Below are 109,081 nucleotides of genomic sequence, written 5' to 3' on the forward strand. Positions count from 1 at the left end.
CCATTGATGGTGAAGTCGATCACCGGTGCTACACCATTCAAAACATCATTGAAGAGGGGTGAAGAATAGAGCACGTTCAAGTCGTTGGATCCGGCTACACCGAAATATGCATGTCAAATCCATAGGCGGTAGTCAGCGACCGCTTCAAGGAGAAGCGTTGGGCCGTTGTGGCCGCTTAAGTGTTGTCCTCTCCAAGCATTCGGGAAATTCTTCCACTTCCAATGCATGCAGTCAATGGTGCCAAGCATTCAGGGAAATTCATGGACTGTTTTTATGAAGATGAAGCAACCGTTGACAATCAGACGTGAATTTCTTCTCCCACAAAAAGGACTAAAATTATAGCCTCAACGCTATGATAGACTTGTACACTTGCGGGATTGTACTTGTTAAAAATAAAAGCGAGTCGCACACGTAATAAAACGATATCATTACCAAACCACTAAAATGATTGCAATTTGTAACACAGAAATCTGACCGATTTATCTCTGCTTATTCCCATTTCATTCTAAACATTTTACAGAAAATCAGTAGCTTTCCGGCAGCCTAAGAGCTGCAACTGCTGAAGCCGGCGACGAAACAACAGTGTCATTCGGCCACGACATCAGATGCAGCTGAATGCCGTCTGCTTTCTCCATAGCAAAAATTAATTCACGCCTAATATCAGCATTATCACAGCACTGAATCAAGCCGTCCGAGTCGACTGTCGACGGCATCAAGCTCTTCCCCTTGAGCCTCGAGATCACGAGCAGGTGGCGCGTTCTGTTTGCCTGATGGAACAGTTGCCCCAGGCCTGCCCGCTCTGCAGCTGTCCCTTGGGTCACCGAGTTCACGCAGATGAAGCCCTGCAATTTTTTCAAATCTTCAGTTTGACGCTATCCCATCTTTTACATAAAATGTTAGTTTTTACCTCTTCGGTACGCTTGATGTCCATCCCAAATCGAAACTCTCCCGGTTGTGGGAATAGTTCGATTGGGACTTCAGCGAGCCCGGGCAGAAACCAGAGCCTTATGCCTTGCACGACGTTTAAAGTAGTCATGTTTGTGCATTGTAGCCTGCTTGTTGTATGGCTCGTCTCCTTCGGATATGTGTTAGAAATAATCATATTTTAACAAACAAACATAACTTATTTTATAAGGAAACAATATTGTAAACGCAATGATTTGTGTTGGAAAATTTTAATAAATATACCAAAATTGTTTGGCACAAAGGAAAGTGTCCTTAAGTTGATAGCACAATTGTCCACTAAACCTTAATTGTTTGCTTTTTTGAAACGTTTTTCATTTGCGTCTCATAATTTAGTTGAGACACCAAGATTGAAGGTGCTTTTTAAGGCAGAGGTTGTGTGTTTAGAGACACTAATTAACGTCCTTAATTAACTAAAAAAATGTCCTTAGAACATTTTATTTTATAGTGATACGACTAGAGCTAGAAAGAGAGGAACATACTGATGTGATGATTTGTTCCGTTTGAATGTTGGTGAAGACCAGAGGAATCCCAGAGGAAATTGCAGCCGAAAACCAAGCCATCGCTCTAACGGTAGGCGCCTCCATACCCCGCTCTCTCGACAAAGGCATGAAGAGAATCGAGCTCACCACCGTGGACCGCCGGTCGGGCAAACACGAGCCCACCTTTTGCTTCCAATCGTATTTGATCCCTTTCCGGTGGAAACCCTTGAAGTCTAGATTCACAACTCGCCTACTCATCTCTACATACGAGTGATAATTGCTTGTCACATTTTATCCTAAATATATACTCCCATGTTCGCTATTAATTATCTAAAGTTGACTTGACTTAGATGTTATGAAATCTGAATCATACCGTTATATATTAGTTTTATAATAAAATATGTGAAAATAATTTGAAATATGAGATTCATTACTAAAAGTAGTAAAAAGTGAATAAGACGGTTTCTCGTGGATGGACAAAAAAGAAACTGGCATAAATTAGAACATTTTTCCACATAAAAGTAGCATATAGAAAACGTACCTTGCAAATCAAAGCACTCTTGGAACGTCATCTCGGCGAGCACGGCCACGTGCCTCTCGTCGGAGGCGGCCCTAACGGTGAACTTCTTCTGAAGCTTCCCGTTCACAATTGGCACGACGCACACTCTAAGCTTGATCGTCCCCTCCCCTCTCCTCACCTTCAGCCACACCTCCCCGGCCACGCGATGGATCCTCCCTAGGTGAGAGTTGAGGTCAGCCCGTGCCTTAGCCGAGACAAAAGACTCGTCCGCGCTGTCCTCGCCCACGCCCTCAATGATATCTCCGGGCAGGGGCATCGTCTCGTCCCACTCCTCCGCCGTCTCTTGTTTCACTTGCTTTACACACACGACCTTTTGTGAAGGCGGCATTGTTGAGGATAGAATGAGAGAGTAACATCACAATGTAGGAGTTGGTTGTCTACTTATTAGTGAAAAAAACATAGGTAATAACTATATGAATTTGGCGTTTTAGTTCTCAACGTTGGAGACTATTCCATATTTTGGTGTTTGTGATGTCTAATTATGTCAATTTCTTGTTTCTATGTATACTACTTTTACAAAGCCATGTAATATAATTATGTGACTACTTGACATACACTAACAATTAACATTTAACATAAATGACGTTTTATACTAAGAAAAATTTGTATACAATCTCTCAGTTAATCTCGTCTTCCCTACTCTATCCCTCTGCTCTAACACAAACTTTTTAAATTTTGATTATGGGAGCAAACCATGCTTAGACATTTATTCAAATGCATGAAATTTTTACATATAACTAACATGTGATGCTATGTAGCTCTTAGGTGGTAGTGAGTAATTCTTGTCCTCGATCGTCTAATGATACACAAATTACCGACAGAAAATATATATATCTAGATTCATAATCAATATTGCATGTTGAACATTTAAACACTTACTTGTTGCGTAATTTGTTTTTTTAAAGAAACTAGACAGCTAAATTTTCAGGGATTACATAATGAAACATTCATTTCCAATAATCAAAATATCATCGACCCTATATGATAAGGTAAATAATGATTCATTTTCGCGCCTACTTCACAGTTGCTTCTTACAAAATTAAGTTGTATGATTATTCCATCAAAGTAAAAATTCCAACTCTTGATAGCTTGTTTTTAAGTTCGTTTTGTTGATGGACTGTGTACTATACGTATTGTCTTCAAGTTCTCAGTAGAGAAATGTGTTTTTATATCAATCTGTCAAATGTCAAAATTGAGTATGAGTCATATTGTAACCAATTCATTGCAGCCTATTAATCAGACTAAATTTCTAAAATAATTGCATTAGGCATTAAATTAATAGGTCTAAAATTAAATTGAAATATTTGCCTCTCACTGAATTCGAATCCAGATATATGATGCACTTACATTCAATAAGGTGATACATTCATATCGTAAATTATTGGTAATTTGTTTACTTTTGGAAATGCATCCAAATTACTAATTTGAAACATATGTCATCTTAAATGAATTCACTAGAAATATGTATCAGCAGAATCCAATCCGTCAACTATATGTGCTCAACAATTTTTATGCTATTGTGTTTTACTTTTACATTATGTTTTAATAGAATCGGCATTTAATATGTGGGTTGTTAAAGTATTTAATTCATATTTTATTCCGGTGGAAGCAAAAATGATAGTAGTAAGTAATGAAATTTTAGTAGTGGGAAAATGGTCCCCCAACAATTTACTTTGGGCATTGGGATCTCCACAGATCACATAATTCGATAATTATATTTATGTATATCTAATCTTTAGAAAAATCGCAAACACATGCATAAAGAATAACGACAGTGAGTCAGTGTCCCTTGTCTATGTATCTTATCAATGCTTAAAGAGTACACTACCCTCTCAATTAGGCAACTCCTCCACTTCGACTATTATTATTGCCGGATAATGTATATTCTAATGCAAAATTAGTAAAGTATTAAAAGAAAAAAGAATAATTAAAGTAAATAAAGAGTAAGATTCATTTTATTAGTAGTGTAATGTGTGATAAGAAAGTTTGAAAGTAGACTAATTTAATGGAACAGAGTAAAATAATAATAGTAAAAAGACTATTTTCTAGGACTAATGCAAAATTATTTGTGACAAAAATATTGACCAATGGCTTATTATAACCATTGAGATTATGAATAGTGAGAGAAAAATTCAATCAACCATGCATTTTCTTTAAACAGAACATCTCTAATTTATATATAAAACGTTATCTAGCAACGATATTGTTATTATATTGTCACGCCTAAAACATAAATTAAATATTAAGCTTAAGCGTGTGGCAAAATTATAGAAAATGCAATTAGATTTGTGGTGTCTGCAACAAGCACGAGCACAGTAAAGATGTTTCACGTCTGACACAACACCAGAGTTAAAATGCCTTCTGCACGTGCCAATAGTACTCCACATAGATTTAGTATTCTACCCCAATCTCACGTGCTTAGCGCCTTCCCAACGCACGCTGCCACGTACTCTACCATTAAGCATGCACCGCTAGTCCGTGCAAGAGTACGCTGAACGGTGAGCCAATCACGGCTTGCCACGTGACTCTGTTTTGAAAATAACGGTTATCGTACACAATTCATACTCTAATTTCATACTCCAATCCCAAGCTTCTTTTTTTTGCAATTTACATGAATCGATCCATTCGGCAAGGACGATGCTCCATTCGGTGACAGTTTGTCGGACATCGACTGCAACCGCTTTTCTCCGATTGACTCGCAATGTGGGGAGGTGGCGAAGCGTGAAAATTGAGGCCTATCAGGAGACTCGGGAAGCAAATAAATGTCATCATAAGACATACATCAGGAAAGAGAAGCAGGGAACCAACTACTGATGGTGGATTATTTTTTCGAAAATCTTCTATGAGGCGTGGAATCTTTCAGTGGCAGTTTCAACAAGATCTAGGTGAAGAAATTTGGGCACGCTTTGGCAATGTTGAGGATGCGCAGAAATATGTATGTTTGTAATTATGTTATTTTGGTTGTGTAATGAAATTATAAATTAATTTTTATTCAGTATATAATAAAAAAATATATTATAAAATTAATAATACATGGAACAGTGTTAAATGCTAAAAATGTTGATTTTTGCAAACTAACAATTGATAAAATACTTTCAAATAATGGTAAGGGGGTTGTACACGGCAGGAGATGATCAGTTATCTCAACTCAATTATCTTCTGTCAATAATTTTATGTCAAATTGTGCAATAAGTTTGAACTCAAAAACCCATTAAAGCTAGTAAAATTATAACTTGTCTTCTATATTGAGTTAGAGTCTAAATTATTGTCTTAATTATTCTGGCTTTTAGACGGTTTTGCACAATCGGAAAATTTTGAAAGTTTTGTCAATTTTGGTCAATCATACAATTTTCAACTATAGTTAAATTATATCATGATATTTTTTTGAATCACTCACTGATTTGAATTTGATTGAAATTGTATATATTTTTGAAGCCAAAATACATTAGTCCAATTTATACGACTACTCTATATTTTCAGACTAAAAAACATAGATTTGGCTTAATTCCACATCTTACACAATTTCTTTTAAATCCAACTCAACTGGAAAATTGAGAAAAAATCATAATTAAGATTTGACTATATTTGAAAGTTGCAATATCAACCAATAAATGACTAAACTTCGTGGTTATATGTTATTTAAATAGGAGTACTATAAATAGAAAAAGGGCGATTGGTGGAGTGAGTTCGATTATAAGCTTTTTGAGGGCATAATATTCTTTAAGCTGAAAGCGTAACACGATCAAACCACAAGATCAGTATTGGTCCAAAATATGCAACACATACTTTGGTATTAAATACATAAAATTAAAATAAATAAATAAATGTATCAGATTCTCAATCGACAAAACCCCAATTGAGCGACCAATTCGCAGAGGTCTCTGCTTAGAAAGTGATGTTGCCTACTACTATATCATAGTTGTATATAATTTAACTGGGCATTAACCGATCCAAAAAAGAGGAAAAGTCATGTGATCTTGGTAGCGATTAAGGGAGCAAAAAAGAGGAAAAGGCATTGATTCATATTATAGGTATTTCGTAAATATATGGTATAATATTTGTTGATGATAAATAATTTACTTAAAAGATCTAATAAAAACATGAAATATTAAATTATTCTTCGATTTTGACCATGCTGTCATGATCGCGATCGATTTTTAATATCTTCATGTCATCATATCTATGCATATAACAACTACTAGAAGAAAATATTGTTTGATCAAATATTCAACATATTATGTTTTTGAGTGAATTGCAAAACGAAGATCTCACTTAGGAAAAATAACCTTTACATATATGAGTAGTACATTTGAGGTCCTTTTATGTTATTATGAAATATTTTGGTCTTTTTTTCAATTTATTTACCTCGGAAGCATATTACTATCTCTGTCCCTGAAAATTTGATACATATTACCATTTCGGTCCGTCCCTGAAATTTGATACACTTCGCTTTTACCATTTTTAATAGTGGACCTCATATTCCACTAACTCATTCTTACTCACATTTTATTATAAAACTAATACTTAAAAGTAGGACTCACATCTCACCAACTTTTTCAACTCACTTTCCATTACATTTCTTAAAATCCGTGTCGGGTCAAAGTGTAGCAAATTTTGAGGGACGAAGGTAGTAGCACGTAGTATATCCAATCATTGACTCATTTTTGCAATTGTAATTGATTTTTTTTTATAGTGATAATGACATACCCACATTTGAATGATATCCCCCAAAACAAATTGAAACTTTGCTTATGTATAATTTATGTTCAAAGGTTTACTTCGGATTTACGTCTATACCTTATTTTCTCAAATAAACCATTTTACTATATAGTCATTATATTTATATCTATAAAATATATATCTTCAATAGTATTTTTATTGTAAAATTTACTGTCTAAGATGAACTATGAATGATATGAAAATTCCAAAAAATCTAAGAACCTCCATTTCTAATAGCAGAATTCACCTAAACAGTAACACTAGAAAGTGGAGTAATCTACTTTAATTAAAGGTATATTGGCACTTAATATCACGTAGTAACTTTTAAAAAGTTGGATTTTTCTCATGAACTTTGAAATTGGCAAATAATATCACGAATTTTACCCCGAGTTTGTTATTTCCCACCAATGAAAAAATTCCGGCAAATAATATCATTTTTTTTCATAGTTTCTCGACAACAACTTCGAGAGCTTCAAAATTTTCAATATTCGAGAATAGTTTACTTGAAGCACACCCTCCAAATTTGTTCTTCAATCTATTAATATAGCCTAAATTTTTTTATTGGTGAGTAAATAACAAACTCGGTGTAAAGTTTATGATATTATTTGTCAATTTCAAAGTTCGTGGAAAAAATCCATCATTTTGAAAGTTACATGATATTAGGTGTCAATATCTCATAATTAAAATATAGTAAAGTTTGTTAATGAAAATAATGAAGACAGATTTTTTTTGAAATAACATAATAAAGAGAAGAAAGAGGACACAATTTGAAGCTTCAAGTTGCAGAAATTATATGTCATATCCTTAAATTGAAAATCGTGGATACACCTCTATCAAGAAAGCCTACAAAAATTATTTTGTGATGAACAAATGATGGTTAAACATGGCTACGGGTGGTCAAAAAAGGATAATTTAGTGTTAAAAATCAGTGCAAAATGACTTCAAACGTGCTACTCCAATTGCTAATACTGAAAATCACAAATAAAATAAGTGATCCTAGTTTTCCAGTAACTATTTTTATAATTAACTCACTAGTAATTAGTGCAATTTAGGAACCCAACAATTTTTGTTATAAAATGTACCTACATAAAATACTTCGAAGCATCAATCATTCTGTAAATCTAATGTTCATTCCAAGATGTGACACCCTGTTAATTGAAACTGAAGCTTTAACTTTTCAATAAGTCTATGCAACCAAATTTTGTACGACCAAAAATTGATTTATTTGAAAGAAAAAGTAATTTATATATACATTTAATTAAAAAGTATAGACATACATATAGTATAGGGAACGTGCAAATATTATGGTATTTTTGTATAATTTTTAAATTTTTTTTTACCATAAAATGTAATTAATGCATATTTTAATTCAAATTTAAAAAATTATAGAGAAATAATTCAAATATAAAAATAAAAAATTGAAAATGAGGCCAAAGACTAATAAATTTTTTTAATTTGTTAACTAACTATATTTATTATTTTAATATTTAATTAACACATCAAAATAGTTAATATAATCTTGTTTTGGTTGTACAAAATTTGGTTGTTTATCATTATATTAAATATTTCCAGGCTTTTCTCTATTTTGCCTCGTAATTAACCTTACTCTTTGACAAATTATTTCTGATAATTACTGGCCTCTTCATCATATACTCCTTCTGTCCGCGAATAAGAGTTTCGTTTTTCCATTTTAGTTCATTCGCGAATAGGAGTTCCGGTTCACTTTTACCATAAATGGTACTCTCTCCATTTCATAGTAATAGAGTCGTTTCTTTTCGGCACGGAGATTAAGAAAAATTATATTAGGTGAGTTAATTAGAGGGAGAATAAAGAGTGTAAAATGAAAAAGGTAGAGAAATGAAGAGAGAAAAAAGTAAGACAGAGTAAAGTAAGTGTGAAAAAAATGTGTTGACTTTTACTGAAAATGGAAATGACTCTATTACTACAGAACGTACCAAAATGACAAAATGACTCTATTACTATGGAACGGAGAGAGTAATAGAGTCTCACATTCCATTAACTTATTTCATTCTCATTTCATTTAAAACTAATATATACATATTAAACTCATATTCCACTAACTTTTTGTCATGCACTTTTCTAAATATTTTTAAAAATCTGTGTTGTACAAGAAATGAGACTTTTAAACAAACAGAGAGAATACTATTTACGGATTCTAGTGTAATAAACTATTGGAAAGCTAATTCAACTATTCAAGGCGCCTACTGCAAAAGTTACCATGATTAAAAATTTAAATTTTAAACCAACGAAGGTTAGAAATAATTAACTGCTAATTTTCCTCTATATTTTAAACCTTGAGGCTCCTCCATTAATTAGTCAATTGGGTGCTTTAATTGACGTAATTTAAACTAATTTACCCCGTATCAATAGGCTCCCACAATTATTATAATTTGTAAAAAGCCAACTTTAATATTTACCTTTAAAAACAAACTTACCTTCTTAGTGATTTAGTGAATGTGTTGACTTTGAATAAAACAAAATTGAAAATTGTATAAATGCATTTGTATTACATCGAAAAGAGCATTCGATCTAAATTCAAATTCAGAATTTCAAAATGTGTATAGTCGATCTAAATTCAAATTCAGAATTTCAAAATGTGTACATCCAATAAGGAGTTGTTAGCATTTAGATACATGAAAAAATAAGTTGCTTGTATAAAGTAATGTTGTAAGAATATATGTGAGGAGTGATCATCGTTCTATAAAACAATAATCATTTATTTTAAAGAAATAAGAGGTCCATTATTACCAATATACATAATGAAGCGATAAAATAAAACATTCCAACCGCTTAAATTATGTAAATAACAACCACCCAAAAAATTACTAAATGAGAATTGAAAAATAAATGAAAATGAAATAGAGTCAAATGCAATAGTTGTTGTTGGTGTGCATGTGCGCGGCTGTCTAATTGAGTCAGTTTGGTAGGGAATTATTTAAGGCGTTACAAATTAAATTATCTAATATAAGAGCACGAATAATAAATAAATATTGGTTAAATTCAGTAGAGACAAAGATGCCTCCTAATTGTTTCACCAAATCTCACAAAACTTTAAAGAAAAAAATAAAAATAAAATGGCTCCACCAACAATTTATTCTTTGTAGTTAAAACCCAATTATTTTGGTCATGGAAGTACCCAAAAAGATAGGAATCCCTACTAAAATTAAATATTTTCAATGGTATAAGGGTCATTTACTTCTATGTTGGTGAAAGATGTCGTGATATAAAACTCAAAAAAAAAAATTATAGTCAATTCCATAACTTTAAAAATAATCATATTATAACTTTGACTTTTTCACAATGTCCCATTAATTTAGATTTTGAGAAAAATTATATGGTTTGATAGCCTAGTTTTGTATATTTTCATACTAAAATCAATGTCAAAATTGACAAAAAAAAACATGGATATACAGTCAACTGCAGGAATAATTGATGAAAATGAAATTTTAATTGCCAGAATTAAGGACCATGATCAGGGCTCAATTAGAATAAAAGCGAATGTTCGTGTGTGGTAATTTAGGCAAAATCTTTTATAGTGATTTGATAGGTCAAAAATTCATTGATATACAGTTAACTGCAGGACGTTTTTACTACTATTAAATCACCAACAAAATTATAGATATTTCATTAAATATAAAGAGATCATTAACAACATAGCGAGCTATAACGTGAGTTATATGATGACTTAATAAAAGTATTTTATTCAATCATATAGGAAGTTTATACACTAGCTTCGTCCCTGAAAATGACTCACTTTCATTTTTTATTTATCTCAATCAAAATGCTCATTATTAAATAAACTTATAGTGCATGCTCTTGCAAAAGTACACTAATAAAACTTAATTTAGGCCGGAGTTGGAGTAATATTTGGGGCGAGCATTCAGTTTCGATTTGATTTTTTGATGAAATCAAAAAATTGAATTTTATAAAAAAATTAAACTTAATTAACTAAACAAAATTTGAATAAAACTCCACCTGAAAATCCAAAAATGTAAACAAAAAAAATACCATAATATATCCTCAATTCGAGATATATTGTTGTGATTTTAGAAGATTGTTAACTGTGAGTGATAAGTACCGTTTAAAATTTTAATTCGTCTAGGCAAATTCAAAAGCCTCGGTTGAAAATGAGGCAGCTAAGTTTATTAGAATGTTTACAATTTTAAGTTGTTTTATTTAGATTGTATGTATCAAATTCAGTTAAAATATATACACAAATAATTTCAAGTTTTATTTGTTTATTTTTTATGTATTGGACGATATAAAAAAATAGAATTTCACTAAAAACAAAATCGAATTGATCATGAATAGCAATGTAACAAAACTAAATTAAGTTTTGATTTCAATGTGATTCATTTCAAAAATTCGATTTTCAATTTTTTTTCCTCGACCTAAGTCCTAACTAGTAATATAATTTGCACATTTCTATCATAAAAATCTAGTATTTAATATTTCTGATATTCCTAACTTGCCTTGCACACCTGGAAATATATATATTCCGAAGATAAGCCAGAGCAACTCTTCAATAAGAAAGTGATCAATTAAAATATAATTACCATTATAAAAACGATAATCATTAACCTCGTCGACATCTTTGTTTACTTCTCTCATCCGCTTCCTTTCAAAAAAATTTACAAAATTATTTTAATTTAATTGTATTTTGTTGGATGAATATATTTCTCTAGTCACTTTTTCAGCATAAATTTATTTAAAATAACCTTTCTTTTTTTTTCTTGATTTTTTTGGTATAATATGCACGGACAATAAATTATACTAGTACTACTATTTTTTATTATTTTTATTATAAGTTAAAAATTATTATTAGCATACATCGGTTATCTAACGGACCATATAAAATAACCAAAATACTATTTTTACCAAAAATTCCAATTATTCGCTTTATTAGTACTTTTATTGAACATGATTCCTATTCTCAACGTTACCAGCTTTTTCTTTCCAAGTGAAACAACCATTTACTATTAGCAGATATTTTAAAAATTATATAAAAATAAATTGTTAGTCTACTTATTCAACACTGGTTTTCTGTAATTAAAGCTACTAAATTGCATTTCAAGAAATGAGTGTCTCTCTAGTCTCCACGGCAAACATATATCTGCAATTGGTACCATTAATTAACTACTTTATCACTTCACTATATTGTATCTCGCAAATTAAGGTACAATATCAATTGGTCTATGTAGTACATATTATAAATATAAATTTTCTAAAATAAGTTGGCAAATTGAATAGTGTTGGATCTATTACGTTTACTTGTTGCGTTTCAAATTTTATATACATGCCACTTTCAATTTGTTAAATAGTAGTATATGATTTGTCTCTCACATTAATTCATCTCTTTTTTGGCAGTTCGAAGTAAAAATCTAAACCGTATCCCAGTTTAATTATTTACTAATATGAATTAAAGAAAAGGCAAGCACACAAAAGGATTGCAAATTCGCAAATTCCTTATCTTGTAAAAAAAGTGCATATATGACTGGTTTTGCATGTAAAAAAAATCCACATCAAAAATGCAAATTTAAATCAACCTTGTTTAGAGATGGTCGAAAAACTATGACCGCTTATAATATTTTACTCCCTCCGTCCCGCTTTAGCAGTCCCATTGACTTTTCTGCCATCTTTTTGTAAAAATGATAAAAAATAGTTAAAGTGGAGAAATGGTAAAGTAAAAGAGATAATAATGTAGATAAGACTTTTTACAAAAAAATGACAAAAAAGTCAATGGGACTGCTAAAGCGGGACGGAGGGAGTATTATTTTTTTCACTAATTTTCCTTTATATTTTTTTAAAACCCGAATACAATTCAACTGCGACTGATAAAGTAGGACGAGATAGTATATAATTACCGTATAACTCATAATCTTCCTAATAAAATGAAGAGCGCATAATGCGCCATTACTCAACAAAGTTTTTCTGAAATGGAATAAACTTCACCTCCAAACACTAACTAAGAAAAATATCTACTCCTAAAATATAAATTTCATTCAAAATTTAAAATCAATGTACACATTACAAGATCGTCATAAGTCATGACTCCTCCCATTCATTTTCGTAACCGAATTAGCCAATTAACTATTTCCCTATTACGCTAATCTTATTCAATCAAACTAATTAGATTTGAAAACGAAAATTATGCTTTTTTAGGAAAATTCAATAATAATCCAATAATCAAACACCAAGCTGTCAAAGACCGCGCGTGCCAACTCCTTTATATCCTTTCTCTTCTATTCATTTCTCTCCAATCCATCTTCAACCTCAAGCTCCCTCTCTCTCTTTCTCTCTTCATCGCCCCTTTTCCTTCCACCCTTTTTCCCCTACGCTTATAGCCCCAAACACCTCAGCTTCTCCATCAAACAAAAATGTATTCTCGAGAAAAACTATGCAGAAACCAAACCCAAAAGTCAAGAAAAAACGACAAAAATCCGCCTTCTTTCTCCTCCACTCTCCTCGACGAAATCTACCGCTCAATCGACGCCAATGCCGACAACAGAGAAGCCGCGAGAACATCCCTCGTCGAGAAATGGATGGAGAAGGAGAGAGCCGCCGCCGCAATGAGAAGAAAAAATCAAGAACATGTCCACGAAAACGACGTCGTTTTCTTCAGCTCCACGTCGTCGTCTTCCGACAGCTCTGGCGCCCTCTCCTCTTCCGACACCGAGTTTTTTGCCTCGGCCACCCGGTCCAAGGCGAAGCTCTCCTGCTTCACCACCCGGCCGAAACCGGTCCGGACCGGACCGGCCGAGGATGATTTGATCAAGTCCAAATCGAGGGCGTTGAAGATTTATGCGAATTTGAAGAAAGTTAAGCAGCCGATTTCTCCCGGTGGGAGGCTCACTACCTTTATTAATTCGCTCTTTAGCAATGCAAGTGGGAAGAAGATCGAATCCCGAGACGATAAGTCGTTGTCGTCGTCGACGGCGTGCTCGTCGGCGTCATCGTACTCGCGGTCGTGTTTGAGCAAGTATTCGCCTCGGGAGAAGACGAGGGACGGGGAGCGGAGAAGAGTGAGGTTTGAACCGGTCAATGAAGAAGTCGTTGACCGGCACAAAAATTTGGGTAGTGGGGATTCGGGCCGGTTCGGGCGGCCTCCACTACCCCCGATCGAGTTGAAGGTGGGCAAGAAGGCCGAGTTTATTGCAAAAAGACAAAATACTAAAAGAGTTGATGTTTTATGTACTGATGATGAAGAGGATTGTCTTAGTGATTCGAGTTCAGACTTGTTTGAGCTCGACCACCTAGCGTTTTTCGGGAGTAATAGGTATAGTGAGGAGCTGCCCGTGTACGAGACTACTCATTTCGATACGAATTGCGCTATTGCTAGTCGTCTCTCCCGGTGATTAAGTTCATTAAGGAGGAATAAGATGTTATGATGTTTTTTTATTTAATTTTATATTGTTTGGGACTAATTAGTTGTACATTGTCTTTTTAACTTATGCTTTTTGATCATACCATATTAGAAGATGTTACTATATATGTTACTTTACGATCTATGGAATTCGATGATGTAAATTTTTGTGAAAAAAGCACTATTTGGAATGGAGACAAACACTGAAAAAGAAGCAATGGGGAGAGGGTTTGATCCCAAGTTTGTAAGAGAGTGACATATTTTGATAAAGAGAAAAGAAGAATAAAAGAAAGAGAGAGAGAAAAGATTCGAGATCAAAATGAGAAGCAAGAATTGTAAGGTGGTGATGGTAAAGGGAAAGACAAATCTTCCCCATGGGAATAGGGAAAAGTGAACATCTTTAACTTTATTTATTTATTTTTTTAGTTGATTTTTGTAATGAAATTTGGAGGAATTTTTGTTGCTTCATCAGAAGGTGTGATTGTTCAACAGATCCCCAAGAGGCCAAGTAAAGTGCCATTTGTTTAGAACTATTTTTATCTTCCCCAATTTTATGCCCACCTTTTTAGATAATATCAATTTCTTTAATTCAAATAAAGTTTCCTATTGTTCTTTTAAGAATGATCAATTATAATATTTTATTTAACGAAAATTTACGGGTCATATTAGTTCTTATAAATTCATCGTTGCATCACATGTCTTTTCCAGCCAATTTAAGAGGCCGTCTATTAATTATATGTTGAAATAAAAAATTAAAAAGCATTACTTCTCTAAGATGAATAGGTGGAACCGTTAGATTGAGATAATTACAAATTAAAGTTAAGAAGATTTAACTATTTTTGCTTTGCTAGTGCTAAACGACAAAGATTGTATAAATATGCGTGATATTTACTTATAAAATAAAAGGTATTGATATATTTTGGTATGAATGAACAAAAGACGAAACTACAGAAATTAATGATATGGTGTGACAATATAATATAGTTGTTCATGAATACAATATTTATTTCTAGGGAGTTTGGTGGAGAATGAAATGCTACTAGTTATTATATTAACCTTTTCAATTCTTACAAATTTCATTCCTATGAATCTTATATGTCTTGTCATCTGTCAAGTTTCAATATCTAAACTTGCAAGAGTAATTGCTAACTAATCTATAACTGTATAATTTGTCACGAGTTCCATTGGCATGTACTGTAGACTACAGTGCTTCTAGGTTCCAAACATGGAATATATACATAACAATTAATCATATTAGTTACAATTTTATAAGAAAATGTCAAAAAAAATATTTATAAAATTTGGTTAATTTCTGACCACCTTCATAATTTTCAACTAGCCAATTATATCATACTTTTGATTTTTTTTTCAATTAAGTATATCTCACAGTTACAAATTTTGGCATCCTACGTATTTTAATTTATTGAAAATGGCATGTACATATGTAAAAGTTAAAAATATGACTGACTAGGTGCACTAGCGAATTTTTATTTAAAAATTTAAGACATGGTTTTGACTAGGTGCATTTTCTGTGTACCACATCTGATTTAATTTTCTCCAATTAAGATCATGCGACAATTGAAAAATACCAAAGTTCCAACAATTTGTCATTTTTAATATATGTTACCTTTAAAACTACAAAATTGAACTTTACTCTTCAAAATAAAGATAGCATGCGTGGAAATGATCTCTAACAATATATCTAGTAAATTTAGGGTGATAAGTCTCACAAACTAAATTTGTATAGTAGTAGAAAAGAAAATTGGAAATAAGTGTCTAACTATAAACTATGTGTGCAATAAATCAATATCAATTTTGTAATTAGGTCAGTAGACTCAGTACAATACATCGGACGAAAGTTATGGGACCATAATATATCTCTAGTGAATTTATTAGATCAACATTAGCCTAATAAATAACATACATGTGAGTCTAGTCTACTGGATAAATCCCGTCAACCAGCTATTGAATTTAAATGATAAACGAAATAATTTTGGCGATGCAATTATACACCTCTCACTTATGAATCAGCACAAAGTGTGAACGTCGAGCTACACTTTCTATTATGAAAATCTCATATTTGTTCAACCGCATAAAAATTAATGTAAATATCGATATGTTCTGCAATTTTTAAAATCTTAAATCGGTAACTGAAACACATATCTCGCAAATGATACTATGTACAAGAATTCATAGTAAACATAAATCAGAGATACAAATCAATAATATAACATTAGCTACGATCCGAAACTTATCCTATGGCGCTGAGCTTGGATTACAAGTTTGTGCTCCTAAATTTCCCCTCCAAGTTAAACACTTGATGAGTTGAATTGCATTAAAAAGTGGGCGAGAGATATGAAAACATAAAGAGTCAAAAAGTATAAACTTGATGGATTGCATGGGGGTTGCTTTTGCATTTTTGGTTATTGGGTGAGTGTGCTGGTTTTTTACAGTGTTATTGATGGGTTGTTGAGTAACTCTCTTGCTGCTGTTTGGTTTTTTTTACATTGGACCTGTTTGCTTATTTTTTTTTAAAAAAAATAATACAGCTATGAATGGATTGTGAATTTTTTGGAATTACACAAAAACAATATTTATGACATCCATTAAAGTCATCATGAACGAAGGTAGATACAAAAAGGGTACAAATTAACATGGTTTAGAATGTAATATCTTGTCAAACGACTACTGGAATCATAAAGAAGATCATAATAGCTCAATAATACTTAGGTGTCACAATTCATATCCACTGGGAAAATGAAACAATTATATTAATGTAAAGCAATTAATATCGACATTGTTGATGGACCTAATGCAGTTTAATAGTTGGAAATTCAATAAATTGTATCTTAAATGTCTATTAATAAAATGAAGGACCACGGTTCATCTACCCCCATTTTCAGTAATGGTATTACGATAAATCACCACCATTCTATATTTGTGTGTTTATTTTCGGTCATATTAGTAGAATGTAAATTATGCATCCGACACTAGATAGTACAAAAAAACGATTAAAAAGATATAAGACTATGTATATTTATTTTGCATATCGTTATAACTTATAAACATATTTTTTTTAACTGTATTTCATTTTTCCTCTGTATTTCATTTTTCCTCCTTAATATTTTCAATGTTTAAGGAATGTTTATTGGGTGTTAAAATATTATGAATTTGGAAGGATATATTAACGTGTATACTCAATCTCGCCATCATTAAAAACTTTAGAGTAAACGCCAAAATTGGTCCTGAACATATGATCATTTTACGTTTTTGGTCCTAAACATTATCTTTTGGATTTTGTGGTCCTGAATATATGAAAATTTGATCATTTTGGTCCTCTGTCAATATTTTCGTTAAAAACTAACGGTTAATTGTTTAATCCCGATTTTGACCAAATTTAACTTTTAATTCTGATTTTTTACTCCATAATTAATTCCCTAATTATGAGAGAAACAAAAGAAAAATTGTGAGAAAGGAAGTTAGGTGAGCTCAACACACAAGAATGAAGAATCTATATCAAAATCTCTCCTTTTGTTTGTTAAGGTAAAACAGATTCATCCAAAAAGCCTTAAAAATCCAAACTCGAAATCAATCATGGCACATGATTATGGATTCGAGCTCCGGCAGATTGAAGAACTCCCTGGCTCCGTTGAATTGGTAGGTGGAGATGGGGCAGCGCTTCCTCGGCGGCCGCGGGCAGGGAAGCTTCTCCAGTATTCTTGACTCGGGACCACAAAATCCAAAAGATAATGTTTATGACCAAAAACGTAATATGACCACATGTTCAGGACCAATTTTGGCATTTACTCAAAACTTTAAAGTACTCCCTCAGTCCCACAAGAATATGTACTTTTTTCTTTTCTAGTCCATCCACAAGAATATACACTTTCTAATTTTGGAAAGACTTTTCTCTCTAATGAGGTAGAACTCATTCTTCACTAACAATACTTTATAATTTTTCTCTCTATATCTCTTTTATTTTACTAATTTTTTATTAAAATTCGTGCCGAACCCAAAGCGTATATATATTCTTTGGGGACGAAGTGAATATAGATTATGATGTACTAGTATATCTCTATTTTCTTGATATTTGCGTAAAATGTTCTATATATACTCCATAGTCCTTTATGCAATAGTACTGCTCCTATTACTTTTCTTCACAAAGGAGAAAATGCTGAAACTAAGCCAAAAACTGGGGATCGAAGCATATTAAGATTCAAGAATGGTGATAATATAAATACTAACAAAATCAACTTAACATTAAATCTAAACTAAAAGAATAACACATAATATAATATTCCACATGTCCTATTTAACATGATTCAATTTTTTTTGGATATCTCGTTAAGTGGCACGTTTTCTAAAATGGAAATAGTGTCATTTCTACTTTACTCCCTCTATATATATTCTCTCTTCATTTTATTCATAAAATAGTATTGTATAAAATCTTGTAATCGAAAAGGAAAACGTTTAGCTTTATGCACAATAAAGGAAGTAAATAACAAAAAAACTAATTAACAAAACAACATCATTAAAAATAATGTCAAAAGTGTACATATATTTTTGTTAATTCATAAATAATTCATAGTAGTATATTTAATTATGAATACTTCAATTAAATGTCAAATAGTTTAGGATATAATTAACCATAATTTTCCTTAGCAAAAAATCATCAGTCATCATTCCTCTATGGGTACGTAAAGAAGCATGCCATAACTAAAAACGAATAAAAGCTCGAATCTTTATAGTCAAAAATTCCAGCATGATCAGATGATAACAATTTACGAGCCCAATATATATAAATATATGTGCTTTGGTATATACCATATATTTTATTCTATGATTCATTCTGTTAATGTAGGTAGCTGTGTTGTCAATCTATGATTATAAATTATTCAAAAATATTAGATAAATTGTTAAAGAAACTTCTTCCAACCTTCAAGTTACTTTATTTGAATCATATAATATCATTATTGAGAGAGAGTTTTATTTAAGATTATTCTTTGGTGTGTCGTAACGGTGGGCGAGGCAATAATAATGCACCAATCTTTTGTGGGTCACATATCGAAAATCGATCTTTGAATAAAGAAAGAAAAAAGAAAATGGCAAGATCTTGTAATGGCGGTGGATTAAACATATTATTGCATTATACTATATATTTTGTTGTAAAATATAGTATCCATCACCTTTTATACACACTCACACACAAATCATATAGTATTATTTTTCTTTTTATTAAATACGAGGACACTTGATAGTCAGAAAGTATATAACAATCTTTAGTTCTTTACTAAAGAGTGAAATTGATAAAGACGAAATTAACATAGAACTAGAAATACTAGAAGAGTTCTTTTCTTTTTCTTTTAATTGAAGGAATAGACAGTTGAAGAGTTAGAGGAATAGATAGTATAGTTTCCTAAAGTAATACTATCAATGATTGGTAGTTTGTTGAGCTTCAATTTATGTTTCTTCTTCCTTTCTCTAAAGTAACAAGCTCTCAAATAAGTTAATTTTTAAATTATAAAAGAATAAATTTTTAGATTTCACCATACTCATTTCTTTTATACTGGAATGTGCAACATGTGACAGTTGGACCCATTAATACCCACAATTTTTTAGACCGTAGCATGTCGAACATCAATGTATTTGTGTTGTATTTGTGTATTTGTATATACGAATTTCCGAGCAAAAAATATTACTCAAAATCGAAATCGGTGTGGATGTATTGAGATTTCGGTTATGGTAATTTGAAAAATTTTCGCCTTAAGATGAGTTATCGAATCTTAAGTGGTTCTTTCTCTATCGTTATCTCTCATCTATTTTCTTCATTTATATCAATATTTGCGATATTATTGTAAAAAGGCGATTCCATCGCCTTGGCGGCCCCAACACTTCGGCCGGACATCATGTGAGGGGGTTCAATCAGGATACGTAGTAGCCTAGCCCATTAAGGAGGAAGCTTTAACCCACTGGCTTCCAGAAGCCCATCTCTCAAGGCCTCACACTTGTGTCTGTGAAATGGAAGCAACTCACGACAGCAGTGGGATTTGAACCCAATATTTGCGTATTATTAATATATCGTGATGGTGAAGTGATAAATTTAATTTCTATCAATAATGAAGAGCTTATGATATAATTAATTTCTATCATTGTCAATTTGTGATGGTGAAGTTATTTTTCAGTGATATGTAATATCAAGGTTTTCAGAAAAATAATGGTGATAGATTTGTTTTATTAATTATAGGAGATTTCATAATATATCGTGATTCTTTAAATTTGGAATACACAATTGTAATCTTTTGACGATAATTTAATACATTTATGAATATTAATTGTTTTTAATTAGTTCTATATTATTTAGGAGTATATATAGTTTCACCCTAGTGCAGTACCCTTAATCCAATTCCACCCATATATTATATTAATACATTTAATTAATCTTGAATCTTGATAACCCTAATTTATTTAGTTATGCTTTGATATTGCTAATTTTTTCATTTTTTGATTTTGGAAAATTAGGTACATTGATCTACATGGCACCTAAGGTGATCAACGTACAATGAGAAATGTGACGTATATAGCTTTGGTATAATACTCAACTAATTAATCAAAAGGTGAATATCCATACATCCACACCGATTTCGGACCTTTAAAGGTTTGCCTTTTCTTATTTTTCGATTGTCGATATTAATCAGCCATCACCATTGAAATATACACTAATTTTGGGTGATCTTCATTTTTGCTCAATGATTTAAGTCCTCATCGAATTTCATTTTATGGTGTGGATAGCGAAATTGCCGAATATGGGCTTAGACCCCACTTTCTCTGAAATTACATCCGTGATGCAAATTTTAGACATGAGAATGAGAGGGATTAATTAGTTTTTTACGACAAGCAATTTATTGGTTTAATTTTTTTACTTTCCGGACTTGTAACATTTAATTTCAGTGATAGATAGGTATATGAGCTAATTAGATTATTTATATTAAGGGCATGTTCGGTGTTGACTAATTGCCAAGAAATGTGGTCAATTCGGGGCATCGATGATGGTTCAGTGTTCAATAAATTAAGCTGCATGGCCCTCGAGATCGACGCCGGCCCGCACTATTTATGTTGACTTTTGCTTGAAATAAATCACAGAGCCAACTTGATATTGGAATTCTGCTCCGCAACAGTGACGACGAAATGGCGGCGATATTACCAAAGTGACCCTAACTTTTTTGGTTCCCCCCCCCCTCTCCGCCTTCCGTGTTCATTTGGAATTGTCATTCTCCTTTTGTTCTTTCTCTCTCTAGGTCTGCACTCTCCATCTCTTCCTCCGTTGTCACAGCAACTTCAAGGAACCACCACGAATCCGCCGCCGTCAGGTTGTCGGGAACGTATAAAACCCACTACTTTTTATCAAACACAGTGTTTTCCGGTTATATTTATGTGGATCTAACACTTGTCCTTTTGAAGGTTACACATCCAGATCCGTTTGGTTGTACGACAAGATAGCCTCCGACGAAGTCAAAATCTTGGAAAGACGGTGTTAGTTTGGGCAGGTAAGCGATTATATTTCATTGACCATACATTATCCTTGTACAGTGTATTAACATTTGACATCGGTTTAATACTTGTGTGGATCTGTTGTTACACGAGTTTTTTTGTTATGTCGTTGCTTTGATTGCCTGATAGATGAGGGCTCCCGCTAGTGATAACGCGCGACTGTTGATGGTGTTAGAGAATACTCCCTCCGTCCCACTTTAGCAGTCTCATTGACTTTTCTGCACTCATTTTGTAAAAATGATAATAAATAGTTAAAGTGGAGAAATAATAAAGTAAAAAAGAGAGTAATATAGAGAAGAGTCTTATCTACATTATTCTATTTTTCACTTTATTATTTCTCCACTTCAACTATTTATTATCATTTTTACAAAACGAGTGCAGAAAAGTCAATGGGACTGCTAAAGTGGGACGAAGGGAGTATAATGCATGTGTTGCGCATAGAAACAACAATCCTTGTGCACGAGTACATTACTTGCACCAGCCGGCGCAAAAGAAGGGTTATTGTTGAGGAAGCACGGGGATATAGTGTCATCAAAAAAATGTCAATGCAAGTGAAGCATCTTGATAGGTTGGTTAATGTTACCAATTATGACTGCGTCGCTAATTTACGATTGGATCGGAACACATTCTGTCGGCTTTGTCGCGTTCTCTTTCTCCGTTCTGGTCTAAAAAATGGAAAGTGCATGGGTGTGGAGGAGCAGGTTGCCATGTTCATCATCGTTTTAGCACACCACCAAAAGAACCGCATGGCCAAATTTTAGTTTTGGAGGTCGGGATCCACGGTTTCGAACTACATGAACAAAGTTTTGGCCGTTGTTCTCAACCTACATGGGGTTTTGTTGTCCAAGCCAGTGCCGGCGCGGCAGATTGCGTTAACTACCGTTGGAAGTGGTTTCGGGTACAATTAAACCGCTTGTCTCGTTATTTACGTTGTTTTGTTGCATTCCTTTTGTTGTTTACCTTGCTGCATATGACCAGGGATGTCTTGGTGCACTCGTCGGTACGCACATCAATGTATTAGTCAGCAATACGGACAAGCCTCGTTACCGAACCCGCAAAGGTCAAATCGCAACCAATGCTCTAGTGGTTTGCGACCGTAACATGCAGTTCGTGTACGTGCTACCAGGTTGGGAGGGGTCCGCTGGTGACTCGGATTTTACGTGATGCAATTAGTCGTGACCGGGGTCTGAAGGTTCCTCAAGGTCGGTAAGCTTGAAACACTTCGATGCGTTGAATATATTACAACAGGGTATGCTTAGCTATCCACATATTTACAAATAACGTTTGGCGTAATATTTCAGGGTGCTATTATCTATGCGACAATGGATATGCTAATAGCAACGGTTTCTTGACACCATACAAGGGTGTGCAGTACCATCTAAAGGAATGGGCATCAGGGAATGCAAGCCCGCAGAATCCTAAAGAGATGTCAACATGCGTCACACCAAAGCTAGAAATATCATTGAACGTGCATTTGCGATGTTAAAGATGCGGTGGGGTATACTACGTAGTGATTCGTACTACCCTATCAAAACCCAAATTCGTTTAATAATGTCATGTTTCCTATTGCATGAATTCATACGCCGAGAGATGTCGGTTGACCCCATCAAGGCGCAGCTAGATGGGTATGTTGAATACAACGTACCCGAGCCTGAAGGGTCCGAAAATGAGTTTGTTGACCATGTTGATCCCACTACCGAGTGGACGCAGTTCCTTGATAATTCAGGCCCTTCACTTCATAACGGTGACAACCATGACAATACCTGCATCGATGTGAACCGGTATGTGTATTGTTGTGGCCACAAGAGCGGTGGCAAATTCCCACCCTTTGTAATAGTGTGCTTCATGTCTTTGGTACTAGTACTACTTGGAATTGTAAGAGCATCCGCAACGCTGCCTCGTTGCGGTCTCGGTCTCGTCTCGACGAGACGAGATGGCATCGAGACAGCGTTGCGGCTCCCGTCTCGTCTCGATGAGACGAGATGTCTCGACCCGCGAGTGGGCGTCGGATTTATGACGTCATAATTCAATTTTTTTTTTTTTAAATCAGATTTTTCAAAAAAAAAAATTTTAAAAAAAATGATAATATGACCGTTGAACAGTCATATTTTTAATTTGTTTTTATTTTTATATTCTATATATACTCTTCTCCATTCTCCATTTTATACACAAACACACATCTATTCTCTCATCTCTCTTTCTTTCCTCTCCAATCACTTCTATAAAATCATTCCTTTATTTTTTTCTTCTCCCAAATTTAATCAATTATGGATCCATTTGAGCAAATACGTCGAATAATGGAAGAATCGCTAGAAGAAGATCGACGTAGGGAGGAGGAAGCCGCCACGCCTCCTAGGCGACGCCGGACATACATCCACCGTAACCGGGAGGAAGCCGCCGCAAGGTTGGAACGTGATTACTTCAGTCCGAACCCGGTGTGGGGAGATATCTACTTCCGTCGCCGTTTCCGTATGTCACGCCCGCTATTTTTGCATATCGCGAGTACATTGGCGACACGGGAAGAGTTCTTCAGAGAAGGGTTCGACGCTGTTGGCCGTCCTAGCCACACGACGCTCCAGAAATGTACTGCGGCGATCCGTCAGCTTGCTACTGGACAAATGGCGGATGCGTTCGACCAATACCTGCACGTCGGAGAATCCACTGGGCGACTTTATTTGTTGAACTTCTGCAAAGGAGTCCGGGCAGCCTTCACCGCCGAATTTCTGAAGAAGCCAACCACCGGAGATTGTCAGTTTCTGCTCCGTCTTCACGAACAAGTGCACGGATTCCCCGGGATGCTCGGGAGTGTCGATTGCATGCATTGGCAATGGAAGAATTGCCCTGTGGCGTTAAGGGGGTCATACACGAGCGGCCACAAAGGCACCCACCCCACCGTTATACTCGAGGCCGTCGCCGACTACCGGCTATGGATTTGGCATGCGTATTTCGGGGTCCCGGCTCGAACAACGACGTCAACGTGCTCAACAACTCCGACCTCTTCGCTGAAGTTCTGAATGGTAAAGCGCCGGCCATCAACTTCGTCGCTAACAATCGCCAGTATAAAATGGGGTACTATCTTGCCGACGACATCTATCCGAAGTGGCCAACCTTTGTGAAGACGTTCAACAGGCCTGCGGACGAAAAGCAGACTCTTTTTGCGTAGAAGCAAGAGTCTGCTCGCGAGGATGTGGAGAGAGCGTTCGGGGTTCTCCAAGCTCGATAGAACATTATCAAAGCCTCGGCTCGACAGTGGTTTATGGAGAATATGGTCGACATCATGTATACGTGCATAATCTTGCACAACATGATTGTCGCCGACGAAGGACCTGAGGCGGGAAATTGGTTCGACCCTGAAACCCCGGGAAGCTCAACCGCAAGTAGTCCGCCTCGGGAGTGCATCCGTCTTTGCAAGAGCGGTTGTCTATTCGGGCAAGGACACGTGATTCTACCGCTCACGCCCAACTCCAGGAGGATCTAATGGAGCACATTTGGGCAAAATTTGGCAACCGTTAAATGATCGTCACTAGAGAACTCCTTCTTCTGCTTCTTTGCCTCCATTTTTTTTATTTGAGTTTAAGTGTGCAATTTGTAATTTCTAGTTTTTTAATTATGTCTTTTTTATTTTTTTAGGTATTTAAATTGTAAGTTTATTTTATTTATAATGAAGTGTATTTTTTATTAATTGAATTTGTTGGAATTAAAAATAAAAAATGAAATTGAATGAATAGTTAAGAGATGGTTAAGAGATGGAGGGATGCAGGTGTTGTCTCTTAGTTAAGAGATGAGCTGAAAAGTACAGTGGGGCACATGAATAGTGAAGAGATGAGACGGTTAAGAGACGGATAAGAGATAGCGTTGCGGATGCCCTAATCGATAACCTTTTGTGATGAACGGAAACAATGCGGTCAATGCTAATTCGAAATGTAGTTCATTGAAAAAAAAACACATTACTTAAACAATATATTACTTAAACACAATCAACATTCCACAACTCAAGGGCACAAAAGACTTCATCACAAATAACCAACATTCTACGACACAAACCTACTTTACTTCAATGCATAATAGCGACACTCCACTACACGTTAACAGATAATAAACTAGCATTGTAATACAACCCATAATACCACCTACGATCCATCACAAGTTGACAACGACCATAACGGGTGACGGTTACACAAACATAATGAACGCAAAATGGCCTACGCCTTCTCAACCAGTACGTAGAACGTGATGTCATCCGGGTTGATTAGAGTGAGAATGAGACGATCACCTTCGGCTAGCCCATTATCTCGTCGGAAGCGTTTCCACTCATGTTTCACCCAAATTCGTGAATTGGTATGCACGAGCATCAGCATCCACTTTTTTTTATCTGCAAGGAAGTAAATGGAAGCTATAAGGGCACCCATTGGAATATGTCGATGCCAAAAACCATATGGTATCTCAAAAGTGTGGGCTAATAACTCCGCAGTGACGATAACCGTAAATATCAGCCGACCAACGATGTCAAGAGCACGGTGGTCGTCTTTGTAGTTGATGTCGTCTGATGACTCCGTTTTCATCTCGGAAGGCAAGTAGTCCTCCGTTGTGTCGACGTCGGCGTGGTGACTTTGGTCCGGCGGTTCGAACTCATTATCTAATGCATACAATGAAACCCATGAACCACAAGTGTTAATATTGAGCGACCAAACTTGTGGATAAACATATCTCACCTTCGGCGTCCGATAGGGGTGGGACTCTTGTTCGAACGTCATACCTCTTGACATCGAACATCTCAATGTCAACCAACATGAAGGTGATAAAATCACTGTGCTTGAATAGGTTGTCACGGAAAAATCCAGTCCACCGATTGTAGAAGTGTGTCCCATTAGGTCGCCATAGAATCCGCATCGTCCAACCGGTACCATTCGGCATTACCAACCTACACTCATGTGTAAGTTGACTGCCATGAACCACATCGAACTCTGGAGGAAGACGCTGAAGAAAGCAAATAATGCATAACAAATGTTATTGGACGCGTAAAAAGGTAAAAATCCAAACATTTGTCGAAAATATAGACTCACGAACTCTTTCATGTGGCGTAGTCGTGAAAACTCTGTAAGAAATTATGGCCGGCGTGGATAAAGAGGGTCTCCACTGTGTTGTGGATGCATCCTAGCTCCGGCCATTAATAGTTGAACAATTTTGATTGACTAGAAAAATGAGTGTGTATAGGAATTGTGTAGAATTTGTTCACATGCACACACCTCGATATACATGAATGGCAGCACACTTGCGTGTGTAAGGCGGTGCACTTATTAAAAAATGGACTCCTTTTCACGCCCTCAATTGTCGTGTTCAGCAGTCGGCATAGGGTAGGTTAGGGGTCATTCCATCATTTCATGTTTACACCCGATTTATCTACCCCATTTAAGTACCCACAACCACCTCCACCATAATTCTCTTCTTCTCTCTTGAATCGCAACGATGAGGCCGATAGTCATCCGCTCTCAAAAGAAGTACTTCTACATCGACGACTGGGAGGCCGAAGATGACAAGACATTGCTAGAATTCATGCTCGATCAAAAGTTGAACGCCGAAGCATAGGGCGAAGGGTTGGATTTCTTCGGCGAGGACTTCCTCGTACAAGCGCATGAGGAACTTGAGGAAGCCTTCAGTGAGTTGCAAGGTATGGAACTCATTTACGAGCGCATCAAGTTCTTGCACAAGAGGTACGAGACTTTCACATTTGTTATCAACTATGTGGGCGTCTACTGGGATGAGGAAGAGGAATACATTCGTGCAAGTCACAAGACTTGGATAGCCATGATGAGGGTGAGCCAATTACATATAATCTTACTTATTTTGCATGTTATTAAGTTTTGTAAGTGTTTTCCGTCGCAGGCGAACTACTTTGCGATTGTCTACTACCTTCGTGACGAACCGCAGTATTCGATACTCACTCATGTGTTTGGACCAGGATCGGCAAACTTCGACGACATGGGAGAAGTCGAAGGACCCACAGGGACCGTCGACACGGGAGAAGGCGATGGACCCTCAGACACTGCCATCACAGGAGATGTCGATGGACCATCCGACAAAGATGAATGAGCATTCTACGTATTCGTCGAAGTGAAGCATGGCCATAGTTAATGTAGCTTTTTTATGTGTGTTTGCGTGATTAGGTCTTTGTTTTAGCATTTGGTTTGGAGGTTCTTTGTTTTGGGTATGTCGTGTATGTTATCCAAACTGAACGTATTAGCATTAGCGTTACCTATTTTCTGGCGTTCCATTGTCGTGTTAATCGACAATGGTATTGGTAATGCAATATATCTGTGACTTTGCATACCTCTTGAGTGTCGTTAACATGTTCCCAATATGCAACACAAAAACACAATGAAATTTAGAAACGCATAACTCAATGTCGATTTGATGAAACAAGAAATGAACCGATTAGCCACAATAAAATGGTACTACTGATTCCACCCTCCCACGTCAATGTTTCGCCTAAGCGAAAAGAGAACACTTCGCATGGATGATCAACTAGTGTAACATCTCCTATTTTGTCTTTATGCTAGTAATTAAAAGGTATAGTGTGTAAGTGGTAGTGTTTAAACAAAACCTCTTCCATCACACTCCAACCACACAAAAACATCGAAGAACAGATGGTATAATACATGACACATATATTGAGAAAAGCCAAAATACGTTCAGTTGAGTTTTCAAGGAAGATGTACGAAATATTGCCTAAATCTTTTAGTTCGACCGATTGATGGGTCGTGTAATTAATATGGTTGTTCGATTGCGTTCCTCGATGAAGATAGTGAAAATCTTCGTCGATGAACCAAGTGGGGAGATGCATTGGGATATGGTTGTTGACTCTACTATATATAAGTGGTAATGTAATGATGAAATGAGGTGGGTAAATGTCTAATCAAAACTCATTGCATGATGTTCTTACTATAAAAACATCATTTAGGATGATGAAGCATATTTACATATCGCTCACTCACCATGCACCTGTTTCATCGCATGATCATCTTTAACATTCCCTTGCAATCGCACTGCTTGTATAATGGCATGTGGACTTCCGCCGTAGATAGTGTCCTCATTGACACAATGGTGCATCTCAAAAGGGAGACGATACGCCTTAAATAAGAGTTCCCTACCTATTTCATTACATGTGTGGCTGGGAAGGTGTACTATAGGTGTGGCATTGCATTAATGAGGGCATACATTCCGATCCGTTTGCGGCTTCTTGCATCGTGATGCCGCACATTCAAAGAAGTGATCATGTCCAAAGGGACGTATTGGGACAAGGGTGACAGCTTTGTGTGTGTCGCCAACTGTGTATGGGTCACTCTAATGGAGGTACGTTGTCTTCATACCCTATGTTTACTTTGATATAATCTTCAAGGCGTGTTATGTCGTAACAAACGTTTACGTACATTATTGAACAGAAAAATCCTTTCGCGGAATCGTACTACTACGATGACGAACCCGAGTATAACTGTCTAGGTACATGTTCGGATTTGCTATGCATAGTGTGTGGCCGCCTGTGGATGTGGTAGAAATCTCGTCGCCCGATGATGACCTATCTTTCAACGGTGACTTCGACCTCATGGATCTCGATGTGGATGATGTTGAGGTCAACTCAAAGGCTGCTCTTACAACACGATGTGTAAAACGAAAACTGTTTTTCGACAATGACGCCCACCTACCAGATGGTCGGATGACTTCGGGTGCAGGTGCATGCATAGGAGTGGCGGGTCCAAGTCGTCAAAGTGCAAATATGATAGGCACATCCAAGGAGTGCAACCTTGGTAACAACGTTGGATGTTTCACAGCCAACACCATGTCGCCTTTCGCAAGTTCCTGTGCATCAAACTCGCCATACGAGGTGGTCACGTGTACACCCTAAGTAGGTCAACCGTCGCTCCGTTCTATCTTCCGTAACCCAAAAATAAGACAACCGTGGAACCAATTTGACGATGGGAAGCACTTTTGCGTATGTAGTTTTTGTATGCTTTCATCGTTGTTTATGTACCTATTCTGGAATGGTGATACGGAACTCATCTTGTTGCGGTCTTTGTTGCACTATTAAGTTCTTTGTGGTTGTTTCTCTTGTATTAGTCGTGATGTAAATGCATGAATGGGGGCCAAAATGCATCTTTACTAATCTAAAGTGTCAATTGGGTGAAATAACTATTATGCCCTTTTGGGCGGGAAAACGGTTGGGTTATGTTTTTTATTCACATTCCTATTTATCCTTAATCAAGTTAACCAGATCTGATGTTTATTGTAGCAGTTTTGGGCCATGCATCGAAAATTATTTTGTACAGGCCTATTCATCTTAAATAGCAGGATTTAGAATAGATGATCTTGTAATCATTTCGAGAGCATTAATGCGCTTAACTTGTTGTATTTAATGCGTGTAGTGATCATTTGGAGTTGTATGTTAAAATGCATATAAAAGTAGTGTAGAGATCTGAAGCAGTGTAGATAGCTATGATGTAGAAGGATGAAAAAGATGTTGCGTTAGTTGATGTAATGTATAGTCACCGTCAAACAGTTGTTCAACATAATGACTTGTCATGTATGTCACCGCACATCTACTTTTACTGCACAGCTACGATACGTAGAGATTTGGTTCGACTTGTCTTGCAGCCTTCTTTGTTTCGTAATTCGTTACTCGGATTTTGTACTCTGCAACACCACATCGAATAAAAAAACATCCAAATCCAAGCATTTGTCATAAGGAAAATAGGGTTTGGAGTTCAATAATTTACAATCACAACCAAAACGTAGACGGATATTGAAGCAAAATTACCGCCGCTAAGTAAGCATTACAACCCAAAACATAACACATATAATAAAGCATAGTACTACTACGAAAACGACATCAAAACACGGCCACCAAACGCTGGGAGTCATCCATCACCGGCAATGACTCATGCATAAGTTTAAGAAGGTAACCCAAACGAGCATGTTCCGGCATCCCCATGAACACCTCAAGCCTCTGCGGTTTGTCACCCAATATGTTGCAGTTAGTACTTTTGGTCGATCGTAAGACCCTCCACATCACTGAGCTTATTGAACACCGCTTGTCGAGCATGGCCGAGATCAAAGTCGTAACCGATTCTCGAAAAAATCACCTCCAACCTTGTGTTCGTCTCTACATGTAAGTTAGCCAAAAAGTCCATAAGCATAACATCAGTGTGTACCGCCTTACGCTTTTCTCCGGTAGTTTTCGCGGCCGAAGCTGGCTTCTCGCTGGTTCCGGAGTTGTTAGGGTCGGCTATTGAATCATCTTCTGCGTCATCCACATCAGTCAGAGGGGTTGTTCAAACAATGTCTGGGAGTCACTTTCGTCGCATTGACTGCCTACACCGACCCCATCGTGGAGTCGACCGGCTGCTTCGGATATACTCTCTGCTCCGGCGCTCATGGCCCGATCTTTACCAAATATGCATTTCCAAGTCTCCTAGAAGGGCCAAGACTTGTTCCGATGAATTTGGCTTTAGGGTCAACCTATTCACACTCACAACAAAAGTGAACAAACCTAGCACGAATAACGAGTAAAGAAATAATCAAACATGCTATGTCTTTGGTCACCTGCACAACGAGATCCCATTGCTCGTCGTCGATGTCTATCTTATAGTCACCATTCGAGTTAAACCCAACGCCGGTGCGATCCAAAATATTAAGGAAGCTAGTGTAGCTTGTTTTCCACGACGTTATTTTGGAGACCACATGCGAGGTACCTTTTATATCGGACGTCGGAAATTCTTGACGGATGCTATCCTCACATTTTTGGAGATAACCCGACCGAAATCCATTGTCGGATTTCCACCCCAACGCAACCAGTACGACCAAAGTCGCAACAATAATTTCTTCCTCTCTTGGAGACCACATGCGACCGGTCCGGTCACCCTTTTTGAACTCTTACTGCTTTGTCGGCGTTAACTGAAAAGGAAAACCCCAATGCCCACCTTATAAGCCAAGAAACACGTGCAAATTACAACGGTCGATAAAAACAGAGTCGATGGAAATACACGCCTGAAACGCCGCCGCTCCCACCAACTCCAGCTAAAATAGAACCCATCGGCTGGGACATGTTAAACTACGGTACACAACGACAAACTCGTTAAACAAAATTTTAGCTCAGGACAGCGAAATAGCGGAAATAAGGATGAGATGAGATCACAACATCGGGTCTTGACTAGGCGTCGTGGTAGGAGGCCCCGCTTGATGACTGATTGAAGAGAGCATGATTCGTGAGTGTAGAAGAAGCGGTATTTAAAACCGATTCAGACCGCGGAGAGTTAACCATTTTTGGAGGGACGTTTGAAATTTTCACATTTCGTTTCCCGGAATTATTTGTGATGCAAGGGTAGGTGGTGGCATTTTGGAAGATTTATGAGGATATTATCGTCTAACAACACGCGTCCTCCCATTTCTTCTCTCCAAATGTGAAACACCAAACATACAGCATTGACGCAGCACATGGTGGGCCCGTCCATATTTATTTAAGTCAACATTTATTTCTTGGCTTTCGAATTAGTATGAACCGAACACGCACTGTTTTAACTATCGGATAGATCAGTTCGAGCGCAATAAATAATAGTACTAGTACCAGTACTAGTACAAAATAGTCCAATATATTTTTCAATATTTAGTCTACCTCAGCATTTTTTTGTTTTTAACGTTATTATATTATTTCAGTGTCTCATAAATTGTTAACAAGATTGTCAAAATCACAATGAAAAATCAAAATTCTGATATATTCCTTTATCTTGATATTATCGTAGCTTTATTCATTGCAATCTGGCTGTTTGATCATTAGGTTGGGAGTTGAGTCTTTCTCATTTGGTTACGACATGGCTGATGCATTTTGTGGAGTTATTGATTCATCTATGAGATCTTCGACAAAAGTTTAAAACTAGCTACGATTTCTGATTGTTCTAAATCTCAACCTTCTATATCTTTACTATTCTTGATGTTCTATGTTTTCTAATACGTATCTTGTATACATTCAACTTTTGTTTTATAAATCGTTTATTAGTGATATTGGAGTATCTTATTTTAATGATTTGAAATGTGCTGAAACCGGTAATCTCATGATTGAGACAAAAAAGATGTCAATGTGTATAACTTGGTCTAACGGTAGAACAATTAAGGTTTGAGATTAAAAGTCATGAATTCAAGCATAGACTCTTAAATTTCTGAATATTTGCCTATTAAAAAAGATATTGATAAAATGTAAATTTAGTGATACGGATAGAAGAACTATAAAATGAAAGACCGAAAGCAAAATTATGATAAATGGGTCAAGTCGAATTGAAACATTGTTGCCGCATGACGTATGATGACGTAACAATTTTTAATATATTCTTCTTATGAACATTAATCACACCATGCTATGACTATCTAATCAAATGTTCAAATACATTTTAAAAAGTGTTTCCCACCACAAAGGAGAATAAAATCCAACCAATGAATCTTGGTGTGGAAAAATATTTTTGCTGATCTGTCTCATCAATGTCATCATAAACATTACAAAGGGAATAAAAACAAGTATTACTTAGATCAAAAAGGGATTGTAACTTTTTAGAAGGAATTTCTACCAGTTCAGAAACATAGATATGACATAGTACTATTCTGGTGAAAATACTCTCATGTTCATGCTACTTCGATGGCAGGTGCAACAGTTTGAGGAATTTGAGGAATATACTCCTCTTCCTTCGGCGGATGGATGGTGACAACGTCCGGCAAAGGTGTCATTGGCCCAACCTTGCCCTTTGGATCCCAGTCGAGCATGATCTTAACCTTGATACCAAGTACACCCTGAAGAAAAATCATAAGATTTTTCAGTTGATGTCAGCAAAGAGTTTGCAGAAACGGGCAAAACAAAAGCATAATCAAGAACTGGACCTGTCTAAGTAGAACATGTCGCACAGCAGCGTCAATGTACTCCTTGACGGGTTGCCCAGAGGAAATCATGTATCCATCCTTGAATTTCATGGACTTGGCACGCTGAGCACGGAGCTTTCCACTTACAATCACCTATAAAGAATAAGATTACAGTCTAGAGTGAATATTGGGATGCACGTAGACTGTAGTAAGGAATAAATCAGGAACAAGATATTTGTTCCAACCCACCTCACATCCCTTGGCACCATTCTCCATAACAAACCTCAGGACACCATAGCAAGCCCTAGACAGAATAATAGAAATGCAATTAGTTGAAATGGTACAAGACAGTGTAATCCTCAGAAATTATATGATACGGATACAAATGTTAAGTTTATCAACTGTAATTTGAGTTCTCCTTTTCTTTACAGTGATCTTTTACAATTGACGATGGACCAGATTTCAAGTTACATGGTCGAGTGCAAAAACTTTCAAATGTCAAATGCATAATATGCTTAAATAAATTTTAAAAGACCAATTTTACAAACAAAAAGAATGGCATAGATCGTGGCGTATGGTCTATTGTATTGCATGCCATGAAAGCAAGAAAATCTCACAAGAGATCTAAATGATAACACAGAGTGGGAAGCTGTTCGTTTACTAAACTAAATATCTTCCCAACCTCAATTTGCACAAGAGAAATAAAAATATTCTCTGGAGACATAATAGCTGGGAAGATAGATTTAGTCACCTTCAGACACGAGATAGGCACTTATTACTGCCATCACGCTGTAACGATGACAATTACAGAAACAATTACTCCGTACATAGACTTCATCACAAAACTGTATTTTCTAATATCAAACTTAGCCTAGACAATGTATTCATCTCATCACAAAATTTCTGGAAGTGTGTCTGGATGAAAGGTCTATCATAGATGGGAAGCATACAACAAGTGTGAAATGCATACCTCCGAACAGCAAGGCCTCCAAGAAGCTTGTACCGCAGTGACTCGGCCTGAGCAATGGCACAGAGACCCCTATTGTTGACCTTCTCAGCATAAAGCTCCACACTGTTCTCTGGGAACTTGAAACGCTTTTGAACGACTGATGTCAGCTCCCTAATTCTCCTACCCTTCTCTCCTAAAAAGTTCAAATATAAAAATCATACAACTAACTATCAAAAATTATACAATAAATCTTATATACATACTCAAACTCCGAATTGCCACAAGAGAGTGGAAATCAGATTTATACTCTTCTTCACAAAGTACCAAGTCTTATCTTGTCGTTAACGCATATACATAATCCTAGTAGAAAATCAGAAATTAACCTCACAGAGGAGAAAAACTCAGATTAACCCTATAATCTCAAAGTAGAACATTAGAAGCCTTAATTTAATAATACCAAATTGTTTATCCCTATATCAAGGGGCATAGTGTATCTGTATATATCCTGAATACCAACGACCGAACCTAACATTGCTATTAAACGCAGTAAATTAACCATTGCATATTAGATAAATAAAATTCAAAATTCAATTACCGAGAACGTTCTGTGTGCGTGTAGCTCGGATGATGATTTCGGTGCGCATCGGCGTGACTCGAACCTCCACACCGGAGTAGCCATCCTCCGCCAGCTCGCGAGTAAGAACCTCGTTTAGTTCGGCAAAGAACACGCCATCCGCAACAAACTAAACGCATATCAAAAGACAAACAAACTCGAAGAAATTCAAACACTCGATTCCATTAAATTCACAACAAGTTTATTCCGATTGAAAGTATAAAACATCAGATTATGTTTTATGATCGGATTTTGATAAGAAAATTTGAGAAATTGAAAGCTCACCTTTCGCTTTTTGCTCATCTGCGTGGCCATGTTTGTCTCAGTTCACTGCAGCTTGTCGGTGCGGCGGGTGTTTGTTCTCGACTCTATTAAAACTGTGGCTAACAAACCCTAACAAATTTACAGGTAGTATCTCATTTTATACCTTGTCACGCCCACGATTTAAATTCTTAATAATAATTTGCTACATTAAATAAATAAATCATATTCTATTGGGGAGTGTTATATTGCTAATTAATGCTTAATTACTAATTACAATTCAATAATAGTCATTAGATATTTAAATTAAAGGCCTAGATCATCAACCACGAAATATCAATACGACCAACAAAAACGTCAAAAAGCTATATGATTAATTCCAATAAAAATCAATAGGGGTATTAATGTCAAGTTTGTTATAACTAACTTTTTAAATAAATCCCAAAACTTTAAATTCATATAACATATATCAAATTAATGATAATTTTATAAGGATTCCAACGATATACTACATCCATATGTTCCGATGTCAAAATTTGAAAAAAAAATAATTTTTTTTTCGAATTTTCATATTTTTGACGAACAGATTTATGTCAATATACCTTACATAATATGTCAATATTATGCTTGTAAAATGTCAATACGAAATTGTGTTGACATTATTATGTCTTCGTGTTGATGTATTTCATACACTGTATTGATATTGTATTTCTAAATCCTAAATTTGATAGTTGCTATTATCTTTTTAATATTAAAAAATGAAAAACGAAATTACACATGGCAAATTGGAGACCACAAAATTTCTAAAATCTCATGGTCTTAAATTAGTTGTAGTTAGCAACTAAGGGATGAGTTAGCAATTGATCACTCCTCATCTACTACGTCTATATCATTGTATTCAAATTCTATTTTAAAACTAAATTAAAATTATGATATAAAAGTAGAATTCATATTTAAAAAAAAAAAATCTTATTTCTTAAAATTTACCGAGAATGAAATGTAGACTTTAATAATTATTTGAGTTTATACTTTTTGCTATAAAACTAAACAAATATTGAAATTATCCATGCTATAGTACATAGTAGAGTACATTTTTCACTGAAAATATAAACTCTAATAAGGGCCGTAAAAATCCTACAAAATCTATTTAATTATTTTTAAAATATAGTACTATATGATAAGATTAAATATATGCACAGATAATAATCCAGACGGATATTTTGTAGGTGTATATACTTTTGTAGAAAGTGCAAGATGGGAAGGAGTAGATCTCCATAGTCAACAGAAACGAAAAACTTAAGGAAACATATTTTTGCTGATCTGTTTCATATTAAAAAAATTTACAAGAACATAAATAAAATAAAAACAAGTTTACTAAAACAAAAAGGGTGCGACTTCATAAGGGAAATACAATTCAATTTCTACTTGTTAAGATACAAATATTACCAGACCAAAAAAACATAAACATCACATACTATTCTTGTGAAAACAACCTCATTTTTAAGCTACTTCAATGGCAGGCGCAACAGTTTGAGGAATTTGAGGAATATACACTCCTCTTCCTTGGGCGGATGGATGGTGACAACATCCGGCAGAGGAGTCATTGGCCCAACCTTGCCCTTAGGATCCAGTCGAGCATAATCTTAACCTTGATACCAAGAACGCCCTGAAGAAAATTCAAACGGTTGTTGAATGATGTCAACCATATTTGAACATATATGAACAAACGCAGGGGGAAAAAGAACAGACCTGTCTAAGTAGAACATGTCGCACAGCAGCGTCGATGTACTCCTTCACAGGTTGCCCAGAGGAAATCATGTACCCGTCCTTGAATTTCATGGACTTAGCACGCTGAGCACGGAGCTTTCCACTTACGATCACCTTTAGAGATTGGGATGAAAGTCGGGAGTGAAAATTGAGATGTATGTATGAAAAGAAATAAATCAAGAATAAGATATATGCCCCACCTCACATCCCTTGGCACCATTCTCCATAACAAACCTCAGAACACCATAGCAAGCCCTAGTCAGAACAATAGAAAATAAAATTAGTTAAAGTGAAATGATAGAAAGCAGTGTACGATTCTCAGAAATTATGATACAGTTACAGATGCAGAGGTCAAGTTTAACAACTGATGATGCCAATAAGGCCTAGCTCAAGTGGAGGTGTTGGGAATAATCTTGCCTTGCGTGGTGTTTATTTCTCAAATTATGGTGGTGTAGTGGCCTATGTGCGGTGTAGTGGTACACAATTGGTGGTAGTGCATATGTACGGTGCAGTGCTTTAATTGATGTTATGTATATATATACCGCATGTAATTCATAAAAAAACTTATGATGGAGCAGAATCATAATTTATGAAAGAAATTCTAACAAGAGCACTGCAAAAGATAAGTACAAAGACTGTTAGATAATGTGTAATAAGTTATGTGGTGTTTCGGTATAAAAAGCCATCCAAGCGAGAAAACCTAACAAGTGATCTAACTTAGAATACTAATCACACATCATAGTTTCCCATACCAAATTGGGCCTACGGGTGTATTTACTTCAGCAACGATGAACTGACAATCACAATATTATGACAATTGACAACTATGAACTACATCAAGTGTGGGGATGAAAGTGGCTGTGATTGATGGGAATTTGGAATTCATTTATAAGAGGCGTGTAAATGCATACCTCCGAACAGCAAGGCCTCCAAGAAGCTTGTACCGCAGTGACTCGGCCTGAGCAATGGCACAGAGACCCCTATTGTTGACCTTCTCAGCATAAAGCTCCACACTGTTCTCTGGGAACTTAAAACGCTTTTGAACGACTGACGTCAGCTCTCTAATTCTCCTACCCTTCTCTCCTGAAGAAATTAATTATAAAATTATACAATCATCTACAAGAAAAATAGGAGTAAATATTATATACATACCCAAACTATAAACTCTAACATGTAGACTAAATCATTTAAAACTCAAAAATTAACCTCACGAATCTTAGTATTTCACATTGAACTCCATGATTCTATCATATCAACGTAGAAAACCAATTATACAAACTAACAATAACTAATTGTTTTCCCTGTTTCAAAGCAACATAGTGAATTCGTATAAATCCTGAATTCCAACCGAGTGAAACAAACATTGCTAATAGCTTTTCGAAACAAAAAAAATCACAAATGCCTGATACTAAAAAAGATGCAATTACGCATTTGATTACGACTAAATAATCAATTACCGAGCACGTTCTGTGTACGAGTAGCTCGGATGATGATCTCGGTACGCATCGGCGTGACTCGGACCTCGACTCCAGAGTAGCCATCCTCGGCCAACTCGCGAGTCAGCACCTCGTTCAGCTCGGCGAAGAACACGCCATCCGCAACAAACTGAACAAAACCATAGTAATCATATTAAGCGACAGACAAACTCGAAGAAATTCAAAATACTCGATTCAATTAAATTTATAACATAGTTTATTCAGATTGAAAGAAAAAAACTTTGAATGATTCAATTTGAACGGATTTTGAGGAGTTGAGGGAGAAACTGATAGCACACCTTTCGCTTTTTGCTCATCTGCGTCGCCATTGTTTTATCTCAGCTCTCTTTCTCGACTGTGGCAGAGAAACCCTATGAATGAATTGAAACCCTAATTAAATGGGACTGTTTTTTTTTATCTCCTTGCAATATAGTATTTTAACAAAATGAACATTGAAATTATGCAAAACATATACGAGACCACCTCAAAAAGAAAAATATATAAACTGTTTTTCACTCATAACATAAATTTAAGAAATACTAGTACTATTATAAACCAATAGTACATTCAAAAACGTATAAAATTTAATAACACAAGAATAAATAGAAAGTTGTGAAATTTAATGAAATCAGAAACCAAGATTATTATGTTTTACAAATTGGTAAAGACAACCAATGTTCTTTACTCTTCAGTTCTAATTTAGGTTCACATAGTAGAAATTGCTATTTTGACGAATAATACATTGTACTAATCTACAATCTGAAAACGGAATCACGACGGATCTCTTCCCGTATCTAAAAATCGGAATGATACAAGCAAACGAGGCTTGAATGAGTCACAGGCGAACGACACAGAGGGCACTCTGGCTTCTCATTACACCACTCCATAATGCAGTTCCTGTTGGTGAACAACAAAAGAAAATAGCATCAAGAGATATGAAAGAGGTGGAATTCATCCACTCAGATTCCGGCAACCTGAAAAAATTGAGGTCGTACCAGCAAAACACGTGGCCGCAAGGAGTGGCTGTTGGGGACTGGCGGTTGCTCAGGCAGAGTGTGCATTTGCTCACTCCAATCACTTGAGACTGAGAAAGAAAGAGTCATTCTTGGATGTTTATATCTACGATGTGAGCCATTGTGCATCTAGATGATGTGTGGGTGACTTTTATACGTTATGAATGCGGGTTATGGGTATATGTTTGGGGAGGTATGTGGCAGTGCATACCTCTGAAGTAGATGCAGATTCTGATACCAAACTAGTCTTTGCAGAGTCGTCAGCTATGAGATGGCCTTCCTCGTTTAAGATGGGTAAACCTCTTCCTGCCAACAGAGATTTTAGAAGTTCGTAAGTGGTAAAGAAACCAGCAACCTTCATAGACCAAGCAGCATATACTGATCAAATATTTTTCTTCTAGATATGATCTGAAGACTGTTGTTATGCTAGAACGAAACAAGTAAACCGAAGGGATCAATCTGACAGGTGATAATGAAATCTTTAGAGTCAATTCGAAGATAACCTGTTGAAGTTCGATAATCTCCGAGGGATGTAGGCTGAATCGAAGTTGCAAGAGAAGATAAATTGCTCCTCCTTAATCCTTCAGCAGCGATTATACAGAGCTGAACTAGAAGGAAAACGCCCAATATTTGATATCTGTGTCGAATGATAAAATTTAGGCACGGACCTTATTCAGCTAATCATATACAATAACAGTGTCATCGAAAACATCTTAAGACAAGAAGTCACACTAGGATGTGCAGAAAAAAAGGGCAAGGGCGTGATTAATGCATTTAAATTTTCGAGTGATAACTGTATGTAACTATCACTCAGTATGTGTATAAGGTTTTCAACAGAATAAGGACATATCACATCAATATATAAGGGAGTATCAGATAAAAAAAACATCACTTCTTCGATTTAGCACCCTTCGGAAGGAAGACTTATCAATAAGAGGTTCCATGAAATCATAAATGATGCCATATGAGTAATTATCAGTATCTCTGAGCATGACAATAATACAATTTATCATTACCTAGGCCTTTGATTGGTTGGTTTGCCAATAAACACATAACGAATTCCAGAAGCTCGTTTTGACAAATGATAATATAGGCCTGTGCAATTAAAGAGCAGTATGAGAATCATAAAGCAAGATAGCTTATTCTCCAACTAAAACAGCTCTTATAATATATTGAGCATAACCAGTTCACCTTCAAAATAAAAGAACATGAGGTTTGTCCGAAGAAGCAACATGAAAAGCTCACGGCCTATAGGTAGCACCTGAACTCAACAATACAAAGGATGAATTACTTTGGTTAAGGATTTAATGAAAAGCTCATCTGATTAAATCTGCAAACATATTAATCAGAAAACATATTCTAACGGAAATCAAATTAAAAGATGGAAATCCATTCATAAAAATATGCCTGGGTAAGGTTTTACAGTATCTGAGTAAGATTAATATGGTAGAAGTGCATACTGAGGGCAACCTCCGAACTGCAGAGGACCACATTCCAGCTATTCTGGCTTTCAATCTTGACAAAGTTGATGATGTAACTTCAGAGTTTCCAGATAAATGAATTTGACTGCTAGAGGTACTTTCAGCATCCATGGCGTCATTAGATAGTAAATCAGCCATAGTAAGACCTTGGGAAGCAATACGCGAGCTGCAAACCAGAGAGATTGAATACTTTAGCATTACACATAATTCTCAATCACTAAGCACCTTAAGCTTCAAAGAATCTGAAACTGATAAGCAAGCAGGAGAGATTAAGCATTATATGGAACTTTCAGAACCTTATCCTTTCAGCAATATACGGGAATGCTGTCTGGTAAAGAATAAAAAGAGAGCGCCTTGCCGGAGTTGGAGGAAGTCCATGTGGTCCTGCAACCTGTAATTGTTCCATAATTTTCTTCATCAGTAAAGTTCTAAATGACTGTGCACGGCAATGCGGAACCAAACAGAAAAAAAATACAGGAATTGAATACACAATGTGGTAATTGAGAAACATTATTGCGGAGGCGACTAACTGATGAATATTCCAACAGTACTAACAACAAGCGTCTTAGGCTCACATTTCTCGAAGAGACTTTATCTAAGAACATACCACTCAGAGCAAAATAACACCATGAAGAAACTATCCTCCATTTAAGCTCAGCGGCACAATTTATCTACCTCGTTAAGGTCAATTAGTGCTATGTGCTTATACACCCAAGCAAAACAAACTAAAGCCTATGATGCGAGATGCACCTGAGTGATGTCACAATACTCTTCTCCGAGGGTCTGTTTTCCTGCACCAGTGGTTAATAGGAAATAGAGCATCTGGCCCAAAAGCTTTGTCTGCACAATAAATTAACCCAGCCCCATTACAACAAAATCTCACAAAATTAAAAGTACATAGTCACATTCTCAGAAATCACAATTCCATCAGCAAAAACACAAGCAGCTCCTAAACCAATTTATGCCTACTCCAGATTTAAATTAGGTATGCAATAGCACATCTTAGAAAGACAGATAGATCTCTACTATATCATTATACCAGATTAGGGTTCATGCACATTAAAACCAGAGACTGACAAACAAAACGCAGCAGATTCATAATTTATCACATTTTAATTCAACTCTAAATGCCTAATTGCACAATCTAACTTGTGGAGAATGGGGAAATCACCTCACTCTGATATGCAACAGCAACTCTTGTACCTGAAAAAAAAACACAGGATGCATAATTACATTGACGTAATCAGTGAGAGCAATGCTCAAAACAGAATTTCCCTAATACGTTAATTAGTAGTAATTCAATATGATTGAGCAGATGAAACTGGAAATTAATACTATAAACCACATGTATTTCTATCTTCTAGGAATCAACCGCCACAAAATTATAACCACGAATGATGATTTAATTAGACGGGGAAATTAGGTGGATTAGTTAAGAATACCAAAGAGGTGGCGGAAGGCGTCGCGGCAGGCGTCGTAGACGAAGGAAGCGTACTGCTCGTCCTTCTCAGCTGCTCTCATTATTTCTGGCTGCGCCGCCAGCGGAAAGGTCCGTACGCCGCCGCCGCTTCCACTAGGTCCGGCATCGGAGGTGTTGCTGCTGCTGGCATCTCCCATGACCGCAGCTGCTTCTGTAATTCCCATCCTCCCCTCTTCTGCAGAGATATCCAGTGTTTCCAGAAAAGAAAATCAAGACGGCGCCGTTTTGGTTTGGGATGAAATGAAGTGATGATAACTGTGATAAAATAAAATGGAAATGTAATGCAAGGCAAATGCTAGGTTGGGATTAGGGCCATTAGATTCTTTCTTTCTCTTATTCATAAATATCATCTTTAAATTACTAATTTAATTAAAAATACAGACTTTATTTAAATTTAAAAGTTATGAAATTAAAATTCTACATAAAAGTTAAATAATTAAAAGACTAAAATGCATAATTAAAATCTTCAAAATTTCAAAAATTACACAATTAAAAATCTAAGATGATATTCAATTATTTTTGAAGTTTTTTTCAACCATCTTCTAATATTCCTCCAAATGTTACGAGCTCATAGAACTCATTTGTGTGGTATAGGCTTTCATCAATACTTATGGGGCAAATATCCTCCTAAAAAAATTATATTCATGCTACTTTTTTCATACTATTTACAAAATATTTTAAAATTCTTCTTTAAATTTCCCTTCTCAATAACTTCAAAATTTGATACCTCACGCAAGTTCCTTGCTCCGCCTCTGTCAACGTGTCATACACAACGTCTCTGGATTGGATGTCGTTCAACGCATAGGTGGGGATGTTGATGACATATACAGCTTGAAATGTTGAATTAAGGTGTGTTTGTATATATTGGAGATTGGCGAGAAGTGGTAAATCCAGATACATATATTTGACCGTTTGAATTTGTTACTATTCAAGAACAGTTAGGAGATCCTCCTCCTAATGTATATACACCCATTTATGTTTGGGATAACTGCCTTAAAAGTCACGAACTTTTGCCATTTTTTAGTTTTACCCACAACCTTTCAGTGTAACATACAAAGTCATAAACTTATTCGTAGTGCGCCATTGTCCCATTTCAGGGTTTTCCTATTAAGAACTAGGTGACGTGTCGTTTTAATCCTACTTGGCTGCTGACTAACCATAAAACGTTAATTTTTTAATCAAACTACCCCCAAATTTTACCCTAATTAACTTATTTACTCCATTTTACCTTACTTCACCAAAATCGGTCGACTCCTCTCAATCTCACTCCCACTTCACTTCACTCCAATCGCAAATATTCAGGCGACGATGAGGACAAGGATGGCGTGACCGGTGACAATGTGAACAAAGTCAGAAACGATAGCACGATCCGTAGGGCTTCTCAAACAACTGAATGGCGGCGAACCCGTAAGTATCCAGCTCCCTGTTGAAAATATTCTAAGATGTAGGAACACTAAGTTAATTAGGGTAAAATTTAGGGGAAGTTTCGATTTAGTGGATGAATTGAATAAATTAGGATTTGATAGCTGGAGTAGGCTTAGCTATAAGATAACAAATGGAGTAGACCAAATTGATATAAAAGGTGATGCTGAAGTGATGCATATGTTATCACTTCTACCTACGTTGAGAACTCAGATTTGGCATGTATATGTTGTTAATGGGAAAAAATGGAGTGAGGGTCTAGATAAAATTCTTCAACACAAATCTGTTTGTGGGAGAGAGGGTGATAAAATGGTTGGTGCAACTGTGATAGAAATTAAGTTTGAATTTGTAAAAAAGAGTAGGGTTGAGTCAATGAGAAAGAGTAATTTTCAGTCAATCAAAAAGAGTCAGAATGAAACAACTTTGAAGGATAACTTACAATCTGTCGAAAACACTAAAAGTGTTGAGAAGAGTGTTCAAAAGAGTGTAGAAAAAAGTATTCAGAAGAGTGTGGTTCATTCTATGCAAAAGAGTGGGTGCCTCTGTGGAGAATAATGCAAGTGAAACTGCTTGTAGAGATAAGAGTATGAATGAGAGTGATTTTGTCCAGGGGAGGTGGCTCAGGTATGCAAGGATATGATGAGGGTTTGGGAAAGAGATTTGATGACAGTGATAAAGATGGGAGTTACATACCATCTTGTGAGGAAGAGGAAACTGATGACGACGTGGATGTTGAGGAGCTAGTATCTGAAGATGAAGAATACACTTAAGCCAGGTTGAAGAAGAAATAAAAGTATGTGTATTTTATAACTGATGATATGATTCATAGGATAGTGAATGGAGGACAACAAAGTGAATACGTGTCTGATTATGAGAATTCTGAAGAGGATGATATATACTATGACTCAACTGATTTTGAAGATGAATGGAGAAGAGCCCGTGACAGACATGCTAGAGTTATGTACAGTTGATGCACTTTTTTTAGCACTAAATAAACCTGCAAGTATACAGAGTATATATAGTATAGCTAAAGGTTAGTACCGGATATCGAACACGGGGAAGGCAAACACAAAGTGTCTATCCTCTACTAAGACTCAATTACTAACTGGAAAAACAAATAGGTTTTGAAAACTTTTGGAAAACTAAAAACAATAAAAAGCATAGACCAACTAAAAGCAAATAAAACAAAGAGAAAGACGATAGAGATAAGGGAATCCCAGGGATGTGTGTTCACAGTTATGGATATACAAAATTCCAACTATAATACCATAGCACAGTTTTTACTTTGAAAGGACGAGTCACCTAGCTTATGCTCATGCGATACAAACGTTGATTACAAAGTTAGGGTTGTCAATCCGAACACGTAACTCCAAAAAGCGCCTAAGACCCTTGAAAAGTCTTCACTCTCAATTAACAGTGTCGGTTTAAGGGAAGCTAACTGTAGTGTCTACTAAGTGAATCTAACTCGCTAGAACTCTGTCACAGTTATGAAGCAAGTTATATTAAATCATACAAGATTGTGTCACTCAATCATGCAGCATCAAGAATACTTAGGGAAGAAACAAAGTAAAAACAAAACGGATTTTAAATAGAAAAAGGAATTTGTATAACCAAAGTCGTTACTAACACATCCCTATAATCCTATGAGTTTAGTTACACATAATTGAATAAGCTAAAAACATAGATTGAAAGGAAGACAATTTGAACATAAAACTAAAGCAAATAAAACCCGTAGGTTGAAACCTTGTTGTTGTTGATGTTCTTGAAATCCTTCTCCAACTTCTTGCACAATTGAAGTACTCTAGGTCTTGATCTCTATGAAGTATTTTGCAAATAGAAGTTCACTCTTTTTGATGAAGCTTGAGGTCTTATTTATAGGGAAGTACCAATCATTGTTGTAGAAGGAAAAGATCTCCAAAATATGGTAAATCTGCGCACAAATCTAGGGCTTCTCGGATTCACCACCTTTCTCCGGCGGGCCGCCGCACCTTGGCCGGCGGTCGTCGCGTTGGAGTCCAGAGAGTCTGTTCCCTCGGCGGCGGACCGCCGCACTTCCGGCGGTCGCCGGACGAGACTTCTCTTCCAAGCGCATTTTTCCGAGGTGGACCGCTGCATTGATCTGCCCGCCGGTAGCCGTCTGACTCCAGATTTCCACACTTTGCGTTTTGGCTCCCTTTTTCGGCTCAATTATGCACATTTCTCACAAAACACGTCAAAATACCAAAATAGATAAAATATGCAAATAATGGACGTGTAGAGTGACTTTGACATCAAAAACGGACCAAATAATGGTCTTAAAACAGTGCAAAATCCGAGCGTATCAACAGTCCAAGGTGTGACCATATGGTGCTAAAATTCACAACTGGCATGGGCTTCAGTGATGGTCTTCAGGCTAGAGATGCAATCAAAGTTAATGCCGTGGAGAATGGTTGGTAAATTCATTTCAAGAGAGCAAGAAAGAAGAATGTTGAAGCAGGGTGTACAAGTCCTTTCAAATGGAGATGTTCTGGCAGTCGAGTCAGTAAGTCAGGTGATTTCATCATGAGGAATCCGTAAGGAGTCCACACTTGTCCCATGGCAATAAGGAGTAAACTTGCTATCTGTAACTGGGTTGCTAGAAAATACATGGAGGTATTTAGACTTAGACCACAACTAAGCTGTAAAGAGTTGGGCTTAGACCTGATGCAGAGGTATGCCTTTGAGGCCATAAGGTGAAGGTTGTATCATGCTAAGAAGAAGACCATTGACTTGTTGATGGCATTGGTGGAAGAATATTATTCTAAGATGAGGAGATACATACTTGAGTTAGGTAGAGTTGACAAAGAAGGGGTTTTCGAACTACATGTGGATGTTGGTGATGTTTTCAAAGCAGTTTATATTGGTTTTTATGGACTTAGAAAGGGTTTCAAGGAAGGGTGAAGGAGGGTAACATGTCTGGATGAGGCTTTTCTAAAGACATGTTTAGGTGGGATTTTGTTATCGGCAATAGGAACTTATGGTAACAACCAAATGTACCCTATAGCTTGGGTTGTTGTTGAGATTGAGATTGAGGTTTGCTGGAGTTGGTTCGTTAACATTCTAAGGCAAGAGCTGAACTTGGGAGAAGGAGTTGGAATTAATCATCAGTGACCAACAGAAGGTATGATCACTCACACTTATCCTTTTCTATGACAAAAAACGAACATTTTCAACTTGAATATAAGGACTTGAGAATGCAGTCACATTTATCCTTTTTTATGCCAAAAAACTGACATTTTCAACTTGAATATATGGGACTTGAGAATGCAGTCACACTTATCCTTTTCTATGACACAAAACTGACATTTTCAACTTGAATATATGAAACTTGGGAATGCAGTCACACTTATGAGTTTCTATGACACAAAACTGACATTTTCAACTTGAACATAGGACTTGAGAATGCAGTCAAAGACCTTATCCCACTAGCCGAGCATAGAAATTGTGCAAGACACATCTATTGAAATTGGAAAAAAACTCATAAAGGCCCAGTAGTGAAGCAAATTTTCTAGAAGCTCGTTAGAAGCACGTACATGGAGGAATATAATTTGGCATGAAAAGAACCCTACCAAATTCTGTAAGGCTTTCATCACTCCAATACAATGTTTTGTGTAATATCTTAACTTTTAGAATATTAGAATTAGAATAAGAGTTATATTTATAGTAGGTGTTTATATGTTTTATATTAAAAATAAAGAAAATAGAAAAGAAGGTTTAGATAAAGAGAAAGGAAAAAGAAATGAAGAGGATAAGTGAAAGAAAAGAGTGAAAACGTGTAGTGAGGAGAAAAATTAGGAAAAAATATAATAAAAAAAAGGAAAATAGAAAGGGTTTGGAGATGGGTTTTAAAAATCATAATTCATACTTCTCTTCTCTCTTTCCACGCTACTCCCTCCTTCTCTGTAAGTAAGTTCGACAGCTTCTCTACTCCCTCTGATCAGCCACCACGACACCTCCGGTCACTCTACCGTGAAGCATGTAGTACACACCACCAGTCCTAGCTCTCAATTCTCCCTACTTTCTCTCAACTTTGGAGCTTAGGTTGCAAACCCACCTCCACTTATCTTTGCAAAATAGTTGAAATTAGAGGTTAGACTCCCCCATAACCTCTTTATTCTTGTTTCTAAGAATAGCAATGTTGTTATATTGATGTGATTCTTTTTGTTGGAGTCAAAATTAGGGTTCTTGAATTTGAGGGTTTTGCTGCTTTAATGCTTTCGTGTAAAATGGCTATGGAATTATGTAATTGGAAGCATGTTATGATATTATAAGCATGAAAGTGATAGAAAATATGATGTTGGAAATTATCTCTGATCATAAGCTCTTGATGTTGATTTTAAATTTACCTTCTTGATGGTTATGATATTGAATAATGTTGGGAATGATTTTATTGTGAAGTTAGATGTTGGTTGTTGATGCTTAAGCAAGCTAGAAATTCTTAAAAAGGATATGGTGAAAGAGGTTCAGTTGTTGGTTGATATCAAAAGACTTTTGGTTATGAGTTTAGCTTCAAGATGTCAAAATTTTTAGTTTAATTTTAAAATAAAATTGTTGTCCTATATTTTCAAAATTTATCAGGCTTGTTTTATGGAGGAAAATGGAAGTGTGAGGCTTATATTTTTGGGACAGCTGGGTATACTTTTCGTTTTCCCGAGTTATTGAATCATATTATCGAATTGCTTTGCTTCTTTTTGGTATAAATGTAGTTAGAAATGTGTTAACTCGCATATATGTTTTATTTGGCTTAGTTTGTGATGAAGGAAAGATTATGGAAAGTGAAATGGATAGATGTGATGATTTGGTTTAGTTGTGTTTTAAGTGTTTATTTATAAATTATATATGTGATTGCTTGAAAAATTAGGTGAACCGAGTGCAAACACAAGCGATAGGGGAAAGGGGCAAATCCAAGGTTGACTAAGCAAGTAATAGAGTTTTTTTGACGTGTACAGGTAGTGTACGCATGTTCTAGAGCTTAATCCCTTTAACTTCAAGACATATTGCTACGTTTTTATGTGTTTTAGTTGCTTATGCAATATACATTATATATGATTGTGTGAAAGGTTTATAACGAGATGTTGGAAGGTAAGATGTTGGAATTATGTTTTGAAATTGTGAATTGGTGTGATATATAACAAGCAAAGTGATTTTAAAGCTTATGTGTTGAGCAATGTGAAAATAGATATGAAATATATGTCCCATGCCCCATTGCTAGAGTGAATCACAGAGTATAGTTGGCATGCCATAGGACAGTAGTAGTACTGCACACATGTTCGATCATTCGTCTTCCGGATAACCGAAGCGATGGTCTATATGATATGTTGATAGTTTATATGAGCCCTATACGGGTAATATGCGTAAGATGTCTTATGATATGTTATACGAAAGATATACAACATCTGATAGTATCTGACCCAGATATATATATGACAAAGGCCCTCATCGGGCTATTTATAGTATTCGTGCACCCGTGTTCATCACTAAGCATAAATTGGGGGCTAAATGTGATATTTCATTTAGAAATAATATTTTTAGTACTTTGAATTCTTTAAATAGTTATGCTTCTTACAGTATAATTATGTTGATGAAAGAAAGTGACTGCTGACATGATCATTTGTTTATATCATGTTATATGGTTTGATTGATAGATGGTAGATAGTTATTAATGAAAGTATTAGGTGATAAATATTATAGTGTTGTTGTACAGGATGAAGGTGTTGATTATTTGCAAGCGATATATGTGACCTTAAATGATTCAAACTTTTACGAATGCTAATATGGGGTGATATTATTTTGAATTTGTATATTGATATGCCCGATATAATATGAATATTGGTGTATGACATTCCAAGTAATAAATTGTTTACTTTGTTATAGTGATATAGATTGAAGTTTTTAGAGATTTTATTCTAGAATGGGTTTACACTACGAGCTTTTCGAAGCTCACCCCCCTTTCTTCTCCCTCTTGCAGAGTATAGAAGCGAGTGATCTCACTTGTGGGCAGCTGCACGTGTCAAGTCACTACCCTCCTTTTTGCTGGTAAAGTTGGGCATGCTTAGGGTAGCTTTTGGTTGTAAATAGTTAGTTGCAAATGTAAGGTCGTATGTATATTATCGAACAAGCTAACGTTATTTTTGTTATGTACCTTAGTAAAGGTTGTTAGTAGTTTTAACTTAATCTTTTAATAATGTTATGCCTTCGGTATGTGCAAAAAGAAAAAAAAATTCATGCAGGTTAAATAGACAGGATCATGCCAAAATGTGACACCACTAATTTAGTTAAAACTAATCGAGTAAGGGGTGTTACATTTTGATTCTATTCTAAACAATGTATGTGAATGTTTTAATGCTTATATACTAGAGGCCAGGAGTAAACATCTAATAGACCTGCTTGAAGAAATGAGAACTAGGTTAATGCAGAGGCTACAAGAGGTATGTAAATATAGAGTCCATTGAGAGTACTTCACAGTCACACTTATGTCCAAAAGTGAAGAAGAAAATTGAAGCCATGATTTATGAGAGCAAAAATTGTACTACCATTCCTGAAATAGGGGGTAGATTTGAAGTCAGTCACTTTGAGGATAGATTTGTAGTGACTTCATCTTTGAAGTAGTGTGGATGTAGGAAATGAGATATAACAGGAATACCTTGTATACATACATGTCTTATTATTAACTATCAGAAGCAGGATGTGGATGGGTATGTACATGAATACTTTTCATTGAGGAAGTACAAGGTGGCTTATGGGTACGGGCTGCTAGCTTTCAATAGGGAGAATTTATGGCCTATAGGCTATAGCTAAACGTTTTCCGGTCATCCCACCACCTGGGTGGAGGATGCCAGGCAGGCCTAAGAAGGTGAAGAGAAAGGACTCTTTCGAGAAGGATCCAGCTAGATCCAACAAGCTGAGGAGAATCTGTGTGATGACTTGTCAGAATTGCTTTCAAGAAGGGCACAACACCCGGACTTGCAAAACTGAAATTGTTAATGACTTGTAACCTAAATCAAAGGTATTAACTTCGAACACACATGTTCTTATGCAGATAGTGAAATAATGAATATTATTTCAGCCGAAAATGGGGAGGCCTTGAAAGGAATCAATAGCTTCTATGTCGCACAGTGGTATCACAAGTGTTCTAGGGAGGAGAGGTAGGGGAATAGGAAGAGGAAGAGGGAGGACTCAACCTGTGGAAGGTCTTGGCTCGATTCCTACTCAGCAAAGCGGCACATGATTGAGGACTCAACCAGTGAACTTTGTTTTGTCATTCTGTACTTTTGTTTTGTCATTGTGTAATGTGTTGGTTCCATTGGGTATTTGGAAACAATTTGTAGGTTTATGTAATTCGAATTGTGTTAAGTATTTGGCTAAGTGGTCAGATGATGGAGTTTAAACAATCTTTAGGCCTGTGTAATGTTTTGTAAACAATGGATATTTTATCCAAGTTCGCTTGTGCAATGTTAATCCTATTTTATCCAGGTTCATTTGTGTAGTATTAATCGTATTTTTTCAAGGTTTGTTTGTGCAATAACTTTACTTCGTTGCGTTTGGAATTCAAAAGAGGGGCAAGATCCATAGTCTAAAACATTACACGTTCGAGTCACATATTCCATAGTCTAAAACATTACAAGTTCGAGTCGCACATTTCATAGTCTAGTACAAACAAGGGGTAGGGCATTCTACATAATCTAGATAAGTAGACATAGCACGATACATAAAAACACAATTAAAAACTTTAAATTTTGGTTTTAGCATCGCAAATTTTCAACAACAATTTGGAGCGCTTCAAATTCATTAGTTTTTGAACGGATTTTCTCATCGAGTATATCCTGCATAGCAACTCTTGCTCTCAAAGCCTCTTGCATGTTGTTCCTCTCCATCTTCATATTTTGTAAATAGTTCTCTTGATTCAGTGACAACGAGGGATCAATCCAACGAAAGAATTTGCAATCGTCATTCTTCCATACTTAGTAACGAGAGAGCGTCGCCCGGGATTTGCTTGCGTCTTCGATGTCACAACTTCAGCTTCAAAACCATGGTCACAAACCACGGGTTCAAACCTTCGCTAAGTCCAATGGCTCGAAAAAATTGAAAATTGAAAATTTTCAAATGGCCCAGAGGCATATCAATATTGCAGTCTCTAGATCAACAACATTGCAATCAAATAAGAAAATTTCAAAAATTGATCCTAAAAAATAAGAAAATTTTTTGAGATCCAAAAAATTGAAAAATCGATTGGTAAACAGTGGCATCTCAAGTTTAAAGCAGAAAACCTAATTGAAACTCAATTAAGAATTGCACATTCAAAAACTGAACCCAGAATCTCACATTCCAAAATTGAACCCAGAATCTCACATTTCAAAACCATAAACGAGAATCATTTTTGCATCTTCAAACAATGGAGCTCGAATTCGCGACGGGAGAGTGAGAATCGCTAAGTGGATCACTAATTACCTCGGTACTGATTCAAATCTACAGGAGATGATATTGTCTACTAAGCTGAAGCTCGAATTCACAACGGGAGAATGAGAATCCTCAATTCGGGTTTACTTTGGAGATTGAATGAATTTAAGGTGTTCATTTATAAAATGACGTCATTTTGTCTGTATAAAACGACGTAGTTTTATAAATTTCCAGCGTATTCCACGTAAGAACTCAGGCATGCCACGTCCGCTTATTTCAGTCGAAAAATTCATAGGTTGGGTCGAAAGGGAAATTTGCACACTCCGAATAAGTTAATGACTTTGTATGCTACACTGAAAGGTTGTGGGAAAAACTGGAAAATGGCAAAAGTTCGTGACTTTTAAGGCAGTTATCCCTTTATTTTTCAAATACTCCATATTCTTTTTCTTTGATTCCGAGGAGGGAAAGCTATAGATTTGAACTTCAGAGTTCAGACTTCGCTAATTAATAAGACATAAATCTTTTAACCCTATTCCAAAATTTGGTATCCATTTCACATTCAAATCTTACCTACATTGATGAAATCCACTAATTGCAACCCTAAATCAACACGAGTATAAATGATCGTTCTCCTTTATTCTATTGTTTTTTAAATTCTTGATCACATAAAGGGAAAATTCATAGGTCGGGTCGAAAGGGAAATTTGCACACTTCGAATAAGTAAATGACTTAGTATGCTACACTGAAAGGTTGTGGGAAAATTCGGAAAATGGCGAAAGTTCGTGACTTTTAAGGCAGTTATCCCTTTATCTTTCAAATACTCCATATTCTTTTTCTTTGATTCCGAGGAGGGAAAGCTATAGATTTGAACTTCAGAGTTCGGACCTTGCTAATTAATACTCCCTCTGTCCCCAAAGAATATGCACTTTGAGTTCGACACGGGTTTTAATGCGAAATTGGTAAAGTAAGAAAGAGGTTGAGAGAAAAAGTAATTAAAGTATTGTTAGTGGATAATGGGTCCCACCTCAACGGATAGAAAAGAATTTACAAAATTAGAAAGTGCATATTCTTGTGGGACGGACTAAAAAGGAAAGAGTGCATATTCTTGTGGGATGGAGGGAGTAAGACATAAATCTATTAACCCCATTCCAAAATTTGGTATCCATTTCACATTCAAATCTTACCTACATTGATGAAATCCACTAATTACAACCCTAAATCAACACGAGTATAAATGATCGTTCTCCTTTATTCTATTGTTTTTTAAATTCTTGATCACATAAAGGGAAAATTCATAGGTCGGGTCGAAAGGGAAATTTGCACACTTCGAATAAGTAAATGACTTAGTATGCTACACTGAAAGGTTGTGGGAAAATTCGGAAAATGGCGAAAGTTCATGACTTTTAAGGCAGTTATCCCTTTATCTTTCAAATACTCCATATTCTTTTTCTTTGATTCCGAGGAGGGAAAGCTATAGATTTGAACTTCAGAGTTCGGACCTTGCTAATTAATACTCCCTCTGTCCCTAAAGAATATGCACTTTGAGTTCGACACAGGTTTTAATGCGAAATTGGTAAAGTAAGAAAGAGGTTGAGAGAAAAAGTAATTAAAGTATTGTTAGTGGATAATGGGTCCCACCTCAACGGATAGAAAAGAATTTACAAAATTAGAAAGTGCATATTCTTGTGGGACGGACTAAAAAGGAAAGAGTGCATATTCTTGTGGGATGGAGGGAGTAAGACATAAATCTATTAACCCCATTCCAAAATTTGGTATCCATTTCACATTCAAATCTTACCTACATTGATGAAATCCACTAATTACAACCCTAAATCAACACAAGAGTATAAATGATCATTCTCCTTTATTCTATTGTTTTTTAAATTCTTGATCATATAACCTATTGGTATTCAAGCAACCTGCAACAAATATATTTTTAAAAATAAATGCGCACGCTATAATATTTAAGAATAGGGGTGACAAATCGTGCGTGTTTTGTCGTTATCATGTCGACGCGATAAAGACACGATACGATAACAACAAACACGAACATGGCCCGTTAAGAAAACTCCAAACACGAACACGAACACGACCCGCTAACCTCAGACACGAACACGACACGAACCCATTAACGACACGAACTACTTCGGGTCAACACGACACGATAACAACACATATATGACACGACACAATAATAATAATATTATAATAGTATATAACTATTATTCTAATATTAAAATTTTAATTTTAATTTTAATTTAAAATTTTAAAATAAAAAATAATACTCCCTCCATCCCAGCTAAGATGACACGTTCCTTTTTTTCACGTGTTTTGGAAAAATGATAATAAATAGTTACATTGGAGAGAAAATAAAGTAAAAAATATAATACTAATATAGAAGATAATGTCTTCTACAATACTCTCTAAGTTACTTTATTTTTTCTCTATTTTAACTATTTATCATCATTTTTCCAAAACAAGTGCGAAAAGGTTATGTGTCATCTTAGCTGGGACAGAGAGAGTAATAATATTATAATATATTAATATTATTTCTTAACGTATAACACGAACACGACACGAAGTTTTCATGTCATTATTGTGTCGACACGATAAGGACATGAACCCAATAAGCTTTGACACATACCCATTAATTTTGTGCGAGTTCGTGTCATGTTATCGTGTCGTGCCAAAAATTGTCACCTCTACTTAAGAATACTAATTTGTGTTTCTCAATAATTATCTACGCTTTAAAAAGCATCCTCAGTTTTGACGTCCAAACTAAATTTAAGATATATAAACAAAAATGTCTCACATAAACAAAAGATAAAGGTTCAGTTGAAAATTGTTTCTCAGCTTAAAAATATTTTTTGTTAATTTCACTCTCAATTTTGACTATTTTGATGTAATTTTACAGCACGAAGTAATTTCATATCCTTATAAAATTAGTTTGTTGTAATGCCCAAACAAAAACTCGATTAATTAATGGGATTTATTTTGTATGATAGAATATAGAGATAGCCCAAACAAATTACTAGCTCGATTAAATTAATTGGATTTATAAAATAGCTAGATCGAAGAAAATATAGATTAATTTACTGTTTGGTTTGATTAATGTATCGATGTTTAATTATTTGAGAATTTATTTTTTCAAAATTATACTCCCTCCGTTCCGTAGTAAGTACGGAGGTGTTTCTTTTCGGCAGGGAGATTAAGAAAAATTGTGTTATGTGAGTTGAGTAAAGGGAGAATATAGTGGAAAATGAAAAAAAGTAGAGAGATGAAGAAAGAACAAAGTAAGAGAAAGTAAAGTAGATGTGGAAAAATGTGTTGACTTTTACTAAAAACAGAAATTACTCTATTACTATGGAACGTACCAAAATGGTAAAATGATTCTATTACTATGGAACGAATGGAGTATAAAATAAATGTTCTAAAATGTGTTGTATCATGCATTTCGATTTTGTCACATTGTTTTGGAAACAAAACAAAAATTTAAAGGCCCAACAAATATTCAGTCCACTCAGTTATATTGAGATTTTAGAGCAACGAGCCCAATACTGAAAATCGGCAGAGATGTCTCAATTTTTAGATGGGGAATTTCAAAAAATGTTGTTAATTAGGTAGAAAAATAAAATATAATTGGATGTTTTAAATAAAAAGAGAAATTCAAAAAATTAATAAAATTTTTTACTCCAAATGTCATCCACAAATTTATTCGAATTTCATCTAACACAACATCAGTGTGCAAATTGGAACAATGCAAGTAACGATAATATTATTAGCAATTTTCATCACATTCGAGTAATGAAATCAATTCATCTGCATATTTACAATTTTCATTCTGCGATAACAATTTAAAATACAAGTAACGGAATTAATATGCACATTCATATGCAAACACCACATAGAACTATTCAAGTAGCTATGACATTGTGTAAATTCATCTTCCAATTTAAAAGAGAGAACATGCAAGCCAACCAAATCGAAATCAAAATTGAAAATCTGGAATCAGAAATTGAAATCAAATAGTAGGAAATTAAAATTCACCTTCCAAATTCGAAAATTTTATCTTCCAAAATCGAAATAGAAATTAAAATTCATCTCCCAAAGTCAAAAGTCAATAATCGAAAATCATCCACCGTAAGTCTATAAGAAACATAAGGCCGCGAAATCGAAATCAATAAAGTAGATAGGTGAAAAAAATTAAGCAGAAGAGAGAAACTAATAGAAAGAGAATAATTAATAAAGATAATATTATAATAAAAGTGATTGAATATATTAAAATTTTTCTAAAATAAAAACTATTAAATTAAATTAAAACGTCTCAAATAACAATACGACTCTACCAACACAAACGGAAAAAACTACTCCCTCCGTCCCGCTTAAGATGACACGTTTTCCTTTTTAGTTTGTCCCAACTAAGATGACACATTTCCTTTTTTGGTAACTCTCTCTCTTCAATTAATATACTCAACCACGTTTTCTCACTCCTATTAAAATATCCATCTTTTTTTATCTCTCTACTTTAATACTTACACCCACCTTCTCTCTCTCCAATTAAACACTTTAACCAATAACTCCTAAAATCCTGTGCCGACTAAGCAATGTGTCATCTTAGTCGGGATGGAGGGAGTAAATATGAACTCAGCCAAATAGATTATTTTTAAAAATTTTGCACATAGTTTAATGTACATTAAATTATGTGCAAAATATGAAAAACTAATATGAATTCAGCCAAATCGATTATTTTTTTAATTAATTAACTATGAAAAAGTTAATTAATTTGGTGTAAGATATAGTAGCATCAATTTATATCACACGATCATTACTAGAATATAAATTAAAAACATGTACTATGTAACCGATTTAACACTCCTTTCTTTAGGAATCTAGCTAGTTCATTAAAATGATCTAGAAAAAAAGAAAAAATAGAAAAATAAATAGTGAAGAGGTGGAGAAGAAGGGCATTAATGAGAGATGTCTGTATGCGTGTGCAGCCTGCTGCTATGGTCGACAATCCCAATCACTTTCAGAAATTAAACGTATAACCTTTTTTCCTTCAATTCCGCGCCGCCGGGCCCGCCGCCGCCACGTCACGCCGGAAAAAGTATTGCCACTTTCATTTATTGCTCACTTCTTCTCACCATACTTTCCACTTTCGCGCTTTGTAGAATAATCATATTTTCACACGTAACGTTAATATTGATGATTCATTTCAGATTCAAGTGTAATTATGAGCATCAAATTGTCGATTTAGATTGTGTTTTATAGTAGTATATTCGACCATAAATTCTTAAAATTTCTCCAAATTCTAGTTTTATACCCCGTTTTAAAACTTGCCTAAATTGTAGGCCTATAATTTACAATTTGTTCTGATTTTGTACATAATCAAGATTTTAGTTTAAACGTGATCCGAATTCAACAAATAAAAACATTCAACTTTTCGTTCTCGTAAATGTGACATCATTTTGGATGACATTCGATAGTGTCATATAAGTAGGTCATGATGCTATGTTAGTGCAAAATAATTGATTGGTTGAAAAATATATATTCTTACTTATATAAATACATATATGATACTTTCGTTTTCAATCCGAACGTGCAATAGACTCCCAAAAAACAATGTTACTAGATATGGAAAAGAAATTAATTAGGGCAATATTTTAATCGAAAACATAAACCCTAATTCTCTGTGAGAAGAAGAAACATAGTGATCATGCTAGCTGATTCTCTCTTTTGCAGTTCTTCAATTCTCTCTCTATATACTACTCAAATAAAGTTAAATTTTCTCATCTAAATTTCTAGCTAGCAAAAATCCAAACACCAATTTTTTCTCCTGCATTTCAAGCTCAAAAAAAAAGGCGCATCTCAATTTTGACCAGCTCAAGCCATTTCCTCAATTCCGATCCAGATCTCGCCGGATCTCATCCTCTCCGCCGCAATTCGATCCGTACGCCGGCAGATCGATCCTCTGGCCGGTGATCCTCTCCAGATACGACACGATCATCGCCTCTCGGCTCTTCTCCATCGCCTTCTCGTGCGCCCTCGCCGCCGCCTCGCGCTCGAAATGCGCCACCTCCTGGCTCCTCCACGCGTCCTCCCTCGCCCTCCTCTCCTCGCTCAGCCGATCGATCACCTCCGTGAACTTCTTCTGCAGATTCTCCTGGTGATCCACCACCTGCTTCACCAGATTCTCGAAGAACTCCGCCATCGGGCTCATTACCTCCGGATCGGCCGTTTTCTTCCTCCTCCTCTTCGTCTTCTTCGCTTCCTTGAACGTTCTAGAAGATTCCTCTTCGTTGACCGCGGGCAGCCCGGGCAGTGGTGGTGTTAATGAGTTAGGCGCTGTTTGGGTGGTGTCACGTTTGTATATAGCTTCGAGTTCGCTGAAGTGTAGTCTACTTTTGGCGTCCAAACAGGCCGTTAGAGCTTCTCCCTGCCTCAATTCACTGTTTTCATTGGATACTTGCGCTGGAAGGGGTTCCCTACACATATTATAAAAAAATTAAAAAAGGACAATATATATGTAAATGTAATTATGTACTTACATGAAATTAAAATGGGTTTACTAGATAAAGTAAGGGGAAAGAGAGGGCTAGATTATGTGAACACTCAATTTTCCTGAATAGAAATGGGGGGTTTGGAATTTAATGTGACGTACAAAAAATAAATTAAATTTGAATTTAGTGTACCAAAATTGTGAGTGGAGCATTCCGAGGGAAGATTGTCGGGCCTCGGGCAGTTGGTATTGCTCACTCCCACGAAGCAAATTAGCATCTCCTCCTCCTCCTCCTCCTCTCTCGTTGAGGCCGAGCTTGAAGTAGCCCCCGGCGTAGTGAGTTGTGGGAAGGGAGTGGATTTGGTCGAGGATGTGGGTCGGGTTCATGGAGAGTAGAAGCGGGTTCTCGGGTTGGGGCGGGTTGTGGATGCCGGGGTTTTCGAAACCCGAATGCATCGTTTGTTTTGTGGTTTGGAGGTCAGATTTGCAGAAACCCTAGAGGGATGGGGAGGATTTTTGAGGAGAGAGATGGAAGAGGAGGTGATAGGGGTAGAGAGAGAGAGAAGGAGAGGAAGTCTGTGACAAGATAAAAGGGGAGGGGACCGGGTTGTCTGTCGGGTTGGATTCGACCCGTTTGTGAAGATTCAAAACTTTCGTATTCTACATTTCATTTTCTTAACCGAGAGTTGAATGGGACATTTCATATACAAGAGTTCATTGAAAGGTCTCAATTTTAGTAAAAGGATGTTTTTTCATAATTGAATTAAAGTAGTGAATGTGATTGGACAAAGTTTTGTTTTAAATAATTGAAATTTTGGTGAGTTATTTTTAATGTTTTTTGGATTTTTTTATTTCTATGAACAATTAAAACTTATGCAACAAAAATTATCTAGTCTTGACATATCAATTGACATTATGAATTAATGTGTCAATCTAGTCATTTTTTGCTCGGAGGTCATGTATAAAAGTTACCTAGGAAATATCAACAATGGATGGGAACATATTTAGTGATTTTACCATATTAATTTTATTTACAAAACATTAATATTGGCTACGTCAAATTAAGTGATTTTACGGATACTAATTCTATTTACATAACATTAATATTGTCTACGCCATATTATTGATGAAGTAAGTATTGCTCCATATATTGCGTATTTTTAAGTTAAAATGATACTAACTTTTAAGAAAGTGTGATGTGATGCTTTTGGTTAATATTATTTCTTGAACTTGGAATCTTGAATACATGAGAGCATAATTAACGCCACGGGCAGCACCGCACTTGGGTCCCGGTCCGCAGCCTGGCACGTTAGAGGGAGGGAGACGCGGCTTAGGCCGTGCCTGGTGGTCCTGGGCCGGGCCACAATTCAATTTTTTTTATTTTTTTTAAATCGAATTTTTTTGAGTTGTTGCACATACATACCTTCATATTTGTTGTATTTTCGAGTTGAGGAGAGGAGTAGTTGACGGAAATGGAAGTAGAGAAAGAAAATGAAAAAGAGAGGGGAAGAAGATGACAGATGAGGGGAAGAGGAGACGGAATTTTTTTTTGATTTAATATATTTAATGGGATGGGCTTTATATCCATTTTATGTATTTAAGTATTTGTTCAATTTTAATGGTTTGACTTTTTAATGTATTTTTTCAATTTAAATTTCTATGTTTTGTAATTTTTAATTTTCGAATGAATATTCCGTGTTATAATTTCTCAACATTTTCTATTTTACAAGTAAAATATCTTTTAGTTGTGACAGTAAGTACTCAGTTGGAGTATGGATGGGGCCTACAAGGTTATTGGAAATGTGTCCTGACCCTTAAAATTAGGGAAATGATGACATGGAGAGGACTTGGGGCATGGATCCAGGTATGTGTTAAAGATACTAGTATGAAAGAGTTTCCCGAGTATTTGGTCCTGCATTATTTTTCTTTATTCTCTCTCTCTTTCTTTGAAAATATGAACAAATTTAGTTTATAATTTAGGTCACTCATTGTTGATGGGATTGAAATAAAGTATCCATCTCACATCAATAGGTCTGATTATAACTAGTTAATTCTTCTAATTGATTTCTACATCAATCACAATAATAATACTCCCTCCGTCCCATGTTACTCGCACTTTTACTTTTCGGCACGTCACAAACTCTTTATACTATTTATAGTTTAAGTTAGAATTAATACATTTAATTAATATGTTAGATTAAGTTAAGAAGTCCTTTATAAAGTGACGTCTCATTACATTTAAAATTCTAATTTAATTACACTAAAAAATCAATCTCAAATTTACGGCCTAAAATAAAAAGTGCGAGTAATATGGGACGGAGGGAGTATATGAGGAAGTCAATGAGGCCCAATTTTAGTTGCAAAATTTAGGTTTCATTAGACTCTTTGGAATGAGAAATTGTGGATTCAATTCCGGCTATTTGCAGTCTAGTCTCTAGTGTCTCTTTTGCATGTAATTCTTGGAAAAATTTGATATCAAGATGATGTATTCGTGCGACACTGAGATTCTATATACAAAGCAATCATATCTAACAATTATTGGCGAGACATATTTATGTTGCGTCGTCATACAAATTCAATTCGTAATTATGAGCCCAACTTCTAAAACATACGTAACAAAGAGGTCAATTTCGATATGTATACTATATGAAAACGACGATTTTTCCAAAACAAGTACGTCCTTTAGACATGGTGTCATATTACAAATAGTTATGCGATCTTTCATAATTTTATTGCTACTTCATAGTACTAATTAAATATTTCATGGCCCATATAATTTATTTTATACACAAAATATATATTTTATGGTGTATCGACCATAATAACTTTAATATATATCTTGTGTATAGCAACCACAGAAATATTTGCATGACATCGTTAACTAAATTGCATGCTATGCTATTAGTATTATATTTTGTGTAATTAACACTATCGTAGTACGACAACATCTTTTTGTTGGAATTGAAAGAGATTGATAAATAGATATATAGATAGATAAATTATAATTAAAATAATAAAAATTATGTTCTCTAATTTAGGTCGTCACTATATATAGTGTAAACAAATTATGTACCTGATGTAGGGGTGATGTAGGGGAGTGATCAATTGCTAACTAATTAGCAATCTCAAATTAAGACTAAATCTTAGTCATTATATTAGAAGATCTAGTGGTTGAAATAATTCCACATGGATTATATTTTTAATTAAGAAAATCAATAAATTAAATTAGAGGGTATTAATGTCAATTCCCTCTCATTAAAATCATCTTAAAACTTTAAATTTACGTAACTCTCTCGATTTAAATTATTTTTTCACAAAAAATATATCAAATTAAAGATAATTTTATAAGGATTCCAACGAGATGTCAATTGCATATGTTCCGACGACGTTCGGATGATGAAATTTGATATTTGTTATTTTAGTTTTCGTAAATGTTGATAACCAGATTTTTATCAACAAACACATCAAAAAATCTCAATAAAACCATGTAAAAATCTCAACAAATATGTGTTGATATTTTCTTGTACTAGTGTTGATATTCTTATGCCATATTGTTGATATTTGTAATACACTATGTTGATATAAAAAAACATTCACAAAAATTATCATATGATAACATAATGACGATATTACCCTTTTGTTGATATTTTGTCTACTATTTATTGAGATTCGTAAGATTTAATCTCATCCACTCATTTTAAAATCTAAGAATGGAGATTTGGTCTTGATTTTGGATTAGGGTGTTATAAGCATTAGAATATGACCCACCCTATGCGTATATAATAACCCATTATTCTAAGTTAATACTACAAGTAGTTTGTTTTATATATTTTAGGAAATTATTTGTATTTCATGTCATTTTTGAATTAAAATAAAATCTAAAGTAGGTAAAGACTTTTTTTAAACGGTGTCGTTTTAATATTGAAATTAAAAAGAAACGAGAAAAATAATTTAGATGACAAGGTATATGTCTATTTTTCTTTCCTATCCCCTGAAATACCAAATCTTGTTGTTCTGATGCGATTGAGAGTTGACATAATTGTTGGTGTTACGCCCGCCCTCATGTCTCATATTGTTGTACAATTCGATCTAGTTCGATTCAACTGTTATTTTTCAAATACATTCTCGAATTTTTGAGATCAAACATGAATTGAATATCTTGAAAATAAAACTGAAGGGGAAAAAATAGAGGTTCCCAATTTTTAAGATCAAAACCTTTCTCTCGTGGTGATTGATTGAGTTTTTGTGCGCAAATCGCAATGATAGATTGGGTTAAAGGTAGAACTAATCCACCGTAAGCAAGATTTGAGATTATAGAGGAATAGAGTTGTCCAGCATGTTTAAGTGTTTGTTTAGAGAGATCAGGGCACAATCTAGGGAGGAATTGGAAAAGTTTTGAACTACGACGTATCACTTGCCAAATCCAAATCAACATCACGACCAGCCATGTAAGACGACGTTTGTACTCAAGTAATCAAACAAGATGATAATATATGTATAGTATATGCATTGAAGTATATCAAATTTAGGATCATTTAATATTTCACTTAATTATATGAGTATATTTTATCTAGTACTATCATATTAAACGTCAGCTAATTATAAAACCGAATCCACTCCACACACAGCCTCTTGAGTACAAATCTATCCCACATCGGGTGTTTGAGGGTTTGTTGAGCACAAACCTATTTTACATCGAGTGTTGGAGGTAAGTTGGAAAGTGTATATAATTCATTTTTAATCCCAATTAATTTGAGGTCTTTTTGGGAGTGACCCAAAAACAACCATGTGGACTTAACTCAAAGCGGACAATATGTTACGGTCAACAATCCCAACACAACCTTTGACAAATTCATAGTATTGATACGTTTATGATGTATAGTCCCTCCAAAACTACTACTACTAATACAATGAACCTCATGCCAATTACACGTCTAGTTAATAATTTTGTCGACTCATTTTCCCTTATATTTTTTAAAACTCATGTCCGATCAAAATGTGTGAAGGGACGGAGAGACTATCATCCTAGCCGGGACGGATCAGATAAAGTAATTTAAAACTCAAAGTACTCTCTCTCTCCAACTAAAAATAAAACGATTCTTAAAATAGAAACAACATCATATATCTACTTTTTCATTACTTTTATTTCTCTTCTCATGAACTTATAAATCAATTCTATACAAAATTTGATATCGAAAAACAAATGTTTCATTTCTAAAACGAGAGGGGGGAGTATTAGAAAACAAAACCGGATTAGCAAACAACATGGAATCATTGGGTTTCACCACAAGTGCCCAAATGGAAAATGTATAGAGGGATTAAAAACAAGAATTTGAAAGTGGAGACAGAAGACAAATGGCACGTGTGGTTGTATGTGTGCGCAGCAGAGCAGGGCAGGTAACTGCAGAGAAGACATTCTGAAACGGAAAGATGGCGCACGTGAATGTGTCACTGTGCTGCTGTCTTCTTCACTGCATTAATTTCTGTGTCCACTCACTTAACTCATCCAACGCCCCACATTTGCTCTTGCTCCTCGCTCCGCTTCAGATCTCGCCACGCGTCCATCAAATATCGGATTGAGAAATTCCGATTGTCTCCTTTCGTTTCTGCATTTTCATTTTTTTATCACCCTAATAAAATTGGGAGTGTATATGCATTTTGTTTGCATACTTCTCACTGAAATAGAACGAAAATATTATTATTGTCCGTATTCGATTTGTAAAGTACTAGCATGCTCGTCTTCTATAAAAAAGAATTGTATTCTTGTCCAAAAGATCGAACACTCGATAAAAAAGATTGAATTTATAAGCAACCAAATTAATATACTACTACTGTATTGTGGTTTATTTTATTTATATTTTCTACTTATAACAACTTGATAATACTTCCGGTTTCTATTTGAAAATAGAAGCTAACAACCTTTAATTCTTACTTATAATTCTGTTAAAAAGAAGAAGTAGCTATAACCGTATTTTTAAATATTTAATTCAGAAAACATGTGTTTATGCGATTGGCCCATTTTGATTTCTGCATAATTTGGGGCAGTCTGATTTGTTTTTACCTGTTGGCCCATTTTAATGTGCGACTAGTTTGTTTAGTGTGATATGTTTTAGCTTTATGATTCGTTTAGTATCATAATTTTGTCTTAAAATGATAAATATAGTAAGATGGAGCTTCATAGCTAAAAGATTACATGTAGCCACATTGATCTCCCCTTTTTTGTTCATTTTCGTCTTCTGTTAAATTCTCTAAATTCTGTCCCACATCGACTTGGTGATGATCCAATCTAATCTATATAAGTGTGGATAACCCTTCCCCTTATGAGGCCTTTTAAGGGGTGAGTGACCCATTTCTAATATCTTCATCTTCGTCTTCGTTTCATATCCGGCCACTAAATTTGAATGTTAAATTCATGTTTAAGTAGTGTCTGATTTTGGTATTTTCAAGTGGTGTTTCTTAGGATGTAGAACAGTTATAAAAGAGAATGCCTCTTATTGCTTGTATTCTAAATTCTTTATTTCCCAATTAATGGGAAAAAATGCATGTTTCATATGGTTTGTCATTTATCATTATCTATTGCTTCAATTCATAGAAAATAGTGGATACTATAACAAGCAATCCTTCTTCTACAATGTACATATGTACATGTACATTGGTTGGTAAACTAATGGTTACAAATTATCATTGAGTCGACGCCTTATAGAATTAGTAATAGGATATTCTCAACCTAGATTGATGCAGGAAGTCTATCATGAATGGTTGTTGATGTCGATCCTGATGTAGAGATGGTGGAGGGCGATTTCCTCATTATTCCAAATTTCCTTTATTTGTGATTTGCTTTCCTAGTTAATAAAATTGGTCCTATTACCAATTAGGATTTCATTTTGATTAATTCCTTTTATTTTATTTTGTTCTAGTTGTATTTTCTTGTACCTTAGAACTAGTCCTATATAAAGGTCATAGTGTCAATGACGAAACAAACATCCATGATCAAATTGTTGAGATTTTTAGTAATTCAATTAGAGCATCCACAGTGGGGCGCTCTAAAGCCCGTCCTATGCATCGGGATTCGGGCGCGCCTTAGGGCGCCACTGCAGCACACTGCCCTATGCGATTTCCTTCATCCGCGCCCTATGCATCGTCCGCGGACTATGCACACATTTTTGCATAGTCCGGCCTATCGTCCGCCACATTGCAAGGGGGGTAAGGACTAAGGACGATAGTCCGGACTATGCACACATTTTTCATTTTCTTAAATTTTTTTTGTATTTTCTTCACATATATCACCAATTTTTTTTACTTCATTTCACCTTTCACTCCACTCTCTTCCCCATCTCAATTTCTCTCTAAATTCAATAATGAATTCCGACGATTTTCATATTTGCAAGCATAAAATATAAAAAATAAATACTGACGATAGGATATGCCTTTAATTTGTGGTGTGTTTATATATTTATTCTTGCTAATTGTGTAACATCCCATAATTTATCTTAGACGAAATGTACTATTTCGATATGAAATTCACCAAATTAGGTTTTATATTTGTAATATTATTAAATGGTGGATAAACATACTTTAATTCCTAATATGTATATGTATGTGTGTCTCGTGTAATATCAAATACCTTAACTACTTAAATATTAAAGAATAATCTAGAATGGTTATGGAATATGGCTTGTAAATTTAAGGAAAATTCTAGAGAATATGTGTAATGTTTTACTATTTGCCATTTGTCCAAATTTTTAACCACACATTTAATTAAATATTAGGAAATACTTTTATGTATTAGAGCTACATTTGTTTTCTCCTTGTTTTTGTTTTCCATCCGGCAAAACCGCCGTTCATCTCTTCCCCAACCTCCATATCTATTTTCTTCCAATGTTGATCAATATATATATCGATTTGATTGAGTACTCATAGCGTTGAGGTAACTTTCTCTTACTAATCTTATTCTATAGTATGAAAGTTGATGAAATATTGAATTGAAAGGTTGAGGGATTTTGTTAGGCTGTGAGGGAGGAGAATGGTGACATGAATTGTTTTGATTTATCGCTAAATATGTGATTACTAGATAGATTATTGCATGTTTTGATCTCTCTTTTAAAAACTGGTGAAGTCTTAAATGAAAATTGAAAGTAAAAATTAGGTTTCTGGTTTTGATAGTTAGACGTTCAATCTATATGAAGTTTATGGTTTATGGGATGATTAAAAGTGAATTGATACAAAATTTGATTTTAGAGGTTTAAATCCCCTGTTTTTCGGTGACTTGTTCTGAATTGTTTAGCATGTTTAGGACAGTGAAAACGGTGGTTTAATAATTTTTAAAACAACATTGATGTATCTAGTAGTGCCCTGAATAATTTGGAGATTTTAGAAGTTCCGTTAGTATTTATAATAATTGGTTTGAAAACATTGACAGAAACTGTCCATTTCTGATAGTCTGTGGGAAAATGATAATATCTCCCAAATTATTATTAATTTTTGGATGAACATTGATGCATTTTAAACTAGAGATCTTGAGGTGTTTAAAAACATAAGATCAAGCATCTAAATCCTTCCGAATGAATATAGAATGCGAATAAGGAATCAGTCCAGGACAACTGTTATTTTAGAAAATTGAGAATGAAGGGAAGACTAAGATGATATAAAAAAATAAATTTATTTTTGAGTTTTATTCAGGAAATTATGATCCAGGGTAATAGTGTGTGATTAGGTAAATTATTTAAGGAGTTTCGAAGCAAGATTAGAAATTTTAGAATATTAACCACATAAGTATTTACATTCTGGAAATAGTGGCATGGATAGTAACATAAGGTTTGATAAATTTATTAAGATAACTTAATGATATAAATTAATATGAATCTGATATGTACTTGAGATAATAATATAAAGAAGGTGTATAATTGATCTTGGAATTTATTGAAGTCTTTTGGTATTATTAAAGAATTTATGAAAATAATCCATGAATAGTATCTTGTGAATAATAACAAAATAATTAGTGATTTTAATTAAAAGGGTTAATGAAACAAAATGGATACATAGTGAACATATAGAATAATTAATGACATAAAGAATGTATAGAATTTATAATTAATATGAGTTACTTGTGAGTAGTGCATAAGGCGGAGGATTATCGACGGTGGTAAAAAGATAGGATAAGGATTGGAAGAGAAAAGGTGCAAAGTGACTGAAACATAAAGATGTTCAAAGGGCTTATGCTCATAAGCCCGCCAGGTAGCATGCTCAGCACTTAAATGGCCTAATTCTCTTATGTGCTTTAATGTGATTAATATGTGACATATTGTCTTGATAAATTATTATTAAGTTTGTGATAAAAGACTTATGAATTAAATATGAAAATAAGATTAGTTGTTGAATAAATTGGTATGAGCTATGAAAAAGAGTAGAATGTGATTGTGACTGTAAATATGACGTGATAAGTGTGAAAATGACTTTTTTTTTTTTTAAGTGAATATGATAAATTATATATGTTGATGAGGTGTATATGTCTGACCTGTCAGTGATGATGTCTGTCTATCTGTGATATGTCTGATCTGTCTATGTTGATGTGTTACGTTTGAAACTGTCGGAAACAAAGTATACTTGACTGGGTTTATGCCCCATGCTTGAGTGTATTCTGTGGGTACAATTGGCATGCCATAGGACAGCAGCGCTGCATTATCTGTGATCACTCGTCTTCTGGATAACCGAAGCGAGGATCGTCTCCGATCTATCTCTGAACTCTCTGTGATTCTGCACCCTAAATGGGTGGTCTGTGCGGAGTCCTCTTGAGGACAAAATCCGCGTCTGCATCTGATTCTGAGATTCTAATTCTGTCTCTGATCTGGTCCGTGTACCCTAGTCTGTCACTGAGCACTTAATGGGGCTATATGTGTTTGATTATGTGAAAATGCTGATGATTAATATACATGTTAATGTGTGAATAATAATTGGTGATATATTTTACTTTGTATTCTATCCTATTGGTTTACGAAGAGATGTATGATTATAAATCAGGTAAATTCCATGAGATAGAGGATGATGACTATTGATATGTTCAGTGATTGATATTACTCAATTGTTGGTTTCTGGGCATGTAATGGTTATAAGGGAGATGCTGCCTAAATTATGTTAGGAATAAATAAAATGATAATAATATGATAGATGTGGTAATAATTGGTAAATAACATAATAATAAGAATTGTTAGAATTTTAAGTTGTATGATTATTACTTGAAGAGGATTTTGGCTAAAGTGTTTAGTGTGCTACAGGTTAGTTCGCATTGGAGAGTACCAGTTGATGTTTGTTCATGTCTGTCGCAGCGCTGCATCCTTGGTGGGTCACTGTGCTCTATTAGAGATAGATCTTTTGAATTGTCAGTTGTGGCATGTTAGAACTAAATTTTATACTAAGTTATTTTCGCTGTAATACTAAATATTAATTAATAATTTAATTATTTGGTTTGAATTATTCAGAAAATAAAAATTTTAAATTGCCAAACTTGACGGGTGACATTACCTATTCGTCCTGCAGACGTTGGGTTGGGGGTGTTACAAATTGATATATTTATAAACATAAAAAATAAAAAAACAAATACAAAATAAGAGTTAAAATTATAGGGCGAGATATAGCACGTCCCACTGCAAGTGAATGGGTTGGAGGATAAACATGTGGATGCTCTTATTCTTAAGTGGTACTCCCTCCGTCCGCTATTAGGAGTCTCGGTTGAGTTAGGCACGGGTTTTAAGAAATATAAAGGAAAGTGGATGAGAAAAAATAGTGGAATGTGGGGTCTATTTTTATATATTTTTTATAATAGAATGTGAGTGGAATGTGTTAGTAGAAAGTGAGTTGTACCTACCATTTATTGTAAAAGTGAACCGGGACTCCTAATGGCGGACGGACTAAAATGGTCAACCGGGACTCCTAATGGCGGACGGAGGGAGTAGTAAATGCTAAATAGATTAAGTACACGAAACTCGGTCTTTATTTTCACATGTTTCCTTTCAAACCTTGTAATTAAATACTATAAGAATCTAAATAATACTTTGGCCATATCTTACCAAAGGTAAACAATTAATTTATGAGTCGTTTCTGAAAGTACATTTGAGCTTCTAAAATGAGCAAGTTATATCTCCACATGCATGGAATAAGTGAAAATAACATTCTAGGAAAATCGCCTTAAAAATACTTATAAAAGGAACATGTTTGCCTATCTTACAATTCATGAGTTAGTTTATGTAGGTACAGTTTAAGACTACAAAATATATTCTACCTAAAGACAAAAATGAGACGTTAAATACGATAAAGGAGTGACCCTAAAAGTACATAATTTAAATTTCTATAAATTTAGAGGCCATCAATATTTATAACATGGAAACGCTGAGCCCATTTGGCTGTTAAAAGAGCCAAATATAACTATTGAAATTTGATGGGTGTGAACAATAATATGGAGCCTAGTGTTAGTGGAATAATAAGAAAGAGAAGAAAAATACTACAAATTTAGTCAAATCTTAAAAACCATGGGTCTAAACTAATTTAAAATACGAAGACTATGCATGTTGAGAGAGTAAAGAACTAAGAGAGGAGATGAGACGAAAAAAGTAGTATATAAATAAATATCAATTAAGACTAGAAAAAACAAAACTTCTAAGCGAATTTAACAAGATTTGAAATATGTAGAAAAAAACCGAAAAAATTGATGAAAGCATATATACACCTTTGTTATATGTTGTATTTTAACTCATTCAATCTAAAAGTTGACCATAGACGGTTGATCATGTCATGTTGATCATGTCATTTTCGGATGCAGGTGTTCAAAGTTTTTTTATCAAATTTGATGGATGTTCCTTTCATTAAATTAGATAAAAAAAAAAACAATAAAAATAAACTTTGGTGTTCCCTCTAGTATGTGACAGCGTGGTCCATTTGGTAGCTTAGGAACAAAATTATATTCGAGAAGATTGTCCCAAATTGGAAAATTGAGAAGAGACTCTTACTGTGGAGGCTAGGTTTGGGGGCTAAAGGATAGTGTCCAGAGTTTTCCTTTGTACCGGAGGATATATGAGGAGTTAAACCGGGTTAGAAGATGGACTGACATCAAACATATGGCTAAGGTTGCAATCAAAGAACACTAAAAAGGTTTGTCTTGCCCTCGGTTTGTTGTAAAGATTTTTAGCCTCGGTTTGTTGTAAAGATTTTTAGCCTTGCTTTCTTAGTGGTTAGTTCTTTGTGGTGTGGGCTTTGGGTGTATGCCTGTTTTTGCTTTTGGTTGAAATCAAAGAACATTAATACTCCCTCCGTCTCGGATAATTCGTCCCACTTTTCCATTTCGGTCCGTCCCACATAATTTGTCTCATTTCACTTTTACTATTTTTGGTAGTGGACCTCATATTCCACTAACTCATTTCTACTCACATTTAATTATAAAACTAATATATAAAGGTAGGACCCACATTCCACTAACTTTTTCAACCCACTTTTCATTACAATTCTTAAAACCCGTGCCCGATCAAAGTGACCCGAATTATCCGGGACGGAGGGAGTACTTAATTTTTTCTTTGGTCTTGGTTGATTTGTACGAGGATGTTGTTAAACTCTTGGTCGTCATCTTTTGATTTAAGCCTTTTGTTTATAAAAAAAATGACCCATGATTGCGACTAGCAACATGAGACTGGGGAGAAAATAAGTGATGTTTTTTTCTTTTATATTTTTACTATATGAAATAGATGAATTTAGAAAGTGGAATTATTAAACTATTTGCCTTTGAATTTGTTAAATTATAGTATTCCCTCCGTTTCAACTAAATCGAGGTACTTCTTTTTTTTACTCATTTTGAACTCATTTCTAAAATTACCTAACAAAATCTTCATTATAAACTCACTATGGATTCCCTGGACTGGATTACTTCAAACATCATCAGCCGTACCATCACGCAAGGGCTGATCTAGTATTTATAACATGTAAACGGTGAGCCCATTAGGCCGTTAATAGAGCCCAACATAAAATATTGAAATTTAATGGGTGTGACCCATTTTCTAGACATATATACTTAATTCAGTTTTAATCTTACAAATCAGCTGATATATCTGACCCATATTTTATTTCTTTATATTCCATTTCTCTCATGAAAAATTGAAACTTTTGAAATTGTATAGTTTTTAATGTAAAATTGATAAATTAAGAGAAAATTAAAAAGAAAAATGTATTAGTAAATATGTCCCACGTTATTATAAAGAAAGAAATTTCTTTAAATAATTTTTTTTTTAATTTTAAAGGATGGACAAAAAAAAAAGTTTTTATTTTAAAAGACGACTGGAATATCTGATAATATTTGTTCGATACAAACATCATTTGCTAAATCTTGACTCGTGACCTTTTAACCACGACTGACATTTACCGTCCCATATTCATCACAACAATATATTTTAGGTAGAAATAATTCATCCGTACTCACCGTCGCATATTTTTCACAACAATAGACAGAATCGTAAATCCAATCATTTACTATTGAGAATCAAATATAAGATCTAAATAGATTCGATAGTCAGATTAAAGTCATCCTAGCTAGCTAGTTGCCCTTAGTTTCACAGCCCTTTTATATCCGGTGCTACCATGATAGTGCGGACAAATAATCATTTTTTAAATCTAAATTTTAAAAAAAAAATCACTTTTTTTGTAAAATTTCTTCTCCATCTTGAAACTAGTTGAAATTCATGTATGCAATGACGTATGCAACTAAAATATGAATATATCCATATAAATGTTTGTTCCAACTATGATATGTATTGGAAATCAGATACTAGATTTTATGGAGATTTGAGTGAATCTATACCCAATATCTATGACCATCTCCCATAACCAAGAAAATCGGAACAAGATAGTCAACCAAGAAAATCAAAACAAGATCACAAAGATTCACCCACAATTTCCCATACACATAATTATTTGTTTGTTTTAAAGAAAATGTGCAAATTGAATTAGGCTTGATTAGATTACATTGACATTTTAGCAGCCATAATATATTTAATTCGATCATACACAAAATATATTATAATGTACATATTTGAGGATTTTCGATATCCAAAATTTCGGCTAACCATGGCAAATAAGTGGAGCTATATTAAAAGTGGCTTAACCAAAAAAAAATTAAGTTGCATTATCATGTTTGATTGCATTATTTATCATAAGTCATATCAATATTCTATCATATCACAACATTTGAAAATATTAGACATAGGATCTTACTAAAACCAACCACTCAATAAATAAATCAAGTGTATAGGAGTGTGATACTAAATGAAAGGACAGGGTGACACTAATTTGACATGAGAAAAATATTTCGATATAACCAAAGACCAATTCTCTAATTATTGGACCATATATAGGTTATAGGTAAATTGTACTAATCTCTATAAATCCACACATTTTGTATTTTTTTTAAAAAAATAAAAATTATGGAGACATGAATTGATTAAATGGCAGAACCGCATCTTCTATTCTTGATCCTTTAATGATTTTGCTTGTTTTCCAAATATAATACTTCATGAGTGATAATTTTGTCTTTATAATGTCAGCATAAAGATAATCATTTTAGGTAAACATCAGGTGTCATGTTATAGTAAAATTACTTAAATAATGTGATGAATTGATGATGAGACCCCAATATAAATGATTTTCTGGGAATGGAAATCTTTTAGGGACCACAATTTTTTTAAAATTTAAATTCTCTATTGTATTTTTGTCAAATATTGAAAAACTATAAATCATAAAGCTGTAAGCATATCAAATTCATCTACGTAGGAAATCTAAAACAACAGATGCAAATCTTGCTAACTGCTCTTTTTATTTTTTAAAATCAAACAAGAAGTCAAATTAGCTGACAAAAAAAGATTTTCTGGGTTCTTGTTCAACATTCGACTGCTATATTACATTTACAACAACGTAATTTCATTATTATTTTATTTTCACAATTATTTTGGGGATTAATTTATAACCACATTTAAATAATTTAATTGATTTTTTTAAGAATCGAAGAGTGATTCTTAAATTGGCGGTTACGGCTGACGCAAATAAAACATTGGAAAAAATGGTTTGAAGTCTAGAAAAAAAATCAACTCATACGTAATGTGTATTAGTCACATAATCTTTTAAATTATTACCTTAATCTCCTTTTATCATAAGATGAGAATAAGCTGTGTCACAAGTCAACATCAACAAAAGATTATACGAGATTAAATAATACCGACCTATAACAAGTCTTAGTCAATCCATGGATTAGTATGCTAAAAATTAAGTTCCAATTAGGTACCAAATCTTGCCTTTCACTTTCCTATATAATCGACAAGATTAATCAAATCGAATTATAAAATAAGACAGATAATACAGAGGATTATAAGTTCGAATGCAACAAACTGAAACACATAAAGACAGACGTAGAGAATATTATCTTAATTCATAGTTAATTAGGAGTACGAGTATTTTTTATTTGGAAATATATTAATTCATTCATTACATATTTTTTTCTTTTAAAAAATGTATCCGAATAAGATTTAAATGTCAAAATTAAAGATTAATCTCGTTTATCTCTATATTTGTTGAAATTTAGAAACAATTTAACTATTTTTATTAACAAAAAATAACCATATTATTACTCAAGTCGTCAAGAAAAGATTGCACATTCACCGTTGACGTGTATTAGTCGGGATTGTTTACTTTTATGCTGGGGTCAAACTCCCAATAATTACTACCTCCGTCCCTCCAAATTTTGACATACTTTTACCTGACACGGATTTTAAGAAATGTAATGAAAGTGAGTTGAAAAAGTTAGTGGAATGTGGGTGTTCGGTTGCCAAGATTAAATCTTATGATTAAATATGTATCATGTTTGGTTCATAAGATTGAACTCTACTACTTAATCCTAGATTGATAGTCTCATGATTATTAGTAATGACAACCGAACGCCACCTAAAGTACTATTAGTTTTATAATAAAATGTGAGTAGGAATGAGTTAGTGGAATATGAAGTCCACTACCAAAAATGGTAAAAGTGAAGTGTGTCAAATTTTTAGGGACGGACCGAAATGGTAAACCGTGCCAAAATTTAGGGGACGGAGGTAGTATTTATTTATTATAACATCAAAATGATTATCCCTTTTTCGGGCACCTCCTTTTAAGTTTTAACATTTCTATTTAATTAACTGATTTCCAAAATAATTGTTACTGCACGAAATATATATAGCAATTTATCAAATCGAGAAATACTACTACTAGTTTTTAAACCAAAGTGCTACAATAACTTATTTTGCTAGTAACAGAGTACTACAATAACTTAAAAACAATGTTATCTAGAGCATTTGCAACGGAAAAAAAAAAGGGATAGGCCACTAGAGTGAATTCCGATAGGCGGCATACTCCATTGTAGCTCTAGGTTGCCGATAGCCGTTCGGTTGTCATGACTAATAATCATGAGATTATCTATCTAGGATTAAGTTGTAGGATTATTTTAGTTGGAGGGGGTGGCTATGACTAATTATCATGAGACTATCTATCTACGAATAAGTTGAGGGGGTCAATCTTATGAACCAAACATGATACATATATAATTATGAGATTTAGTCTTGTCGATCGAACACTCTAAGAGACAGAAGATACAATTATTATTTGATAATGGATGGCCGCTACTCCACCTGTTTCGCGTTCTAGATTGTATATTTGAAGAGACTGTGAGAAAGTCGTTGTCCAACTATTTCAAGATATTAATTATGCTACAAAGGCCTGTTATCCTAGCGATGAAACACCGTTGAGTTGATCAATTACATTGAGAGGTAGTGAAAAGCAGGACATATACGTGATTCTGATCGATAATTTCCGATAGTATGGATGCATAACATAATAGATCAATTTGGTCCTAATTACATGTATAATAAGAAGTGGAGTGGAGTAAATATTTAGAATTAAGTGGCAGACAGATGAGGAGAGAGCCTGATTGCATTAACTGATACACAGACACGAGAAATATTTAATCCTTTCCGTATTTATTAGAGTAATTCATTTTCATATTTACAACAAATTTAAACACAATAATTTCCCAAATACAAACAGTAGCTTCTCACGCCTCTCTCAGCTCAGCCGTTTTAAATCCCAATAATCCATTCCATTTCAAGAAAAAAAAGGGCAACCGTTTTTCTCCCCTTTCCCACCATGATTGCCTTCATCGAGCGATTCGTCCACGAAAACGACGTCGATTCATCCGATTCCGCCTCCGATTACGCCGGCGAGGTCCTCTCCGACCTCTCCGACGCCGGCCACGACTTCGGCGGCCTCCAATTCTCCAAACCCCTGGCCGTCCTCCGCCCCTCCGACGCCTCCGACGTCGCCAAAATCCTCCGATTAGCCGCCCGCTCGCCGCACCTCACCGTCGCCGCCCGCGGCAACGGCCACTCCGTCAACGGCCAGGCCATGGCCCACCGCGGCCTCGTCGTCGACATGAAATCCCTCTCCCTCCCGATCCACGTCCACGCCGACGGGATTCACGCCGACGTCGCCGGCGGCGCATTGTGGGAGGACGTCCTCCGCCACTGCGTCGTCAATCACCGCCTCGCGCCGCGCTCGTGGACGGACTATTTGGGACTAACGGTCGGCGGCACTTTATCCAACGCCGGCGTCAGCGGCCAGGCCTTCGCTCACGGACCCCAGACGGAAAACGTCACGGAGTTGGAAGTCGTTACGGGAAACGGCGACGTTTTAGTGTGCTCGAAGCGGCAGAATTCGGAGCTCTTTTTCGGCGCGCTGGGCGGACTCGGGCAGTTCGGGATTATCACCCGCGCCCGAGTCCTTCTCCAACCCGCACCCGATATGGTAAAAAAAAAATTACCAAAAAAAAAGTAAAATTGAACAAATACGTGATTAATTAATTTTATTTTATGTGGATGATTGTTAATTAGGTGAGGTGGATAAGGGTGGTGTACACCGAGTTCCGTGACTTCACCCGGGATGCCGAGTCGCTGGTGACTCGGCCCGATGGGGACACGTTCGACTACGTCGAAGGTTTTGTCTTTGTCAACAGCGACGACCCGGTTAACGGGTGGCCGTCGGTTCCGCTAGACCGGTACGGGTCATTCGACCCGGGCCGATTCTCCAACTCAGCCGGTCCGGTTCTCTATTGCCTTGAGGTGGCCTTGCATTACAAAAATGAGGATTCCCCTTCCACAGTTGACACGGTAAATAAATCCTTTTTTTTTTCTCCCAATTTTGCAATAATAATTGGGTAATTGGATTAGTGGGTGTGGGCCAATGGTAAACTAAGGGAAAAATAGACTTAGTTTTGACCTAGGTGTCTGCTAATTGGGACCTCTCTCTCGATTTTTGATGTTGACATGGAAGCAAAAATTGGGCCCCACACCCCCCCTCCCTCGTAGTAGTTAAAATAAAAAGAAGTCAAAAAAGGCCCTCCGCCACTTGTCCTAACCACCGCCGCGGCGGAGACAAAAAAATAGAGGTGGTGAAAACTGACCACACGGCGAGGTATGTATCTTCCATTGGATTTTCTGACAGCATCAAAGGTTAAAGTGGCCACAGACTCCGGTCCTTATTACGAGATTGACACTGTACTTCCCCTCTGACTACTGCCCCTCCTTAGTGTGTGTGGCAAGATCTTGCTAGGGGTAAAATAGTCATTTCACACCACCCAAATTACCAAATTTATAGCTTTCCAAAGCTAACGTTATTTCAAGGTAAATCTCTCACTTTACCAATTTTGCATTAAAACGAACAGAAAGTGGAGAGGCTGATGGGAGGGCTGAGAGGGAAGGAGGGGATGAGGTTCGAGGCGGAGTTGGGGTACATGGAGTTTCTGTTGCGAGTGAAGAGGGTGGAGGAGGAGGCGAAGGCGAAAGGTATATGGGGTGCCCCACACCCGTGGCTGAACCTGTTTGTGTCCAAAAACGATATTGGTGAGTTCGATCACGTTGTTTTCAAGAATATTTTGAAGCATGGCGTTGGTGGCCCAATGCTCCTCTATCCTCTGCTACGCTCCAAGTAAGTGCCGCCATCACTTGATGCAATTTGTGTAACGGTACTGTTTCATAATGTATGTATTCAATTTTTAATAATGTACTAACAAAGTTCTATTGTTTGTTAATTTCTGGGTTTTAACTTATAATATCACCTCAAAATTGATTGAATTGATTGGATTGTAGCACTTTTTTTAGATCATGGATGGATTAATTAACAGAAATTAAGCTGTCAAGTTCCTCAATTTTTGTAATACTATAGTAGTACTTGGGTATTTATATTTATAGATAAAAAGGAGAAGTAATGTTGCTTTCAGGTAGTGTTTATGCTATTTATGTGACGACAAAGTTATTAACTGGACAAACCACTAGCTGGTGACACCTCAATCTTTCTGCAAAAGACATAATTGCCCTTGTAGTACTATTTTTTATTTTTTTTAAAATTTTTGAGTTTGAAAATAGGTGGGACAGTCGGAAATCGGTGGCGCTGCCGGAGGGGGAGATATTTTATTTGGTGGCGTTGCTCCGCTTCTGCTCGCCTTACCAAGACGGCTTATCTGTGCATCAAATGGTTGTACAGAATCAAGAGATTCTTCAAAGCTGCACTAAACATGGGATTGACTACAAGTTGTACCTTCCTCACTACAACTCTGTAGAGGGATGGAAGCGTCATTTCGGAAATCAATGGACCAGATTTCAAGAGAGGAAAGCACGGTTTGATCCAATGGCTATCCTTGCTCCTGGCCAGAAAATATTTTCAAGAAATTGGCAGCACTCGTGATATATTCATATTATTTTTTTTTAATTTTTGTTTTGTATTGTTATATTCTGCGTGTATCTGTATTAGGTTTTAGGAGTTTTGATTTGAATTGGTGAAAGCAGAATGTAAATGAATTTGTGGAGGAAATTTTGATTTTGATTTTGATTTTGATTTTTTGTTTTGGGGTGTGATATTTTGTTTTATTTTGGGGGGGGTTCAATAATGAGATGGGGTGCCAAATCCATATTTCGAATTCTAGAAAATCCAAAATGGATGGGTTCTATTTTTTTTGTCTTTGACAATCAGCCATAGTCGCAATCAATACAGTTCAAGCTCTCAATTATTAAAAATGGTGGGCTGTAAAGTATCAAAGGGCTTCTGATCTGCTAAATTTGACACTTCAAAAGCTTTCTTTACTATTATGATTGTGATGTTTTTCTAAATCCTTCATTGCTCAACATTTTATTCTACTTCTAATAATTACTCCCTCTGTCCCATTAGAAATGAAACGTTTTCCTTTTTAGTTTGTCCCATTAAAAATGAAACGTTTCCTAAAATAGAAACATCTCTATCTCTACTTTTTCATCTCTCTTACTTTATTCTCTCCTCATTTACTCACAAAATAACACTACATAAAAACTTGTGCCAATTCACAAATGTTGCATATTTAATTGGACGGAGTGAGTACTAAAATAATGCAATATATATTTAGGTCAAGATACAAAAGGTTATGTGTGTATGATATGATCCCGTGGGGTAGTGATAAAATGAAATTCTATATACTGTACAAACTCCAAACTCTTCAACATAGTTTTAACACAATGTAAAATTTCAAGATTTTGATGTATACAGTATCAATAAAATGTCAATACAGTGTCAACACAATATTAACTGTTGACATTATATTGACATTTTTTGTTGCAGTTATTTTGTTTGTAGACATTGTATTGACATTTTTTGTTGCTATTATTTTGTCATAAATACAAAATATGACTATACTTTTACAATTTAAAAAAAGTAAAATACTTCACTTCATTTATTCAAATACATAGAATTCAGCCAAAATTAGAGAAACATAACCATACAAAATTAAACATTTGTTTTTAGTGAGTATATATTACAAAAGAAAGTATTGCTTAAAAGAAACCGTCCACTGATTAAAAATATGGTGGATTTCATGTATAAGTGTGTCTAAAAAAAGCAAATTGGAATAATATAATTGATCACACAAATTAGTTAATTGGTTATGTCATGCCAACATTTCTAGAAAAAGACAAGAGAAAAATAACAAAATTAACGTATGACCTCGTAGAATTTCCATAAAACTGGTCAAAGGTATTTCCCGACATAGATAAGAGTGCTTCAAATCCAACTTCGATTAATATTGATGAAGAAATTATGAGTTTGAGTTTCACCAAATCAAATAAATTATTGATTTGATGGATGGGAATCAGATTCTGTTTTCTCATGCAGAAAAGGATAAAAAACACTACAAAAAACTTTTTGTGATCTTTTTATGGCCCCGATGGCTTTATGCAACTATAATCAAATTTAAATTAACAAAAAATAAACTAGGTTCCAACACACCACCTCCATCTATTACTCTAGCTTCAACTTTTTTACGTAAATCTTTTTCTTTTTCCCTTTAACTTTCACATTAAAAGTAGGGAAAATTTTGAACCATGAGATGATGAAAAAGGTCCAATCACACTACTCACTAATTTCTAGTGGATTGATCGATGTACTATATTAATCACATTAAGACCAACAAATTATCAAATAAAAATTCTAAATCTCAAAATGAAATCACAAAAGATAAAAATTTTGCAATTATCTTATGTGTTTCATTTCCAGCAAAACATGTAAACATGATGCCACCAGTCCACCACATAAACATGTAGTAGCAAATAAGTGAGTTAATACAATCATAAAATAGAAATGATACGATGATTACAAAATTTTCATATTTCGTAATTTAATTTTATATTTTAAAAGTGTAGAATATAATTTGACCATTTATCCTGATTTACTTGGCAACTCGTTAAAGATGTCATAGGTGTATTGTGATGAATTGACATTTTGGGGGAAAAAGTTAATTATTTCTCGGCCTCAGAATGTGATTCGAATTGCAATTTCTTGAAACATAATTAACAAGTAGGAAATTACAGATAAGATTATGATTTATCGTGAACTGCACCATATACTATTATTTACTTTAATTTAAATTAAGATAGTCGATTTGCCATGCAGAGTATTTTACGGTGGGAAATGTGCCATGCACAAAAAAAATACATACGTCCTCGACATTCGTTTCATGCATCGACGTACTTTTTAGAGTTTCTTCCATTTTAAAGATGTGTCATAAATCTCATGGATAAAAGCAAACACTTCAAATATTCAAAAGCTAGGTATATCCAAAAAAATGAATTTTAAAGTAATGGCTTGTGTTTGAGAGATGGAATCGATAAAGTCGTAGTCACTTGCTAATTGCACATTGCCCTATACGTAGGGATGGTTTTAAGTGGAGTAGTATTATTTAATTTATGCATCACATTTTAATGAGATAATTAGGATATACTGTACTATATTATGTGGTCCACCTCTTACATTGTACATGAAGTCAAATTAGGAATGAGCCATCAAATTCCAAAATTGCAATTTCAAAATTATTAGCACAAATTATTCATATAAAAATAGTAGTACTATTATTGCATAAATTGTATAAATCAATTAATCTCAGCCGTTAAGAATTTTCTATTGAATGCATGGTTGAAATTAAAATTATTCTTAAATCTATGGACTCCATGCCATTCATTTTAAGGTATTTTGGTTTTTAGTCATTGTACTATTGATTGATAAATCATGTTCTCTTGGCTTTTAATTGAAAATAAAAAAAAATTTGTCAAAAATCACACGAGAATTAATAACGATAATGACCTTTTTGTTTTTATTAGTGATGATTATATTTTTTTAGTGGGTCTTAACAGTTGTTAAAAATCATGGTAGTGAATCAATTGCACAAGCTGAAATAAGAAGAAAAATACAAGTCATGTATTGTTTTTTCATTAATAAACAAATATTTGTCCCCACTTATTTTCCTTTACAACTGTAATCTTTGAGCCCCTAATATTTTTTTTTCCACGCACAGCTTTTGCACCAAGTTAATATTATAGTAATTCACATCGTTATTATTTTATTTGCTAATTCGCTAGTTTCTTTTTATTTCGTATTTTCCTTGTCGTTTTCTTCCTTTTCTTCAGTTGCTTTTCTTAATCATGTTTGAGTTGCATGGCAACTTTTGCTTTGTATGTGCAACTTTTGCTTTATTTTCAGTTCAAGATTGCTCAACTTTTAGCCTTTGTTTTCTTCCTTTTTTTAAAAATCCATTTACCCTTTGCTCTAATTCTATTGGTTTTAAAAATGCTGCAGTTTTCTGCAAAGCATAATTTATAATTCAAAATTTGTTTAAACTCATCCAGCTTGCCCTCGACTTAAAACCAACTTTAATAGGGTGTAACGAAATTAGATATGACTCTAAAACAAAAGATAAATTTGACAATTAATATTAAATACTGTAATCCTATTTTAGTTTAAAATTAATACTAATAAAACTCCTATTAAAATTTAAAAAGCCATAGAAGAAAGGATCCTACAAAAACAGTAATCGTGCGCTAGTTTGGGCCACAAGATATAGGGAAAACTATCCATTTCAATCGGGCTTTCTTTCTTCAACTGCTTGGACTAAATAAAGCGTTTACATCTTATAAGCCCACTTTTATCGGCCCATGAAATACCAGTTGTATTATTTTGTTGTTTGGTTGGCTTAATAAAAATATTTAAATTAAAATATTTAATGATTTAATTTTTGTAATTTTACTTGATTATTCTTTATTTTAATCTAATATAGTTTTCATATTTTATTCACATATTCTGACACTGTCTCCAATTTTTCAAGTATACATAATACATTGCTCCATTGAAAGTTGCAACTTCAAATTCAGGAAGTTTATTGCTTGATTCTTTGGGCTGAATTGTGAATTTTTCCGGTCTTTATTTGGGTTGAATGTTGTGTTCTTTTAACAGTTTTTTACTTGAATCTTACATTACTTGCTTGTTTTACTATTGATGAAATTTATAATGTTTATTTTATGCACAGAATTTGTTTTCTGCATAGGATACAAGATATGTAGTTTGAGTTTTTAACTAAGTTTGAACGTTTATACATATATCCCAAAGCAATGTTTCATGTACGTGTTCGTTCTGTTAAAAAGGCCTGTTAGGGATTCTGATGCCCTTTGTAAATAAGAAGACTTGCATAAGGTAATAAATTAAATATAGGATCTACGTGAGTGATTATGATATTAATAAATTTACTTGTTAAACAGTTAATTGCATATAAGAACGCACATAAATTGCATATAGGATCTATGCTTGAAGAATTAAAACTCTAAATCGTGAATTCCTACTGTTTAAATTTACTGGATAGATTCTCTAAAGAATCGAAGATTGCTTGCGCATTCTCCACACGATAATGTAGTACACTGAAACTCAACCATGTATAATGTGTTCTTGAACTTGATTATGATCTTTGGTTGAGCAAGGTTTTTCTAAGCCAAAAGGACTTGACTAGAAAGAAGACAAAACTTATGTTCTGTGAAGAATTGAAATTTTCAATCAGATGTAGGAGGGGGTAAACGAAAATTTTGATTGAATTATTGAAGTCTTCTATCTAATCTCCTATATATAGAGTTATAGTGGGTCGGATTAGTGATCTATAGAGATTGAACTTGGGCTAAGCCGGTTGGTCTTTTACTAATGAAATTGAGTCATAATTTAATACAAACTCAACATAATATCATTATAAGCCCCTACGTAAAATAATATTGACAACCCGTTCAATCTCAAATTACGAGGAATCCGGACTTTACCTCTTTAATTTATTATTTCTCTTTTTTAGGTATAAATATTCATTACTTAATTTAAGTATGCTATTTGACTTTAATTAATTAATATATTTTTTAAAAGTTGTCTCGTTCGAAACCTTTATTTATTATTTTGGAATAAATTCCAATCAGCCGGATTGTTGAAAACACAAAGCATTTTTCGAACACCTCTCAAGGATATTATCAAACCGGACTTACACAACACATGATTCATTGCAATAACAATACTAGCACAACTAAACATTGATCACCACTACCCAAGCTATCATGTTTCTTGGATTATGAAAAACCAACAACATTTAAGTAATCAAAGTGGTACATAACCAAAATCATGTGTTCAATGCTATGTCAACAATGATTAAGAAATAACAATCACCGAGACATCGTCTTTCAGTAAATAGCCAAGAAACTTGACTCAACTATTACATCTTAGATCCTTTAGTGTTATACACACTAGTGACATTTATTTTCTAAGGCAAGGAAACATGCAGACATATAGTATAACCTTTAGCAATATAGCCAAAGCTAATCAAGGCATGCAAAGAACCAACTGCATCATCTTCTGTGAACGCCGTGCACAACCAATCTACTATGGAGAAGAATTAAACTTGTTTGCTTTCTTATAAATGCATAAGCAAATACCAGTGTGATAAAATTACTTCGTCTCATCTTGTGTAAACGTGGATTTTAGAATTAACTGTATACATGCAATTTTAATCGTGCAATATACTCAAAACATGCTTTTACAGTATATCGATCTTGACAAGGCCTTATTATCCTATAAATGCTCATGTATGGTGTTCATTCTGCTATACAAGGCTTTTCATGTTTTGACGTGTCAAAGAAACATGCCAAATATGTAGGTTACTGAATCTATATTGAAAATCTAATCATAACTAACTCAAATTATCTTATTGGCCTCAAATATATGATTAAAAAATTTATTTAATTTACTGAATGGCATGAATATTGTTCGGTTATAAAACTACGGTTCCATACTCAATTTTGGATTTGGATTTTTATGTCTTATCCCATGCATAAATTTGAAATAATTTAACTTTGTAATAATTTTAACTTTAAGTAACTAAAGACCTCTATAGTCTAATCTTTCACACAAATATTGAATATATCTAACTAGTACTTCTTTCGTCATTAGGAGTTTCACTTACTTATTTAGTTAATTAACAATTAAAAGAGTTTCGATTCACTTCTATTGTAAATGATAGGTAGCACTCACATTACTGACTTATTGCAGTTATATTTTATTATAAAACTAATATTCCCTTCATTTCCAAAGAATATGAACAATAGGTTTAGCACGAGTTTTAATAAATACTCCCTCCGTCCACGAATAAGAGTTCCGTTTTTTCATTTTGGTCCGTCCACGAATAAGAGTCCCGGTTCATAATTACCATAAATGGTAAAGTGACCCCACATTCCACTAACTCATTCCACTCGCATATCATTTAAAACTAATATATACAAGTGGAACCCCTTTTCCACTAACTTTCTTCCACCCATTTTTCTTAACATTTCTTAAAACCCACGCCATTTAGAAATGAGACTCTTAATCATGGACGGAGGGAGTAAGAGGAAAACTAAGAGACAGAGAAAAAGGATAATGGAAATAATGTTAGTGGAGAGTAAAGTCTACATTATTGTAATGACATAAGTTGTAAATAAAATGAAGTGTAGAGGTAATGTGTTGTTTCACTTTTTTAAAATTAGAAAATTCATTCTTTTCAGAGACAGACGAAACATGAAATAGTTCATATTCTTTAGAGACGGAGGGATTAGTTACATATTCCATTATATTTTTCAATTCATTTTTTTTATATTTTTAAAAATTTGTGTCTAACTCAAATAAGATTCTCTTTATGACAGGGGGTGGTGAGAGTACAAAGTACTCCCCCGTTCTATAAAAATATGGACAATAGACATGACACGAGAATTAAGACAAAATTGAAAAAGTAATAGAGAAGATGACAAAAGTACTTAAAGTAGTGTTATTAGAGAGTGAGATCGTTAATGATAGTATAATTTGTAAATAAGATAAATATAATAAATTGAGATAATTTTCTAAAAATATAATGCACATATTTTTAAGGGACAAATAAAAATGTAAAGTGTATATATTTTTATGGGACGAGGAAGTATTCAAATATGTGGCCACTAAGAAAAAAGTACTCAGGGGTCCCATCCCTCACTCAGGAAATTAAAGTTTTATATCATGCATTGAATATTTGGTATACTCAGGTGTGGAAGAAGTAAAAATAGTATATTGTCGGCCACATCTATACATATTCCTTTCATATTAAATCATGATTTTTTTTGTGGGCCGTTCGATTTCGATTTACCATGTTTCCTCAGCCGTTGATATAGCACCGTGGGTCCCAATGTTCCACCACCAGGGTTATGACAATTAATTCAAATGTTTAACCTTAATCACTTCATTCTTAACGCATTAAAAATGTTGGTTAATTAAGGAGCAATTACAGTAACATTCTGACACGTATTATGTAGATATCAAACATGTTTTTATAGATTGCTTTCCATATGTATTCCATCCGTCGCAATTAATCAAGATATTAATCGAAGTCTTTTTTTAAAAGCGAAAAAGAAGGTAATTATATTTAGTAAGCTAAAAATAAGAATAAAAAAACAGATAAATAAAGAGATAATTAAGTAGATTATAATAAAGGAACAAATGATTATTTTGTTTTGAGACCTCATAAATAACACATATCGATAAATTTGAATTTGAAAGGAGTATATTATACGATAACTGAAAAATTACGTTGGAAAATGAAATACGTACACATTATAAATATACGATGTTTTCATTAGAGAGTAAATACTTAGATTGTTTTAAATGATATGGAGTATATGTTTTTGATAAAATATAGATTCTTATTTAGATAGAAGTATTTATGAGTGAGATGTTGCATAATCTCTCCATGATTACATACTAAACACACTAATTTGTTGCTATTCCATGATTTCTTAACACAAGCAAACCCTAAAATAATGCAGTGATAATTTAATTTAAACAAACCCCAATAACTATAAATAATTTCAAAACGGGCCGCGATTTGAATAAATATCAGCCGCAAATCCAACTCATCAGCCCAATATAAAAAGGGGCAGCAAATAATAAAATAAAATAAATAAAAAATACAATACAAAGACAGAAAATGAATAAGTTTAATTAGACTCCATTTTTCTAACAAAAGATAAAGCCTTTACCGCTGGAGAGAGCGAGAGAGGAATGCAAAAGAGGAAAACATTAATCTTCATTGCCGCCGATCTTTCTTCAAGGAGAAATTCCATAGAAGCTCGTTTCTCCACTGCGCTCGTTTCTTCCGATCCGATCTGTTTTGCTCCGTGAATGCAGCTTTTTCGGCAATTACATTGGATTTTAGTTTTTACCACATTTTCTTCGCGTTTTCCAGCTCGATTGAAGCGGAATTGGCGGCACAAGGAGACATTGCGGGTAAATTTCGGTTTTCTAAATATTTTGCCTAGCGTTTGGTGAATTTTAGGGTTTTGTGGTGAAATTTTCGATTTTGAGGCTACAAAGATGTGGATGGGTTAGTGAGGTGTGTAGATTTTTGGTGTGTATGAGGATTTGCTGCTTTGGATTTTCATGCTTTGGAGAGGAAGAGGAGGAGAGCGACAGCGTTATTGCGTGTAATTTATGTTATTTCTGCCGTCGGAATAAGGAGGGCAACTGCCTTTTGGGGAATGCGATTGAGGATATGGATAATGATGATTCTGAATTAGGGTTTTGGGCTAACTTTCACGATGATGGTGGAAGTGGTGGTCGTGGTAGTGGGTTACGGGTGGATGGTGAACGAGCAAATGAGGAGACAACCGAAATGTTTGATCTTGATGATGAATCGAATAAAAAGAGTGAACATTTCCCGCTGTGGCTAAATGAGGTGAAGACTCGACGAGCTGATGGAGCTAGTGGAAGTCAGGAGCTGAAAGTGGATGTTAATTTGAATTTGGGATTAGGTGGTGATCCTTCATCTTCCACGGCAATGATTGCTACAGGGAGAGATAGTTCTGATCGCGATTTGCAGAATAAACGTCCCAAAGTTCACTCTTTTTCTCTGTAAGAACTCCCACTCCTAGGTGCAAATTGCCTATAATCTAGTGTGTAATTTTTGTATAAATTGTATACTGATTGATATTCAATTGGTAAAGTTTTGCATGCTGCAGCTTTATCTGTTTTATGTGGTTGCGGGTTTGTAGACCCGAAGAAGGAATGCAAGCATCCATTTTTATCTAAACCGAGAACAATTTTTATCGATGATAACTTTGTCGACTAGTTTAAATCTTTACGTGGCAGTTTGGTAGGGAAGATAGATAAGATAAAACATGATAAGAACACACATTTTAGATCATTTTAGGTCAGATAACTCCAAGGTAGAGGAATTATTTACCTTCAATTTGATATTTGGATGCCCTTACATATACTGAAATAGTGACCTTTGGGTGTGGCACTACTTAGTGGTATGTCAAATTATCTGTATGTGCTGGAAAATTTTGAACTTGACTTTTGTCTATTTCAGGGACTGGGGTACTCAGTTTCTGAATGAATTTCATTACCTTCATCCCCATCACGACAAGTTTGATGATGGGGATTTACCTGATTCTACTATAAGCGGAGTCGATGCAACAAATATTATCGACGCTGATAGGATGGACGATATGGAAGTTCGGATGGATCTGACTGATGACTTATTGCATATGGTAGTATATTAATCATTCCTGTTACAAATGACACTCACACTCATGGGTTTAATTTGTTTTGACCTGTTTTTTGCTATTGATGCTTATTTTGTATATTGAAAATCCTTGTAGGTTTTCTCATTCTTGGAACACATTGATCTTTGCCGAGCTGCAAGGGTTTGCCGGCAGTGGAGAGATGCAAGTTCTCACGAAGATTTCTGGCGGTACCTGAATTTTGAGAACCGCTACATATCTGTGCAGCAATGTCAGTAGAGTATTACTATGATCTCTTATTTTGCTAAAATGCTTTCTAGTACTGTTTATTTATTCTGGCATTAATAACTTAGAGATTTGGTTTTAAGCTTCACGCTATAATTTAGTCTATGCTGAACATTTCTTATTTCTTCTATATATTTTCTGATGTATTTGAATTTTGACTTTTTAATAAATGTGTGGCAGAACAATTTGTGTAACTTAAGTTTGACTAGATATGTTTCTAGGCTTTCAATTTAATTGAGATCTCATTCAACCTAGTTAATATCCTTGTCATGGACAAAATTATTCACAATTGTATGTGCTGCTATATGTTCATTATTACTAAGTAAATCAATGTTCAAACCTATATTATACTGAATGTATGGCCAAACAGGTTATGTAACTTAAGTTTCACATCACAAGTTTTTTAGACTATTGTTTAACTGAGAACGAGATCTCGGTCTAGTTAATTATTATATTCAAACCTCATGCATTATGACAATTTTGTTGTATAAATCTGCTTGACGACTAGACTTAGTTAAACCAAGCGTTAACATTGAACTTGAATTCACTTGTCATCTGTGGAGCATCGACTACCAAATGCTGTGACCTAGTGAGGTAGACAAATAAAGATACGTTGGACTGTGGCTTCTGCTATTGGGAGAGTTACTTATGGCGGTTGGTGGGAAAGTTCACTCACTTATTCTCTGGAATCTGTACTATAAATCCTTTCAGCAGTTGGCATGAACCTGAAGTCTATCTGATAGTTATAATATATGTTTGGTTAAATATCTGCTGTTTATGCTCGAACAAAGAATCCTTGTGCTGAAAAAGGGCACTTGCCATGAATTTTGACTAGATTATTTCCTTCTCTTGGCTACTACCTGGTCAAATTTTTGGTCCGTCTCAATTTTTGGTCAAATTAACTTTCATGACCCTTTTCATGTATCAGTTGAGGACATGTGTCATCGATATCCCAATGCTACTGGAGTGAATATTTACGGTACCCCTGCTATCCATCCGCTGGTGATGACAGCCATCTCTTCACTTAGGTAAACTGGATTCTGATTTTACCTTACAAACTTGTACTAATATAGAACAGTTTGATTAACTTTTTTATTGTTATAATTTCAAACAGAAATCTTGAGATTTTGACCTTGGGCAAAGGCCAGTTGGGGGAAACCTTTTTCCAAGCATTGACAGATTGCCATATGTTGAAGAGTTTAACTATCAATGATGCTACGTTAGGTAATGGCATTCAGGAAACCCCCATTCATCATGAAAGATTGCATGATCTTCAGATAGTGAAATGCCGTGTGGTTCGCATCTCTATCAGGTGCTAAATAATTCCGTTTCTGTTTTCAAGTTCCACGTTAAGTGTTCCAGTATTTATAAATCATTATTTTTCCAGGTGTCCCCTTCTCGAGACCTTGTCCCTAAAGCGGAGTAGTATGCCACATGCAGTGCTCAACTGTCCCCTTTTGCGTGACCTTGATATTGCTTCCTGTCACAAGCTTTCAGATGCTGCTATCCGCTCAGCTGTGACATCGTGCCCACTCTTGGAGTCTTTGGACATGTCCAATTGTTCATGTGTCAGTGATGAGACACTACAAGGAATAGCTCAGCATTGTGTACATCTCCGTATTCTTGATGCTTCATACTGCCCAAACATCTCTCTTGAAGTAAGTTCTATCTCGTAGCTCCTCTCATCTCTTTTTTGTTTGTATATCCAATTCCATTTAGTATATAGTATATACAGATGCAAGTCATCTAAAATGTCATTACCCTTTGCAGTCTGTGAGGCTCAATATGTTGACAGTTCTGAAACTTCACAGCTGTGAGGGTATAACATCGGCTTCAATGGTTGCTATAGCTTCTAGTTCGTTGCTTGAGGTTTGAATACCCTCTTGTCTTATGTTTTTCAACAATTTGTAATTGTGATGGTATGCGAAAAAATAGGCTAGTTGTTATCAAGTATGCTGATGATACCTATGCATTGTTTCTAGGTTCTGGAGCTTGATAACTGCAGTTTATTGACATCAGTATCTTTGGATCTGCAACGACTGAAGAACATAAGGCTTGTACACTGTCGGAAGTATGTTGCACTCTTTCACATGAACTTTGTCATATGTTTTTTTCTTCAGCAAATGACTAATTAATTACATCTTTGCAGATTTGTTGATTTGAATTTAAGGAGCAATGTTCTGTCTTCAATCACAGTTTCTAATTGTCCCTCTCTCCAAAGAATCAGTATTACATCAAATGCACTTAAAGTATGCCATTTTTCATAAAATATTTGTTCGTTATAAATTACAATTCCTCACTGTGAACCACTGCTTTCTTATTTTTGTTGTAATCCATGCCCCAGTATTGAGTGTACTTCATTCATTGAATCACAGAAATTAGTTTTGCAAAAGCAAGAAAGCTTAACAACCTTGGCCCTCCAATGCCATTCTTTGCAAGAAGTGGACCTCACTGAATGCGAATCTTTGACAAATTCAATTTGTGAAGTTTTCGGTAGTGGAGGAGGCTGTACTATGTTGAGATCATTAGTTCTTGACAACTGTGAGGTTCGTCATCATAATTTTACTAGATCTATATTCTTTCTATAGTATGCTATCAAACCTGATTGTGTCCATTACTTTTTCAGAGATTGACTACAGTGAGCTTCCACAGTACGTCTTTGCTCAGTCTTTCACTTGGTGGTTGCCGTGCTATAACCTCTCTTGAACTTGAATGTCCTTACCTTGAGCATGTCTCATTAGATGGCTGTGATCATCTTGAGAAAGCATCATTTTCACCTGTAAGTCATCATTTTATTGATTGCTTCTGTGAAGCCATCAACCTCTATCATTATTAACTGATTATTGCAACTGTTCCCTTACTATGTCTTTGCGTCTTGCTTGAATTGGGCACTTTAGTAAATCTTCTTTGTAAAAATATCTTGTCTGTGACAGTTAAACAAAGCTATAATGATACGTTTCAGACTTTATTTGCTTTCTGCTTATCATTTTTCCATATAATATATGAATCCATTCCAGGTTGGTCTAAAGTCTTTGAATATGGGAATATGCCCCAAACTGAACGTGCTCCATGTTGAAGCGCCATTAATGGTTTCACTTGAACTAAAGGGTTGTGGCGTATTATCTGAAGCATACATACACTGCCCTCTTCTTACAACTCTGGATGCATCTTTCTGCAGGTGAGTTTACTTAATAATTACCATTTGTTTTTAGCAACCTTTCTTGCAGATCAAGCTAATACATATGCATCTAATTTTCTTTCAACTATTGATTCACGCAGCCAACTCAAGGATGATTTCTTATCTGCGACAGCATCTTCATGCCCGCTTATTGATACATTGGTCTTGATGTCGTGCCCCTCTGTTGGTCCTGATGGACTTTCATCTTTGCGCTGCCTTCTCAACTTGACTTACCTTGATTTGTCATACACCTTTTTGGTTAATCTGCAACCTGTTTTTGACTCCTGCTTGTATTTGAAGGTAGTATTTTATTGCATCTGAATCCCCTAAGCCCCCTCTTCCTTTTGTTAATTGAAACAGTTGTTATGTTTTATCCTGTGAAGTTTATATCGAGTATGTTTTTACAATCATGTTAACTTATACCAAAATTTTATAGGTTCTGAAATTGCAAGCATGCAAGTACCTTAGTGACACATCTTTGGAGCCTATTTACAAAGGCAATGCCCTCCCAGCTCTCTGTGAATTGGACTTGTCGTATGGAACGCTCTGCCAGTCGTCCATAGAGGAGTTGCTTGCTGGTTGTCGGCATTTAACTCATGTCAGCTTGAATGGTTGCATCAATATGCATGACTTGGATTGGGGGTTTCACCGTAATGGACTATCTAATGCCAGCACTTCTTGTGAGTTGTTTGGTGGCTCGTTTGGGGAAAATGTGCTTCATGAGCACGAACCTAAGCGCCTGCTCCAGAATCTTAACTGTGTTGGCTGTCCAAATATTAAGAAGGTGGTCATTCCTTCTACAGCTAGATGTTTCCATCTATCATCTTTGAACCTTTCCTTGTCGTCAAACCTGAAGGAAGTTGACATCTCATGCTGTAATTTGCTCTTTCTCAACTTGAGGTATGCGCATATTCACACTTAACAATTTTTCTCGCTCCTGATTCTGTAAATTTGAGTTTTAATAACTGTTTTTAATTTATTAATCATTCAGCAATTGCAACTCCTTGGAGATTTTGAAGCTTGATTGTCCACGCTTAACCACTCTTTTTCTTCAGGTAGATTTTTTAACACCCATAACTAGTATATGATTTTTTGATAAGTGCCAATGATTATTTTGGCTGAGTTGTAACTGGAGCTGCAAAAGTGGACTGTTTGTGTTTTTTTTTCAACCTTAAAAGAACTAATTTCACTTTCTCACTGATTTCATCTAACATTTGCACATCGACCTGATGAACTTTTTGCCATCTAATTAGCTGAAGAGATTAGGTTAAGTGTGTCAGATGTGCCTTGATTAGTTTTGTGACGACTTTCATGTCATGTTTTACTTAATATGATATTTTTCTCATTTCCTTTTTCGTGCCATTGGTTATGCATATGCGGGGATATACTAGTCTTGCAGCATTGACGAGGAAGCTGTTGAAACTGCTATAACTCATTGCAATGTGCTGGAGACACTTGATGTCCGGTTTTGTCCAAAGGTAGTGCATATTTTTTAATCCACGCACATGCTAGTATGGTTTTTTTTAAAAGTTTTAAGCATCCTCTTCTACTTGACAGATATCTCCCATGAGCATGGGTACACTACGAGTGGCATGCCCGAGTTTGAAACGGATCTTCAGCAGCTTAGCAACGATTTGATGCAGTAAGAAATTATACGACATTGACATTAATAGAGAAACAATAGTATCATGCCTTGCTAGTGTATATAGTGAGTTGTCTTTCTTCGGGCTTAGTATATATATTAGGTTGCTTCGTTATAAGGAATATTTATTATAGGTTTATTTTTAGTTGTGTGTGATTACTGTATGGTTTTTAATGTATTCAACTTTTTCAGTCATTTGCCATTATCCATGGCCGTTTCTCAACTCTGATTATAGTGTTGATATATATTAAAGCTTGTCGGGTCCATGTATATATCTGGTTCATCGACTAAATACGAGTAAAGCTAACACGGCTGTTTCCAGTGATTTTTACTGCTACTATATGTGAAAATAGTTTAAAACAGACTGTACAACATTTTTGGAGTGAAATAGGTTTCCATACCCCAATAAGTATAACAGTTGGAACCTCAATGTTTGAGAGCTAAATCAAAAATAGATTACAATATTGATTCCAATTTCTTTAACTGGGGGTCGAGCGTTTCAGTTGATGTATCTTCACTTGGATTCATGTATGCATTTGCCATTGCCTTTCCCTTGTCGAGCACCTCAGCTGGAACCGTCTTCAGAAGGCTGAGCGAGAGAAAAGCAAGTATTAGATCTTCAACTTGAAACTCAACCACTTCTTTCTCATATGCTGATGATTATATGCTGCTTTTTATGTCTATCTTAAGATTGAACTTACCTGTTCAGTGCATTGAGTGCGGTAACAACTCTTGCTTTCATTGCTTCGACTGTGGAGCCCGAATCATTTCTTGATGCCCGCAGAAGAAGAGAATCAAGTTCTTCTAGAGCTCTACAAACAATTGACAAAATAACTAGCTTTAAATGTATGTAATCAATATAACAATGTGTGGTAGCCTGTTGGTAAGCCAAACTTCAACAGCAAACACATGAGCTCAGTAACTGAACCCTGACCTTTTTTAATAGATTGAAGTCCATATATAAACATTGATACAAATAACTTGATTGCCCCGTGTAGATCTTCTTTTGCCAGAAAAGGAAAAAATACCTCAAACATTGATCAACCTCGTCGAATGCATATTTGCCGTTTCCAGCATCAGAGGCATACTGTGCTACCTAAAAAATGAGCAATGCAGAGAAAAGACTGAAATATTGGGTGTTTATAAACATTAACCAAAATGATAAAGACTGAGATTGTGTAGTTTGTTTATGGGGGATGGGGTATGTCTTAGTTTATCAACCAAAATGATGAGTAAAATGGCACATTAAAACAGAAAGTGATAGGATTTGAGTAATGCTATGATTCACTCACTGCTCGAATATTTGCGCGCAAAGATGAAGCAGGACCAGATCTTAAGAGACTCCGGCAGCTGAGAAATTGAGGTTGATCGTCTTCAAGATATTGCCCTGCAATATAGATGCACGACATAACTAAAACCAAAATAGGGAGGGTACATATCACTCAGTATTACCGAAGAAAAACTCAGTTTCTCATCAGGAAAACATACAGGAGATTACCTAATTCCTTGATTTGAAACTCAGTCAATATAACAGCAGGTATATAAGCCTCTAGTGGATCAAGCCTTTTCCTGGATAAAAGCCGGTGAAAATTTGTTAGCAGCTTCAAAGAAGAAACAAGTCTATGAAAGCAAACACTAACATAAGAAGATTCATTCATACTTTTTGACATATTTATCCATTGCGTTTGCAGCCAATGCATCTGCGCTACCAAAGAAACATCATCGAAAATGAAAAATAAAAAAAATCATAAATGCAGTTGGTTCAAAGCTTCAACCAATACTAAGATGCAAGCAGCAGTGAAAGCAAAACCACATCCAGCTTTGATCAAAATTAGTCCAATACCTCTCAAACTAATCAAGTCAAGCTACATAATAATTTCATTCCTTATCAAGCTAATCCTCATACTAAGTCAGTGTAATCATTTCTAACAACTATGTTCAGTTTTAATCACAAATTAGTTAGCGATTAGTTTTTCATCTAATTCTAACTCATTAAATCGATCTTCCGAAAGTGAATCCATCCTAAGTGCAATCGCAACGCAAGTGTAGATACATTACAAAAAATTTCTGCATAAATCTACAATCCAGCATTGCGAATTTGCAAGCAATATTAATCGCATCCAGTATAACAAAAACATGAGCGAAAACTTACGTTTACGAAACTGTAAATTAAAACAAATAAAAAGTAAAACTCGCCTTTAGATAGGCAGAAGAAATGGAGGAAAACAAGTGATAGAGAAACCGATCGTCTGCTCTCGATCATCCTCTGCGCCTGTGGTGGCAATGCGCACCTCACGCCTGTGCTAATCGTGCACCGCTTAGACCTCGAGGCACGTGACAAAGCTGGAATCAGTGCGAATCGGGCGGTGGTAGCGTGTGCCGCGGCGGCGATCGTCATTTTTGGCGCGACGACGGCGGTTGCTGGCCTCTCTTATCCAGTTGCTCTGGCGATGCAGGCACGCGATACTTGAGCTCGAAATGACTAAATTGTCCTTTATAATAATGTTTGCATTAGATATACTTTAATAAATCAAAATAATAAATCAAATATATATATATATATATATTGAAGAAGAGAGAATTAGAGAGCAGAGACAAAAAGCCCTCTCCCTCTCTACCTCAATCTGTATTTCCTCAGCTTTCAATCTTTTTCCCCCGATCTCAAACACAATGAATTCAGATTCCCCTTCCCCTTCCCCTATATATACAACAGCTATTCATATCGCGAGCACAAGACTCACATTCCCCAAATTTCCCCCTCTCACCCCCCAATCCCATGCTCCTTCCAATCACCATCTTCCTCATCGCAATCCTCCTAATTCCCCACTTCCCTTCCTTTTCCTGCTTCCTTCTTTATTATTCAAATCAAGCTGCGATCTTGAGTTTTCTTGATCACAATAGAGAGACATGGAATCGTCAGGGAAATCATTTGCTGATGCATTAAAGATGGTGATGGAGAGATCCTCACCTGAGGAGTTGATCAAGTGGATCCCCTCGGAAGAAAGCGTTGCTGCACGATTTGTTCCTTCGCTGATGATTCTAACATTGAATGCTCTCGCCGTATGTCCCAACGAAATCACGTCGCTCGAAAATGTTCCAGATAACCTCCGTCTAAGGCTGATTAACAGAATGTGCGATAGAAGCACAATGAACGCGGCTGTTTTGAGGCTTCTTGTGGAAAGATCTCCAACTGAGATACGCCTCAAGAATTGCTCGTGGCTCACTCAAGAGCAGTTTCATGACACAATTGGGAACTGTGACACAACAAAGTTGCAGGTCAATTTTATCACTTCATCGTCAGCATTGTTGGTAGTGTGGCTGAATTGATTGTAACTAATAGACAGAATAGTGATTAGATTAGTTTGAGAGATTGATTTGTATTGTGGTTTGGTTCTTGGTTGTTCTTGAGAGAGAGTGAGAGAGATTGATTTGTATTGTGGTTTGGTTCTTGTGAATGTAGATCCTTCTGTGATCGAACCATGTAATCTTTGGTTAATCTTTGTATCCTAACAAGCTTTGTGTTAATGATACTTCCATCCTCATCCTCATCATATATTCTCTTTAGGACTTAATACGTCATGATTGTTACCTCTGCGGGTGTGGCTTGTGATAGGTGATGAATTGAACATACTACCTCTGTAATTCAAGTGCTTACATTATGCCTCCTCTGGTAATGCCAGAAACTTAGGGAGTAATTCACCTAAATACAGTTATGGACTCTGGAATATGATCACCAATGGTTTATGTATATCTACGCCTTACCAATATTGAATTGAAAGATATGCTCGATGTCGAAGTAGATTGTTTGTTTTTATTATTTCGCTGATAGATCATTGTGAAACTAGATTCTCTCTGATGGGGCCGTTAGGGAGGCTATTGGTCCATGCTGCCGTTATTATTGGTGTTGTTTTATGAGTCTTTGCATTCTTCTATCTAATTGAGAATTCAAATAAGGATCGTCTGTGGAATTCTCTGTTTTTTTCCTATGTGTATGTTCCTGAGGCACTCCTACTCATTCCTGTTATGTTTTTTTAACCTACTGCTACTGCTACTGCCTATGTGGCCAATGCATGCTTGATCTATTTTTGCAGGTGCTTCAACTTGATCTATGTGGCCAATGCATGCTTGATATTGCATTCATGGACATATTAAACAAAAGTCAGGAATGTTTTTCTAGATTGACCATCTTGTCCCTTAGAGGCGCCTGTGGTTTATCTGACGATGGGATCAGAAACCTTGTTAAGTCAGCACCTCTACTGCGGTCTATCAATTTGGGTCAGTGCACCCTTCTAACCTCTGCTGCTGTTAACTGTATAGCCGATGTTTTGGGATCACAATTGAAGGAGTTATACATAGACGAGTGCAATAAAATTGACGCAATGCAGATTCTACCTGCATTTAAGAAGTTTACTTGTTTGGAAGTCTTATCTGTTGCTCAAATGCGTACTATAAATGATCAATTTGTGAACGGTCTAGTTACTGCTTCTGCTTGCGGTAAAGTTCTCAAGGATCTCGACTTTTCTGATTGCAAGTGAGTTCATTTACTAGTAAGCGCCTCTTGCTGATCTGTTTTCTTGATTATGTTCTAACATTCGTTTACTTCACACTGACTACAGCATACTTACTGATAACTCTCTCAAAATCATTGGTACAACTTGTGATGATTTGCATTCGCTGGACATTTCAAACCTGAATAAGTTGACAGATTCGGGGCTGGAGTATCTTGCCAATGGTTGTAAATCAATTCAAAAGCTCAAACTTTGTCGCAATGAATTCAGGTCTGTATTACCTCTGAATTTTCAGCTTCGTGTAAAGTTGTGGATTAAAGATTCTTGCATATTCAAACATATTTCTTTACATCAGTAATTGGATATGGCTAATCGTCTCCATGTAGTGATGAAGCTGTGGCGGCCTTTCTAGAAAGCTCCGGAGAGTCATTGTTAGAACTTTTTCTGAATAGTATTGTAAAGGTATCTTTATCAAGAGTCAGCCCTCTCTTTTGTTTTCCCTTTGATGCTTGTGACCAACTCGTTAAATTTGGTAGGTCGGACCGCATACTGCCCTGTCACTCGCCAAATGCTCAAGAAAGTTGGTGAGTTTGGATCTATCATGGTGTCGCAAAATTAGTAATGAGGGTCTTGGATTGATTGTTGATAGCTGCTCGTCGCTGAAGATGCTCAAAATCTTTGGTTGTACACAGGTACGAGGAGAATAATTTGTAGGTCTGTTTGTAGCTCATGAGTTTGAAACCATGCCATGTTTAATCGTATTCTTGCTGGATTCGAGTTCAACGACTTGCTTAGTATGTGTCATGATAGAAAGAGGAGATCAGATGCTGTAGATTTTGTGCAACAAGATTTTGGTGCTGCTTTTCAGTTGATGTTTTCACCTCAGTAACACATTTTTTGATCAATTATTATGCAGATCAACAAAGAATTTCTGGAAGGTCACTCGAATCCGGTTGTGAAGATAATCGGTTCGAAGTTTACACCGATTATGGATCATCTATATCTGCTTGAACCCGAGGAAGAAAAGTTCCTGCGGTACCGATTTCTTCAATACTAGATTTCCCTCTCTCTGAAGTTGTAGTCTGCTTTCTTCATGGATAGATTTAGAAATTGTTGTTGGCATACTCTGTAGAAAGTGTAGCACAAGTACACACTTCCATATCAAATGAGAGCTAAAATTTTCAATGCCAATGCACTATGTTTTTTAGATTCCACAGCAAATTTTCATAGTACTTTATATTAATTATATGCTCGATTAAATGCATAATATTGAGTAAAATAATGGGTTGAGCTATGCAAAATTTCGATCCGCCAATCCAATGGTTAAACATAGTTGCATGGAGAGTTGCATTCGCTCTCCGAGTTGCTCATAGCCATGGCCAGAGCCAAATTGGTGGCGGAGGTCGTGGGCCTCTTCGATATGGCGCCCCCATCGAGCCTGGGCGCGAGCGTGTTTTTGCGCGGTTTCCTCATCTTGTAGATGTGGAAATAATCCGGTTTGGCCAATTCTTGTATGTCTTTGATCTTGAGTGCATCGGCTAGGTTCGCAAACGACCTCGATTTCCCGTTGTAGAACCTCGAAAGCCCCCTCCTGCATCACCATCTACACCTTCACGCATCTAATCTTACAAGAATTCATCAAAGACTACTATTCTACACAATCAAGAACTCACAAAGACTACTATTCAAGGAAAACAACTATACTATGATTAAAAAAAAACTAACATCTTTAATTTAAATTAAAACCCCAAAAACCAACCTTATTGGCAAAGCTTCCTCCAAATCTTCCATGGCATAAGAACCTTGCTCCTCTTCTTTCTCTCTAACATCCTTAAACTCTTCTTCTTCTTCTTCTTCTCTAACATCGACTTTGCACATCGCTCTTGTAGGCATATTTGTTTGCACCAAAAACCCAAATAAAATTATTTCAAGAAAACGAAGATCACATTTTTGGGTTTTATAATCTTGGATGTGCGTGTTGAATATTCAATATTGGGTGTATATATAGTAGTAGTAACGACAAGATCAAAATGGAGGTATATGTTTTCCTAGTTTAAATTATTTTCTTATAAGTTAGTTGAATAGTTGTGGTATGACTTTCCTTTAGGTAAATTATATTTTACGTATATATTTGTTACTTTTTGTAGAGACTGTTTATTTGATTTTTTTTTAATTCGTTTTCCTAGTTTAAATTATTTTCTTATAAGTTAGTTGAATAGTTGTGGTATGAATTTCTATTAGGTAAATTATCTTTTACGTATATATTTATTACTTTTTTTTAGAGACAGTTTATTTGATTTTTTTTAATTCTAAGCACGAGATAGGGATACCGGTCCGGGTTACGTAAATTAAGTTGTCTAATATTAATCACGAGACACTTCTAAATAGGGATACCAGTCGGGGTTAGTCCTGCAAATTTCTGGTCGATCCTACTCAGATTGAGGGCTAATCAAGCTAAAAACAAATAATCAAATTATATTCTTATTAATTGAACAAAAATGTAATTATAACCATAATTTCTTTTATCTAATGTAAGTCTTATCACTTGATTGTGGTTTGACCGAGCTGTTAGCCAACATATAAGGCTGTTCAATGTAGGGAGACAAATTATGTGACAATACAAATCGACCAATCACAAAATTGATGATGATGACGGGATAAAAATTATCCGCAGCCATTCATTTCAATTAATGTTTATCTCCAAACTTATCAAGTCATTTGGTTACAAAATTAGGTGTCTTGTTATTAAGTGTACATTATTATTGTTTTTTGAATATTTATGTTCATATCTTAGTTAGTACTCAAACAATGTCTAGAGTTTTACCCATAATAACTAGTGATTGAATATAATTTAATAAGTCTTCAATTAGTTTAAAACGGTATCGTTTAAGTGTCATTAAGTAATCCATATGTGTAATTTTAGAGTTTGTGTAATAAGAACGTAATCAAATATAAACTTTAAATATTATACAAACTCCAAACTATGACTTGGACCATTAGAAAATATCAATAGATGACAAAATAATAGTAACAAAAAATGTCAATACAGTGTCAACGATTGATGTTGTGTTGACACTCTGTTGGTTGAGAAATAACTTATGGGAAGGGCTAATTTATAGATGAGGAATGACTCGCTTTCATCCTTCCCGTTCGTAGTCGAAGGGAAATTCTTTTTATGAGGTGTTGCAGCAATCAAGCGGCAATTCATACTTTAATAACTCGAAGATTATTTTACTCGAATTTCAAAAAAGACTAAAAATGGGGGGGGGGGGGGGGCGAAGCGATAGAAAAAAACTCTTGTCAATTTTTTAGTCTTTAGTCTATCTATAAGAGGAGATTATATGAAAAATGTAACCGATTCTTTCGTTTCTTTGGGCTACTGGCAATCAATATTTTTTATTGCTATTATTTTGTTATCTGTTGACATTTTCTAACAGTCCAAATCATAGTTTAGAATTTGTACAATATTTAAAGTTTGCATTTTATCACTGCCATTATGTAATATGTTCATGTCAATTATTATCCGACTCTTTGAGCTTCATTCTCTGGAAACGCAATTTGTTCTTGTTTTCTAACTCTTTGAGCTTCATCATAACTTCAATTGATGACCTATGCACATAACATATATACAAATGAATTCAAAAGTACAATAAAACGCACGAATTCAGTGAGGAAATAAATAGTACTACTAGCATATAATGCATATTTGATTCGTATCATCATCAAAATAAACACAGTTCTGTGCTACCTCAACTTTGATTCGCCCTAAAACTTTTTCATGAAAAAAATTTGAAAAATTAAAATTTCCTAATCTATCATTCCAATTTGAAAAACACTTTTTGTAAATTTTGTATGCGCATAGAATATTATTCCTAATTTATCTCAATAGAGTAACTAAGTCGGAATAATTGTTTATATGAAATTAGATATGGGCTAAGATCCAAGTCGCAGGCCCACATATCCCGAGCTTCGAAAACGATCATTTAAATAAAATTCAGAATTGTCAAGATTCGATACGACCACGTTTTCATTTCTACAGTTGGGAATTGTGAATAGATAATTGAAACTAGTTCATTAACTCACTCACATGGCTAATGATAAACATTTGTACAAAATTTAGATCCGTGGAAGGTTCAACATTAGTTTTTCTACACAAAACTAAGCATCCTTCCAAGTTAGCCCGGCCCGGCCGGCCGGCATCTATCCGGACGGCTTCACAGTCATTCCGTTAGAGTTCGAGTTGGAGATAGCAACCGCTGCACAATGCTGCAAATCGGCCAAGGAGAACGATCTCCATGTCGACAGATCCTTCTTCCTTGGGGACGATGAGCTGAATTCGCTCTCCGAGTTGCTCATGGCCACGGCCAGAGCCAGTGAGGTTCTGGCCGTGGCAGAGGTTGTGACCCTCTTCGATATGGCGCCACCATTGCCCCTCAGTGGCGAGGGGAGGTTGGTGGCGAGGAGGTTTCTCCGTTTTCTCGTGTAGGCGTTCTCCGGTTTCGCAACCTCTTTGATGGAGGATGCATCTCCTAGGCTCGCAAACGACTTCGATTTCCCGTTGTAGAACCTCGAAATCCCCCTCCTGCGTTAATCTTACAAGAATTGATCAAAAACTAGCCTCTATACACAATCAATATCAACAAGAATTCATAGAATTCAAGAAAGAACTACTATGATGAGAAAAAATCTCATCTTTAAATTAAAAACCCAAAAGTCCCCCTCCAGCACTAATCTTACCAGAATTGATCAAAGATTGGTCCAAACAATGAATACCACCGAAAATTCACAAAATCCATAAAAAAAAAATCACATCTTTAAATTAAAAACCCAAAATTCCTGCATCAATCTTACAAGAACTGATCAAAGACTATTCTACACATTCAAATCCAACAAGAATCTCAAAATCCAAGAAAAACTAATGAGACATCTAAAAATTATCACATCTATAATTAAAACCCCAAAATTCCCCCAAATGCATTAATCTTACAAGAATTGATCAAAGACTAGTCTACACAATCAATACCAACAAGAATTAACAAAATCAACTAGGATAAAAAAAATCACATCTTTAAATCAAAAAACCCAAAAATCAACCTTATTGGCAAAACTTCCTCCAAAGCTTCCATGGCATCCAAGGGCCCCTTGTAAGAGCTCTGCACCTCTTCACCATCACCACTTTTCTCCAAAGAATTCTCAGAAAGATCACTGTTTTTCCCTATAGAGGATGATGATTCATCTGACCAACTACTATTCTTCAACACCCCAAATTTCACACCTCTTTCTTCTTCTTCTCTAACATCCTCTAACATAACCTTTTTCCCCACAAAGAACATCTGATCTCCACTAAAAATCTCATCTTCAACACCAACCTTGCTCATCGCTCTGGTAGGCATATTTTCACCCAAAACCCAAATAAAAAAATTCAAGAAATAGTGAGGATGATGAAAAAGATCACGTTTTGGGAAGAGGGTGGTTGCTAAAATTGGAGCCCAGAATCATATCATCTCCATCAGAGATGTGATCTAAGCAGAATTGAAGAAGAATATACTGTATAGAAAAAAAATCCCCTTTTGCCAAGTATGGATCACTACACAAACTAAATGTTTTTTTGTTTACCTAGTATTTATAATCTTGGATCTGTGTGTTGAATATTCTTTATTGGATGGATATATAATAAATGATGAGATAAAATTGGTGGGGGTGGATGGTTAGGTCTTATCCTCAAATCCTCATCCACTGGAGTGGAGTATATTTTAGAGAAAATAGAAAATAAAAAATATATATAAAAAAATTTAAAAATGGTTTAATTTTGTTATCAATGTTTGTTTAAATATGGAGTAGTACTAAATTTGCAATAATGCTTGGATAAAAAGTACCAGTATGCTGTCTTTAGAGGGCTCATGGTTTTGCATTATTAATATTGTGGGAATATTGTTTGTATATGGTCAACTTTCTTGTTCAGATTCGTTTTTGATTTTTGCCAAGAAATTGGATTGGATTACTCACCAAACAAAACCACGTTCTATTAACATCACTCTTACTCTATGGATAAGTTTATTAGTTATGATTATTTCTGAAAAAATAATTTCATTTTAAATTTTTGAATTCAATAGTTGTTTGACTTTCCAGCTTTTTTAATATTTGTTCCCTACATTTAGAATTCTTTTATATTTAGATATAAATTTTTATTAGTTTATATAATAATAATATTGTTATTTATGTTATAACTTAATGATTAATTAAGAAAACTTTAATATAGTTCTAAAAATATGAATCATACACTAATAACTAATTAATATAATGATAATAGTTATTATTATTATTATTAATTGTTGTTGTTATTTTATTAACAATTAATAATAAATTGAGAAAGTTTTCATGTAATTCTATATGAATTATATTCAATTTTAATAACAATATTAAGTAGTTATAAATATAAGATGTGCTAGTATAACAACTAATTTTAAAGTTACAACGTACATCCAATCTGGTGCTGCCATGTGGCACAAAAAATGCAATATTGTAAACACTAAAATGCAATATATATTTGTAGAAGCTATAAATGAATTTCGGCATATTGCATTTTTGTTATATGCAGATTGCATTTTTTATTGTTAAGTTTTGCATTTTAGATATTGACTGTTTAATTTGTATTTTATATATAGGCGGATTGCATTTATATATGTGAAAATGCAAAACTTAACAATATAAAATGCAATTTATGTGAAAATGCAAAACTCAATACTATAAAATGCAATTTACCTAAACTAAAATGCAATCTGCGGAAATGCATATACAACTAGGTTGCATTTTTGTGTTTAAAATATTGCATGTTTTGTGCCACATGGCAGCACCAGATTGGATGTACGTTGTGACTCTAAATAAGGGTGCACCCTAGTGCTCCCCTATAATAGTAATTATATTTACTGTTCTATTATTTATTACTCCCTTTGTTCCCCAAAATCCGTCACCATTTGACCCGGCACGGGTTTTACGAAATGTAATAGAAAGTGAGTTGAAAAAGTTAGTGGCATATGAGTCCTACTTTTATATATTAGTTTTAAAATAAAGTGTGAGTGAGAACGAGTTAGTGGAATGTGGGGTCCATTACCAGAAATGGTAAAAAAGAAAGGTGACAAATTTTTAGGGATGGATGAAAAGGAATAAGTGACAAATTTTCAGGGACGGAGGAAGTACTCCCTCCGTCCCCATAATTTGTCACCATTTAACCCCGCACGGATTTTAAGAAATGTAGTAGAAAATGAGTTGAAAAAGTTAGTAGCATGTGAGTCATACTTATATATATTAGTTTTATAATAAAATGTGAGTGAGAATGAGTTGGTGGAATGTGGAGTCCACTATCAAAAATGGAAAAAGTGAAAGGTGACAAATTTTTAGGGACAGACGAAAATGGAAATAAGTGATAAATTTTCAAGGACGGAGGGAGTATTATATTACATCAAATAATAAATTATTAAGAAAATTTTAGTAATTATTAATATACTATTAATCATAACAGTAACAATAATAATATATTAATTATGTTCTTGATTTATACTACCTCCGCCCCCCAAATTTTGACATACTTTGACCCGGCGCGGATTTTAAGAAATGTAATGGAAAGTGAGTTGAAAAAGTTGGTGGGATGTGGGTCCTACCTTTAAAGTATTAGTTTTATAATAAAATGTGAGTAGGAATGAGTTAGTGGAATATGAGGTCCAATGCAAAAATGGTAAAAAGTGAAGTGTGTCAAATTTTCAGGGACGGACCGAAATAGTAAACTGTGTCAAAATTTGGGGGACGGAGGTAGTAACTTGTTAAACAAATTTCAATGTAATTTTAATATTATTTATGTTTGATTATTACTATAACAACAAAAATATTAATTTAAAAAATTTCAATTTAATAGTTGAATTTGATTGATTTATATAATTTTCTAAATTCTAACATCTTTACTTAAATAAACACTAATCTAAAAATGAATCAATTTTATTAAAGCATATACTAATGAATCATAATTAATTTCCAATAAGAGCATCCACAATGGGGCGGAGGATGCGACGGATGATGCATCCTCCGTCCCTTAGTCCGTCACTGCAGCACCACGGACTATGCACATTTTATCCTCCGCGCCCTAAGCATCGTCCGCGGACTATGACACGGAGGATGCATCCTCCGGCCTATCCTCCATCCCTTAGTCCGCTATTGCAGGGGGTGCGGACTATAGGAGGGAGGATGCACACATTTTTATTTTTATTTTTATTTTTACTTTTAATTTTTTTTGTATTTTCTTCTAATATATATCACCAAATTTTTACTTCATTTCACACCTTTCACTCCACTATCTTCCTCATCTCAATTTCTCTCTAATTTCAATAATGAACTCCGACAATTTTTCAATTTTGCAAGCACAAAAAATAAAAAATAAATATTAACAATAGGATCCGCCTTTAATTTATAGTGTTTTTATATTTATTCTTGCTAATAGTCTGCCCCATGGCAGGTGGAAGAAGCAGAGGATAAAATGCTGATGTGGCCGCGCATAGGACGGGGCTTAGGGCATCGCATCATCCGTCCCATTGTGGATGCCCTAACGGTACTTATCTTTGAACAAAGGGGGCTACAGGTTCATTGGCTCCACACAGGATATGGCAATATATTCTATGGACTATGTGCATACACTCATTGCGTACTCCCTAATTAAAATGATAGTTCGAGACATTTTTTTCAAGATGTAAATTGAAATTTAAAGGTCAAATAAAGAGAGACTAAAGAAAAAATAAAATAGACTAAAAGAGAGAATAATTTTTTTTTCCAAAAGATAAAATAATTCAACTACTTTGGAATAATTAAAAAAATGATACAGACTTGTGGACGGAAAGAGTATAATTTATTTATTCATATTCTTAAAATTATGTTTTTAATAATTTGTATAAAAAAGAAATATAGTGGAGTACTACTATTTTTAATGAATTCCATCACTAATAATGTAATTTTGCAAACTACATTTATGTGATATACGTAACTCATTTTTATTTTGTATGCCAATAAAAGTTAAAATTAATCGCATAATTATTAGTTGTGGTTTCGAGTACGTTTTGAAAATAATATGATTATATATGACAATCCAAAGAAAATGATTTCTTTTTAAAATAGAAATGAAACATATTACTGTCGGTTGAAGAAGAAAAGAAGAAAAACAATTATGGAAAATATAGTATTCCCTTCGTCCGCGATTAAGAGTCACGGTCACTTTTGCACACCCGTTTTATAAAAATCATAAAAAATAGTTAAAGTGGAGAAATGGTAAAGTAAGAGAGAGAATAATGTTGACAAGAGTCTTATCAACATTATTCTCTCTTTTACTTTATTATGTCTCCACTTTAACTATTTTTTTATCATTTTTATAAAATGGTTGCGCAAAAGTGACCGGGACTCCTAATCGCGGACGGAGGGAGTAGTCAGTAGTACTAAACTGTAAAGAAAATATTAAAAAGAGATTGTTTAAATTTGTTCAATTTCAAAAGGTACTTAGACATTTATCCTCCAGAATAATTAGAAAATTATACTCGTGTTACGAGTGTAGATAAACAAGTCTAGCAGTTTATCATTCTATATTTTTCCTCATTATTTATTATGACTAGTAGTATGAATATTAGATGTCAATAGAGCACAAGTACAACTGTACAAGTATGAATATGGTGACTTTCTTTTGAGTAAATTCTTGCTTAAAGTATTCACATATTTTATACATTTGTTACTATTGTATGAATATGGTCAAATTTTATATTCTTTGAGATAAAATGCAATTATAATTATAAATTTCTTTTAGCTAAATTCAAAATAATTGAAGTCTTACATTAGATCTCTTGGTTGAGGTTTGTGCAAGTCCTACCTACGTTGAAATTCCGAGGTGTTGGCCAACATATGAGCTGTTCAATGAAGGGAGACAGATTATGTAACCAAAACAAATTGACTAAACACAAAAAATGATGATGATGACGCATAAAAATATCTGCAGCCATTCATTTCAATTTAATGCTTATCTCCAACTTATCAAGGCATTTGGTTGAAAAATTAGGTGTCTTGTTATTCGAGTGTACTATATAATTATTTTTTTTAATATTTTAATATTTATATGCATGTCTTAATTATTAGTAAAGCAAATTAAAATTATGAAATTTGAGAGAATTGTTTTTCGAAATTTAAATGACATGAAGCTTTACATTTTAATTTTTACTACTATGAATTTTCTATCAATTCTAAGGTCGGTAAAATCGAAGTTTAGATGGTGGAAGAAAGGCATGAGTTGACAACACGTCATCAGGTGAATAAAAACGATATTATTTCATTAAAAATAAATAACTTTTTTATTCTTCTATTTCACCAAACTATTACTATTGTCGTCGCGTCGAATTTCGCCCTAAAATGTAGATATCGGTCACAACACACGTCTCTCAAAACACATCACAACTTCAAACCGTCCTTTATTATTGAAATAGAAGAAGCGGCAGAGGCAAAAGAAGAGATCGATAGTCTTCGAATTCCAAGGGGATGAAATCTTGGACGATGCTGTATAGTATATCGTGTTGGATATTTTAGTGTAATTGGATTAACTTGATTGATCACTATTGTCGTAATGAGACATCATATAAGTCTGGAGGTGCAGAGTGCACGCTTATTTGAATTCATTATGATGTTAGATGAACGGGGGTCCGGGGGCAGCGCCCCCGGGTAGCGGGGTCCAAGGGGCGGCAGCCCCTGGCTGGGGTCGAGCTGTATAAGAAATTCATCCGAAAATGTAATTTCTGAAAGTCAAAGGACTAATTTGCAATTTCGGAAACTTTTTGAAAATTAGTTATTTTCGGTTATTTTCCCAACAGATGCACTGTTTCATCAGCAGGTGCACTGGTTCGTCTTCTTCAAAATCTGATCGATTATTCTGGTTCAATACACTCTCGAATATCAACATATTATAGTTCTGAAATCTTCTGAATTTTATCGGATCAAATATTTTGGTAGAACCACCAAAATTGATTTGATCTGAAAGTGATATCTTCACGACTTTCAGATTATCC

The 109,081-nt window shown here is 35.0% G+C and overlaps 11 protein-coding genes, 2 long non-coding RNA genes and 1 pseudogene across 17 annotated transcripts; 6 read left to right on the forward strand and 8 right to left on the reverse strand.

Annotated features, from left to right (window-relative positions):
• Positions 1 to 468: 468 nt before the first annotated feature.
• On the reverse strand, positions 469 to 2,353 carry LOC125210218 (uncharacterized). Its single transcript, XM_048109788.2, has 4 exons — positions 1,987 to 2,353; positions 1,446 to 1,705; positions 908 to 1,075; positions 469 to 842 (listed from the first exon to the last, which is right to left on the reverse strand). Exons 1-4 carry the CDS (start codon positions 2,351 to 2,353, stop codon positions 525 to 527), a joined length of 1,113 nt encoding a protein of 370 aa, XP_047965745.1. The 3' UTR covers positions 469 to 524.
• Positions 2,354 to 13,034: 10,681 nt separating this feature from the next.
• Positions 13,035 to 14,749, forward strand: LOC125216031 (protein BIG GRAIN 1-like B). Its single transcript, XM_048117634.2, has one exon. It carries the CDS (start codon positions 13,143 to 13,145, stop codon positions 14,118 to 14,120), a length of 978 nt encoding a protein of 325 aa, XP_047973591.1. The 5' UTR covers positions 13,035 to 13,142; the 3' UTR covers positions 14,121 to 14,749.
• Positions 14,750 to 33,133: 18,384 nt separating this feature from the next.
• LOC125209096 (small ribosomal subunit protein uS3y) lies at positions 33,134 to 35,558 on the reverse strand. Its single transcript, XM_048108698.2, has 6 exons — positions 35,416 to 35,558; positions 35,113 to 35,260; positions 34,539 to 34,710; positions 33,818 to 33,872; positions 33,590 to 33,721; positions 33,134 to 33,502 (listed from the first exon to the last, which is right to left on the reverse strand). The coding sequence occupies exons 1-6, from the start codon at positions 35,443 to 35,445 to the stop codon at positions 33,338 to 33,340; spliced, it is 702 nt and encodes a 233-aa protein (XP_047964655.1). The 5' UTR covers positions 35,446 to 35,558; the 3' UTR covers positions 33,134 to 33,337.
• Positions 35,559 to 36,746: 1,188 nt separating this feature from the next.
• LOC125209097 (small ribosomal subunit protein uS3y-like) lies at positions 36,747 to 39,091 on the reverse strand (annotated as a pseudogene). The gene is made up of 6 exons (XR_016137246.1): positions 38,933 to 39,091; positions 38,616 to 38,763; positions 38,070 to 38,241; positions 37,359 to 37,413; positions 37,141 to 37,272; positions 36,747 to 37,057 (listed from the first exon to the last, which is right to left on the reverse strand). The product of XR_016137246.1 is annotated as a small ribosomal subunit protein uS3y-like (transcript).
• A 141-nt stretch (positions 39,092 to 39,232) lies between these two features.
• Positions 39,233 to 42,863, reverse strand: PEX10 (peroxin 10). Its single transcript, XM_048108697.2, has 11 exons — positions 42,570 to 42,863; positions 42,299 to 42,330; positions 41,878 to 41,967; positions 41,424 to 41,518; positions 41,107 to 41,293; positions 40,838 to 40,907; positions 40,663 to 40,741; positions 40,150 to 40,283; positions 39,858 to 39,952; positions 39,629 to 39,717; positions 39,233 to 39,530 (listed from the first exon to the last, which is right to left on the reverse strand). The coding sequence occupies exons 1-11, from the start codon at positions 42,769 to 42,771 to the stop codon at positions 39,428 to 39,430; spliced, it is 1,176 nt and encodes a 391-aa protein (XP_047964654.1). The 5' UTR covers positions 42,772 to 42,863; the 3' UTR covers positions 39,233 to 39,427.
• A 5,056-nt stretch (positions 42,864 to 47,919) lies between these two features.
• Positions 47,920 to 51,385, forward strand: LOC125210291 (uncharacterized). Of its 3 annotated transcripts, XR_016136877.1 has the most exons (5): positions 47,920 to 48,136; positions 48,909 to 48,996; positions 50,016 to 50,083; positions 50,879 to 51,053; positions 51,114 to 51,385. It is a non-coding gene; the product is annotated as an uncharacterized LOC125210291 (long non-coding RNA). The 3 variants fall into 3 exon arrangements; XR_016136878.1 differs by lacking the exon at positions 50,879 to 51,053 and having other exon boundaries at positions 51,087 to 51,385; XR_016136876.1 differs by lacking the exons at positions 50,879 to 51,053; positions 51,114 to 51,385 and having other exon boundaries at positions 50,016 to 50,188.
• Positions 51,386 to 58,073: 6,688 nt separating this feature from the next.
• On the reverse strand, positions 58,074 to 59,506 carry LOC125212142 (uncharacterized). Its single transcript, XM_048112221.2, has 2 exons — positions 59,137 to 59,506; positions 58,074 to 58,929 (listed from the first exon to the last, which is right to left on the reverse strand). Exons 1-2 carry the CDS (start codon positions 59,397 to 59,399, stop codon positions 58,341 to 58,343), a joined length of 852 nt encoding a protein of 283 aa, XP_047968178.1. The 5' UTR covers positions 59,400 to 59,506; the 3' UTR covers positions 58,074 to 58,340.
• Positions 59,507 to 66,772: 7,266 nt separating this feature from the next.
• Positions 66,773 to 69,413, forward strand: LOC148930978 (uncharacterized). Its single transcript, XR_016136796.1, has 3 exons — positions 66,773 to 66,870; positions 68,058 to 68,177; positions 69,215 to 69,413. It is a non-coding gene; the product is annotated as an uncharacterized LOC148930978 (long non-coding RNA).
• A 6,568-nt stretch (positions 69,414 to 75,981) lies between these two features.
• CKX7 (cytokinin oxidase 7) lies at positions 75,982 to 78,887 on the forward strand. The gene is made up of 4 exons (XM_048117405.2): positions 75,982 to 76,802; positions 76,889 to 77,164; positions 77,719 to 77,981; positions 78,419 to 78,887. Exons 1-4 carry the CDS (start codon positions 76,146 to 76,148, stop codon positions 78,735 to 78,737), a joined length of 1,515 nt encoding a protein of 504 aa, XP_047973362.1. The 5' UTR covers positions 75,982 to 76,145; the 3' UTR covers positions 78,738 to 78,887.
• A 7,982-nt stretch (positions 78,888 to 86,869) lies between these two features.
• Positions 86,870 to 93,718, forward strand: LOC125211311 (F-box/LRR-repeat protein 15-like). 2 transcript variants are annotated; one of them, XM_048111046.2, is made up of 17 exons: positions 86,870 to 87,776; positions 88,237 to 88,417; positions 88,529 to 88,661; positions 89,604 to 89,703; positions 89,790 to 89,987; positions 90,063 to 90,333; positions 90,446 to 90,544; positions 90,658 to 90,746; positions 90,825 to 90,924; positions 91,051 to 91,221; positions 91,302 to 91,454; positions 91,693 to 91,853; positions 91,955 to 92,153; positions 92,290 to 92,753; positions 92,845 to 92,908; positions 93,228 to 93,331; positions 93,411 to 93,718. In XM_048111046.2, the coding sequence occupies exons 1-16, from the start codon at positions 87,280 to 87,282 to the stop codon at positions 93,282 to 93,284; spliced, it is 2,937 nt and encodes a 978-aa protein (XP_047967003.1). In that variant the 5' UTR covers positions 86,870 to 87,279; the 3' UTR covers positions 93,285 to 93,331; positions 93,411 to 93,718. The 2 variants fall into 2 exon arrangements, with proteins under 2 accessions (XP_047967003.1, XP_047967002.1); XM_048111045.2 differs by having other exon boundaries at positions 86,871 to 87,776; positions 93,245 to 93,331.
• Positions 93,719 to 93,793: 75 nt separating this feature from the next.
• LOC125211313 (uncharacterized) lies at positions 93,794 to 95,974 on the reverse strand. The gene is made up of 7 exons (XM_048111048.2): positions 95,692 to 95,974; positions 95,156 to 95,195; positions 94,994 to 95,064; positions 94,788 to 94,882; positions 94,524 to 94,591; positions 94,197 to 94,307; positions 93,794 to 94,084 (listed from the first exon to the last, which is right to left on the reverse strand). The coding sequence occupies exons 1-7, from the start codon at positions 95,891 to 95,893 to the stop codon at positions 93,952 to 93,954; spliced, it is 720 nt and encodes a 239-aa protein (XP_047967005.1). The 5' UTR covers positions 95,894 to 95,974; the 3' UTR covers positions 93,794 to 93,951.
• On the forward strand, positions 95,967 to 99,079 carry LOC125211312 (EIN3-binding F-box protein 1-like). The gene is made up of 6 exons (XM_089068439.1): positions 95,967 to 96,771; positions 97,587 to 98,026; positions 98,112 to 98,273; positions 98,390 to 98,465; positions 98,540 to 98,695; positions 98,920 to 99,079. The coding sequence occupies exons 1-6, from the start codon at positions 96,403 to 96,405 to the stop codon at positions 99,058 to 99,060; spliced, it is 1,344 nt and encodes a 447-aa protein (XP_088924565.1). The 5' UTR covers positions 95,967 to 96,402; the 3' UTR covers positions 99,061 to 99,079.
• Positions 99,080 to 99,162: 83 nt separating this feature from the next.
• On the reverse strand, positions 99,163 to 99,965 carry LOC125211315 (protein OXIDATIVE STRESS 3 LIKE 2-like). The gene is made up of 2 exons (XM_048111050.2): positions 99,763 to 99,965; positions 99,163 to 99,594 (listed from the first exon to the last, which is right to left on the reverse strand). Exons 1-2 carry the CDS (start codon positions 99,894 to 99,896, stop codon positions 99,327 to 99,329), a joined length of 402 nt encoding a protein of 133 aa, XP_047967007.2. The 5' UTR covers positions 99,897 to 99,965; the 3' UTR covers positions 99,163 to 99,326.
• Positions 99,966 to 101,985: 2,020 nt separating this feature from the next.
• Positions 101,986 to 103,631, reverse strand: LOC125215998 (uncharacterized). The gene is made up of 2 exons (XM_048117592.2): positions 103,098 to 103,631; positions 101,986 to 102,585 (listed from the first exon to the last, which is right to left on the reverse strand). Exons 1-2 carry the CDS (start codon positions 103,394 to 103,396, stop codon positions 102,204 to 102,206), a joined length of 681 nt encoding a protein of 226 aa, XP_047973549.1. The 5' UTR covers positions 103,397 to 103,631; the 3' UTR covers positions 101,986 to 102,203.
• Positions 103,632 to 109,081: the final 5,450 nt, after the last annotated feature.

The sequence above is a fragment of the Salvia hispanica genome, chromosome 3 (genome assembly GCF_029641045.1).
Source record: "Salvia hispanica isolate PSC_SH4W2 chromosome 3, Shi_PSC_v1, whole genome shotgun sequence".
Taxonomy (NCBI): Eukaryota; Viridiplantae; Streptophyta; class Magnoliopsida; order Lamiales; family Lamiaceae; genus Salvia; species Salvia hispanica.

What these genes read in the sequence shown, in the direction of transcription:
- LOC125215998 (XM_048117592.2), bottom strand. Translation starts at nt 103,396, where the DNA reads ATGCCTACCAGAGCGATGAGCAAGGTTGGTGTTGAAGATGAGATTTTT. An exon ending in GAGGAAGTTTTGCCAATAAG is followed by an intron (nt 102,586 to 103,097) that starts GTTGATTTTTGG and finishes AGATTAACGCAG; the next exon opens with GAGGGGGATTTCGAGGTTCT.
- LOC125212142 (XM_048112221.2), bottom strand. Translation starts at nt 59,399, where the DNA reads ATGCATTCGGGTTTCGAAAACCCCGGCATCCACAACCCGCCCCAACCC. An exon ending in ATGCTCCACTCACAATTTTG is followed by an intron (nt 58,930 to 59,136) that starts GTACACTAAATT and finishes TAATATGTGTAG; the next exon opens with GGAACCCCTTCCAGCGCAAG.
- LOC125211315 (XM_048111050.2), bottom strand. Translation starts at nt 99,896, where the DNA reads ATGCCTACAAGAGCGATGTGCAAAGTCGATGTTAGAGAAGAAGAAGAA. An exon ending in GAGGAAGCTTTGCCAATAAG is followed by an intron (nt 99,595 to 99,762) that starts GTTGGTTTTTGG and finishes ATGGTGATGCAG; the next exon opens with GAGGGGGCTTTCGAGGTTCT.
- LOC125210218 (XM_048109788.2), bottom strand. Translation starts at nt 2,353, where the DNA reads ATGCCGCCTTCACAAAAGGTCGTGTGTGTAAAGCAAGTGAAACAAGAG. An exon ending in AGAGTGCTTTGATTTGCAAG is followed by an intron (nt 1,706 to 1,986) that starts GTACGTTTTCTA and finishes ACTCGTATGTAG; the next exon opens with AGATGAGTAGGCGAGTTGTG. An exon ending in ACATCAAGCGTACCGAAGAG is followed by an intron (nt 843 to 907) that starts GTAAAAACTAAC and finishes AAAAAATTGCAG; the next exon opens with GGCTTCATCTGCGTGAACTC.
- LOC125211311 (XM_048111045.2), top strand. Translation starts at nt 87,280, where the DNA reads ATGAGGATTTGCTGCTTTGGATTTTCATGCTTTGGAGAGGAAGAGGAG. An exon ending in AGAAAGCATCATTTTCACCT is followed by an intron (nt 91,455 to 91,692) that starts GTAAGTCATCAT and finishes AATCCATTCCAG; the next exon opens with GTTGGTCTAAAGTCTTTGAA. An exon ending in CTGGATGCATCTTTCTGCAG is followed by an intron (nt 91,854 to 91,954) that starts GTGAGTTTACTT and finishes TGATTCACGCAG; the next exon opens with CCAACTCAAGGATGATTTCT.
- PEX10 (XM_048108697.2), bottom strand. Translation starts at nt 42,771, where the DNA reads ATGGGAATTACAGAAGCAGCTGCGGTCATGGGAGATGCCAGCAGCAGC. An exon ending in CAGTTCGGAGGTTGCCCTCA is followed by an intron (nt 40,908 to 41,106) that starts GTATGCACTTCT and finishes TGTTGAGTTCAG; the next exon opens with GTGCTACCTATAGGCCGTGA. An exon ending in TGCGGCCACGTGTTTTGCTG is followed by an intron (nt 39,531 to 39,628) that starts GTACGACCTCAA and finishes GTTCACCAACAG; the next exon opens with GAACTGCATTATGGAGTGGT.
- LOC125209096 (XM_048108698.2), bottom strand. Translation starts at nt 35,445, where the DNA reads ATGGCCACGCAGATGAGCAAAAAGCGAAAG. An exon ending in ATGGTGCCAAGGGATGTGAG is followed by an intron (nt 33,722 to 33,817) that starts GTGGGTTGGAAC and finishes TATTCTTTATAG; the next exon opens with GTGATTGTAAGTGGAAAGCT. An exon ending in GACATGTTCTACTTAGACAG is followed by an intron (nt 33,503 to 33,589) that starts GTCCAGTTCTTG and finishes ATTTTTCTTCAG; the next exon opens with GGTGTACTTGGTATCAAGGT.
- LOC125211312 (XM_089068439.1), top strand. Translation starts at nt 96,403, where the DNA reads ATGGAATCGTCAGGGAAATCATTTGCTGATGCATTAAAGATGGTGATG. An exon ending in TTCTGAATAGTATTGTAAAG is followed by an intron (nt 98,466 to 98,539) that starts GTATCTTTATCA and finishes TAAATTTGGTAG; the next exon opens with GTCGGACCGCATACTGCCCT. An exon ending in AAATCTTTGGTTGTACACAG is followed by an intron (nt 98,696 to 98,919) that starts GTACGAGGAGAA and finishes ATTATTATGCAG; the next exon opens with ATCAACAAAGAATTTCTGGA.
- CKX7 (XM_048117405.2), top strand. Translation starts at nt 76,146, where the DNA reads ATGATTGCCTTCATCGAGCGATTCGTCCACGAAAACGACGTCGATTCA. An exon ending in TCCAACCCGCACCCGATATG is followed by an intron (nt 76,803 to 76,888) that starts GTAAAAAAAAAA and finishes ATTGTTAATTAG; the next exon opens with GTGAGGTGGATAAGGGTGGT. An exon ending in TATCCTCTGCTACGCTCCAA is followed by an intron (nt 77,982 to 78,418) that starts GTAAGTGCCGCC and finishes GTTTGAAAATAG; the next exon opens with GTGGGACAGTCGGAAATCGG.
- LOC125216031 (XM_048117634.2), top strand. Translation starts at nt 13,143, where the DNA reads ATGTATTCTCGAGAAAAACTATGCAGAAACCAAACCCAAAAGTCAAGA.
- LOC125211313 (XM_048111048.2), bottom strand. Translation starts at nt 95,893, where the DNA reads ATGACGATCGCCGCCGCGGCACACGCTACCACCGCCCGATTCGCACTG. An exon ending in ATGGATAAATATGTCAAAAA is followed by an intron (nt 95,065 to 95,155) that starts GTATGAATGAAT and finishes GCTTTTATCCAG; the next exon opens with GAAAAGGCTTGATCCACTAG. An exon ending in GCACTCAATGCACTGAACAG is followed by an intron (nt 94,085 to 94,196) that starts GTAAGTTCAATC and finishes TCTCTCGCTCAG; the next exon opens with CCTTCTGAAGACGGTTCCAG.